Source organism: Rhizopus delemar, genomic scaffold (genome assembly GCF_000149305.1).
Source record: "Rhizopus delemar RA 99-880 supercont3.24 genomic scaffold, whole genome shotgun sequence".
NCBI classification, from domain to species: Eukaryota; Fungi; Mucoromycota; class Mucoromycetes; order Mucorales; family Rhizopodaceae; genus Rhizopus; species Rhizopus delemar.
Window position 1 is genome coordinate 1 of NW_027137855.1, and position 135957 is coordinate 135957.

Below are 135957 nucleotides of genomic sequence, written 5' to 3' on the forward strand. Positions count from 1 at the left end.
TTAATTGATGTATTTTTAGATTAGATGATGCTATTTTGGTGACAATAGGTAAGTCAAATAAGCTTTTAAAGCACTACAAGCAAAGAAATACTCTATATTGTTATTATTATTTTATTTGAATAAAAAAAAAGCTATTTTTATAAACCAAATCCCTATTTTTTTGTGTATATAAAGCAATATAAGTGGTTCATAAAGAAGTATATAAAGCAATATGAGTGGTCGATAAAGAAGTCTATAAGGCAATATGAGTGGTTTATAAAGAACAAAAAGACAAATAAAGCATTGATTTGAAAAGTATCATTGGTCCCCAATTTTTTTCTGACGTAGAAAAGACTATGAAAAGCAGCTACCAAGATAGACGTCCTCGCACAGTAAGGATTAAATCTACTTAGAACTCTGAATTATCACTCCCGTCAGTATCTGCATTAGCAAAACGCAGAATAAATAATAGAATCATAGGTCAATAAACGGTGCAGATGTTGACGTCGGCATAAATATGCATTCAATCACAGATTTTCATATCGCTGAACATAAAAGCATATACCTAACAATTAACGGTTCGCAGAGTTTGCACGATTATTTCCAGTGTTGCCCACTGCAAATAATGTGGGGACTTTGACGTAGAATTTTAACAGACCTAACAATTATAGATCCGTAGATTTTATAATTTTTTTATGAGATACCATTATATCTTGCTGTATTGCACCTTTTTGAAATTTGAAAAAAGATTTAGATGCGAAAAAAATAAAGAATTGAACAATATTTTTATTGTTTTTGTAGGGTAAGTATTCATAAAGTTATTCATGTTTTAAAAAAGTGTCTTTTTTTTTACAGATGATCTTTTTTTGTAAATCCTGTTCCTCTCTATTGTTCAAAGACCAATGTCTTCTTTTTTTTATTTTTGAGGGCAAAATGCGGAAATCAAAAGCATTTTGCGATTATTTTGTTCAGAAGAATACATATTAGGAAGGCAGTCTGTGGTTTTTAGCTTAGGTCATTAGAAATGTGTAACAGAAAGTAACAAAATAGTCGTGTTTGAAAAAAAAAGGACTAAGTAAAAAAAAATAGATTAAGTAAAAAAAAAAAACGAGTCTAGCAATAGAAAGTTCATTATTCAAATAAAAACAATAATCTAACAACAAGTACACTTTATAGAAATGCAAATTACTTTTACATTATAAAAAAAGAATACGTGTATATTCTAAAAGAATAAAAAAATAAAGAAGCTCTGCTAACATTTTGTTACAAGGCAGTTATAATTAATAAATACATACAAAACGTTTTTGTTTATCAAATAAATAGATTGTTTTATTATTTTTTATGACAAATAATATAAAAAAATATATGTTTTTTAAGCTTATACTCGTTCATTACTTACTTTATGTTTGCACATGGGTGTAATTTGCCATTAGCCATTAGCCATTAGTCATTAGAGATGTTAGCAATGACAACTTTCTTTACCAAAAAGAACTTTTCAGCAATAAACAACAATGTAAGTTTAATATTCTTATAGTTTCTTTAAGTTGGAAAGAACAACTTTGCTCATGAGGTTCATGTTCGTCATCCGAATGTGTCCCATTAGGAATTCCTAATGTAAAAAAAAAAAAAAAGAAACCGACATTAGACTTGGTTGTTATTATTTTTTTTTATAAACTTACATTTGACCAGAACTTGAGCTTTCTTTTTTATCTTTTGTACCTTGAGCATCTAATGTGTTCCATGAAACAAAACCAGGGAGAAAAAAAAACCTGTTTTACTGCTGTAGTCCGTTAAGACCGAATTTTTTTTTACCTAAAATAAAAAAAAGAAAAAAGAATACTCTCCATGTTAAAGATATTACACTCAAGTAATAAAACTTGTTCAAGCAATGTATAAGTTATTTTTTGGGATATCACTAAAAGTAAACTACATGAAAAGCAACTGTTTTTGACTTATATGTTCAGACAGTGAATAAGTGTAACATTGGTAAAAATAAGGCTACAAAGAAAGCACTTCTCTCTTTTTTTTTCTTCTTCTTCTCTTTTTTATAAAAGGTAAATTCTTAATATTATATATATTCCATTCCTGTTCTAATAGTACTTTTACTTTAGTAAAATCGTATTGCCTGCTTTCTTAATGTTTTAAATGGTCTTTACAAAGTCTCTTTCCCGGGATTATCGTTGCTTCTTCTTTTACTTGCTGGTATAAGCTTGGCTGGTGTTATTTTTTTCTGTCTTTTCTTTTTTCTTCTTTTTTTTCCTGGTTCATCTAAAGCAAGGTACTATTACTTTTATAAAATATCCTTCATAACTAATAGTAATTATAGATGCATGCTGCTTCTTTTTTTTTTTTTTACTTGTTGGTATAAACTTGACTAGCGTCTTTTTTTTTTTACCTGGTTCATCTAAAGTAAGGTGTTATTACTTCTACTTCATGTACTCAATAGCTAATAATTATTATAGATGCATGCTACTTCCCTTTTCGTTATTTGTTGGTATAAGCTTAGCTAGTCTTCTTCTGGTCTATCTAAAGAAAAGTACTATTACTTCTATATATACGCGATCGCTAATAACTGTTATAGATGAATGCTGCTTTGCTTTGGCCTCTTTCTATCTTTTTTTTTTCTGTGCTCGCTTCGGGTTTTAAGTACTGATGTCTTTTCTTTTGCTTTGAGTGCCCAAGTCATTGCGTCCTTGAATCCTTGTGTCTTTGCATCCTTGAGCTTGGCTTGGCTTTTTTTTTTGTGAAAACTTTTTGAGTTCCACGAGATTAATCGATGTATTTTTAGATTAGATGATGCTATTTTGATGACATTAGGTAAGTCGAGTAAACTTTTAAAACACTACAAGCAAAGAAATACTGTATATTGTTATTATTATTTTATTTAAATAAAAAAAAAAAGCTATTTTTTATAAACCAAATCCCTATTTTTTTGTGTATATAAAGCAATATAAGTGGTTCATAAAGAAGTATATAAAGCAATATGAGTGGTCGATAAAGAAGTCTATAAGGCAATATGAGTGGTTTATAAAGAACAAAAAGACAAATAAAGCATTGATTTGAAAAGTATCATTGGTCCCCAATTTTTTTCTGACGTAGAAAAGACTATGAAAAGCAGCTACCAAGATAGACGTCCTCGCACAGTAAGGATTAAATCTACTTAGAACTCTGAATTATCACTCCCGTCAGTATCTGCATTAGCAAGACGTAGAATAAATAATAGAATTATAGGTCTGTAAAGTATGGCTGATATCGTCGTCGGCATAAATACGCATTCAATCACAGATTTTGATATTGCTGAACAGAAAAGCATATAGTTAACAATGAACGGTTCGCAGAGTTTGCACGATAATTTCCAGTGGCCGACGTCATCACGTTGCTGAGTGCAGAGGTGTCCTTATAAGTTTTGCTGAATGGAAGATTGATGAGGAAGGAGCGTTTTTATCCTTATCTTTATTTTATATAAACCTAAACCTTAATTCCATTTTTGGATTATTGTAACAAGCAAATACTTATTGTCTCGATCCTTTGTGTTCACGTTCATTAAATTTATATATAATCTTTATTGTATATTTTAACTGAACAATCCCTAATTACTACTTTTATTCTATTACTACTTGTGAAGAAGTTTGTTGACGTAATCTGAAGGAAGAGATTATTTTTGACGAATATACTACAATAATATACTCAGAAGGAATTGGTGGAATTATTGCTATATTCAAATCAATCACTACGTGCAGCAGTAGAGCAACAACAATACATATCGTAACCAGTAATATTATAACACTTAAGTACCAATTGTCTCAGTTTGGTGGAGAAGCTGGGCGTGCACATAAACAAATCATCCAATTCGTACTATAAAAAAAAATTTTTTTACAAGGAAAAAACTTTTTCAAGGACCGATAAAGTTTGACAGCGTCAAGGAGAAGGAACAAAATAAAAAAAAAAGAGAAAACAAGAAAGATTAACACAAGAAGATCCATCCATCAAAAAAAATTTTTATGGTTAAAGAAATCGCAAGCGAAAACGGTGATATGTTCAATAACTTCACTACAATCAAGTCTTTTATGGCTAGACCTGAGCCATTTTATGGTGTGAAAGGCGAAAACCCTGGTTCTTGGCTGAGATCCATTGATAGAATAAGGAAAGTGTCGTATTCCAACATACTTTAAACATGATTCATATTCAATTTATAAGAAATTAGAGTAGTGAATGCTTTACAAAGATTTATTACAGTCTTTTCTCTATTATTCGGTCATAACTAATTCCACTCCTTTAACTCAATGCAAGTTTTTAATATAACTCCGGATGCAATGCGACATAAAAACAAATCTACTTAAGAAATAATTATAAAACAGCCCACTTGCATAACCTGGAACAGATCTTTACATTAAAGTTTATTCACGATAGATCTTCAGTTATAATTAATTAAGCCTCCATGAAAAGAATATAAATACCAGATATTACAATATTAAATAAAAATATAGAATTTTTTCAGTCTCGTTGAATTTTAAAGTCTTTTTATTCTTACGAGTTAACACAGAAAGGAACAAAGGCCAATGATATGGACATTTTGTTAATTGTGGGAACATTATTGAAAGGTAATGCAGGAATCTGGTGGGATTCCATCGAGGACTATGTGACCACGTGGGGTGAATTTAAAACCAAGTTCTTGGGAAATTACATAAACGAAGAAACAAAAATGCAGTGGAGGAAGGAGCTAAAGAACAAAAAACAATACGAGAATGAGTCCATTGACGAACTGGTGACTTACCAACTAGACATGTTTCAACGGCTTGGTTGGGACGATGAAAGTGACAAAATCGAAGTGTTCATCTCTGCTTTAAGACAAGAATACGCTTACGAAGTGGAAAGAGCTCGTCCTTTGACTTGGGAAGCTGCAGTAAAGGACGCAAAGCAATTAGAATCCTTGAGTTTGAAATACAATGGTATAAAAAATAAAAAAGAAAACATTGCACCCACTAAGGATTTTGGGAGTGAATCAATGAGCAGCATTCCTGTTAATCAAAGCAGCAATGCTAGTCAGGATGTTGTCTCTTCGCTGTCATCTGAAGTGAAAAGTCTAACCCAACAATTGAATGCATTGAAAATCTATGCTACTCCAAATAGAAATATGAATGGGCAAGCAAGTTTCACTTGTTATGGTTGTGGCCAAGTTGGTCATACAGTGACTCCCAAAACTGTCCCAATGTTTTGTAAGTTTGTCTTTTACCGTCAATGGTGCGATTACTGATTGCGTAAAGTATGCCTTGTTGCACCTCATTTGAAAGCTGTGGTGGTGTACATGTACGTGGTACAGACTGCTTCTCAATTGATGTAGCACAGACGGAGATAATGAATGTAAAAAATGACCGGTGCATTGGGACAGTTTTGGGAGCATATTGAAAAAATCAGAATATCTATAAAATATCCATCCACAACTTGCATACAATCACCAAACTGAATATATTAGCGCCACAAACGTATCCGATGTCCTAATTATTATCTGCTGGAATTTAAAGCTCCTACTCGGCTATAACTCGCTCATTAAATCTCAACGTGAAACAAGTCCCAGAAGATATGGTATTTCAAGCTATTACTTTCCTTAAACAAGATAAGTCAGTTCGGGAGATGGAAGAATTGACGGGTTTAAGTAAGAGTACGGTTAGAAGACTCCGAAAAACCCATTGCTCTAGTGTTATGAGGCCGAACGGGGGTCGATCCAAGGTATTGTCTGCAGCTGATGAACATTACTATGTACGCCAGCTCACCAAAAATTGCGTTCCGAGTGCTGTGAAGGTTACCAAATGTCTTGAAAACCATATTGGAAAGAACGTAGGTATTGAAAGAGTTCATAAAGACCTTCGAAAGATAGTCTTAGGCGCGATTGAGAAGCCAAAGAAGCCATTACTCAGTGCAAAGAATATCCGCAACAAACTTTCTTGGTGTATTGCTCACAGTAACTCGACAGTAGATGACTAGGAGCGCGTTATTTGGCCAGACGAGACAAAAGTAAATAGATTTAATTTGGATGGACACACCTAGGCTTGGATTCGATCAAGGGAAAGCCTCAAACGCCATCACGTGAAGATTGCTATTAAACACGATGGATGCAATATCATGCTGTGGAATGCCATTACCTATGCTGGAGTCGGTTGGATGTGCAAAACCAATGGTAATATGGACAAAGCAATGCACAAAGAGACCTTGGAAGGTAAGTTGGAGCGTACGATAGAATAAGGTGTCGATAAAGTAGGCTTCGAACGTCATCAGGTGATTTGCCAGCATGACAACGACCCTAATCATACTCCAAAAGTAGTAAAGTAGTACCATCAAAAACGACTTTATAATGTTTTACAATGGCCTGAACAATCTCCTGACTTAAAGACTACGGAAAACATGTGATCATTGATGAAAAGGAGGCTTAATTACTATGAAGCTGTACCAAAATGCATGAATGAGCTTTATGAACGTATGATCAAGTTTGGTACGACATATGATGCCGGAAGAGTGACAAAAAGTTACAGGAAGTATGCCACAACGTATACGTAAGTATATTTAGAACAAAGAGCGTTGGTCAAACTATTAATAATAAACAAATAAATAAATTGTGATTTTTTTAATATGCTCCCAAAACTGTCCCAATGCACCGGTCATTTTTTACATTCATTATCTCCGTCTGTGCTACATCGACTGAGATATAGTCTGTACCACGTACATCTACACCACCACAGCTTTCAAATGAGGTGCAACAAGGCATACTTTACGCAATCAGTAATCGCACCATTGACGGTAAAAGACAAAATTACAAAACATTGGGACAGTTTTGGGAGTCACTGTATATCAACTACAATCAGTTACTGTTCTACAACAGGACAAATTCAACTGAACTATCACTTTATGATTTACAACTGAAAACAATAGTTCTCTTATGTATGGCAACATTTGGACGTCCAAGATCAGATATAGGTGCATTACAATATAGACATATAACGTTCGACCTTGAAGAAAACGAAGTGAAGGCAACTACTATACATTTCACACAGGCCAAAGAAACACAAGTGAAAACTACCCAACTAGGTCTAATAGATGATCCAGATCTTTGTCCCACTCTAACATTATATCAATTTATTCGGAATACTGCAAACTTATGAACAAATCTCCCACAAAACCACACGCTATTTCTTGCCTATATTGAAGATAAGGAAAAAAACAACATCAGTTAGGACAAGCACGGTTGCAGCATGGATAAGACAGACAATGGAACGAGCGGAAATTGCTACCAAGGTATATAAACCACACAGCTTAAGGTCAGCCTCAAGCACAAAAGCAGTGGAAATGGGCCAATCAATCTCAGACATAAAAGACCATGCAAATTGGAGTCACCAGACGAAAACCTTCGAAAAATATTACTACAAGCCTACTGCACAAGAAAACAAGAGCACAAATATTGTCAATTCAATTTTTTCTTTCACGGATAACCATACCACATTAGGAGACGTAGCGGAGTCAACGAAGATTGTTGTTCGTTCCTCCAACAATCAAATGTTGACGAAGCGAAGTCGATAAATGTGATGTTCCCACCCTCATGATTACAAAGATGGATGCCAGAAATTCTACACAAGTAGTTCCCGCCCTAAAGATATGAATAACCACATTTAAAAAAAAAATTGAACGAAGTCCTCGACTTTTGAAGGTATAAAGAGGACAGAATAGATTTATTTTATAATTTATATTATATTGTATTACAAAAAAGGAAAATAAAGCGCGACTATTGGAGCCAATACCACATTTATCGACTTCACTTCGTCAACATTTGAATTTTTAGCTTAGGTCATTACAAACATGTTACAGAATGTAACAAAATAGTCGTGTTTGGGAAAAAGAAAAAGAAAAAAAAGAATATAGCAATAGAAAGTTCATTGTTCAAATGAAAATAGTAATCTAGCAACAAATATACTTTATAGAAATGCAAATGCCTTTACAATTATAATAAAAAAATACGTGTATATTTTAAAAGAATAAAAAGAAGTTCTGCTAACATTTTGTTACAAGGCAGTTACAGTAGTTACAAAAACTATTGCAACGATTTGCACTTTTCAGGTAAATCGCTTCTCAATTTCTGTGAAATCCAGGTATCACGCTGTATTCCCCTCAGTGCATAAACTGGCCTCCGTTCTTTAATATACTAGATTATCAAATGTTATGGAAACAAAATGATGGATGTACGCGATTTCAAGTTCCGCTTTTTTGAAATTTTCTTTATTCGAAAACTCGATCGCGCCATTTGAGTTGCAAAATCCTCTATATTCCTAGGGCTAACCTTGTTCATTTTGATCTATGCCAACTACCCTGGGAGTATGCTTTGAGATCGTTATTCAAACAGCTTCAAGTTCGTTCAATTTAATTCATCTTTTTATTGTTTATGTATTCACGTCGTATACGTATAATCTGCTATCGCCCAGACCCTACAGCAAGCAAGTCAACATTAGATTAGCTATTTTTGAAAGTAGATCATTCACAGAAATTATAGATATATTTGGAATACATTCATCAATAGTAGGCCGTTACGTAAAGAAGTTTTTAAAGAGTATGACAGCATGCAAAGGGGTCCATCCTGTGGTTCCTCCTGTATTAACTAGAAAGTACATCAGATTATTGGTACTCAAAGGAGATATACAGACAGCTAGAGGTATGTTCCTCAGGCTAATGGAGCTAGGACTCTCTATGTCTTATATCACTGCAGTAAACATCCTGAAAAAAAGAATGTCCATGCAAAGCTACAGAAAAAGCAGCTACTTTTAACAATTAAGTATATTCAAAATAGCTTGGCATAGGCAAAAGGATATAAGGATTGGAGTGTTGATCGATGAAGACAGGCAGTATTCTCCAATGAAACAAAATCTAGTATTTGGGGCACCGATGGTGTCAAATACTATTGGACAAGAGCTAGCAGCATATTGCGACCATATCACCTCGACCTTACAGTGAAGCATGGTGGGCCTGATTTAACCTTATGGGGACGCATATCTTCATGAGGCCCTGGACAGGCATATCAAGCTTGCGATTAGATATTGGATTTGGAAGTGCATCAACATATTCCTGGCATAAACTACCTGTATACATCGAAGTGCTTCAAATGGCACAAAACACAGATTTACTTTCGACGAGACATTGAGCCTAAACATACATCTCGATCGACAACTATTTAATGAAAAGAACATAGTGTACGCTAAGTTAATACTGCTTATCACAAATCCCAAAGTTGAACGTTGTGGAGCACGTATGGCATTCACTTATGTTGCTACTTAGTGCATTTAAAACACATGCGACAAGTTTGGACTGTTGGCGACAAAACTTATACGTAAAATGAAATATATTTAACAAATATATTTGCCAAAGGTATTTCAACAGCATGCTAGCAAGAATAGATGCAGCTATTAGAGCAAAAGGTGTCATACACGTTTTGAAGTCAAATAATACAATTAATGAAATATGGCTATTTTTAAAAATGTGACATTAACTTGGCAATATCTCCATGACTAGCAAAGGAAAGCCATAAGCCGTGATGTCTCATAAGAGCCAAGATGCAGTTTTACAAATGACTATAATTTTACATTGATATGTTGAATCGTTGGAGAGATGTTGGTCTCCGTGCGAGATTTGAACTCGCGTTGCAATAGTTTTTGTAACTACTGTATAATTAACAAATACATACAAAACTTTTTTGTTTATCAAATAAAGATTGCTTTATTATTTTTTATGACAAATAATATAAAGGAATATATGTTTTTAAGCTTATACTAGTTCATTACTTACTTTATGTTTGTACGTGGGTGTAATTTGCCATTAGCCATTAGAGATGTGAGCAATGACAACTTTCTTTACCAAAAATAACTTTTCAGCAACAAGCAGTAATATAAGTTTGATATTCTTAGTTTTATCGTATTGGAAAGAACAACTTTGCTTATGAGGTTCATGTCCGTCATCCGAATGTGTCCCATTACGAATTCCTAATGTAAAAAAAAAAAAGAAAAGAAAAGGAAAAAAAGAATACTCTCCATGTTAAAGATATTGCACTCAAGTAATAAAACTTGTTCAAGCAATGTATAAGTTATCTTTTGGGATATCATTAGATGTAAATTACATGAAAGGCAACTGTTTTTGATTTATAATATAGATAGACAGTGAATAAGTGTAACATTGGTAAAAATAAGCCTACAAAAAAAAGTACTTTTTTTTTTTTTATAAAAGGTAAGTTCTTAATATTATACATATTCTATTTCTATTCTAATGGTACTTGTACTTTAGTAAAATCGTATTTGTTGTTTTCTTCATGGTTTAAATAGTCTTTATAAAGTCTCTTTCTCAAGACTATCGGTGCTTCTTCTTTTACTTGTTGGTATAAGCTTGGAGGGCATTTTTTTTTTTTTTTTTTTTTTTTTTTTTTTTTTTTCCACTGGCAAAATATGACTTACGTCCATATGACTTTTCGTTAAAACAAAAAAACATAAAGCTCAATGAGATTGAAAAAAGAATACCTCTTTGTGAAATGTCACTGTATCTAATATTTGTATCATTTCATAAAGACTCAGTTTAATCTTTCCAAGTTGCTTTAATTAATTATAGCTGTATGTAGTAATTGTAGGGTGATCATATTTAATAGCAATCATAGTGAAGATGTATGGAACTAGATTGATTCACTATATTTACTGTTAGGTACAGTTGAGAACTAAGGGCGGTGATGTTAAGAGCTTACAGTCAATGGGGTTGAATAAAATTAGATAACTGGATTGAGACTAAATCAAGAGTAATCAAGAAGGACTAGACAAGAAATTCACTTATGATTCTTGTCTAATGTTTATTAAACAAAGTTATAAAGAGTATTTATACAAAAACTGAGAAATGCTTCCAGATTATTATGAACGTATTATTATATTTCTATAAATCATTTTTGTTTCCCAAGTTTTATTATGGAATGAACTAAGATCAAAAAACTTTCTATTTTCTTTAAAAACTGATTCAATAATTACATAAATTGTGATTTACGTTATTTTAATTTGTTTATTTTTTTAGCTTATGGTTTTTCTGGATTGTTATGATGAACGAAAAGAGGTTAAGTATTAACACAGAAGCAGAATATCTTTAAATATCCCTTTATTAGAAAGGAAAATTATTGTTTTGTCTTCATCTTCTACTGATATATCCTTAGTAAGCATTGACGATGACATTACGTAGGGATTTTTCTTCATATCCTACTGAACTGTTTTTCTATAAATGTCATTATCTCTAATTTTGTATTAAATTGACAGGGTAAGCAAATAAAAGAGTAACGAAGTGCTTTCATAAAAAAAATAATAATAATTTTGATCAATAAAAAAAAAGAAATAGATCATTATACGTATTTTATCCTTCAATAAAAGCATTAGTTACCAAAATATTTGCATCTTATTACAAGATCGGTAAGGATACGTAGGGATTTAATGTAAGAAATGTATATACAAAACAAAACATACATAAAATATATCCCTGGTTTCTTTTCATATCATAAACAACATAAACTGTTAGCATCTTTGCAATAATAAAAAAGCTTATTTTGTTTATTTTCTATTGTTATCTTAAACTTCATTATAAACACATATAAAAAAATTCAAAGAATATAAATGAATTGTACTATTTTACGCAACTTTTGATTTGTTTTTATTTATTATTTAAAATAATTTATTAAGGGTATATACACATATGTAAGGAGGAAGGAACAGACAATAAAAAAAAAAAAGTATATAAATAACAAGACAATTTCATATATTTTTCTTTCTTCTCCAGTTTTACTTAATGTACAAGTTCATTCAATTCATCGTCGTCTTTGTTACCGTCTTTAGCCTCCAACAAGTACATGCTGATGGTGCTTGTGCAGCACAAGCAAAGTAAAAAAAAAAAAAAAAAAAAAAAAAAAAAAAAAAAAAGAAAATAAAATTATAAAATTCTCGAAATTAATATGTAAAAAGCTTTGATAAATGTAAAGAAATCCAAACAAGTTTATTATCTACTTGTGGACCTGTTGATTACAAATGTCAGTGTGATGCTCAAGTAAAGCAGTCTATCTTTTACAAACAAGAATACAAAAATGACCCTTTTTTGAATAGAATCTTATTTTGTTATGTTATGGTCTTTGTACCAATTATGCTTCTGAGGCTAGCATTCAAAAGAGCGTTGCTCAAGGTATCTGTGCTGCTGTTCCTTCATCATCTTCCAAACTTCTTGCTCCATCCAGTACAAGCAAGGTTAACGTAGCAAGCATAACAGCCAGTAGTCCTAGTAATAGTGCTACAACTAGTTTATCTCATGTCAAGCAAAACAATGAACTTTCATCTGCTAATCGTCTTTATCCAGCAGGTGCTCTTGTCATTATCTGCATAATTATTGACTTATTTCAACTGTAAGCATTTAATAAACAAGTTTTTCTTGTAGTCATCTGAATTAAAGCAATAAAGAGTAAAATCCTTTTGTTTTAATTATAAATTTAATTGTTATCAATTGTTACAAGCAAACGAGTGAGAAAGAAAGAGAAAATCTTTATCCAATGATAACATGTGCTTTAATCGGCAAGTGAACCTTGATTCTCAGAAAGGAACAAGACTTCATTTTATTCAATCCCTGCAGAATAGAGTAAATCTTTATTCTTGACTGAAACAGTTTGAAGGAGATAATTTGATTAAAAAGTTTGATGAGTACTAATTTATCTTTAAAGATGCAGGAAATATATTAATTTTCTTTTTTTCTTCAAAAAGAGAGATTGTATGAATTAGAACCTTTTATTTTTGAATTGTCCCCAAAAGTGGTAAAGGTGTAATAAAGTTAAAATCATGAGATAAAGTCACTATGATTTTTTTTTTTTTTTTTTTTTTTTTATAAAACGGAAAAGACTCAAACTTTATTTTTTTTTTCTTTTCTTTCTTTTTATTATTTAATGATGTCTTTAGAAGAAGAAAGGACAACGAAGCGTAAAGGATCCGTTACGTTTGATTTACCACCTCCAACAGTAAATGAAGAACAACAAGAGTTATTATCTCCATGTAACCCTACGATCGATATACGTGCACAGGCTGTACCAGACACAATGTTGGTTGCTTTATTTGATCGTGAAAGGGAAATGAAGGAATTAGTAGAACATAACAAGTCATTCTTTTCATCATTGGAATCATTTTTAAATGAAAAATGGCCTCGATTTGAAAATACGATTTATGTACCAAGGACTCAAATGTCTGATATCGAATGGATTACACGAATCTCAAAGGCATTGGAACCAGTACCACCCCTTTTAGAGAAATTTAAAGAACTCGTAGGTTATTTAGGAGAAGAAGAAGAAGAAGTGAGAGATAAAGTAGAGCTAAGACAGATAAGAAACAGACTGGATCATCTTTCAAAAGAAGCATACCCACAATTCTTTATTAATTGTAAAGAAACCATGTCTGATGAAGAATACAAACTATTTATTGAAACTTTATTTGATACGTCAACAATGAAGGATGAATTATGGGAAAAAAAGATACGTCAACAGTTGAAGCCATGGCCAAATGTATTGGAACAATTGGAAGAGATAATTGCTTATGAAATAGAAGAATAAACAATCTCTTGATCAATCAATTCACACACATTTTTCTCACAATTCACTTTCTTATCCCACAGCCAATTAAAATATTCGTTTTCTAATAATTGATATTCTACGCGGTTGAGTATACGAAGAAGTGAGAGTATTTCATATCGAAGTCTGCCCACTCTCTCTCTTGAATAACTAAGTTCTACCGCAACTTTCTTGTGTTCTCTCGTATTCCATTTGTATTTCCAATCAATCACATTTAGTCTGTCTTGTTGAAATAATTCATAAGTCATCGGGTTCACATGTCCTCCAAGCACTATTTGTGACTCTGTTACATTTTCAAGGTCTCTTAAATAGATTCCTTTCCAATGAATCGGATGGTTGATTAATGCTTGGTATTTGTATTGAATACGGAATTGATAAAAGGTCAATAAAAAGCAAATAAACACAAGCAGTAGGTTGATCATTGTCAATTTACTCCACGTCATCATCATCGTCTCTTTTCTACCTCTTCCTCCTGTTCTATCTTTCTGTGTCAATTCAATTACTTGTTCTCTTTTCTGTCTTTTTATTCCTTGTGGTTGTTGGATTTGTTGAAGGATAGGTAAAAGACTGTTGATGGTTTCAGCCATACCTTTCATGGCTGCACTTTTAATCATACTTTTAACCAAGACACTTCTTAACCATTTAATACCCATTGAACACTGTATCTTTGACTTGCTTGGTGATATATAAGTAATGCAGTATTTTATGGATGGTAAAAAGGTATCTGCGTAAGGTAAATTAGGCGTCTTTGTGGTCACTAAAACAACATAAGACCTAATATAATGATGAGTTAAATACAGTATGCAATTCTACCACTTACAATCTATCTTGTTCTGACAAGACTTGTTGAGTTTCAACCACTTGAGTTTCTTTTGCTTTTACCATTGGGTTGGTTACAGGCATCATGTATGTCATCGTACGTTCTCTAATCACATCATCGTCATCTTCTTTATTTATCCATTCAGTCATTGTTGGTTCTCCGAATTCCTTTGCTTTATTCAGTTGACTCCAAACCGTGGACTCTTCTGAAAATAAAAGTGTAAATAGCTTTTTTGCACTCATATTCAACACAATCTCTGCTTCCTTCTTGTCCAAATGATCTTTACATTCACATTGAACTTGTTCTTTTGGTTGTGGTAAATCTTTTGGCCACTCTTCTTCTTCTTCTTCCTTCTTGTCTATAATTGTAGTCGTCGTCATTTTCAATTTACTTGATGTACTCTTTGATTGGCTGCTACTATTATTATAAGCTGCTTTTAATGCAACATGAGCTGCTGAATCAGTATCGATTCCTTCATCATGATCCATGCTATTTGAAGTAGAACTAGAGCTTGTCTGTTTCATGACTGGCAAAGGCTGCTGTATTTGTATTGTTAAAGGGGTCACAGATGGATAGAGTGCACTGGAAGTAGTGACGTGATTATTCATCTTGATGGTGGATATATTTCGAAGGGTATCATAAAGAGATTGGATATCTTGTGTTTTTTGTGACGAAGCTACTTTAAGTCTTTCAAGTACAATATCAGATGATGTGCTACAACACCAGAGACCAAATAACATGCTATCTAAAAGTAACCATGTACCGTTTACTGTCTTTTCAATCTTGATGGTTTGAATCTTTTCTAAGGGAATCATACACTAATCCAGTTCAATATCAATTTGACACAATCACTTCTTTCTTACCAAATGAAGTTGAGTCATTAATGTGCAGCTATAAAACCAAAGCGATTTTTGTGTTAAATAAAGAATACCACTATATCCAAATTGTGGATCATCATCCTTTTGTCCATAATATGACGCTTTGAATGCTAAAACAAAAAGATGTATTTATAGATATACATTCTATATGATAAAAAAATTTCTTGTTTACCATCAAGGACGATCTCATCTCGAGGGACATTGGCAAACAGTTTCCTTAACTCCCTGTGGCGTGTATCTAATGTATAATGCTCTAATTCTGGTCTGATTACTTCTATTTCTAATTGAGCTGGCCATATAAGGCAAGTGTCCGCTTGTTGACCAAGTGATTCTTCCTCTGCAGATGTGTTCACCCAAGGCATCCCCCAAGAGGATAGCAAACTACTCGTACTTGTATTGTTACTTGTCTTGGGAGGTGCTGGTTCACCATTCTTTATTTGTCCCTTTTGGAGCATGATGGATGCTAATAAAGACGCTGTAGTTGAAGTAGTGGGTATCAAACTATTATTAGATAAAGAAGTTACAGAGACAAAATGATCTTTGGTAAATGACATCAAGTCCTTTGGGTATAATAATGCTTGTAAATCTTGCTTTTCTTCTTCATCGTCTTCTTGTTTCTTTATACAGCACTCTATGGCTCTTAACCATTCTTGCATATCTTCATCTGTTTCTGCTTGTAAATAAAATGAACTACTTCATTGTGAATAAAATAGAAGCGAGTCATGTATTTTACCTTTTTGGACAAATGATTTCAAAGCAAAACCTTCTATCGCTTTCTGTAATGACTTTAATAGTGCACTCAGATACACGTACTCGGTCACAAAGCATAATATAACCCTTTTGCTTATCAATTGTCATTGCACCAAACCATCCTGATTGTAAAAAGAACCAACGTCTTGTCCAAGATGATCTCGCAACACGATTGTTCAAATATCCTTGTTTCCCCAAAGCCTTTATACCATTTTCTAATGGATCACTACTATTTTCCTGCATCGAAATAGAGTATCTTTTTAGTGAACGATGTGGTGTAGATTGTTGAATATAAGCCTCTGTCAATTCACCGCATTTCTCTTTCATTTGGTTCAGTTGATAATCGCAAGTCGATTTACTCTATAAAATAAATTAGTGTTATTTTGATGAATCAATTATACAAACAATTACCTCATCTAGCCACTGCTTCCAACCAGATAATTTTGATTTTAATGTCCCAAAGGACCTCCTGGACTCTTCAATATCTTCAATATAAGCATTGATTGTATTTGAAAAACATTCGACGAGTATATGCTCTAATTGGGTTTTAAATGATATCAATCTAATAAAATGATCCCCACTTTGCTTCACATAATACTTTCTTAGTTCATGCATCTGAAACGCATCCTCCCTTAATGCGCTCGCTTCCTTTTGTTTACTAAGAACAAAGTATCGATTCAGTTGAGTTTCATATTTATCGAGCGCCTTTTCAAACTGCTTCCTGCTTTCCTATCCATCATATATGTGAATAATTTCTTTTACTTTTATCTTTCTCTTACTTTGTATAACTTGAGGTCTTGTTTATATAGCTTTTGTAAGGGATTCAACAGCATCTCTTCTAATTCAGTAACCTACAGATTGTTATTTTACGTATTACTAAAATATATTAATATATACCAGTTGTGTTTTATAAGCTATTGTAGACTGTAATGTGTTGGCAAACTTATTAACAATGATGTTGGCCATATTCGTATCTAATCTAGTGTCAATTTCTTTCATTTATTTTTTTATTATGTCCTTTGTCATTTACCCATCAAGGCACAATCTATTCCAGAAAGAAAAGTTCGTTTACATAGATTACTTGCTTGTTGTTGGCATTCTACACAGAATGAGATATTAAAAAATAATAGTAAAAGGAAACAAAAAGTTTTACTAATTATCGACTCAATATAACTCTTTAAATAACGAATGAAGCCATCTAACCACTTTTCATATTGATCAATCTGATCTTCTAAATGAATCATGTTTGTTCTCCAAACAGGAGAGTCTAATACAATATCTTGAAGAGTAAAGATATGTGTTGGTAAAGAGACCAAACAATTTGCCATTTTGGTGTATAAAAAAGAAGTAGGAAAAAAAAAAAAAAATAAAGAAAAAAGATAATAAATTGATTGCATGAATAAAAAAAGTCTATTTTAAAAGCTCTTTTAATTTTCCAGAGTTTTTAGCTTTTAGCAAATTATCACAACCTCCTACATGTTGTTGATTTATAAAGATGTTTGGTAAAGTTCTTTGGCCTGTCTTTTGTACAAGATATTGTTGAATGAGAGTGCCATTGTCTAATATCCTATACTATTAGCCTCCTTCTTTATGATAACAGTCATATAATATATTTTCTAACCATCTTGATCAATTTCAATAGAAATAAATTCTACTTTACGATCCTTTAAGAGTTTCTTTGCTTTCATACTATAGGCTACCCTATGTCTTGTAAATAAGAAAAGTCAAGTAAAGTGATACAAAATACTAACAACAAGAAGACTTTGAAAATACAGCAACCTTGTTATCATTAATAATTTCTTCGACAATATGTTTCACTTGGACCATCTTGATTATCTTTTAGCAAGAGATAAAAGAAATATTTTTTATATAAAGCAACGCCGATCCAACTGTGGTACTTTTAATGACTTTCCAATAATTAAATTACCGATAATGAATAAAGATTTCATTTAATTTTGATAGGAACAAAGAAAGCATAAACTGTTTGAGCAACACAAGAAAAAGAAAGTATAGAATATCTAATTTGAAAAGAGAATAAAGATTAGTGTTATTTGCTTTATAAAAGCTTTGGTCGGATGGAAGCATCGATCGTCCAAAAAAGGAAAAAAGCCGTTAGTAAACATTGGTTCTTTTATTTTAATATAGACAATGTATATATAAATAGTAGAATGAATGAGAAAAGAAGTATGAATTACTGTCATTATACAGGGTATAAAAGAAAGGGTAAGCCTGTCTATTTTGAAAACATGTCTCACTTTATAACTGATTTCAAAAGAAAACAGCATTCCAACGACAAAGCTTGCTGAAGATAAAAAAAGTTTTCTTTTTTAATTTAAGTTTAGTTTGTGGTGGGGAAAGCATATATATATTTGTTCAGTGGAATGCAATCTGGTTTCTTACCCCTGGATTTCTTTTTATCTTTAAATTGATGATGATTATTACTAAGCAACAATGAAATACCTTCTTTTATTAATTTGACTTTTTACATAAAGACTTTGTTTACCATCAAAAAAACGTTAAAGAGAGTGACAATTAATCTTTATGTACAAGGACAAGCCTCAGTACTCTTAAAAAAAAAATACAAATTTTATATTTAAAAATATAGTAAATTCAATGAATTAATATCACTGGAATAAAAGACATGCTTTTTTTATCATTCTAAAAATGGACTCATGTCATTCAAAGCTCAATAAATTAGAACAAAAGGTTCCCAACACACATTGTACGCACTGGTATCCAGATGGTTTGATTTCAAGTACAGACAAAAAAATAAACTCCTTTGTTCTTTTTTTTTTTTTTTTTTTTTTTGTCTAATTTCTTCAGTATTTGAGGAAAGTCAACATGTCAGAGTCGACTTATGAAGTAGCTTCGTCATTTTTGACGTCTAGGCTTCGAAGGAATTCAGCTCCCAGTATGGACGACACTCGCATTCCATTAGAGTCACCTACTCCTTCACCTACTACCACTGCAGCCAGAACTCACCAATATCGATTGAACGCAGCTCAAGAACAGAGAACTTACCAAGACAGCTGTCAGCGTTTGATCTCTCATATTCATTCTGCTGTAAGTCTTTGCAGAGACTTGAGTAAGGCCAACAAGGACAAGTATCCCATGCACTACCCTTCAACACCTGCTGCTGCCGAGGGTTCAGCTATTTTAGAGGCTGCTCGTGGAACCAATTTTAACCAGGGTCTCTTTAGCCATAAAGACCTCAATATCCTTAGCTTGGACTTGAAAATGGGTCACACCTCTACTGACCTTAACACACTCGAGACTCAATCGATCACTAACCTGTTGAGTGATCGATTAGATTCTAGTCTTCGTCACTTGGAAAAGCTTCAAGGCCGTGTGGCGGATACGTCTTCCAAGGTCTTGGTGACTGGTGACTTAAATTCAGGTAAATCGACCTTTGTCAACGCATTGCTCAAACGAGATATCTTGCCTGCCGACCAGCAACCCTGTACAAGCATCTTTTGTGAGGTCTTGGATGCCATGTTGAATGATGGTCTGGAACAGGTCCATGCAATCCCCTGCGTTGAGAAATACAATCGGTTGGACCCTGACACATACCATGTGATCGAGATGCGTCATCTTTACAAAGTGATCACTGAGGACTTTGAACAATACAAGATGCTCAAAATTTATGCAAATGATGCTCGTACCAGTCAAGAAAGTTTACTTCACAACGGTGTTGTCGATATTGCTTTAATTGACTCACCCGGTTTAAACACCGATTCAGTCAAAACAACCGCCGTCTTTGCTCGTCAAGAAGAAATTGATGTGGTTGTCTTTGTTGTCAGCGCTGAAAACCATTTCACACTTTCTGTAAATGCTCATTTATAACCAAAGGAAAATAATACTCACATATTGCATAGGGAAAAGAGTTTTTATGGAACGCAGCCAATGAAAAAACACACATTTTTATTGTTGTTAATCGATTTGACTCTATCCGTGACAAGGACCGTTGCAAACGATTGATTCTCGAGCAAATCCGTCAAGTCAGTCCTGCCACTTATGCTGATGCGGATGACCTTGTTCACTTTGTCAGTGCAGGTAACGTTGACCTCGAACCCGGATCCCGTAAATTGGATGCTCCCGACTTTGCCCGTTTGGAAGAACGTTTGAGAGCGTTTGTACTCGAGAATCGTACGAAATCTAAATTGTTACCCGCTAAAAACTATTTGGTTAATCTACTGTTGGATATCAATGTCCTTTCAGAGGCAAACAAGCAGAAATCATCCGAAGAATACCAAAAGGCATCTGAGGATCTCAAACGTGATTTGCCCGCTTATGAACATCTTTTGCAGGTCAGAGATCGCATGCTTCAGCAAGTCGAGAAAGTGGCCGAGTCCACTGTGTCCTCGATTGGAAGACATGCCTCGAATAAATTGAACCAGGCTGTTGAAAATGTTGGTAATGCGATCCATTCGATTGAGTATCCTGGTATCTTGCTCGTTTGGCAATATGCTCAAGATATTGCAGATTCCATGTGTCAAAAGCTCTTGAAGGATATCAAGCAAGAAGAATCTTATGCTCGTCGAGAGACCAGTGACTGTCTGGAACGTATTCATGATATGGGTGTCGAACACTTGGGCCAATACCCTCTTGTGGCCGATGTCAACAAGCTCTGTGTCAAACCCAAAGAAATTACCATTACGGTTGAAGCCACTGACTTTTTCGATCTTGTTTTGGATGATAAATTATCTGGTGCCGCCTTATCCCTTGGTGCCGCTACCATGGTCGGTGGTCGTATGCTTGGTTTCAAAGACGCTGTTTCTAGTATCTGGAGTGTTTCGAGCTTGATTGATTCTCCCAATGTCCGTCGTTGGGTCCTTCCTGTGGTGGGTGTGGCTAGTGTAGGTTTCATGGTCTATGTCGTGAGCGACATGCGTCACGCAGTCGAACGTAAATTGGTCAAGAAATTCAAGAATGCTGCTCGCGAGACTGGCTATATCGAAGCACACAGTAATCGTATTGCTCGTGAATCTCGAAAGGTCTTGCGTGTCGAGGGCTGGGAGATCCAAAATAGAATTCAAAGAGCTATTGAAGACAAGGAACAAAAGAGAAGTGAAACCGAAGCCTTTGCTGAATCTTCACGAGAGACAGCTGAATTCTTTGCTTGCATCTTGGAGAAGTCTGGATTGTTATTAGAAAAGGTCAAAATGGTGGTGACTGACACAAAAGAATCTTTTGCTTAAAACTATTTATTTTATTAAACAAAAAAAAAATTGTTATTTTTGAACAACTGGCTTTCCTATTGCTTCTGGATGTTCAATATCAAATTCTCGTCGAAGTGTTGCATAGACACATTCGATCAATAAAAATACCTGTCCAAAATTATAAACAAGTGTAATAGCATAAAAGAAATTGGCATTTCCACTTCCGGCATAAATCCATAAATGCCAAAAAATAGGTGATAAAACAGAGGCGTATACAAATAAATTGAAGATCAAGAATTTTTGACGGCAATCTGCACAAGTAAAGTTTGTTAATCTGTGTACTTGATCCTCTTCTTTTCTCTCTTTTTCTTACATTGGAAAATTTCACTGTGTGTAGATATGAGCGCTAAATAAAGAGTTGCATCACTTACTGAAGGATAACTCTTGAAGATGGCCATAATGCCACAAAGCACAGTGATGGCAAATAAAGGTTGATGACTAAACAAATGAGCATATGAATACGTACGTCGATAATCAAAAGTATGATTAAATGTTACCTAAACTTGATACAAACAGGCAAAGTGAATATAAAGGCGTGAAACTGAAAGACGACCATGAAGAATGATCTGAATTGATCAAACAGTTCGATAAAAAAATACCAAAATACACCCACATTAGGTGTCAAATCTGTCAAAAAGATACTATATTGGCTTTTAATAAATACAGTGTGCTTTCTTATATGATGTATATTTACATGGTACCGTAAGTAGATCCTATAAAGTCCCAAGATCCAACAAATAACCTCGAAGCACCAAACAAGACAACAATCCAACCCATAAATGATCCAATGGCCATTGCTTTCTATCAAAACCTTTTAATTTTATTTTTCGATTTTTTTTTATATAAATATTTTACTTGGTTACTGAGCAAGAGTAGTAATGCAGGTAAAAGCATGGCTGGATAAAAGCTCAAATAAGCAGAAAGTGCGGCCCAAAACATGGATGGTTTCACGTTGCCTGGCAGCCGTATGTCATATAAGCAAAATGCGTCCTGTCTTTTTGTTCATATCCCTTACCTTTTAGCGCGCTCAAGGTAGCCATGACAATACTGAGGTTAGTAAACAATAGGGTTGATTGAGATGCACATGATAAAATGGAAAATGGATTGAATAAATAGAGTGCTGCTACTGTATTAGGTGAGATGTGATTTTCTTCTATTTTTAATTTGGGCGCTGGTTGCTGCTGTTTGATGAAAGTGATGGCAGAAAGAGCATAAGCAATAGTGAGATCTAAAGTTGTGTATAATAAGGGAATAGCGGAAGGTGCAATTGAGATGATGAATGAGAATAGGCATAATAATAGAGGTGACTACAAAATAAAGGGGTTACGCTAAGTTAACTTGTGTTTTATTTATTTACCTGATGAAATACACCGCCATCATAAGGTGGAATGTTACTATTATACAAGAATACACCTTCTGTTACTGAATTCGAAAAAAAGTTATAATCATATACATGCATACAGTAATATCATAATTTACGTCGTTTGAAGCTTGTAACTGGCGTTGATAATTCTACGCGTTGGCTTAAAGTATCTGTGACAGAAGGGAAACTAAACAAAGCTAGTCTTATCAGGAAACCAATAATATAAATTAGTTTTGCATTCTTGAACATTTTATATAAAAGGGGAAAAGAACAAAAAATTACCGTTAAAGCTCAGTTTTTACTTTTTGAACATTTTTTAATCGTTACACGCTTTATTTCTCTCATTCAATGTACATCTTTTGTGTAAAAACGGGGTTCTTTTCTCTTTCTCTTTTTATTCTCTTTAAAAAAAAAAAGGCTGGTTTTACAAAACATTAAATAGCTTAGTTAGCCTTCTTACGGAAAGAACAACCTTCAGTCAAACGAGCACGACCACCAGTGGGTTGACACAAAACGGTACCGCAAGAGGAACACAAAACAACGGTTTGGGCGTGGCTAAAGACGGTGCTGATGTTCAAACAACCTAATTAAAGAAGGAGGCGCAGTCAGTCCACAAGAACTGCAAACAGTCTTTTTTTTTAAAGAAAAAGGCATTTACCAGGGCACTTGACGTCCATGAAGTAAGAGTTGGGAGATTGCACAAGTCTCTTAAGCTTGTGGGAACGCTTCTCGTGTTCGATAGAGGGGTTAAGAAGATCGACAGCCAACTAAAAAGAGGAATTTAATAATCATGTTTAAATGTGAGCTGTGCATAAAATGGTGAATCCAATTGTCCTCATTTCTATTTTCCTCTCATGTCGTAATGTAATATATTCAGCGTTTTAATCTATTCATTTATTCATCCATCCATATTTTATTTTAATTCATCCATTTCATACACAAACTCATCATCTCATCCATTTTCCTTTTCCTCTTATACTTACAGTCATAGTGTATCTCGAAGGCTCGGTGAAAAGGGAAGGAGTTTCTTTATCGCATTTGTGGGAGGGGGGAATTATTTTTTTCTGATTCGGCAAAACAAAAAATTGATTTTAAAGACAGCAAAATGTTTGTTTTATTTAACCTTCAAAGCACCATTCATACTGTTTTGCAAGTGCTTTCTTTTTAGACCGAAGTTTCGAAACATCATTAAATTCTTTCACTCTTTGACGAATAGCCAACCATACAACATGAATATCATCGTTCTTTGACTTATATGTCTTGATCATTTTGCGTACCTCCACCAAACATTCCGTACGCAACTTTTTCAATCCTAAAATACGTTCTTTTCTACGCCACATGCCTCTGCCAAGCACAACAGCATCAAACAATCGCCAGCGTCCCTGTAGATCCTTAAAGTTTTCATAACGTTCATCGATAGAGACAACATGATACCACATAAAGATACCCAAGGTAGCCAAAGCACAAAAGAAGCCAAAAAAGGTACCTGCGAACAAAGCAAACCAACCCCAAACAAAGGCTGATAGATAAATGATGGGAACCAGAATCATTCCGAAAAAGATCTTATTCTGTGCCCGCACTTCTTCGTAAATTTCGCATTGACCCGCATAGTAGCCTGCCACATAGAGCGGTAAATGAGCAATGAGACCTGGGAAAAATAAAGGAAGGTCGATTAAACTAGCTGCTGTACGACGCAAGAGTTGAACTGTGGTTGAAACAGCTGTTATTTCCTTTTCGTTATACTTTGCAATATGGCCATCCTTGAGCAATAAGGATTCAAGTTCTAATTTATATACAACAAGGCTTTTCTGAAGTTTGGCAATCTCTACATCCTCTTTAGCAAGTGTATTCATACCATTGATTAAACTACGTAAAAAGAGAGGGTTTAGATATCTTTTGCTTTCTTTCTTTCTTTACCTTTTAGTGATTGGTATATAGTCTCTGATTAAATCATTCTTTCCTGGAAACAATAGCCACCTGGCCATATCAGCTGCATATTTACTTTCCCAATCAGGTGCATTTACAGTAATTTTTTCCATAGCACTCTCAACTGCCTTTGTCAACTGTTTGGCTGCCTTTTTTGGGTCTTCCAAATAAAGTGGTAAATAAGGTTCAACAGAGATAGGTTTACCATACCTAATCGGGGATATAGAATTGAATATCCAAATATATCTTTTCTACTCATATCACTTACTTTACAATCACTACACTTCGGTACTTGGATTTTTCTGGATAGACAATACCTACAGGCAAAACGGGAGCAAACTGTCCTTGTCCTTCTTCTGAAACTATTTTGGCATATTCTAAAGCTGCCTATTTTACAGGGTTATCTTAATGAACAACAAGAAATGGGCGGGGGTTTGCTTACAAAACTTGTACCATCTTTAAAAATACCTAGTTTTGGTAGAGTATGACTGGTGCCTTCAGGAAATACAGCTACTGCTTCACCCAGTTTTAAGACTTCAAAAGTGGCAGCATAAAGCTGAGCATTATTTTTGGTCTTTCTATCCACAGGAACAACACCACAGTCATGTAAAAAGGCAGCAGCATAAGGTGATTTAAACATCGAATCTTTGGCCCAATAGTGAAGCCGACGTTTTCTGGGAAATGTGACAGAGAGAACTGCAGGGTCGATAATCATGTTGTGGTGCGTGGCTGCACTATAGAAAGTGTTTGTATAACATTATTGTGAGCATTTAATTTATTTCCTTACACAATAAGAGGTTGAGTATCAGGAGGCACATTAGATACATCCTCAAGCCTTATATCAGAAAAAAAAGACCAAAGAGCGCTTCTTGATATTAAACAAACTAATTCGTGATTGAAACCAAATGGCATCTTTTGCAAAAAAAAAAAAAAATAAAATAAAAGCAGAAAGTGAAATTAAATTAATAATTATAGGTGAGTTTCAAAAATTTTAAGGTGAACCCCTTGTTGCAATATTTCCAAAAATACCGTGTTTCTAAATCAGTTTGTCGTAAATATAAATTTTCCTCGTCTCTTAAAAAGAGACAACTACCACATAAATAGTGATTATATTTAGCAAGAGTAATCACACAAACGATTGACTCAAGCAATTCTTTATTGCAAAGTAGAATCTTTAACAAGTAATGACTCAAGAAGTACATGCATTGAATTTTCTACTGAAATATCCCTACTTGCAAATCAACCATTCATTACTATCGACATCATCTAACCAAAATGATATGCGTATATAAAAGACATTCATAAATATCGAGTCAAACTATTCTTTGTTCAAATGTAAAGAATCTTTTGCAATTTTGATAAACAACTATTGACAGACCTTTGTTGTTGTCTAAGCATAATGTAATGTATAGATTCTTTTTGGTTTTTAAGAGTTACATATTATCAACTTTTGCAATTTTAAAGTACTTTGAATGTTCTGATTGATTACTGCTCAGTTAGGTGCATAATGGAGCTACAACCATACTGTCTACGTTTATTATAATAATAATAAAAGCTATCTGCCATTTTATAATTCGTTTGCAAGCTTTTTTGTTTAGCAAAAAGAAAGAATAAAAGCTTATTATTGACCTATAAACAAATCCGAAATATCGGATAAAGCTAGGTTGTTTTTTGTAGATCTGTCTATTGTTGAATTAGTTTCATAACAAAAATTTTGGTTCAAGTTGATTTAAAAAGCTGAAAAATGAATTTTACAAACATTGTTCTCTTGAGTCAGTTGAAAAATAGCTTATTTGGTATGGGTCATCAAATAACGTTGTACATCAATCTGTAATATCCAAGAACACACGCATTCTTGGATGTTGTGGAAAAATTACTGATCTAAGCATAGACTATTGTATTTTTTTTTTCTTGCTTCTTTTTCTACAAATGGTATTGTAACTATTTCACATTTGGGTTTGAGATTTGATTTGATTATAAATCCGAAATTTCGGATATATCTAAACATTTATTTTCTTTGGTTTAATACAGTAATCCAGCTTATGAATAGCTTATATCCTTAATGAACTCAATTGATCATTCATTTCTTTATGTAATTTATTCAATATTCTGCTGTATCTCGAGCAACAGTAGTACAGGCCTGACTTTTTCTTTTTTCTTTTTTCTTTTTTTTTTTTTTTTTTTTTTTTTGATTGCCGCTATTAGACTCATTCCCACTGGAGCTGACCCTAAACGAAAGAAAAGATTAATAATCCCTTCCACCGCCGATTTCTTTTTTCTTGTTTTTATATCATTTACCCATCTTATAACCATGGTACAATTTGACATTATTGTTAGAAAAGCGACATTAGATGATATAAAATACGCAAAAGAAGCTAGTACTGTTGTTAATCAAGCATATAGATCTAAAGGTAGGTATTAAATCAAGGAGCATGAAAAAATGGTTATTCACCTTCAAATGAAACTAGGTGGCTGGACTACCGAAGAAGATTATGTGAAAGGAGAGAGGTGTACTGAAGAGCAAATGCAATCATTCATTCGTGAAAGTGGCAACCCTCATACATTACTATTTGCTATAGAACATCCTCATAAGATTGTTGGCACAGTGCAAATCCAAACTTCACCTGAACATCCTTTAATGGCAGAAGTCGGACTTTTCTCAGTATCTCCCTATGAACAGTCCCGAGGAATTGGTGGTCAGTTAGTTAGAGCTGCCCTGACAGAAATGAAAGAAATGGGTATGACACACGCCATAATGCACGTCTTGGAAAACAGACCAGAAATCTTGAAATGGTACAAAAAATTAGGGTTTGAAGAAACTGGTGAACGTATACCTTTTATTTGGCCAGAAAAGCTTAAAATCGATGGACTTCATTTCTTAGTATTAAAGAAAGCCCTTGCATGATTTATGAGATATCAATAAAGTTATAGTCTCCGCTTTTTCACATTTGCAAATTCTCTTTTTTTTGTTTTTTTTTTTCTTTCTTCTTCTTTATGGCTGAAAACACAAAATTAGTAGATACAGAAGATAATAATACTGCGTTGGAAGTCAATCCACCTGAAGCTTCTCTTGAATGGGAAAATGAAGATAAAAAGGAACCACACCCTTTGTCAATCCAAACATTGGACCAGTATGAAAATGATCCTTGGGCTCAACCTGCTAATGAAAATGACGTCTTGACTGAACACGATACCTTGGTTGAAGGAAGAAAACAGACAGCTCCTGCTGCTATTACTACTACAGCCGTAGTGGACCAACAACAGCAAGAGCAGGCTACTACACCAACACCTACTGTTACTACACCTACTGTTACCACACCTACTGTTACTCCCATTACCACTACTGCAATAACCTCTTCAGTGTCTCAAGATACATCTGCTATTAAAGCAAGTATTATGAATTTTTTTTTTTACAAGTAAAAGCTTACCATTTATTAAATAATAGAGCTTTCAAAATGTGGATGATAAAGATACAATTGATGATTTAAGAATATCTGGACAGCTTCCCAAGTGGCTCATTGGAGAGTATTTTACAGTTGGTCCTGGCACTTTTGATGTAAAATACAACAGAAAAGTAGAAGTAGATGGTGAGCTTCAACTGGTATCCGCTTTATATACTTTTGGGCATTGGTTTGATGCGTAAACAGATTGCTTAGTTACTGTAGTTCGAGAACCTTATTCATTTTATTTTTAGATTACCACTTGTGAATCGTTTCGATTTAAATGGTCAACGTAACACAATTACTTACCGCAATAAGCTAACAAGTCGTCGTTTAATTGAAAAGATCCGGGATCATCATGGTTATTCACCACTACACCCTGCTGGTTTATATATGTCTAATACAAATCAAACTGTTCTTTCAAAAATTTTAAAAAATGCAACCAAACCTAATAAACCAGATGCAGAACCTTGTGGTGCTCGTATCTTGACAAAAATACCTGGATTAGACGGAAGATTATTTTGCCAGAATCATGCTAACCATGCAAGTCCTCCCTTTCTTATTAATCAATTACATACTAAAACTTATTTGATGACTGTAGATTCAGGAACTAGATCCTTTTGATTTAAAGCCAACTCGTTTATTGACATGGAGTGAAATTAATCCTGCCTTTAAAGGAACAAGCTCTTGTCCAAATGGACAATATGATTCACGTACAGGCGAGTATATCAATTTCACAATGGAAGTAGGTTATCAGTCAGTCAAATACCACTTTTTTTCAATTAGTGATCAAAATCCAAAAGGAACATTGATCACCTCTATCACTGCACCTATGGCTTATGTCAATACTTTCTCCATCACACCCAAATATATCATTTTTGTAAGTAGATATGATTTTTGCTCTTTCATCAGGTTTTGTTGATTTTTTTTTTTTTTTTCATTAGGTGATTCATCCAATGCTGGCTAATGCGAGTGGCGTAAAATACAATTGGTGCGAAAGCATTATGGACTCATTTTCCTTTAGATCCTCTGAACCTACCTTATTCTATGTGATCTCTCGCGAACGTCGTGAGTTGATAGCCATTTACCGCTCAGAGCCTTGTTTTATCATGAATCATATCAATGCTTATGAAGAACAAGACACAATCTATTTGGATATGATTTGCTATCCAGACGACACCATCGCACGTCAATTGACAACCCACTTTCTTCGTCAGCCAGCCAAGATGGAACCTTCACGACTGATGGGATCTGAAATAAGACGATACAAATTGACTCGCTTGGAAGATGAGCATATAGCCTATCTGAGCCACAAACCTGCCAAGTCAAGGTTGTCTTCTATTCTAAATGTTTTTAAAACAGATACTGCCACACAGACAAAGTACAGCGAAACGGCTGATAATCGTTGGTACTCTTGGATGCCTACAGCCCCATACGATCAACGGGTTCCACCCTCGATTGAGTTGCCCCAAATTAACCCTCATTTTAAAATGTATAAGCATACCATGATGTATGGTCTCGGATTCAGTGCTTCCAATTCACTTAAGCATGGAGCTATTTGGGATAGCATTGTAAAGATTGTAAGTTTAGCAAAATCAGCTAGTGATTATTCCCTAAATGTCTTTTCATGATAGAATCTAGAGACAAAAGCCATCATGACTTCTTGGCATCAAGAAAACTGTTATCCAAGCGAGGCTGTCTTTGTTCCTCGACCTTCCATTGGTTCTGAAGATCAAGTAGGAGAAGATGAAGGTGTTCTTTTGAGTGTAGTCATGAATGCCTCAACATCAACCTCTTTCTTGCTTGTATTGGATGCTAATAACTTGCAAGTTTTGGCTACAGCCGATCTTGAACGATTGGTTCCTATCAGTTTCGCCCATGGTGATTGCAGACTTTTAGAACCCTATTAGGCAAGAAGTGCGCCATATGCAGTTAAATATTAATAATAATAATAATAAAAAAGGCTAATAACCTACGGTCCTCCCGGTGTCAATTTGCAGTTTATAATCATAAAAAAATAAAATAAAAGGCCTTGTTGGTACAGTAAACTGGAATGGGTTAAGAAACCGTTTTAGTAAATTTAAAGATTCATACAGCCAAAGGTTGATTTTAATAGCCCTATGGTGATCATGCTCTTCACACGAGTCTTGCTTCAGTTAAAGCAGGAGGTCGTTCGCCAATGTTATTAGGTCTTTATATGTTTCATTTCTCAAGTTACTCAAAATGGTTTGACGGTGCTTTCGGAACTTAAGCTGTGGTATGAGAAGATTGCTAATTGTTTAACTCTCTAAACACATTGTCTATCGATATCCCCAAAAAATAATAATCTTGAAATTTACCTGGTAGCAGGTACAGCCATTATGAATTCCTTTTGGTAAAGACAGAATGGTCCGTGATGAAAGTAAAGTCATAGTTGAGGTGATTTGCATTATTACATGAATTCGAACCTTGACGATAATTTTGGATGGGGAGTACGGGTTTCTGAACTGGATAGGGTTATGCGCAAGGGTAAACTTAGGATATGAAGATTATATGTCGCTACATTACAGGATTGGTTCAATTTCCAAAGAAAGCTTTCGAGTTGTATGACTTTGGTAATACATTCTATGTGTTATATACTTTAATTGCGTGAATTCATATAAATTGTTTTAGCTTTTCTTATATTGAAAAAACTTAGAAACTCATACAAATAGTGTCTTGTATTCATCGAGGCTATCTAATCATCAATTCAAATTAATTCAATAGGATAACTTCAAATGACTAATTACCACCACAGCTTTTTGTTTCGATGATATCGTGAATATGTTGTAGATAATTGATTTACACTTAACGGTTGTCTGGCAAGCATCCAACATGTATTTTTAATATATTAGAAGGTGATCAATCCTCCTGTAGTTTAATAGAGCAGTGGATCAACCTGCTACCAGAAATCTCAGTTTTCGAAAGAAACCAACAATGGCTTAGGAGAACCACTTGTCCGATAACTAACACTGTCTTTGGAAATCAACTTGAGCGACCCTATCACAATTGACTAACTGCAAAAGCTCCTTTCAAAATCTTTTACTCGTTTATCCTTTTTGATTATTATTCTATTTCTTCGCCCTATTCTTTGTAAAATCATGGTTATATTATAGGCTGTGTATCTGTAGAGCTACGGCGTCTAACAACATAATTTAATAAAAATACTATTTAGACTATAAACATTTATTTGGCTGGGTACCATGCCAGAAAAATACTCACAGACAAAACATATTACCCATTCGATACAGAAAGCTATAGGGAATTAAAAAAGTATGTGTTTGCATAGATTTTTTTTTTTAAAAAAGGAAATGCTATTTTTATTTGAAAAGTATGGTCCTGATAGAAAAGTTTTGCCCAAATTGTACAAAATATACAAAAAGTGTTTAGAAACTCATTTTGATTTTGCAATGTTTCTGACAGTTTGTTAGCCTCTGTATCTTAAAGGTTTTGAAAAAGATGGGACTGTTCTCAAAAGAAGTTAGTCCATAGACAGTAATATCAAGAGCAGCATTTATTCATCTAAACGATAAAGTATTGGATCAAAAGAAAGATGACTGACCAGAAAAACTTGGGTCAAGGCCCATGTGTTAAAAATAAAACAGAAGAAAAAACTCCAACAAGGGTTTGAATATAAAAAGAAGATAGCTACATTAGAAAAGAAAAATCCGCCAAAGATGTCCTATTCCACTCATAAATATTTCCAGAAACTTTACCAAACTTTTCGGATTGACTGTATAACGAATTGATCCACAATAGGAAACGACGAGTTACGTCAAATGTTATTTTGATTTATAAGGGTTTTCTTTTTTTTTTTTTCTTCTTTTTCTTTTTTTTCCTTTCTTTTTAAAATAAAATGGCCTTCACTGCTTCTGATATTTGTAAAATTATTTTTGGTAAAGTTTTTCTTATTTTACAAAAAAAGAAGGGATTTCCTTTTATTCATCCTTGCTTTAGCTGTTATTTTGCCACCACTCGGAGTCTTTTTAGAAAAAGGTAAGAGTTGAAACGCGTGAGAAAGAAAACAGGGTTTGATATATAAAAATGAAGGATGTGGTACGGATCTTTTGATTAATATTGGTTTAACAATTCTTGGTTATATTCCTGGTATCAGTAAGTACTTGAGATGATAAACATAAAGTTTCTTATTTTATACTAGTTCATGCTCTTTATATTATTTTGAAATATTAATAAACATTTGGGTGTGTTACCAAAAACAATAATCAGAAGACACCCTTTTTCTGTGTTACCATTGGTTAAAAATAATAGTTGTGAAAGTGAATGGGAGGGGACGAAAAAAAAAAATTTTTTTTTCTTTTTTTAAACACTATTTTCAATGGAATTACCCAAAGTTCAATTCATCCAAACAAACTCGACAGGTTTATTAAGCACACTTGAGTCAAACCAATCCAGCTACGATGGTCTTATTGTTATTTTCACTGAAAAGAAGGCTTTGGTAGATCTTTTACCACAGACACAAAAGTATATGGATCTCGATGCTACTTTTGGCGAATCTGTTCAATTGCTTGTCACAAACGACGGTAAACCTGCTGAACGTGTTGTTATTTCACCCACGGGTACCATTGATGGTGACTTTGATGATGTGAGACGTATCAAAGGTTAGAATAACTGGAATGTCGCGTAACAAAAATATTTATTTTCATTTTATCATAGACGCTGCTTATGCTGCCGGTTTGAAAGCTTTAAAAGCAGGCATCACCCATCCTCTTGTCTGTTTTGCTGATGAACCTACTGCTCACTTATTTTGGACTTCAGAAAAGGATGATTTTAGACATTTTGTTAGTGTGGCCTTGATGGGTCTCTTTGAATCTTCTTTTGAACCTTTTGATGTACGTCAACATGCCCAACGTACTAACAAGGAGCTCAAGACATTTACTCATCTAGGCTTGGTTACTGCTGCCGATGCATCATTGCTCAAGGGAGTTGAAGCTGCCGAAGTGGGTCGTCGTATTGCCAAGGATATCGGCAATCCAGATCCCGAGATCATGTCTCCCATTCACATTGTAGAATATATCCAGGAACAATTCAAAGATGCCAAGAATATCAAATTGTCCGTCATTGATGACGTTGAAGCCATTCGTAAGGAATATCCCTTGGCTCATGCTGTCACTCGCGCTTCTTTAGCTGTTCCTCGTCATCATCCCCGTTTTGTGCTCTTTGAATATCTTTCTCCTGATCAATCTCAGGTGAAAGAAAAGTAAGTGAAGGAGAGTAAAGAGATGATTTGGGGGTATTAACTGTTTGTTTTAGTCTTTACTTTGTAGGTAAAGGTGTTACTTATGATACTGGTGGAGCTGATGTCAAATGCAGTGGACATATGAGAGATATGTCACGTGATAAATGTGGTGCTGCGGCTGTAGCCGGTTTCTTTAAAACCATCTCCATGTTGGCTCCTGAGAAGGTGAACGTAACTGGTGGTCTTGCTTTGGTAAGAAATTCTGTTGGTCCTGACATGTATGTGAGTGATGAAGTCATTGTTGCTCGCAGTGGTAAACGAGGCAAGTATACAGAGAAATGGTCAAATAAAAATAAGCATTGACATCATGTTGTGTAGTCTTGGTAGGCAATACAGATGCTGAAGGTCGTATGGTGATGACAGATTTGCTTTGTCAATTCAAGGAAAAAGTAATTGAACACAATCAATCCAATACCCCCTCCTCCTCTGCACCCTCCTTCTTATTCACCTGTGCTACGCTGACAGGACATGCTCTTCGTGCCTATGATGGTTATGGTATCACATTAGATAACGGAGTTGCTCGCAAGCACAAGATCAGTAAACGTATTTACAACGCTGGCCATGTATTGGCTGATCCCTTTGAAATATCTACTTTACGTCGTGAAGATATTGATTGTGTCAAGCCAGGTCGATCCAGTGAAGATCTTATTTCTGCCAACGATCAACCCAGTACAATGACAAACCGTGGTCATCAATATCCTGCTGGTTTCATGTTACAAGCCTCTGGATTAGATCAATATGGATTAAACAATAAGGAACTCTCAATAGGTTATACCCATTTGGATGTTGCTGGTTCTGCTGAATTGATCTCAAGCGTAGGCTGGAGTTTACCTCGTGTCACTGGTTCCCCAGTCGTTGCGCTCACTGGTGCTTTTCTCTTTTAATTTTTCCATGTAAAAAAAGAATAAATAATGGCATAATTTCAAGGAAAGGAGCTTACTTGTATCATTTTTCTTTACATCATATATTTTTAAATGCAAGAGATGAATTTATTTCATAAAGGATATCAATCTATTATTGGATGGTTTCGTATCTTTAGCTTAAACAGTATAAATCCTGTTTAAAAAATAGGAGGTTTAATCGGTGTTTGTCTGACATGTAAGGTCTCATTGGCTTACCATTGATGTTGATGGAAACTAGCGATGTGTCACTAGTATCTTTCATAATAGTACTATCCACTATCTGCTTCATTTCACATACAAAACTTTTTTTATTATGACCTACAGCTTAATGATTTGATAGCAAGGCCTTTTGATCTCGATAGCCAAAAGCCATGCAAAGAACATGAGCTCAATTTGAGTAAGGATAGATCTATTCACATGTTGTTTCTACAAAGACTTGTATATTTATTTATATGGCTAATTTTATATCTGAAAAGATCTGTTCAATTCTTGGGAACCTTTTGAAAAACGATGATAGATATTATTTCGTATTCCAATATTTTTGGTTGAATGAACCGTCAGTGTTTACTGTGCTGGTAAAACATGAGTTTTCTCTTTCTACATCACCCATAAAAGTTTTACCTTTCAAAAATCGATTTTGATGCTTACTTTTGGTATAGCTTACAAAAGAAAAAGTATTTTTCATTCAAATAGTTGAACCCGTTGTATCCACAGCTTGGTTAACCAGTATAATCCTTATTTGCTCCCAATTAATAAAGTAAAAGAGTTGGAATCAAGAGTTAGAAATCTACCATGTAACACACGCATCTATTGGAATACCATTCAATGCAAATTTTTATCTTTACAAACAGAATAGATATCGTATTGTTAGAATTCCAATCTTTATAAATGCCGTAATAAATTATATAGCACAAAAGCGAATACATTCACATCTGTCCATTTTTTCATTTAACCTTGATGCTAGCCACATCTAGTAATAATAACAGTAAAAAGAAGGTTCTCTGTGATAGACAACTCATTTTATGAATTGTGATAGATCTGTACCATCCTCTTTATGCTACTCTGCCCCCCCCTTTTTTTTTCTCTTGTGATGAGTACAATTTTTTTTTTTTTTTTAAAAAAAAAGTTTATTTATTAAAGAATTTGCTGTGCTCAGGAACAGGCGTTAAAAGTGAGTTACGTTCTATGGCTTCCTCGAGATTATCAAGGACGAGTTTTTCCATTTTGTATTGACTTTCGCCTGTAAATGTACCAATGTGAGGCAATAGGACACAGCGAGGATGAGAAAGTAAACCGGGATGAACCACAGGTTCTTGTTCAAAGACATCGAGTCCGGCAGCAAGGACTTGACCTCTTTCCAAGGCCTTGACAAGAGCTCCTTCATTGATAATCTTACCGCGTGCCGTGTTGACGATGATGACACCTTTTTTCATCATTGTGAATTCTTTATAGTCAAGTAAATGGGTGGTTTGGGGTGTATGAGGACAGTGAATAGAAATGATATCGGACGTATTCAATAGGGTTTCGAAATCAACATAGGTCATGTTGTATTTCTCTTCAACTAGACACAAAGGTTGGTTTTCAACAAAGAGTGGACGTATTGACTTTACCTTCTGTAGATAAACGGTGTCGATTGTAGTACTGAATTTTTTCTAAATCAAATCCAGACATACGTTTGGCCAATGTTCTACCAATGCCACCAGCGCCAACGATACCCAACACTTTGCCCTGAGGATCTGTTCCCATAGTCAAACCATTTCGAAATCGGCCTAGTCTGAGGTTATCACTTGCTGCGATTACATTACGACAACAAGCCAAGATCAAGATGGCCGCAACATCAGCCGTAGCATCATCCACAGCCATAGGCGTGTGAGAAACATAGATATTGCGTTGTTCACAGGCATTGACATTGATTGAATCATAACCTGCACCAAGATAAACAATATATTTAAGAGAAGGGGGTAAGTGTGAGATCAACTCGGCATCAAACGGTCCCACGACCGCCTGTGCGTCCGGCGAATGGTAAATGATGGAAACGTCTTTGTATTTATCAGCACAGTCTTTAATAAATTCTTGTCGCGATTTTGAAGCAAAATAGTCAATAGAGTATCTTTTTTTAAGTTTGTTTAAAATATCACTGGCAAATTGTACACTGCCAACCAACAAGATGTGAGCTAAAGTCATTTTTATAGAAAAAAAAAGAAAAAATGATGAGAAGTAAAGATGATACTTTAATAAATAGGAGCTGTGGATGTGCGCGTGTGAATGAGTTTTTCCCGCTCGCCCTTGTACGAAACTAGCTGAAAAAATGACGACATACAAAAGTGTCATAATGAATCGGAAAAAAGTTTTTTATAACAAATTGTATGTTTATTGAAGCGTATCAAAGAAAATAAAAGACGCGATACAAGTGTATAGAGCAGTGACTTGCCATGAAAATAAAGAAAGAATTAAAACTAGATGGTCTGGAAAGCTCCTTTTGAATTTGATTAATGAACCACTTGAGGACAATTTACCTGAAAGCGGAAAAAAAAAAAATCAAAAAGACCGAAAAGAGCGAAATAGGTGTGGGGTGTATGTATTGGAGAGATGTTAGGAAGGAGAGAGAGAGAGAGAGAGAGAGAGAGAGAGGGTAGTTCTCCAGACCATCTAGTTTTAATTCTTTCTTTATTTTCATGGCAAGTCACTGCTCTATACACTTGTATCGCGTCTTTTATTTTCTTTGATACGCTTTAATAAATATAAAACTTTTCTTGCGTGTGAAGTGAACTGTAGATGTAGTTGTATGCGCTTATGGGTGGGGTCAAAAGTGCCAAGAGAGTTTAGCTACATCTATAAACTGGAATGATTGATAGAAATGAAGGAATTGGATTGAATATGATATCCAGTAAGATTTGTACAAGAATTAAAGCATGTTAAATTCCCCAGAATTCATCTAAAAGATTAGGTTGAGGATGTGACTAATAGTTTAACAATCATTGTCTATCTATTTTTCTTTTTTTGTAAAAAAGTACAATTCGTAAAAATGGTTTAGGCACAATTTTAGTTTTTTTATTCAGAGCCGATTTCCAGGAGATTTAGTCACATAGCAGTAAAGGGGGTTAAATGAAGGGAAGGGGGTAAGAAGTCAGTGATAAAATACAGATTAGAATACTTGAATCATCAGAATAGTAAAATTATTTAAATTTTATATTATCGTTCGATATAAATGTCGGCGATAATAAGATCTTGAAATGATTAACTTTAAGGATAACCAGATTATACAACGTATTCATTCTCAATAGAATTATTATAGAATAAAATCACATAAACAGATGTTATGCACTCGTGAAAATCATTTCTTTTTATGATAACATGAAACAACAGAGTAAAGACGATACATCCCCCCCCCTCTTCTTTATTTTTGAATAAAAAAAGACCTAGTCTGTTCTCATTTAAAATGTATAGTGTAACCTAATGCACGCACGCGTCCTTAGTTGCATCTAAAAAAGTGATCGACCTTCGAATCAGGTTAAAGTATATAGTTGACAAATAGAAGACTGTTTTAAGAAATATAAATTTGATTTTTAAATTTAATTAAAAGAGAGAGAGAGAGAGAGAGATTATTTATGTATAATTCAAATCTACATCAAAAAAGACAATAGAATACGGTCATTAGGAATTAGTCATATTTTCATCTCACGCGCCAAGAGACCAATAGCACGATTGAATAACCGATTTATAAGAAGATCCAAAACCAATGATATCTCATTTGTTTAAAAGACAAAAAGACAGGCACCAATAAAACCTTACAAGCTCTGGATTTCAATCTTTTTCTTTCTTTCTTTTATTTTTCTTTGTTTCCCCCTTCAACCATGACCATCACAACACTTTTATTAGAAAAATATGATGTCTCTCCGATTACCGGGTTCTTACCATCAACACCACCACTCAAGAGATTATCGAATGAATACTTTGCACCTTGGGAAAATATGATGGACGATTTTAATGATTTATTACTGGCTGGAAAATTAAGAGAAAAGATTCACAAGGTAAGGATGATAGATGAACAAGAAGATTCTTAATATAGCCTTCTAGTTACCTCTATTGGATTCCAGAAGGTTACAAACAATTGAAGAATACAGAAGAGCATTCTTAATTATGTGCATGCTATCTCACAGTTATGTATGGGGAAAACTTGAACAGGCATCCGAAGTAAGTGAAAAAAAAAAAAAGAAAGCTTAGAAACGATAGAAAAAAATTGACATAACTTTTCTCACGTTAGTCTCTTCCTGCACAATTAGCGATTCCTTGGACAAATATAGCTGATCATTTAGGCTTGTGTCCAGTTGTTTGTCACGCAGCTGTAGTACTTTGGAATTATCGTATGTTGGATCAAGATGAACCATTAGATTTAAAGTAAGTGGATAGAACTATCTGTTGACTGCAGACATTCACATTTTATAAACAGTAATATTGGAGCATTAGCTACCTACTCAGGTTCATTAGATGAAGCCTGGTTTTATTTGGTGACAGCATCGATTGAAATCACAGGTGCACCTTGTCTATCACAAATTGTATCAGCGATTGACAATATCCGTGATGGTAACTATTCTGGTCTCAAGTTGAATTTAGAAACCATCCGGGATTCACTTGTTCAGATGAACGCAAGTCTCATGCGAATGTATGAAAAGTGTGATCCTTATGTCTTCTATTGGAAAATCCGACCTTATTTGGCAGGTTGGGAAAATATGGCCGAGGCAGGTTTACCTCTGGGTTTGATTTATGAAGGCGTTGATCTCTGGTCAGAACAAACGGATGAATATGCAGACATGTCTCATTTGGATGACGCACAACGTTTATTACGTCAATACAGAAGATATGCTGGTGGAAGTGCCGCTCAGAGTAGTTTGATTGCTGCATTGGATATTGCCTTTGGTGTTGAACATCACCGTACAGGAGAGAAGCCGTTGGTAGTCAAACCTTCCGAACTCCCCGTAGATCGCTATACGAAATTACCCGCTCCTAATCCTGCAGACGAATTGAATGGCACAGCTGAATCCCCTCGCACGCCTCCTCAATTCAAACGAACCAATCGTAATACATTTCTCAGAGCCATGAGAAAATACATGCCTCGTCCTCACCGTGAATTCTTGGAGGAATTAGAAATCGCTGCCAACATTCGACCCTTCATACTTCAATTAGAAGAACAACTCAGATCGGGTGCTCTTTTACCAGAAGAAGCTCAATTGATTGAAACTTATAATGAATGCATACATCAACTTAAGCTCTTTAGAGATAAACATGTTCAAATCGTCACACTTTACATTGTCAATCAAGCACGCAAAGGACCCAATATTCCTCATGGTGGATTTGCTATTGAAAAGACGGAAGAAAAAAAAGTAGCGTTACACAATGATCTCTATCCACAGACACAGTTGGAGACATCCCCTGCGATTCGTAAAGATTCCAAAACAAGCAAAGTCGCACAACTCTTTCCTCAGCTTGGTCTTGCTCGCAAGATTGAAGAAGGTGCAAAGGTCGTACGAGGCACAGGTGGAACAAATGTGATGCCATTTTTGAAACAGGCAAGAGATGAAACAAATGTGATGAAAATTTCATTGGACAAGAATGATTCCACTGTCAGTGAGAATGATGTCAATGAAAAGAAACAGTCTTGGTCCAACTGGATCCTTGGACGTTAAACAAAAATGGTACTCTATATTCCCCCCCCCCCTTCTCTCTTCTTTTATTTTCTCTTCTAGTCAAAATATATATTTATTTACATTCTTTTTTTTATTATTATTATTCAAAATGATAAGATACAGTATGTTGATTTGTATTCACTTCATCTAATCCTTTCATATTGCCAGTTTTTAATTCTAATTGACTTGATTTATCCAAATAAGGATCATGTCCTCTTTGCTGAGCTTGCTCATTCAATATAATCTTAAGCCTTGTGTATTTATTAACATCATGTCTAGGGTTGGTAGCAATATATAAATCAAGTATTTGTTGTGCTACATCTAATCGTAACCTTCAGTTTACCATCACTGCTTCATGTCCTACTTACCTTCAATATCATCCATACGTGATAAAAACCACTGATCCCATAACGGGCCCTGTACCTTAAATGACTCGTCTTGTTCAGTTAAAAAGAGAGATGCTAAATATATACAACCAGCTGCAATTGTATGAGGCGGATATTCAATGCAAAGCGATGTCTTGTAACTAACTTTGTGTTTAATATTTATAGAAGCATGTCCACTCATCTTACCTATCTACTGCCATTTCATATGCTTTCTTTGCTAATTGTTTATCATCCAGTGAGGGTTGTATACCTTATTTTCTTTTTAGTCCCAATTTTTTTCTTTCTTCCTACAATTGTCATCCTTCTTTACCTTTCATCCACTTTGTAAACTTGATGATGTATTCATATGGATGCCGCAGCTGAAAATTAAAGCATATAGTTTCTAATACCAATTTTTCATAACCAAGTATTTTTCGTTTACGATCTTCTGAAATCTAAATATAAAAAAAAAAGTAAAGACGGCTGCTCTTCTTTTTAACCCTATTTCTTTACTTGTTCAGGATCCAATTCTTTACTGTCTGGGTATTTAACACTGTGTACGGCGACAAAGATATCTTTTAATTTTTTGATAGTTTCTTCTATTTTTGAAGCTACAAAAAGGCATGCTATGCTAATGTCCTTTTTTTTTTAAAGCCGTTAATAATAATTAGCAAAACAGTTTACATGTCTTACTTGTGGAGAATAGTCTTTGATGGAATAATAAAGATAGAATCGATGATACAAAGCTTGTGAAGTACTAATCGTCTTTTGTGGACTATATGAATGTTTGTTACTATTATGAATAATCTAGCTTTTTTAACAAGTTTACAAGCCTAGTTTTCTTCCAACATCTTGCATAAATTTACAACTTGAATACCGAGCGCTTGTTTCCTTTGCTGCCAATGATCCTGATCTCCTTATATTACCGAGTGCTAATAGTTGTCTTTTAGTGTAGTAAGGTCTATAATGTCGTCGATACGATAGACCGGTTGTAATAGCAGTATTAGAAGCATTGTTATTAGGAACCGAAAATGATGATTCTTCCATGTATGAAATCAAGAGAACAGAACAAATAAAAAAAAAAAAGAAAAAAAAAAAAAAGAAGAGACAAAACTTCATGGACTGCTCTTTTTTTTTTTTTTTTTCAAAGAAAAGACTTTCCTGTGCCAAGTTGAAAATTTAAAATTATTGAGCTTCATTTTCTTTGCTGAGCTAATGCATGTATTAACATGGAAGTTATAACGAGTACTATGAATAGAATGCACACGATTGATTGTTACAATGGATACATGGTTCGTGCTAAATAAGAAAGAGATGGCGTAATTTAAAGTTGATACGCGAATGACGGGGTACTGAGTTTTGAAAGGTACCTTTTGACAACAGCACGGAAGGACGCTCATGATTGGTTTTATCGTACCACACTTGATACTCTTGCTCTATTTTACTTTATATAGCATTTTTGATCCTCAAGCGCACAAAACTTGAAGGGATGCATGCTTTTTCTTCGTATGAAACTAGGCGATCTTTTAATCATTAGAGAAAGTCAACAGTTTTCATGAATTAAAATCTTGTAATCAAACAATCATCTAGAGATGCTCGACAGCAGTTCATTTTCTTTGCAGGCCAAACGTAGGATTGGGACGACTCAAGTCTATCCTGTTCGTCCGATAAAGATCACCCATTGCAAACAAACGACGAAACAGGGGAATAATCAAAAGTAAAAGAGATGGAGCTTACAGCTAATCATCTTGATTTTAAAAACAATCGGTTCTTCAAAAGATGCGCAAGATCAAGTAGAATAGCATCCTCTATTCTGATAAAACTATTAAAAAAACAAAAACTTAATAGACAAGACCATGATAGGAATCGAGCAAAAAAGAATGTGATTTGCTACAGACGATTGTAGAGTGAAGCTAAAGTCAAGTTGGAAAGATACAAAGACAAGAGATGTACTTTACATGTTTGTCGAGCTTGCGAATGTTAAAATAGCTTGATAAAGTGTATCTGTTCTTTATCGTTGAGTTTATAGTGTATAATAGACAGTATATGATTTGATGAGATATATTTTTATTTATATGAAATACAATGAATAGAATTGAGAAAAAAAAAATAGATATAATACACAATATAAACGCTGTTTTACAATAGCTGCCACTTGTATCTCAATCAAGAACGAGCAGCACGAATGGTGAACTTGGGGGAAGCATTTCCTGAATCACCCATAAGGACAATGATATACGTTCTCTTAGTTTCAAGATCACTAGGTAAGGTGATACTTTGAGCACCAGAATCCAAGTTGAAATCAGAAGCCAAGTCCCACAAGAGATGTTCATTGTAAGGATCATCATTTTCGAGATAACCTAATTTGATATAGCCTTTCTGAGTAGAAGGAATAGGAACTTGCTTTTCACCATCATTATAGGTTGTTTCCCACTTGACTACAAAGGTACCTCCAGCTCTCCATTTTGTATTAGCATTAGGAACAGTGATGGTTGGATTGATAACAATAGCTTGAACCAAAGAGGAGAAGGCAAATAAAAGGAATAAAAGGCTGATGGCTTTGAAGGTGAACATTTTTGTTTCTGAAAAGATTGATTTTCTTGATAAAAAAAAAAAAGAAAGAAAACAAAAAGAATGGCGAGTATTTATGTTATTTTTAAAATTCAAAGCATAACTCAACAAAAAAAAAAAAAAAAAAGTAATACAATAAATAACGACAAAAGCTATTATTCATTCGCTGTATAAAAAAAAAGAGAGAAAGACTATATCAATAAATGTTGTCTCTAATATCATATACATTATTTACTCTAAACAAGACATCTTTCACTATAGTTTGTTTATCAACTTATATCACTACGGCTTCAAAACAAATAAAAAGTACTTGGCTGAAAAATGCGTTTTACATTAAATTTTCTTGGGGCTTAATACATATCACCACTATATTTAATGTCATATGCTTGTTAACAAACAAAATGACAAGAACAACCTACAGACTCAAAACATCAATACAATACATTCTTGCTCTAAAAAAAAAAAATAATACAATAACATACTCTAGAATAAACGAAAGAGGTCATTCGACTGTTGGCTGAAAATAGAAAGAAAAATTAACGAAGCCCTGTTTTCTTTATCGAGAATTTCAAATTTGCTCTTCCTTTTTCTTTTGGACAGAAAAATCAAGGCTTCAAATTTACTAATCTTTATACTAAAAACATTCTTTATTCTTTCTAGTGAAACCATAAAATATGCAAGGGATTTTTCTCAAGACACAAACTGTGATATATTGAGTTTTGAAAAAATGGCGTCTCTTTATATTTTGAAAAGTTGTCAAATTAAATGTTTGTTTACAGAATGGTAGTGCATAAGGGACGTATTTTCCGTTTTGTTTTGTTTTGTTTTTTTTTTCTCTCTTTTCGTCTCTTTATTTAAAAAAAAAATGTCTCATTTCAAATTGTCATTTTGGTCACCAAGAAATCCAGAGAGTCATACGCCCAACTTTTGGACAGGGTTCAAACTGCTTCATGAAAAACTTGGTCAGAGTAAAGTGGAGAATGAAGAGTTACTGGAGTTTATTAAAAACCACATACAACTTGAAGAACATTATGCAGCTAAAATGAGAGACCAGTCCAAGACAGGCTACAGGTCTTCTGGTTTCGGTCGTGATGAAGGTGCGACGCTAAAGAAATTTTTTGATCAATTAAAAGAAAACACGGGAAATAGAGCAGAAAAGCAAAGCAAAATAGCAGCAGCCTTCATCAACGAAATTTACAAACCACTGCAAAAATTCCATGAAGAATTTAAACGGAGTGTGGATCAGTCAAGAGGAGCAGTAGAAAGTATGTTGAAACAATTTGATGGACTTGTGAACGAGACAGAAAAGTCAAGAAATGAATATTATAAAAAGTGTAAAGAGTTTAGCAGCAAACTGTCGAATGATAAAGAAGATCCGATGACATCAATTTTACTAGGAACTGAACTTGTCACACAAGAGGAGTTTGATCACCTTGTGGATCGCATGAAGAATGAAATTAAAATGCAGGATCACTCGGTTCCTTGCTGGGGAACCTACAAGTATACATCCACAGGAGAAGACATTAGCAGATGGTTAAATGATAACTTTTTGCAATGCAAAGAATCATCGACAATGACAGCTGTAGTTGGACAACAGCTCATTACACCTTATAAAGTCATTCGTCTTATCAGTCAGTGGGGTAGCCAATTCAATGATTCTAAAACATATCATTATCAGTGGAGCTCTGAAGCAAGAACACATGAAATAAATAGCACGGATAACGTCTATCGTGAAAATGTTAAAAAGTTGAATAAATTACGTATGGAAGTTGAAGAAGCAATGTGTCTTCATTTGGATGAGATGGAAAAGATAGAGTCAAGTCGTCTAGAGTTTATTAAGAACAAAATATCAAAGTTGATTGATGCTTTGGAAGTAGAAGGATATGATAGAATAGAAGATTGGAGAAAGATGTATGATACAATTGAACCCGATAAAGATATTTGTTATATAGCAACCAAGTACTTCACATCCGATCTCTCTCCAATTTCAATAGTTTATAAGAATTATAATCAAGATATCAGCCAAGGTAATTAGATGTATAATAAAGAAAGACAAGAAATGACTAGTTGATTTAGATCAATTATTTGGATTATCTTTAAAAGAGCTTTGTCATGATTCGAATTCTGTCGTACCTCCATTCATCATAAACATATTAAGAGCAATCGAAAAGAGAACAGAGGAATTAAAAGAGAACAAACAAAATGTATGGATCATGACTGTTGAATTTAAACGCAAGATTTCAGCTTGCTTGGAACTGAATCAAAATCAAAATGAATTGACTCTGGATGTGTTGGAAAAATATGAACCTGAATTACTTGTAAATGTCTTGCTCTATTTTCTGATTCAGTTGCCAGATTGTCTAATGACAACTAATACCTACGAGTTAATTAGTAAAGAATTAAAAAAAGGTAAACAAAGATGAAAAACAAGAAAAAGAAAAGCTTATTTTACGCTAGAGGAAGCGCCGAATATCACATTTCTTGTTAAAATCATTGCTTCTTTATCCATCAGCCATTATTTTACTCTAAAGGCAATCTTGGGCCATCTACGTAAAATAACCGAAAATGCATCAGCAAGCACATTCCACCTTATTTCTGATTCTGTTGGCTCCTGTATACTTTGGCCTAAAGTAAAAAGCTACGAGACGGTGAACAGTAAGATTCCTGCCAAGTGGATTCAATTGCTACTCGAAAACTATGAGGCAATATTCAATGATAACAAGTCCAAAGATCAAAGAAAAATCAATAAAGAAAGTGTGGACGATGACAAGTTATCTAACTCGACAAACATCAGTTTCAGCTTTTGGAACTCATTCCCTAAAGCATCGTCCATGACGAAACCATCATCAATTGAACCACATACAAAGGAATCCATTGATTCACCAACAGACGTCTCATCTGTCGAAAGCGGATATGTTATTGATTCTGAAGAAGAATACTTTTTTTCAAAGCAAGATCAATTAGGCTCATGAACATGTCTTGGCATGTATACATGAATTTGTTTATTAAACAAACTAATGTTATTTAAAAAAAAAACGGAATCAATAGTAATTTACTATTAAAATGAATAAAAAGCATAAAGAAAACATGTTCTCGTGTTATCATGGTGCAGATGAAAACTAAAGCTTTGTGATTGAATAGATGGCTAAAGTATATGATTGACTCATCTTTACATACAATAGCTTTTCTTATTCATCCTTTATACGATAACTTGAATATAATAAAGCTTGTTTATTTTTCATGTACTTTTTGATCAAGTTTTTTTTACAAGTTATAAAGTTTTCTTCTCATTTGGTTTGTAGTACAAATGATTATAATGTTTGAATTATGCAACCAATAAAAAATGATTGATGTCAAAAATTGATTGGGTAATTGATTTTATGTAAATAAATGCCAGATTATTGCTACAAGAGCAAAATATAATTTATTAATCCAAAGAAAAACTAATTTTGGGAGAAGGTTGCTATACTTTATGAATTATAAGCATGAATAATAGTAGAGAGAGAGAGAAAAAAATCTCTGCTTGTTCCTATTGCATGATAAACGGAGATTCAAATAACATACAAACATTTTGTTTCATTTCTATTGGCTATTGTATACATATCATCTCATCTGCATTTAACTTAAAGATCTAAAATTGGTCTCATATTTAAATAAGGTTTTGTGTCTTGCTTTCTTTCTTTTTTTTTTATTACTCATTTTATTTTATAAAAAATGGTTCTTGCTACTAATCTTGGTTTTCCTTACGTCGGTTCTCAACGTGAGCTCAAGAAATCTGTCGAAGCCTACTGGTCTGGCAAGATCTCTGCCGAAGACCTCAAGGTAGCTTACTCAAAGATCCAAGAAGCACACTGGAAGTTGCAAAAGGAAAAGGGTTTGGACCACATTCCCTCTGGTGAATTCACTCTTTACGATCGTGTTTTGGATACCGCTCATCAATTCGGTGCTATTCCTCAACGCTACCAACACATCAAGGACCCCCTTCAACAATTCTTTGCTATGGGTCGTGGTCTTCAAAAGCCTGCCACCGAGACATCCGAAAAGATTGATGTTCCCGCTCAAGAAATGAAGAAGTGGTTTGATACCAACTACCATTTCATCGTTCCCGAATTAGAACCCAACCAATCCTTCAAGCTGCAAAACCCTCGCGCTGTTGAACAATACAATGCTGCCAAGGCTATCGGTATCGAGACCCGTCCTGTCTTGGTTGGTCCTGTCACCTTCCTTCACTTGGCTAAGGCTGCCAAGGGCTTTGAAGAATTCGATACTCTTACTCTCTTGCCTCAATTGTTGCCTCTCTATGTTGAACTCCTCAAGCAATTGGAAGCTGCTGGTGCTCAATGGGTTCAGATCGATGAACCTGCCCTTATCCTTGACTTGCCTGCCAATGTCAAGGCCGCCTTTGAAGAAGCTTACAAGACCATCAAGTCTCAAACCAACATCAAGGTGCTCGTTGCTGCTTACTTTGGTCGTGTTGAAGACAATGTTACTGGCCTCTTGCCTCACATTGATGCCATCCATCTTGACTTGGTCCGTGCTCCTCAAGAATTAGATGTTGTCTTGCCTCTCCTCAAAAACAACCAAATCTTGTCTCTTGGTCTCGTCGATGGTCGTAACATCTGGATCAACAACTTGGCTGAATCCATTAAAACGGCTCAAAAGGCTGTTCAAGCTCTTGGTCAAGACCGTGTCTTCATCGCTCCCTCTTGTTCTTTGGCTCACTCTCCTTTCTCCACCTCTTTTGAAAAGAAGATTGCTGCCGAGAACCCAGAGTTGTTCAGCTGGTTGTCGTTCTCTGTTGAAAAGACTCAAGAAATCGTAACCATTGCCAAGGCTCTCCGTGATGGTGCTGACTCTGTCAAGGAAGCTTTGGACAAGAACGCGGCTGCTGTCGAATCCCGTCGTACCTCTCGTCAAACCGTCAATCCTGAAGTGCGTGACCGTGCCGCCAAGATTCCTGCTGAAGCCTGGAAGCGTCCCAACGCTTTCCCTGTTCGTCGTGAGGCTCAAGTCAAGAAGCTCAAGTTGCCTCTTTTCCCTACTACCACCATCGGTTCTTTCCCTCAAACCAAGGAAATCCGTGTCGCTCGTCAAAAGCACAACAAGGGCGAATTGTCTTCTGCTGACTATGATGCTTTCATCAAATCTGAAATGAAGAAGATGGTCGAATTCCAAGAAAAGGTCGGTCTGGATGTCTTTGTTCACGGTGAACCCGAACGTAACGATATGGTGGAACACTTTGGTCACCTTCTTCACGGTTATGGTTTCACTGAAAACGGTTGGGTTGTCTCTTACGGTTCTCGTTGTGTCAAGCCTCCTGTCATCTATGGTGATGTCTCTCGTCGTGGTCCTATGACTATTGCTGAAATCTCTTATGCTCAATCTTTGACCTCTAAGCCCATGAAGGGTATGTTGACTGGTCCTGTCACCATGATGAAGTGGTCCTTTGTTCGTGATGATCTTCCCTTGAATCAAATCTGTGCTCAAATCGGTTTGGCTCTTCGTGATGAAGTTGTTGACTTGGAATCTGCTGGTATTCCCTGTATTCAAGTTGATGAACCTGCTATCCGTGAAGGTTTGCCCATCCGTCGTGCTGATTGGGATGCTTACCTTGAATGGTCTGTTGGTTGTTTCCGTTTGTCTACCGCTGGTGTCCGTGATGAAACTCAAATCCATACTCACATGTGTTACTCTGACTTCAACGACATTTTTGCTGCCATTGCTGCCTTGGATGCTGATGTGATCACTATTGAAAACAGTAAGTCTCAAGAGCGTCTTTTGGAAGTCTTCAAGACCCAAGGCTACCCTCAAGAAGTCGGTCCTGGTGTCTTTGATATTCACTCCCCTCGTGTGCCTGGTGTTGAGGAAATGAAGGAAAAGATCGACGGTGTCATCAAGTACATTCCCAAGGAACGTGTTTGGGTCAACCCTGATTGTGGTTTGAAGACTCGTGGATGGAAGGAAACCGAAGCTGCCTTGACCAACATGGTTGAAGTCGCCAAAAAACTCCGTGCTTTATATTAAATTGCTTAAAAAAGTTCAACACTCATTAGATAATCAAATTCCCATTTACCTTGTATAAAGTTCAACACTGTAAAATAGTTATTTTAAATTTATATTTTTATAATTTGTCTCAAATAAAATTATTTACTATTTTTTATTGTTTATTTTTTGATGAAAATCTCTTGATGGTACCATGAATGGAAGGAATTATTTTCCCTAGTACCTGTTAACCGTAAATGGTAGTTTTGTCTGAGCTTATTGTTGCTCCGGACAAACTTGCAGACAAACATTCTCGCTTATTTTTATATTACTTGACTTACTATCATTGTTTTCTTTTGATAAAGAGTGATCACTTCTTTTCGTTGTTGCTATATAATCCTTGTACATCTTGTCATTGTTATCTATAAAGCTACTTTTGTTTCATTTCATTCTCTATGTTAATTATATTTCCGAATTGATAAGCGACTGCAAGCCAATTTTTTTTTGGTGTTCCCTTCCCCTTTTTTTTACACAAAAAATAAGGTTTTCTTTTTTTTTTTTTTTTTTTTTTTCAAAGCATACAAGAGGAGAAAAAGAGAAAAAAGTCCTTGTTTATCTATTCATTAGCCTATAGCATATCTTTTTTTTTCTTTCTTTCATTATTTATTTATTTATTTATTTGGCAGATAAAAAAAAGTAAACATGTCAGCGTCGTCGACAAGGTAACAAAAAAAAAAAACAAATTGTATTTCATCGGTTCTCTGAATCATCCTTATAGCTTATTTAATCCTCGTTCAATCGAGTCTGCAAAAAATGCAATCAATTCTTTTGTTAGATCAGCCTTAAATACTCAGCCTTCTACAACCGTGCTTGTTTGTTCTGCTTTGGTTGGATTATTCGCTTATGAACAATATGTTTATTTGAAAAAGAAAAGGTCTTTGCCTGGTCCTCTTTTAAAGATTCCCATCATCGGCGCTTTTATGGATTCTCTTTACCCAACGTTTGAAGGCTATATGAGTAAATGGAGAAGCGGTGAATTATCTTGTGTGAGTGTATTTGATAGGTAAAGAAATAGAGCATGGAAAAATAAAAAGAAAGCTTAGAGTAAAATAGGTTTGTGGTGATTGCTTCTACATGTGAATTAAGCCGAAAGATTTTGAACGCTCCTGCTTATGCTGAGCCTGCTGTGGTCAATTCTATGAGACATATCTTGTGTGCTGATAATTGGGTGTTTTTAAGTGGAAAGGCTCACGTTGATTATCGTAAAGGGTTAAATGTCCTCTTTACACGTAAAGCGCTTGGGTAATTATCTGTTTATTTATACACAAACGAGAGAGGCTTATTTTATTATACAGAATCTATATTCCTATTCAAGAAAAAGTTTATCAAAAACACTTTGACGAATGGCTTTCATTGGATGGAAGATCGGAGCAATATCAATTACGTTTCCGTGAGATCAACATGGAGGCTTCTCTTCGTGTCTTCTTGGGTGAATACATGTCTGATGCAGTCGCAACACAGATTTCTCAAGAATACTTTAACATTACTGCTGCTTTAGAACTTGTCAATTTCCCTATTCCTTTACCAGGTACCAAGGTCTATAAAGCCATTCAATCTCGCAAGTTCATTGTAAAACATTTTATTGAATGTATCAAGGACAGTCGTATTCGTATGGCTCAAGGTGGAGAAGTCAAGTCAATGATGGATGCTTGGATTAGTTCGATGAATGAATATGAAGTGGAATGTGAAAAGGCTGGAAAGCCTGCACCTAGAAAATTCGATGATCGTGAAGTAGCCTTGACCATCTTGACCTTCTTATTTGCTTCTCAAGATGCTACTTCGTCTGCCTTAACTTGGGCCTTCCAACTCTTGGCTGACCATCCTGATGTGCTTGAAAAGGTTTATCAAGAACAATTGAGATTAAGAAAGGATAATCTTCAACAAGAATTGTCTTTGGAATTAATGGATGCATCTACTTACTTACGTCAAGTTATCAAGGAGATCTTGCGTCTTCGTCCTCCTGTCTTGATGGTACCTTATCAAACTGTTCGTGAATGGCCTATTACTCCCAACTACACAATTCCAAAGAAATGTAAGACAAAAAAGTTTCAAACATTTATAAATACAGTTTGAAGTAACTCATTTAAAAATAGCCATGGTTATCCCCACTACTTATCCTGCTCTTCATGATCCTGTTGCTTATCCTAATCCTGATGCTTTTGACCCTGAACGTTGGGGACCTGAAGGTATTGCTGAAAAATATCCTAAAAATTTTATGGTCTTTGGTAATGGTCCTCACCATTGTTTGGGCAAGGAATACGCTATGATGCACTTGATGGCTGTTATTTCTCAAGCGACCCTTCAAATGAAATGGACACATACTCGTACAGAAAAAAGTGATGATATTTCTATCTTTGCTACTATATATCCTCAAGATGGTTGTATCATGAGCTTTAAACCTAGAAACTAAACTAATATCCAATTCATCTACTTAATATTAAAGCTTATTCTTTATATTATATGTTGTTTAGTTTTTTTTTTATTAAAGATAATTATTGCTTGTCTTGCTGCTTCTTTTCTAAAGATTCCTTTAAAGCTTTTAATTGTTCTGCTTCCTATAGCTAGTTTAAAAAACACATTTCCTATTCATGATTATAGTAAATTCATACCTTCTGACGAGCATATTGATTCTCGGAAGCTTTTCCTTTCAAGTCAAGGTTTTTTAAGTTGGCATCCCCAGAATTGTTCATTTTGAGTAAAGAAATAGGGAAGATGCTAGAATAAAAAATCACTGACAACATTTTGACGCATAGTTTTTTTCCGTTTCATTCCGAATACATTGACCAATCACATGGATTCTACAAAAGAAATTAAATATAAATTTCATGCTAATAATGAATAAATTCTTCTTTATTCATAGTTAATATGCCTCGTTCATCAAGACAATCTCGCCCTTCAGCTTCTGGTCGCCGTGCGCCTTCTACACATCAGCAGAGTCGCAGTGCTCATACACAAACAAGACAAGCTCCTCCTCCTCAACAGCAACATTTACCAGCACAACATCAACAAGCTCCTTCCGCAGCACCTGTGCAGCAGCAACGTCAACCTGGGCTATTTTCTCAAAGTAAGTTTTAACGAATAAACTAAAAAGAAAGATATTTTGCTTACTTTGTAAAATAGTGGCATCAACTGCGGCTGGTGTAGCGGTAGGTTCTGCAGTGGGTCATACTATGGTAAGTGGTTATTAAGATTGATCTTTATACAGAAATTAATATTTGTTTAGGCAAATGGTGTTTCATCAATGTTTGGTGGTAGTAATAATCATCAACCAGCTGAAGCAGAACAGCAGCAACCACAACAGCAATATTACCAGCAACAAGATGTAAAGAATACATGTGAAGCAGATGCTAAAGCATTTACACAATGTCTTGAAGCAACAAATAATGATATGTCTGCATGCAAATGGTATTTAGATGCACTTAAACAATGTCAATCAATGGCATCCCAATATTAGAAATAAACCTTTTTAAACCGTCGCATTTTTTAATAATTAAAATAAAGTCTTTGTGTATCTGATTGTGAATGAAAACCTAAACTGTAATTTTTCCTATTCTCTAATTATAATATTATTACTAAATAGTAATAAAGAGCTAGGTGATTTATATAAAATATACAGATAGATTACAAAACTGATGCTAATTTATATCCTAAACACCAGAAGTAATAGAGGGATTTTCTGGTTGGCAAGACGAATACTAAAATCCCCTTGAATTGTCTTGCCAGAAGCGTAACTTATTCACATATTCTGTTGGAGATTGCTTCGTTATCCACATGTTATTACTGCTTTTGTCTAATCAAGTCTGTTTTTCTTTGGCAACTTTGTAATAAAATGTTGATTGCGTGACGAAAATGATTACTAAAATGAACTTCAATATTATTAGTTAAGCATTGTATATTTTCAGTCCTTCCACTAAAGATGGTTGTTGAGCATATTTGCGTTCGGGCCTTTCATAAATAGTATGATCGAGATATCTTTGAATGCATTGACCAATAAATGTAAATCTGCCAGTGGTTGTCTCGCCTACACGGCCACGACGATAACGTACTAAGGATAAACATACATCAGAAAAGAATTCTTTGTTAACGTAAGCAGTGATATCAAAATGATCATCGTCCTGAAGTGTGCAGAGAAATACGAATTTAGATAAGGAGCAATCATGTGTTGTAGAAGTATGGACGATGTTTACGAAATCTTCCAATCGCTCTCGATACTGTTCATTCCACCCAATACCGTCGATAGATGATTTAACAGATAAAATATGATCACAAGAAGCAAGAGTACCATTAGTGCCCATGCTACCAGCTGAAGTACTTGTTTGAGAATTTTCATTCATGATGAAGGCTAATATCACTAATGAAATAGGAAAGATGTGAGAGATCAACTATTATTTTATACCAGGCATGATTTATCTGTTTGAATATGTATATAATTAACACTATCACAAATCAATAATATAAAGGTATGAGTGCAGGATTGATAAAAGTAATAGAAAGAAGGAAATAGACGGGGATTTATATTGTGTTCTTCGGTCATAATATCACTTTGATTAATAGCACTGCTTGTTTTCTGTTATGGAATATACTATAACAAAGCTAATATCTAGACATAATTATGAATACACCAATAAATGAATAGAACTAAATGAATATGAGGCGCTCTGTGGTATGATAGAAAAAAGGGAAAAGCTGTGCCTTTGCATATGCACCTAGGCAAGAATCAAAACAGCAGATACATTGAATACTATTTCTCCTTATGATGTAGTGAAAATCAAAGTAAAAAGACCAAGAGCAATTGCCCCTTTGAAGGGGAGAAGCATAATGGATGGCGCACAGACTGCTAGAAATGCTGAAGGGAAGCTGTTACTGAGCACTATAATTTCATTGTAAATGCTCTTGATATTTTGTACCAGCATGGGTAATTGAAGAGCAACTACATTATCACGGACAATACTCCCATTCACAAGAATGTTAATATCAAAAAGTATTGAGCAACGTGTTTAAGGTTGTGTTTATCTTCCAGTTTGCTCTTCTAAGCTCAACCTAATTGAACAATATCGATCGGCATGAAAAGCAAACTTAAAGGAGAAGAGTTTTTGTAGGAAGAGACATTGTCATCTAGAATTGGGATACATGCAACAAAAATACTTTTGAGGGCTTTGTAGATACTCAGCTGCTAAATTTGAAGATTGTTTGAACTATAAATTGATGTTGTTTTCTCTCTTGAAATTTAAAAACTGACTTGGGGAGTTTTTTTTGAGCCTGAATTAGCTTTTATTCTTAAACTGTACAAACTCTTTTCCTGAAGATGCGCTAATATTTTGTGAAAATAGCATATAAAAAACTTAGCAAGATGAGCGTGTCATTTTTATTGTTTTCTTTCTGTATCAAAAATAAGTTCAAACTGAACATAGGGTCGATAGTTGTTATCATTGACTGATTGTAATTCATGATCCAATATCTCTTCTTCTTGCTGTTGCTTAATTGCTTGTCCGTGTACGCCTCCTAAACGACCATATTGAGCTACCATAATTTCATCTACTTTTTTCTCAAATTTAGGATTGGTCTAATAACATCTTAATTAGTCCTCCTTTTTATCTGATCTGTATGTTATTTTTACCAAAATAGCAACTGAACAAAAATCAGGAGGCAAACCGTAGCGAAGAACAGATTCAACAAAGACACGTAAAGCCTTTAAATGTAACCAAGAAGCAAAAATTTCCCCAAAGTTTGTCTTTGCTAAACGCAATAATTCTGCTTGTTGTTCACGTTCCATCAATTCAGATTCTTCTAGTTCTCTTTGTTGAGTTTGTAAGGCGTCTTGATCATATTGAAAATCGCGAGGAATAAATCGTTCCTCTCTAGCTTTATGACAAAATTCATCAACAACACGTTGGAAAACAGTAACAGTGAATAAACCAAATTCTTCGTCTTCAGTAATTTTGCTATTAAAATAAAAATATAAAAAAACTATTTTAATTGTTTCTACTATCTTTACATGGAGGAGCGAGGAACGACCATATCCGTTAAGGTTTCGTACTTGTTATTCCATTGCTTATAAAGTGATTTAGGAACAGCGATAATCAATGTCGTCAAGAATTCAGAGTTCAATACACAGTGTTGTTTCTTGACGACACCATTCAGGCTACGAACCGATAGATTGCCACTAGTAATAATAACCATCATTATTCATTGTTCCTCTCTTGCCTTATTCAAACCTACGTCTGTTTACGCTGTAACGTTTGAAGTGCGTTCTTTGTCTGGGTATATGCATTCAATTTGCTTTTCATGATATTGTCTACCGCAGTAACTTCCTATACAACAGTAAATCATCCGATAATAATAGTAATAATAGCAATAATAAAACCTGGTTCAAATTAGCTGTTGTTTCTTGTAAAGATTTATCTGTACGATATTTCATTGTATTCCACTGAAAAGTAGAAACAAATTGTTCCAAAGTTTCTATACTAAACTATCAATAAACTTAATAACCATACACGCGTATTTATCTATTTACTGTCATTAACTAATAAAAGCTCCTGCTGTTGTCCTTTTGTTAAGGAAGTTAAGATATCTGTCAACTTATTAACAGATTGTTCAAAGGCTGCGTCATATTTAACAAGGTCGTCAGATAAGAGTACAAGTGCATCCAAAGTACCAATCTACAAGAACGTTAAACTTGCTTCAAGAAGTTAATATATGTACCTTGAAGTCAGGAATGGTGTAATGATAAGTTTGTGCATAATCTGCTAGTTTTCCTTTAATGTTTAAAAAAGTATTCTGTTTATCACCTAATGCAGGGACAGAAATAAACGTATACTTCATAATGACTTGAAGAAAAAAAAAACAAAAAAAAAAAAGAAAATACGTTGTATATGTGTGTTACTAAATAGCGGAAAATAAAAAACAAGGATAAAACTGTTTCATATCTCTCGAAACAAAAAGCTAGCATATAAACTCACACACATTCAGGGTAAGCAGTTAAAGATGACGAAATACCATTAATGGTAATCTGTTTACTATTACACAAAGCTAAAGGCTTGTATATATCACATATTATTCAAGCACTTGTCCTTTTCTTTCTCTACTTAAATTATGTATAATAACAATACAATCCACGATGAAGAAGAAGTCAAACAATTTATATCAAATACGCTCAAATTAGAGTTACCAGATGGACCACTTCAAGATATCCTAAAAGACGGTATCTTGTTATGCGAGTAAAGTACTAATAATAATACATAAAACACACTATCTTAAGCTTGTTATTTAGTTTAATTAAAGTATTTTCACCCGATGGATGTATCATGAAAAATGATGGAAGAACAAAATTTGCTTATGTAAGCGCTCTTTTTATAAGCTCTTTAATTCACTATTAATAGCAGCTTTTTAGCAAGATAACATTGGACAATTTCTTCGAGAAGCTGAAAGGGTAAAAGGGTATACAGCATTAAGCCTTGTATATTTAATGCATGAAAATATAGCTTCATATACCTCAATCTGATTTATTTCAAACAGTTGACTTGTTAGAAGGGAAACGAATGCAAAGTGTAAGGATTTAAATACTCAGTATAGTTTTATAACTAAAATGTTTATAGGTCATTACTTGCCTTTTAGCAATCCAAAGAATTATGCGTGATAGAAAATTGATACCAGACACCACTCGACCTAAAAAGAAGAGCAATAATTTATTATTTTCAACCACAAAAGCACCTTCTGCAATAAACAGATTAATACAAAACAAACAAGAGCCGTTGGATGCCGTATTTAGAAAAATAATGAATGGGCCTCAATTGAAATACGTCATTACACAAGCACCTCCACCTTCGCCGCCAACACCACCAACACTTGCACCCAACACACGGAGATATTCTTCCGCAGCAACCCAAGTGGCTTTGTCTGTATCGAACGATCAACCAAAGCCCTCAAAATCAACATCAACTGCAGAGCAAGTGATCGCAAATAATAGAAAAGCGTCGTTAAAGAAAATGGGTTCTTGCGCAATCAAAGTTTATGACGAGGATGGCTCACAATCTATCTATGTAAATAATGCAACTCATTCTATCATTTGTTCATCTAACGTGATGTATTGCATTAGGCACTAGGGAAAAGTATCGGTAAAGGTCAATTTGGTGAAGTGTTTGGTGGTCTAAATATGGATACAGGTGAATATGTTGCTATCAAGCGGATTAAACGAACTGAGATGAACTGTGACGATATGGTAACTGCTATAAAAATGTATATCTGAACTAAATATTTAAGCATTAAATATATTATAGAATGAAGTAGATCTCTTGAAACATTTAAATCATGAGCATATTGTTCGTTATAAAGGATTCTCAAAGGATAATATTTATATCAATATCATCTTGGAGTAAGCCTCTTTGTTTTCTTTTTATTATAAACAACTAATTTAATATGAGCAGATATGTGGAAATGGGTTCACTTCTGCATAATATTAAAGCATTCGGAAAATTCCCAGAAAAATTAGCAGCCTCTTATACATATAAAATATTATCAGGTCTTCACTATCTTCATTCACAGCAGGTAACAAATAAAAATTAGAGTTTTCAAGAAAAATAACCAAATTCTTATTGTACTTAGGTCATTCATTGTGACTTGAAGGCAGCTAATATTTTAACAACAAAAACAGGTAGTCTTAAATTAACAGACTTTGGTGTTTCACTTAACATGAAAATGAAAGATGACGAGACAACAGGAGAACCAGCAGGGACGCCCAACTGGATGGCACCTGAAATAATCAAATTGGCTGGAGCATCTACAAAATCGGATATTTGGTCATTGGGATGCACTATTGTTGAAATGTTAACAGGCAAACCACCTTATGCTGATATGCATTCATTTGCTGCTTTATATAAAATAGTAGAAGATGAAGAACCCCCGATTCCAAAAAGCTTAAAGTTATCCGCTGTAAGTTATAAAAATGTATTACACAGGATGGACAATTGATATGTTTTGTTTAAAAACAGGAAGCAGAAGAGTTCTTATTGAGCTGCTTTAGAAAAAATCCAAATGATAGACCAAGCGCAAATGAACTTATGAGATATAAATGGATGGAACCTTTATTTCAAAAAGATAAATCACTTAGTGTCAATTGCTCTCATAAGAATATTCCCATTAAAAACTATCTCCAAGTAAATGAATGTAGTGTTTGTTATTCAATAATTGATAAAAATATCAAAACCAAACGATGCCAGGGTAATAATAGAAAAAAGAAGAAAGAAGGAAGAAAATAATGACCTAAAATACTTTTGTGTGTGTTATAGATTGTGAACAGGTATTCCATGTAAAATATATATCAAATGATTGGAAAAAGAGCTCCAAGAAATCGCATACGCCACTTCCACCATTACCACCACTGTCTTCTAGCCATGATCAGCCTATATATTATTTGCCAGCAACTGATCATGGACCTGAAGGAGTATCTAATACAAGAAAAGGGTTTAATATGCCTTCTTCTATTATGACGCAATAATAAAATATACTATACTTTGATGCCTTTTTTTTTTTTTTGAAAAGAGGATTAATAGCCAGTGATGCTTTTATGTATAGGTTATAAGCTTACATCAATGGCCTTTGATGTAAAAAAAAAAAAAAAAAAATAAAAAGAAAAAACGATCGGGATTATGTGTAAATCGGCCGATTGTTATTCATTTTTGTAAAAATAAGTTATTGCACCATTTGCTTGTCAACTTTTCTTTTCTGTAGTTAAAATTCCTCGTCTCGGATTTGTGTTTCTACTAGAAAAACCAATTATTGCTTGTTAAAAAGACTTTATGTCATTTTATTATTTCTGTCTTATTGAGTAGAATGATATAATACCCCCCCTTTTCCTCTCATTTTTACACTTTAGTGATAATAGAGAAAAATCTGCAATTTTATTTGACACAAAAGTCAATCTCGACTGAATTCCCAAAATAGAGCAACAATTGGTAATATAATTAAGCTACTGATTCTTGACTAAAAAAAAAAAGAAAGAGTAAAAAATCGAGTCTTTTACTGACTATCTCATTAAACTTGATCAACGTCTCTTTTTTCTATGCATGTATTTGTCTAACTTTATTGTCATTTATACAACACAAGAGAGTGAATTGTGCTGATCAGAACCAATGCATTAAAATATAACTGCAGGACTCTTAAACATTGGAGAATGTTCTAATGATTTCTCTAGAAATTTTTTTAGCTATTTGTTCGGTTAAAAATTTAAATGTGAGTATAAACTTCTTTCCATGTGCAATGTTCTTATTTTAAGTTTGTTGTGCAGATAAAAGATCTTAATCTCTCGGTATGAATATATTCGTTATTTTTTCCCCTCAATTTGACTTGATAACAGCGATCGAAGATCGAGCACATTGTTATCTAATATGTATACATAAACGGACTTAATTGTTTCTCTGTTTGAATTAATCTCAAGAATTTCCTCTATTAAACTTAATACGATCGAAAAATAACTGCGAAAAATGCTAGTTAAAATGGCTATTATGTGCTTGCATGCTCTTAAAAAAGAAAACAAGCTATATTTTTTTTTATATTATTTGGATATCCTCTACTACTTTACTTTTTAGTAAAGTATATATATATATATTTAATCGGCAGCTGCCTTTTTCTATTTCGATTGATCTTTCCTTTTTTTTGTTGTTATTTCCTTACCATCCCATAAGATGCATCGACAACACTCTGTAGTCATTGCATTTTATGTGGCATGCCTTCTATTCATAATAACTATCGATGCCTCTACATGTAATCATGTTTTAGAAAGCGTCACAAAAATGTATCGCGTCAAACGCGACTCGCGAAACCAAATCAAAACCATTCTTGAATCAATGGCGACCGTGCCTGTTGAAACTCCCTCGGATAAGGTGTATCATGTGAAAGCTGACTGTATAAGTGATATACGTGTTGTATCCATTGTCTTTGACGATGAGCATCCTAGTTATGTTCACAGTACGGATTTTCATGCTGCAGGATTGGAATATAAAAAACCAAAGCATCCTATGGACTTGTCAGGTACGTACACTATACATAAATTATCTTTTTTATATTCGAAGTTAATTACTACTTAGATTGTATAAAGAATGAAACATGTGAAGATATTGATTATGACTGTGAAGATGAAGATGATGACGAAAGTGATGGGGAAGACGAGGAAGAAGATGATGAAGATGATGAAGATGATGACGACGATGATGACGATGATGATGACGATGATGATGACGATGATGATGACTGTGATAATGAGGAAGATAATGAAAATGACAATGATGATCAGGAACATACTCATCATAAAGGCAATCATTCTAGTTGCAAACATTGGTGGAAAGGGGATATTGAATCAAATAAAGATCATCAATGGCACCACCGCCATGGTGATTGGTGGCACAAAGGTTCTGGATGGGATTGTAAAGAAGAAGTTCCTAAACACTGTCAAGGTTTTAACAAGCCATCAACTGTTATCAGCACACTATACCTTACTACAACCAATAACAACATAAAAACTAGAACAACCACCCTACGAGGCACTGAGAAAATTACTGTCATAGTAACTCAACCTCCAGTTATAATAACACAACCAGCTGTTACAAAAACCTTTTATACAACTGAGAGTAGAGGATTTTCTACAAGTAGGCCTAACGAGACCACATCTTCTAGTAAAAAGGGCACTTCCACAAATACATTAACATCACCTACGAATAATACACCTAAATCAACTTATACTATTCCACGGACTTCTTCAGATAGCCAGACGTATTCTTATGGGACCTCTTCCTCTAGTAAATCCACTTACTCTGAATGCTCAACATGCTCTTCTTTGACACTGTCAACTACTAAATCTACTTCTTCCAATAGCCAAACACATTCTCACAGAACTTCCTCTACTACTAAACCAGTCCCAATTGGATGTCTGACATGTTCTTCTGGATCCTCGTCAGCTGCTACACCTACGAATTCAGAAAGTCAGACGTATTCTCAGAGAACCTCATCAACCAGCAAATCCTCTGCTACAAAATGTTCAACATGCTCTTACGGACCTTCATCATCTAAAGTTACTACCTCCAGTAACTTTACGCAGCCTTCTCTAATTCCATCAGTTGGTGGGACAATATCAGCAACCAGCTCTCCTGATTCGTCATCAGCTGCCACGTCCTCTTCTGCTGGAATACAGACAAGCCGTCAGGCTACGATACCAGTTACTAGTTCTACTTCTATCCACTGTTCAACATGCTCTTCTATGACTTCGCCAACTCTTAGATCTTCTTCTTCCAACAGCCAATCACATTTGTCTTCTAAAACTTCTTTAGCTACAAGCTCTTTAGTTCCAGCCTCTGAACAAATATCTTCAATATCGCCTTCTGACTCTCAAAGTTTCTCGTATGTCTCTTCTATGACTACTTCACAGGCTTTATCATTTTCACCCACTAGTATTTCTGGAACCCCTTATAACCCCTTTATAATGCCTCCGCAAATAGATTTCCCTCCAGGACAGACAACTTCGTCAATATCTCAGCAGATTACTCCAAGTTCATCATTTGTTTTTCAAAGCCCCACTTCAAGTTATCCGGCAACAGCAAGAAGTACAACACCTCAACAGAGCTCTTCCCTACCTGCAACTGGATTCCAAGATGTCCCAACAAATTCCCTATCTTCAATTAGAGAATCTTCTATGCAAACTTCATCACCATCGTCGAGCTTCTCATCGTTGCCCCAGCAGAACCCTTCTGTTGTTTCAACCGAGTTACCAGTCGTTTCATCAGGTAGAGATTCATCTTTGCCGCAGCCAAGCCTATCTGCATCATCCAGCTCTTTGTCTTCAGCTGCTGGATCTACTATATCTCAAAGCTCCTCTGTTGTTCCATCAAGTCCAATATCCTTCACTAGCAATCCTACTACACAGAGTTCTTCATTCCTTGGTGGATCTCCTATATCTCAACCAAGTCCATCTGTGCCTTCGACTAACTTACAGGGTACCCCGTCAAATTCTTTGCCTTCAGCTGCTGGATCTACCATATCTCAGCAAAGCTCTTCTATTGTTCCAACTACGTTACAAGGCGCTTCATCTAATTTGTCTTCAGCAAGCAGCTCTTCTATGCATACCCCAGCTTCATCAGCTGGCACTTCACCCGTGACACAACCAATTCCTTCTACAACATTAACCGATCTACAAAGTATCACATCTAATTCTCTATCTTCAATTAGCTCATCTTCCATATTTCAAGGGAGCCCAGCCGCGTCATCAACAGGCTTACAAGGAGCCCCAACTAGCTCTTTGCCTCAGTCAAGTTCTGCTGTATCTTCAACTGGCTTACAAAGTGTTTCATTAAGCGGTCTGTCTTCAATTAGTGGTCATCCTACTTCTACTTCAATATCTTCACCAAGCGGTGCTGAATCACAACAAAGTACTTCTACTGTACTTACTAATCTGCAGAGCTCCTCGTCCAGGTCGTTGTCTTCAACTAGTAGTGCTTCTGTGCAGCCTTCGCTTTCATTAAAAACTGGCTATTCTATATCTCAACAAAGCTCGCCAGCTCCGTCTTCTAGTTTGCAAACTTCTCTATCTAGCCTCTCCACAGTTTCTTCGTCTTTGTTGTCGAGTACTCTACCATTGGCTTGTCAAATGTCTTCCGTTTTATCTAGTGGATCACAGTACCTTCCATCCAGCTTGTCAAGTTCAGTAAGTAGTTCTTCTGGACTTTCTTTCACTTCATCAAGTACACCAAGTTTAATTCAAACAGCCTCTCTATCTACTCCTTCAGTGCATTTGTCGAGTTCTCAGACACAAGGTTCATCTAGCTCATTAACTACAAATTCTCATCCTCTAGATTGTCATTTAATGTCTTCAACTAGTTCTGCAAGTACTAGTAAAATTTCTTATGCTATTTGACTAGATTAGTTAACTCTTTTGTATAGGTCATCTACAACTTGCTTGCAAGTCACACCCAGTAGTTCATCTGCTTTAGCTACTCCTGTTGGAACCTCTAATGGTCCTTTAGTATCACCAAGTATGGTATCTTGCCAACTTGTAGAATCAAACACCCAGGCTACTACAAATTCTAATTATATAGGATCTACTTGTACATCTGATCAGTATCCTACCAATTCATTGACTTCACCAATTACTAGCAGAGTAGGCACAAATTCACTTCCTCAAAGCCCCAATCAGTCCTCTAGCCTTGCTACTATTTGCTCAAGTACGTCTATTTATGGTACAGCAACAACTAATGCCCCTAGGAATCCCTTAAGCCAACAAACAATGTGTCCATCTGAATTAGTTATTCCAAGTACGACCGCAACTAGTGTTGGCACTATGAGTACTGCTGGCCCTGAGAAACTTTTGCCTACTACAGCAGGTGGTGCTGATCAAAGCATTTTCTCGATCAGCTCTTCTGGATCCGGTTCTTTACCATGTGCTATGATAGTAACCAGTACTTATAAAATGGTCAAAACTTTTACAACGACGTATTCTACTCCTTCGTCCATTGACACTCCATTTGGTGGAGCTGATGTTGGTACTCAGTATCCTAAAGAGTCCCCTTGTTCCAGAAATACTTGTGTCCAAGAAGACTCTACTCATGCTGACCAATCTACCGGTTCTTCTTCAAGTAGTAGTAGCAGTAGTAATGTTTCTAATCAAAATGGAAACTCTAACAGCTCATCAAGCAGCAGCAGTAGCTCTAATGGAAATAATGGCTCTAGCAGCTCATCCAGTAGTAGTAGTAGTGGCGGCTCTAATGGAAATAATGGCTCTAGCAGCTCATCCAGTAGTAGTAGTAGTGGCGGCTCTAATGGAAATAATGGCTCTAGCAGCTCATCCAGTAGTAGTGGTGGCAGCTCTAATGGAAATAATGGCTCTAGCAGCTCATCCAGTAGTAGTAGTAGTGGCGGCTCTAATGGAAATAGTAGCTCATCCAGTAGTAGTAGCAGCACTAGCAGTAACAGTAGCAACAATGACGCCAATAATAACTCTAATAGACATAATGAACTTTCTGAGAATTGTGATGAAGATACCGAGGGGCAAATCAAGTTTTCTTCAAACAATCGGCCAAACTCTTACAGAAACAGAGTAAGAAATAGAAAGAATAAGCGACGAGATCTTATCTTTTCAGATTTGTCGCGTACAAACAGTACTAATGAAGATATATTTATCACCCATGACAACAAAAGCAAAGTTATACTAAAAGCGAAATAGATAACGTGTCCACTAATAACTCAAAAAAAAAAAAATTGGAATCATCCTCATATCAAAAGAAATTTAGAATATAAGCAGATAGTAGCTAAATCATATTTTTTTAAAATCAAAACAATCAGAAAGTATACAACAAAACCATTTAATTTCCCAACCTAATTATTACTTGTTAATAAAAAACGCATTCTTACAAAAAAAAAAAAGAAAAAAAAAAGAAAAAAGAAAAAAGAAAAAAAAAGCCATTTTACTGTTGTCACTAAACGTCATTCTCTTAGTAAAACCAAAATGGACATCAGTAAGCCGACGGAAGACCAACTTAAGGGACTAACATCAGAAGAAGCCAATAATGTAACTAAAAACAACTTACCGCGAGAAGAACTTGAGGATCTTGAAGAAGGCGAATTAGCAGATGAGAACATTAATTCAACTAAAACTAAAGAAGTGGAATTAATGAATACTGAAGAAGCTAATAATTCAGAAAAAGACAAATCACAAGGAATAGAAGTCATTCTAGCAGAAGTTAAAGAAACAGAGCCTTCGGACAATGAGAAAACCAAGTCTTTAAATACTAATGAAATCAAAGAAACAGACGTTGTAGAAGCCGAGACAGAAACAACTAAAGAAGAAAAAACATTTGGGGAAGAGATTCAAGGTCTACAGAATTTAATGAAACAAATCAGAAAAAGGCATGGCATTATTCCTAGTTTTTCTAAAAAACGAAGTGCAGGTGATTGCGAATTTGTTGATGAAACTCAAGCAAAGAGAACAAAAATTGAAGATGAAGTATTGCCTTTGATGAAAGATAGAGGAAAGTTGATGAACAGATTAAGAACGTATCAGTACTTTTTCTTTCATAAACCACGCCCACTGACTGCTCTGGAGTGTGCAAAATACGGTTGGGTGCATTCACGGAAAGTGATTGAAAGTGATCCCAGTATCGCTGTACTACATTGTACTGAATGTAACAACAATATGTTTGTGATAGACGTAGATTTTCAGCAATGTACTAAAAAACAAGGTAAAAATAAAGAAAAAAAAAACACGCGTTTCATCTATTGCGAAGCCAACATTAATTCATACGTGTTTAGCAACGGAAATAAGAAAAAAGTATAGCGAAGGACTTTCTGGATGGCATAAGGAGGACTGTATTTGGAGAGATGATCATTGTTCTGGTAAACTATATAAAAAAGCAATTTAAAAGAATTATCTAACCATTTTAACTTTAGATGATATCTACAATTTTCCAGTAATTACTCTATCCGAAGGAATCAACAGGCTTAAACGCGAAGGAAAAAATATATCATCGTACCAGATCATACCACCTATCCAAAAACAAACCGTAAGTAGTTTATATTAAAAAAAACTTTCTTTTGTTGAGAACGATATGAATAGGACGACGCGTTTTTGAAGAGAATTAGATATATCATAAGGGATGCAGAAGGGTTATCAGACAATGATGATATCAACAACAATATTTTAAATGCTTATTTACTTGCATCGTTTGGTTGGCAATCTATAGACGTTGAAACACCAGGCATTAGATGCGATTTATGCTTTGCTCACAAATTTTTTTACAATGACCAAGAAGCTCTTGATGCTATCAATATGCACCAGATCTATTGCCCTTGGAGGAATAGCGATGTAGCATGTGCGCTTTCACCTAAAAAAAGTTATCAAACGCAGAAACTAAGTGGATTTGAATGGATGATTCAAGTTGTTTACATAGAGTATGATTTACTTATCAGACGCCATCACTTTGGTTATTACAATCAATATTTAAAGGATGAAGCATTTAAAAAGTCTATAAATGAAGTTATTGAATCTCGAAAATCACTGGATGAAATTATATCAATTAATAACCAAGAGAAAATGATGAAATAATAAAGTTATACAGCTATTATGCCTAGTTATCATTGAAGGTCTTTTTACATTCAACTTTCTGTGATAATTTATATCAAATTTGGAATACAACAAAACAATATTGAAACATTGGATTGTGTTTAACGTTTTCAAAAGGACACATGCCTCTTGCTTTGTGTATATTTTTTTTTTCATTAAAACTGCGACCTTACTTTTTAGAATGACTGTAATATTGTCATTCAAAAGTTTAAAGAAAGTTTCAAATACAGAATAGATTCCCATGTTTAAGTCTGTGAATTTACAGATTGCTTTGTACTTGAAAGACAAGGTAGTCCGAATTGATCTCCGTCACTGTTTAAAGAATACACTATTTCCAGAAATTAAAGTCGACGTGACTTGTCGCAATTACATATAGATTGTATTATAAAGCCACGTCTCTACTTATCTTTTTACAGACAAGACTGTTATAACATTTATAAAATGTATTTGAATGAATGAGCTGGAATTCTGTGTATATAAAAATGCATTTCACGCAAGTATGTACACGTGATTATATCGAGATACTGATTCCGACTCTCCTCTCCTCTCAGAACTTTTTCTTTTTTTTTTTTTTTTTTTTTTTTTTTTCTCCTTTTCATTTACATACGCAAATACGACTCATCAATTACTGCTTTTTTTTAATGAGTCCTTCACCTTCCTTCAGCCATTATTTACCATCTTCACAAAATAAAGATGCAGAAGCTACTGAAATTAAATCGGCCGAAGATCTCACGACAATAAAGCAAGAGGTATTACAAAAGTATAAACATTCACTCCTTTTTTAAACATTTATTTAAAAATCGTTAATTTTCTAAAAGTTGGAAGAATTATTGACAAGACTCGATAAAGAAACAAAACTTAAATCTGGTGTTGAAAATATGTTGGAAGTGTATGTAAAAGATAAGCGACGCACTAAAGAGTTAGAAGCAGAGCTAGAAGAATGTAATGGGGCTATTAATAAAACAACAAAAGCCATTGAAAACATTCGTCTCAATGCAGGTAGAGATAGAGAGATAGAGGACTGCGTGGGGAGGCGGGGGAGGGAGAATATTGAACTTTCAAAGAGTGAATGCTTTTTTAATTAGGAAACAATATTGTTGAGGTCGCCAAAATATTAAAAGCGCATAAATTTGTTTGTCATGGGTTTTCCATTACACCAACTACTTTAGCTCAAACACGTTCCAAATTGAAATCACTAACGACTGGCAAACAAAAAGTATCTCAAGAAAATGCATCTTTTCCTGATGACGGTAAATTAGTTACTGGTTTGATCTTTTTACTCCTTGTAAACTTAAAGTTTAATAGATCACTGGCCTTTAGATAAAAGGCTAGAACACATCATGCAAACATTACAAGTAGATGAGTGGAGAATTGGTAATAAACCTGGAAATACGATAAAAGATTCAAAAATGGAAAAACTTGAAACTTTAATTAGAATCTTGAAAAACACAACGGATATCCATGTATATTGTCGAAAAGGAAAATTAATATCTTGGTGAGTTATAAGGCCAAAATGTAAAATATAAATTATTTATAGTTTTATTATATAGTTTAAGGCAGTGTATTGTAAGCCCAACCAAGCATATTCGAATTATGGGATTACGAGCACTGCGATTATTAGTGGAAGAACCAAATGATATAAAGCTTATGATGGATTATCAAATAGACATATTTAGTGTAAGGTAAATTATTCGGCAAATATTACTTTTTTTTTTTTCACTTTTACACCGAGAACCAATATTTTTATAAAAAAAAAAGAGCCCTTGCTCGCGATCAAGAAGAACATGAGCCAGAGAGAGAACAAACATTGAAATTGATAAGATCATTTATTGAATATGGAGGTGTTAAACATATAAAGCAAGGTATTGTTCGATCAGTAGTTGCTATTGCTGAGCAGCAAGATTGTCGACTGAGGAATATAGCCCTTGAAACATTAGCCGAATTAGGTAAAACATTACTATATCATTTTGCTCCCAAACAAGAGGCATTCTCATTTTTCATTTGCTTAGCCATTTTGGACATTGAACTTACAGTGAAATCTGGTGGGTTGCGAGTCTTGATACAGGCATTGATTGATGGACAACCAGCCATATCCGAAATATTAATACAATCTGTTCTTTATGTGCTCGATACACCAGATAGACGATGTTATTTGAGACCAGGCGTTGAATTAGAAACAATTATTGCGCCATTCACCGAGTTAAATAAGGGAGCTAATTATGAAGAGCGATTAAAAAACAGTGTAAAGATGGTAACGACCCTAGTGAAGAGTTGGGCAGGCCTATTCTATATGAGTGCCAATAATATGAGAGCAGCAAGATCAGTCGTGCAAGCATTAAGGATGCCTGTTCCTGAAACACAGGTAAAAGAATCAAAATCGTATATAGTGAAAAGTTTGTCTTATATGTAACATTGCGCTATTATAGAGGATAGTATTAGATATGTTTTTTGATATTTTTAGAGTAAAATTACCAAAGGATCACCATGGCTTTTTATCAGGCCGACAACACACAGTTCAGATAGGACCTGCAACAAATCATGAATCACCAAAGACACCTTCACGAGGAGGTCCAACTTCTGTGTTAAACAGTGCAGTGATGACCAATCTATTAACAGCAGGCGGTATAAGTCCAGATGCTTATGTTCGTTGCACTCAAGATTCTAGCGCAATATCAGCGAGCAATTCTGAAAGACTGAAGATGCTTGACCACCATTTAAGTATTATCATTATCATTTTTATTGAATCTGACATCTTGATGGCCCTTGTGGATATGGTGAAATCAGATGATATTTTCATTTCACGCAAAGCTACTTTACTCATTGGTGAAATTCTTCAACTGTCAACGCGTCTATTGCCCATCTTAATGGCAATCCAGGTCCAATCTCTTCCCAAGCTATTTACCTTGGCTTCTAATTTTGAAGATGAGCAAGTAAGACATAATGCAAACACTGCGCTTGCTCATATCGACCGGCTCACGCGAGCACGCACACGTTATAACACGCCTGTGTCCCATAAAGCAAACGATAGGCCAAGTAGTCCTTCACTGCGTACTCAGGAAAAAGTTCATGAAGTAAAACTCAAGATTGGCTACGCAATTGATGATGCTCACTTTCGACAACTGTTGATAGATACACAAGCGCTCGCTACAAAAGACTATACTAAATGGAATTGGGAAAGTGTAATCGAACTTCTCCAAGGACCTTTACTGAACCCACGTCGATTAGAAGAAGCTATGCGTAGCAAAAAGTTCATTAAGCGCCTTTTAGGATTTTACCGACCTTTTAAACACCAATTTTCTGATATCAATGCCACCAAAGGCACAATTACAAAGTATGTAAAAACCGGCTGTACCTTATTATCTACTCTATTAAGCAACCCAGATGGTGTACGGTACCTAAGCGAAAGTAAGCTATTGGGGGACATTGCGGAAGCCTTCCATGAGCTCGATCCTTTAAAGAACAATGGGCAATCAGAAACAGAACCAATTTTTTCAAAAGAACGAATGGAAAGCACACTCACTTGCGGCTACTTTGCTTTATTGGGTACATTTTCAAAATACAAGGAAGGTGTTCGCATTCTCGAAAAGTTCAAAATCTTTAGCTGCTTTTATCAGATATCTGAACTCAAGAACAGAACCGATCTAAAAGTTGCCATGATTACCAACCTCGATTATACCTTGAATGGGCATCCTCGGGTATTGCTATCCAAAATTATGACGTCAGGATACAATCCAATGCGACTCTTTGCTACCCAACACATTGGCATGATTATGCGACAATCGGAGGCAGAGCACAATGATTGGCTCATTCGATTGCTAGTGACTCAATTATACGATACTCATATGGATGTCTGCCAGACGGCTGTGAATTTATTGTATGAAGCCTGTGAAAATCAAGCTAATTTAGAATTGTTGGTCAAATATCGACCCAGTCTTGGCCATTTAGGTGAAATTGGCAATCCGCTTTTACTTCGGTTTTTATCAACCTCAACTGGTTTCCGATATTTGAATGCTCTCGGTTATGTGCAAAAAGAGATGGATGATTGGTTTGAGGTAAGGAAAGCATCAGGATTTGAAAGAAAAATGTGTTGAAAAAGCGTACATAGCGTGGGAATCAAAACTATGTAACTCAATTGGAGCTTTCGCTGGCGAGAGCTTTGATCAATTCTCCTGATAAAAAGACGATAAACCCATTTGAAGAAAGAACAGATAGTGAAAATGATTTTGAAATGCTGTAAGTGTAACCACATGATAGCCTTTGTTACTTGACTCAAGATTCACCTTTTCTTTAGTCAACCAGGAGATGGATTCACACCACCTCACTTTTATGGTGAATTGACAAAGACAGAAGAAGGATGTACTTTATTAAGACAAAAGGGTCACTTCCAGTTGTTTGCAAATTACGTTCGTAAGTTCTCTGGGGAAAAGTCTGATTCTGGAGAATCTTTGAGCCAATTAAAGGCTATCTTATGGGCTTTGGGAAATATTGGTGCAACAAAAAATGGATTACCGTTCCTTGAAGAAGAAGATATTGTAAAAGATATTGTTTATTTAGCAGAAAATAGTCAAATATTATCACTCAAGGGGTAAGAACCCAAAAAAAAAAAAAAAAAAAAAAAAATAGCTACTCATTGACGTTGTAGAACTTGCTATTTTGTACTTGGTCTGATTGCAAAGACACAGCAAGGCGTGGAAATATTAGGGGAGATAGGCTGGGAAAGTGTAGTGTCAGCTAATGGAGAACCTGAAGGATTATGTGTACCATTAAATTTACAAAAATTCCTGAGTGTGAGTAATGAAATAAAAATATTTAAAATGCGCTTAGTAACACCACCAAAACAATAGATTCAAAACTGGAAGTACAAGCCAGCTCTTTCATCACCACCACAATTGCCTAAGCCAGCGACTTTAGACTCAATAGGAGCAGACATCTTAAAGCATATTGGCGATATGAGTAATCACATATTAGCTAATGAGGCATCAAAAAACCTTGCAAAACTGAAGCAAACATACCCAGATTCATTTAAAAGAGTGGATTTATATTATTCTGTATGCCAGTTACTAGGTAGCTATCATTTTAGAACACCCGTGCGCAAATATATTTTGGATATATTTGATATGCGATTTACGAGTGAATTATTGCGAGCATTAGACGATATAACTGTTACCATAGAAACAGATAATTGTATTCCATTTACTATGCAACCCATCTCAATACATACAACGCCATCTACAATACATGAAAATGTTATTATACCTCATGAAAAATTGGAAGCAAAAGTTAAAAAAATCGGTTTTCATGTAAAATAAAACAGGAGCTTGAATGCACTTTTCTGCAAAATAATCCAACAAAAAGACCATACTTGTTAAACACGTATTATAATTGTAACTGCTCTCACAAGTAATTCTTTTTGAAGCAAAACACTAGTTTTCCCAATTTCGACATAATAATTATTCGAAGTATTACAGTTTTGAAATCCTAATGTCCTATTAAAGAGCTTCTCTTTCTCTGACGGCAGTTATACTGGATTCCATCAGACTTGGGTAAAGCAGCCGCTGTTTTTGGAAATGTTCAAGAGTTTGATAAAAGTTTTTTTTTTTGTAAAAGAATTAAAGTTTTTCTTGCAAAGCTAAACAACCCTCATAAAACAAAACAGAATGTCTGATCCACCTTTGATAGTCTTTTAGAGATACTTTTGTATGTTGCTTCATGACTCTAAAATTTAAGGTATCTCCGTTATCGAAAGGTTCGCTCTTTACACCAAATTTTACCTATGACCAAAACCCATCAATAGGGTTCAAAAAAGGCGTGTATGGTGGGAGATATAGGCATCTGCATCCTCCATCTTCGACACATTTTCTGATGGTAGCAGGTTTATTAATAGGAGCATTGTTCATGACAATATTAATACTCTTTCAAATCATTTTTATCAAGAACGTCCAAAACATTTTGCAGATAGCCCAGGGAATGATTGATCTTATTCAGATTTTTACAGTAGTTGTTACAGCAGCACCATCAGTTTTTCTTTTTTTGCTAACTGCTATCATAGTTGGTTTCCTCAATGAGATGTTGATTATTTCTTGTGCAGAAATAGCCCCAGGGGCTATAATCGAAGTTCCTCAAGAGGTAGGAACGATGGACTTGGCAGGTTCACCTTTTTTAGATTAACCTCGAGAACGTCTGACGAGGAGGTTAAAACCTGTCTCGTCAAGGAAGACACAGCTCTTTTCAAAATCCATGCCTTTATCTGACATCCATGCAAGTACTGCTGCTTTTCGCTGGAGTTTCACCCCTGATTTTTTTTTAGGAATCTTCTCTAGCCGCTTGAAACTTAATGCTCAATGCCAACGAATGTGATTATAGAATGCATTTCTGCTAAATCTGAGATTAAGGGATCTAACCAAAGGTTGACATTTCCTTTGCTTTCCATTTGGATATCTTTTCTTGCCAATTCTTATTCTGAATTCTTTCCGATCTTGTTACATTTCTTCACCAATTTTTATTACCTCTTTTCCAATGATTAATAACAATAGCGTACATCTAGGCTGTCAGCTGAAATCTTCCATTTTGATACATAATAGTAATCACACAAGTAGCAATCTGATTTTGCATCCCAAATGATAGGACGGTGTTGAAGAGGGTTCTCAAATATCCACTTTGTTGAGTTTTACAGGGAGACCTTACAAATCAAAAAACACTTGCTATAATTTCAGAAAATAGTCTGTTAACTCGTTTATTTACTAATCTTTGATATGTACATTCATGGATAATAATATATAGAGTAATTATATAAAAATACTTAAGTTGTTAATTGCAATCAACATGTTTTAATGAATAAATGATACAATGTTAAAGCAGCTCAAGAGAGCAAATGTAGACTCAAATTCAACTAAGATGTACTTGCTATTGCCTATAGGTATATCTTCATTGTCTTTTTCGATGAATACAAAATTTCTGAAGCTAATAAGTGCAATATGCGGCAACATTTTTTCTTCATTTGCCGATATCTAAAAAAATATAATTAATGAATCGCAAGCAAGCATAATGTGTTAGTGCAAACGGTCGATAACCTTGAATTTTATTTGACAAGCAGAAGCTACGATTGTTTAGGTATGGTCGCACCATTTGTATTAGTTATGTTACTAAGGGGAATGGGTGATCTGATCCTGATTTGTCGTATTTGGATGAAATTACTATCGTATGCAGCACTGCTTTTACAAAATTTTTAACAATGCAGTATTTTTGTTAATTCACACCATTTTCTATCAGAGTAAAAAATACTACTTAACCATGTAAACAATTTGTTTACAAATACATTTCTTTTTTATAGGCTACATCTTACTGAATTCATGTTTTCGTCTTAACTCTATGTTAAACCATGTTGAATATAAAATCACATTTTTTTTTCTTTTTCCTTTCTTTTTTGCACTCCTTGTATGAGTCAAAAAAGACCAAAGCTTGAATTTGACAAAGAAGAGGACGATGAAAGCTTTCAATGTACATTTTGTTTAGATAATTGGAAAAACAAAGGCGATCATCGATTGATCAGTTTAAATTGTGGACATTTGTTTGGAGAAAGGTATAAAAGGAATCACTTTTTTTTATTTCAATCTATAGATTATTATATAGTTGCATTCGACGCTGGGTCAATGAAAGAACAGAAAAGTATAGCAGTAAACAAGCAACATGCCCTATTTGCGCGTAAGATAATACATAAAAAACAATTTTACATGTTGAGATTTGCTCTGAATAGGAAACAAATTAAATTAAGTCAGATCAGAAACGTTCAACCTGTCAAACTTGTTGTTCAAGATACCTCTAGTATTGATAAGCTCACAAAAGAATTAGACGCAATCAAGACACAAATTAAGGAACAGCAAAATGCACTCGAATTATCAAAGCTGGCACTGAGTTTATGTCAACGAGAGTTAGCAAAAGCTAAAAAAGAATCTTTCTGAACTTGAAATAAATCCTTTCTTTTTATAATTATGCCTAATAAATCTTTACCACCTATACCCGACTCAAGCGTTCTAAACGAGCTTGATGTTTTATTAACCCCTCCGGCTACAGAAGTAAATACACTTTTGTATAATACAAAATAGTTTCTAACCGACATTAGGACAATAATACTGAAAAAAGTTTTACCAGTGAGGATGAAGTCGATTTCACATTTGACGATTTAGATGGTAATTGTGCAATTTTTTTTAATGTATGCAACGGCATAATTTTACTGACAGAGGAAGGGAGCAAGATGAATTACTTGATATTACACTAGAAAAAGATATGGACTTGCGCGAATATGCAAAGCAGATTATTACAGAAAAAATATTGGCACAAGAAGAACTTGAAAAGAAATGTAGTAACAAGCAGCATCTTCTCGCTTTTTGCTAACATAAAAAAATGTATAGATGCTGAAAATGTACAGTCTTTTGTCGATTTGCATACAGAAATACAAGTAAACGATACACAGTTATGCACAGAAAGAATAACATGCTAACGTACACGTTAAATAGTTTTGTGACCAAGTACTTGGGCGTATGGAAGAGCTATTAAACGTATTTCAAAGTGACCTTGGTAATATCAGCGGTGAAATACAAAATCTGCAGGAGAAGTCTACATTCATGAACCTCAAATTGAAAAATCGAAAGGTATAATGAATATCACTGATAGATTATAAAAATACAAATACTTTCATAGACCTTGGAAAGCAGGTTAGGAAAGGCATTACAAGGCATGGTGATACCTCCTTACATGATAAAGTAGCTTTATTTGACATTTATTCCTTTAAAATCACTCACTTCAATTTAATTGTTTTAGAAAGATAACAGAGGAAGAAGTAGACGAAGTTTGGTTAGAATATCTTACAACTATCAACAAGCAAATGCGTTTTATTAAAGCAAACCAAAATCGGCCAATAAAATCGCTACAAAATGTAGGACCAGAGCTAGAGAAGTTACGGCTCAAAGCGGCATCCACCATTCGTGATTTCTTTCTCTCTCGTATCCAACTGTTGTGTGTACCGAATGCAAACATCCAAATCATGCAACAATCTGTGTTCTTGAAATACAAGGATCTTCACGGCTTTATTATGGAAAGGCATCATGATGCAGCCACTGAAATAAGACAAACGTATATTAATGCATTGAAATGGTATTTTCATAACCATTTTGAAAGATACTGTAAAGGGCTTTTAAAGCTTCAGGTAAAACCAATAGTAGATAAAAAACAGCACACGCGTGAATTCATTTTCTTCATAGACTGTCCCTGTAGAAAAATCAGATATGATTGGCTCGGATGAAGGCACAAGAAAGGGAGGATTATTTGGTAATAGCAATAAACCAGTATTAAACAAGACAAATGTATTTGCCCTTGGTGATCGAAGTGACACTTTAAGAATACAAGATCCTGGTGTTATTTTAGTACATGCTGCAGAGGCTAAAGAACAGGTATAAGTAACATAGCAAAATAACAGTAACTAATTAAGTTAAAGAAATACCAATTTGAACAATTATTTCGAAGTTTCAATTTAACGCTCATTGACAACGCAAGTTCAGAATATCTGTTTATTCATGAGTTTTTTTCACGCGACTCAAAGTCTGCTGCAGACACAACAAAATCTTTGTTTCAATCTATCTTTGAACCTACTGAAAAAGTGGGGATGGTAAGCTTGGGAAAGGACTGATAGGGAGATCACTGACTGATTGATTTATTGTACGCACAGCAATTTACGAAGGCATATGTAGAAAATTCTTATGATGCTGTTGGTTTATTGTTGTGTATTCGTATAAATACACAATTGGCATTGGAATTACAAAGAAGGCGTGTGCCTGCTTTAGAAGGATACACAAATGCAACGAATATGCTTTTATGGCCTAGGTTTCAGCATATAATGTCGCTACATATAGAAAGCTTGAAAAAGATGTTCCACAGTAAATCAATGCCTAAAGATATTCATCCACATTTTGTAAGTCTCCCTCTTTTGTGTATTTCTTTAGACTAAATTATTTGTAACAAGATAACTAGAAGATATGCAGAATTTGCAGCTTCTTTACTGGTATTAAATGATGGGTATGATGACGCCATATTATCCAATAGTATTCACAGACTACGCGATGAATTTGAAGCAGTCCTTTCACGCATGTCGAATGAATTAACCGATTCACCTAAACGTATTGCTTTTCTAGTGAATAATTATGACTTAATCATATCTGTCTTTCAGGTAAATAAGTAAACACGAACCGATTTGTGTATTCATATACACATCTTACACAGGAAACACACAGCCGAGCTGTAGAAAATGAAGTAAACTATTTCAAACAGCTTTTGTCACTTCAAACAAGCGCATTTGTGGATGAACAGCTAAAACCTTATTTTGGCACAATGATTCAGTGTGTTCAAAAACCAGACACTTGTTCAATTCCTGATCTTGAACGTACCTCTTCTCACTTTGCACAAACATGGCGCCAATCACTTCGGTCGATTAATGCTTCTGTGATTCAATATTTCAGTAATTTTAAAAATGGTACAAGCGTACTTCACGCAGTCTTGGCTCAGTTGATTGTTTATTATACAAAATTTTTGGATATTTTAGAGAAGCGAGGCATCTTGGCCAGACTTCATCCAGTGGGCGTTCAAACGGTGATGGTGGAAATAAAAATGTTTAGAAGTACATTTTAAATAATAAAATAATGTATTATGATTGACTAGTATTATTATTCATTCACCCATGAACTACCCCTTTTTAACCATTGTGCAAGCAAAACAGTAATATCTCTGATAATAAATCCGCCCACAACTGTATTGATTGCATCACATACTTTAATCGTTTTTACGATAATCATATCATACTGCGGACTATCTGATCTCTTTTTTTCTTCATAGTAGTAATTTAACCAGTTCTCTATTAAACTTATTAGCATAATTCATTTTATGTATGTAGCTTTGCTTACCCAAGACATGTACTTGATTAAATAAGCTTTCTAATACTTCAATATATTGTTTATAATTATAATCTCTACACAGCAAATCACCTAATTAATCCTTGCTTTATCATTTCTCTATTTATTTACCCTTTGGATAAACTAAAGGCATTCATACGTTCCACTGATTTAGTTAATTTTGTTCCCCATGAAATAAAAGACTGACTCGCCTTCCTCTCAGTCTTTGCATTATGATGTATTGCCTGAATGCTATTCATTGTTTGATTTGAATTGTCAATGTCTTTTTTCTTGGAACGTTCACTCTTCAATTTTTTCGATAAATTGCTCTTTAAACCTTCCACGGATAATTCAACATGATCCAGTAGCCTTAACGAACTAGTTAAGTCGTTCAAGTAAGTCCAGCTTTCGAGCCGAGAGATATCATTAATAATGGTGGTACATGCTGATATCTTGATATCAATATAAGACAGTTTTACATTGGACTGCTGCCTAAATAAAATAGTCATTATATGTCTTCTTTATTGCATTATACAAGTTACCATAAACTTTTGGGTATATAAAGCTTTTTTGTTATATAAGCGCCTTGCTGCATACTCTTTTGTAATGCTAGAATTAATTCCAAATGTTGATGCTCCTTTAGATCATCTGTATCTTTTGTTTGATCTTTTAAAAAATGGCCAAATGAAGGGCTTCCATTGCTGTGTATATAGGTTGAATTTTTACGTCCAACAATGCCTTCCATAGATAGCCGATTAACAGCTTTTTTACGTATTGAGCCAATGCTAGAGGCAAGTAACTTGGTAGGGTATTTTGGTTGATCTTCAACTAATGTCTCTACTGTAGACATTGATGAAGATCTTGGTACTTTGGGTAAACTGCTGGTTCTTGTACGCGTTGATCTCTTTGATGGTTGCTCGTCTTCCTCTTTTTTTTTTAAAGAAGGTAGTGTTAGTGAAGGCACTTTTTTCTTTTCGATCTTTTGATCCAATCTACATTCTTTTTGTTCAAAGCATATTTCTTCTTGCTGTTGCTCTTGTTGTTTTTGAGCTGTAGACGGTGTACTTTTTGAAGCTTGTATAATGAGCGATGTTTCATTACTTTTGAATTCGATTGATGTTATTTTACGTATAGTTGCCTTTTGTAGTTTCGACTTTATTAACCATTCCTCCTCTTCTTCCTCTTCCTCCTCTTCTTTTACTTCCTCATTTGCAATGGCCGTTAAAAGTCGAATGCGCTCTGAATAAGAATCATGCTATCAAAGAAAGGTGTAAGGAAAAAGGGTATTGCATATTATCTATTATCTCATTACAATCTCCTGTAAACGTCTTTTATCACTTTCTTTATCAATCAAGTTTAGTACTCTATTCAACAATTCAACAGCTTCTTTATAAGCATGAAGTGCACCCAAAACATCATTAGTTGAATCACAACGTACAGCAGTATTTGCTTTTTGTAAAGCAGAGCGTAAAATGAATTTGGAAGCTTGTCTAGACTCTTGCTGTCCAAAAGTATGACTTGCTGGTAAAATGGTAGATTCTACACTCATGTGAGAAAGAAAGAGAGAAAAAAGAGAAAAATTCCTTATTTACATTGTATTCCCCTTATTCATTCCCCTCTAACTCTCTTTCTCTCCCGCACTCACCCGCCCATCCCTCTTTCCCTTTCCTCTTTTTAGGCAAGTGACGCAAGTAGTGTCATACACTATGATTCTACAATCATCAAAACCTTGTTTCGGTCCCATTTTTCGGTTTTTGTCTTTCGGTTTTATTTGCATTCAATCGGTAGTTGATATGAGTTATAAAAGAACACCTTTCATTTCATTTACTTTCTTTTTAAATATGCAACAAAAGAATCAAGGCGAGTCTACCTTAGAAAGTAAAAGGTTAATTTGATGAGGAAATTCATTTAGTATTAAAGCTTTCTTTAAGGGAAAGATCAATGGCAGGAGCAGCAGTGGTCAGGACATCCTTTCATACGAGCCCCCTTTCCCACTCTCCCACCCGTTCATTTTCATCCTTATTCATCAAGAGCTCACCGACCTCGATTGACAACAACGCTTTGGGAAGATGAAAACACAATTTGTTACCAAGTTGACATTCAAGGCACCTGTGTAGCTCGTCGTCAAGACAATGACATGATCAATGGCACCAAGCTATTGAATGTCGCAGGTATGTCTCGTGGAAAAAGAGACGGTATCTTGAAAAATGAAAAAGGTCGTGTGGTTGTCAAAGTAGGAGCGATGCATTTAAAAGGAGTTTGGTAAATAAACAAAAAAAGAGCTTTATATAGACATATCACGTCATACATTTGTAACAGGATCCCATTTGCTAGAGCAAAAGTATTGGCGAATCAATTCAATATCTTAGATATCCTTTATCCTATCTTTGCTGACAATCCTGCTTCTTTCGTATATCCTTCTCACTTTCGCCATTTTCATGACGCTTCAATGATGAGCCCATATCAAGCCGAAACATCTACCGAAGGTAAAATAGGGTATATTTTTATAAATGAGCATATGAACACCTTTTTTTTATAGCTAAAAATTCATTCTCTGCTGTGAAACCTTATTCCAATGATTTTTGGTGAACAAAAAATAAAAAATTAATTTTTTTCTTATTTTGGATTTATGTTTTTCCCTCTTATTTCGAGAAATGCATTTGCATTAGCTTGTCGTCATTACTCAATTATGAATAAAAGACAATTGACTACAGCTGCTTGTTGTATTATTGGAGACGAAATATTAAATGGCAAAACAAGAGATTCTAATGCTTATTTTTTGGGTACATATAGTAAAATACTTGCAATTTGTTTTTGCTAATAACAAAAAGTAAGCCAAGTATCTGTTTGATCTTGGTATTGACTTGAGACGAGTGGAAACTATTCCTGATGATTATGATGCTATTGCAGAAACTATAAAGAGACTATCTAGCCAACATAACCTTGTGTTCACCAGTGGAGGCATAGGCATGTCACCTACTATGTTTTCTTCTACAGAGCTAATAAATTAGGATAGGGCCTACACATGATGACATTACTTATTCAGCTATTGCTAAAGCATATTCACTTCCACTCGTCCTTGACCAGGAAACATGTCAATTGATGGAAACTTCTTCAAAACAACGATTTCCAAATTGGGAACTGACAGAAGAACGTAAACGCATGGCGACGTTCCCTGAGCCCTCAATCAAGCTACGACCAGATAAAAACTTCTGGGTACCTGTGGTGATAGTGAATAAAAACATACATATCTTGCCTGGTATACCCAAATTATTTGAGGGCCTCATGTCTTCCCTTAAACCTCATTTTCAAGAAATGGTCGGTGATCAAAAGGGATATCACCGTATACAGGTCGCTACGAGCCTAGCAGAAGGGGACATTGCACAGTTCTTAACAACAGTACAAAGCAAGGTAAAAGACATCAAGATTGGAAGTTATCCCAAATGGGGTCTTCAAAATGGTGTAAGAGTGGTTGTGAGTGTGGTTGGTAAAGACCAAGACCAAGTAAGCATGGTTGGTCAAGAAATTATACAAGGCATAAATGGCTGGATCTACGAATAAAAATACGTTTATGTAATACAATGCTTTATTTTTTGGTCTGTTTGTTTTATAATTTCTCGTTTCGATCCTTTTTTTTTTCTCTTCCAAAACATGAATTTTACTTATACAGAAGCTGTGAATAACTTGAATTCTTTACAATCCAGTGCTATTCTTTTGGAAAAACTTCGAAAGGCAGGCCCTCAAAAGAAGAAACCTCGCAGCTTGGATGGAATGAAAGTATATCTTAGACGCATTGGTTATGAACCCAAGGACTTTGATAAACTTAACTTGATTCACATCACAGGAACCAAGGGAAAAGGTTCTACATGCGCTCTTACTCAATCTATTTTACATCACTATGATCCTACTATCAAAACAGGCATGTTTACTTCCCCCCACTTGGTTGCTGTTCGTGAACGCATTCGTATTAATGGACAACCAATTAAGGAAGAGTTGTTTGCTAAGTATTTTCAAGATGTTTGGAAAAGATTAGAGGCTACAAAGGAAACTGTGGAACTATCAGAGAGTGATAATACAAGAAAGAAATTAATTCAAAGTTCAAGACTACATCCTGATAAGCCAGCGTATTTTCGATATTTAACTCTGGTTGCACTGCATACGTTTATTCAAGAAAAGGTAATCTTTATTTATAAATGTAACCAAGCATCAACCTCTGTATTTGTATATGTAGGTGGACTGCGCTATTTTGGAGGTAGGTATTGGTGGTGAATATGATTCAACCAATATCATAGAAACACCAATTGTCTGTGGTATCACCGCTTTAGGATTAGATCATGTCTCTAAGCTGGGAAAAACAATTGATAAAATTGCATGGCATAAATCTGGCATAATCAAGGTAATGATCAAGAAAAAAAAAGTGATTAGTGATTTACTGAGGAATAATAGCCTAATGTACCAGCTGTTTGTTTTGAACAAATGCCTGAAGCGATGCAAGTAACTATGCAAAGGGCACAAGAGAAAAATGCCCCATTAATGATTCTGAATGCAAAGCAGGCTTCGAATCTAAATAATATTGAGATTGGTAAGCCATGTGTTGTTGTTATTGAGGAATAATAAAAACAAACAAAACCAAACTAGGGCTGGCAGGGGAACATCAAAAATACAATGCATTGATTGCCATCGAACTATGCAAGATTTGGCTCAAGTCCATTCGAGGTATCAAATTCAAAGAGACTATCCCAAAAGAATTTAAGGAGGGATTAAAAAATGTCTCATGGCCTGGTCGTGGTCAACTATTGGATATCAAAGATACCAAATACGCCTCCAAAGGTAGTAACGTAGTTTGGTATTTAGATGGTGCACATACAGTAGAAAGCCTCCAGGTATGTACTGAATGGTTTCAGCAAGCTCTCTGTCAAAAAGAAGGTTACCGCATCTTGGTCTTTAATTGTACCCACGGTCGTAATAGCTATCAGCTACTTGAAGTACTATCAAAACTTCAGCCTATAGTTCATTTTGAGGATGTTATCTTTACGACAAATATCACATTCAAGGAAGGTTATACTACAGACAACACCAATAACAACGTATCTACTGATGAGATCACCTTTGTTCAACATACTTCAGCCATCGACTGGATCACCCTAAACCCAACCTTTCCTAAAAGTCATATTTATATCGTAGGCACAATTGAAGAAGCAGTTGAACTTGTAGTGAATCAATCAAACAAATCAATAAAGCCCACTCAGATCTTAATAACTGGTAGTCTGATCATGGTTGGTAATACTTTGACTGTGCTTGGATTTAAACCCTAATGACGACATCACGTTGCTTTTTCTTTTTTTTTTCCCTTTTTTTTCCCTTTCTATCTTTCTGGTGATTAATAAAATATGGCGAATATAGCACAAGAATTTAATCTAGAAATGGTTTATACATTTTAATAAATCTATTATTTATTGTTGATGAGGTTAAACAGTTTATAGACAAACGTTCCTAGGGAGTATGTAAAGGATGCACTTCGAGGTACAGCAAACATTTTCAAGCGTGCAATAACTAATGTAAAAATGCAGGTTTATTGCATTCCATCTTTTTTCACCGCTTACTTGGTACTGTTGCACCTCGAGAACTTCGAGTTCTTAACACGACCGTTGTAAGTACTACAACAATGTATTTTTCTCTAAACTCATTTTGTTTCAATCAGTCTATTACGGATAGTCAAGAAGTTGAAAAGTTAATTGAAGAAAAAATTACAGAATTCCTGCAAAACACAATATCAAGTCATATTAAGCAGGGAAAAGTAAGTAAAAGTAAAGATATAAAAAAAATAGCTAAGCTTCTATTAGCTCGCAGTTTTGTTTTATGAAAAAAGATTAAAAAAGAATTGGCTATCCTTTTCAAAGGGTGAAGAGCTTGTATGTTGGGAGCAATGGAATATCACACTCCATCTAACATCATCTCCTGGATCAGAACATGGTAAGTCATGCAGATTTTGCATTGATGGCAAGGTTAATTTTATAAAATAGAGAGACTCAGGGCAACACGACAAATGGAAAGCCAGCTATCACAATGCTTACTCACTATACTTAAAATTGTCAACGAACAAAAAGAACATATTCCTTCTATAACAACTATTGATGCTAATCCGTTTCCTTATCAAATCGCTACACAATCACAAACAGAATCTTGGGGAACAATGATCAAACGAATGCTCGTTACTGATCCACCTTCATAACGCTTTTTTTCGTCTAAAATGCTCTTTTTTATTGTAACACATTAAATAAAGGAGTGTATATGAATAACTTAGTTGTTGACCTTGGCAATTTCAACACCGCCGGTAGCACCCAAGACACGCTTGATGTCACCGTAGATGGCACTATAAAAGGAATTAGAGCACTGTCTCATAAAGACTATAAAAATCACTTACAATTGACCAGCAGTAAGGGTGGCAACCATCACAATACGAGGACCAAGACCCAAGAAGAGACCCTTGGGTCCGAGTTGCTTAGCCATACCAATGAGACGAGAAGTGAGAGATTCACCTTCAGCACCCTTTTGCTTGTTAATCTTGGACAACAAGGTATCAGCAGGTTGAGAAACGATGGCAGCAACAGTACCAGCAATGATACCAGCACCAAGGTTGACAGTGGTCATGGTGGAAGGAGCGAGTTGATCCTTAGGAGTACCAATGCTCTTCAAGATCATTTCACTATTTGTAATAAATTAGCATCTTATCTCTACATGATAACAAAACAACTTACGTAGCACGTTCATAAACAACAAACTTGGCCATGGTATAAGGAACTTGCTTCAACAAAATAGGACCGAAACCAGAGTAGAAACCCTTAATGGCACCTTCTTCCTTCAAGATCTTACTGAAGCCAGAAAGAAGACCAGAAGCGAAGTTAGGTTGAGAGACAAGACGAATACGAGTGGCTTCCAAAGGACAGAGAGCAACATCAGCAAAGAATTCGGCAATAGCAGAGGAACCGAGGTAGATAGCAGTACGGTTTTCAGAGGCCTTTTCAACACCAACAATATCAATGAAGGTCTTCTTCCAGAATTCGTAACCACCAAACTTGAAGGCACCTTGCAAGAAGTAACCAGCAGCAGTGGGACCGAAACCGGTCAACAAGGCACCGGCACCTTCAGATTGAACGACTTGACGGAAACCGGCAATCATACCCTGTATTCATACATCAGCCCGAAAAGCTTTTTTTCTCCCTTAGTATTTCATTTACCTTGTTGTAAACTTCAGGGGACAATTGAATTCTGGTTTTAACGACATCAACGGGAGTCTATATAAACCTTTAGTAATGCACATAGAAAGGTGCTTTTATTTTTTATAATCATTCTTTACCCTATTTTTAAAATGTTAGGTTACTGATAAAAAAAAATATTGTGATAACTTACATGGCACCGTGAGTAATACCACAACAAAGGGCACCAGCAATGGCGAAACGAGCGTAAAGATTGGCACCAGTAGGAGCGGCAGCATCATTGGCGGGAGAGGGAACAATGAAGTTCTTCTTTAAGGCTTGTTGAGAGGGGAACATTGTTTCTGCCGTTTTTATTCGAAAAGGTTAAAAGAAAGGAAAAATAATTAAACAACGCTAAAATTTTTCTTATATCCAAGGATCCCCGACCTGACTCTTTTGAATCACAGTCACACGTGCTAGAAGAGGATAGTTATCTCACAATAGAAGTAAGACTATATGTTACGGACAGATACAGAGATCAGCTCAAGAGATTTAATGTAATAGTTTCATTTGCTTGTATAATACAATAGATTTCATAAACACTTGAGCTTTTACTGCTGTAACCAACAAAAATTTTCTGACATTAAATAATCCTTTTTAAGGAGGTAATTGATATCTTTCTGAGTTTGCTCATCAAAAGAAAGACTTTTGAGGCAAATTGTTTCAGTAAGTTGCCATTACATCTTTTTTAATAATGATTATGAGTGTAGAACTTCATTTCTCTCTTCTAGGTGACTTAAAATGTAAAAATAACCTAAAAATTTTATTCCCTTATTGTTTTAAAAGATAAAGATACTAAGCTTTATCTTGTTTTCAAAATTAATGAAAACGTGTAACGTCATAACAGACCTATTATATAAAGTTAGGCTTTTTTTTGTACAGGCACAAAACGCTCGAAAAAAGGCAAAGGAGAAGATTGCATTGATTCTATTTTATAATCAAATCAATAACATATGTTCATTATGGGACAAAGATTTAAATAGTATTACAAAAGTATTTTGTCTCTGCACATTCGTAAATAAATCCCTTTCAAGGAGTCAAAAACTGATAAAACTAGGCTTAATGGCCTAAGTAATATCAGTTTTATTTAAAGAGTTTGGAACTCAAATTAAAATTAACAAGCACATATACACTCATCACAAAGTTGTAAATAACAATATCTTTTATTGATTATTAAGTGTTGCCCAGGCTCAAAGTTACGCTCAGAATGATATCAGCAACAGCTTAATATTGAAGAAAAAGATTACACATAAACAATACTGATTCTCTGTCATAGTAAATTGTATGTATTGTGGTGTATTATGCTACTTGATTCTAAATTTTATTTTTAATCCACAACAAGCAAGGAATTTTTTTCCAAAATTATTGAGAAAAAAAATGGTGCAAAAGTAAAAATGAATTTAGCGTAGAAGCAGGAAAAAATTTTGAGCAAAAGTAGAAGAGAAATTGGTGCAAAAGGTAGAATAAGAGTAATAGCAATAATGATTAAATGTAATAAAAGAAAAGAAAAATTCAGGAGGTAGAAAATAGATAATATATCAATAACATGAAGCTTATCAATAACTTAAAACTTACATTCAATGATAAAAGGTACAACAACTGAATGTTGAGCTTTTAAACCCAAGCTTACTAAATTGCATCTGAGGTAACACAGCGATAACTGGGTTGAATAGTTACAGGGATCTAGTTTGATTAAATGTATTCTCTCTCTCGTCTTGAAATCTAATAAAGAGGTCACATAGAGACTCATTCATTAGTTTTTCAAATACTATTTCCTTTTTATTTCCCACTTTACTATCTGCAAATATTCTACATATGTACCCAAGACAAAGATTAAAACAATAACTATTTTAATGCTATTTCTCCTTACGGTGTAGTAAAAATCAAAGTAAAAAGACCAAGAGCACCTGTCCCTTCCAAGAAGAGAAAGACAGGAGACAGTGCTCAAACTTTTGAAAATGCCAAAAAGGGAAATGTTACTGGGTACTATAATTTGACAAATTGTCATCGAAGGCTCAATAAACTCAGTATTGCTCATAACAAATCAATATTACTATTTCCCTGATATGACATGAACGTAGGTTATCCGTAAGCCAGTCTCTGGTTCTATATGATCCTGCTATTTTGCTGTATCTAACGGATTAGTAAGTTATCCCTAGGATTTGTAGAGTGACCTCCGGTGAATGTTCCAAGTCTAGCGTTGAAGTCGCCCAGAGAATCGTTTGGTTGGTATGTGCAGTTGTAGTTGGCAGAAAGTCCAATATGAGCTTGACTGTCTGATTATTCAGATGAGGTGAAAGATATAGGCAATATATCAATATATTTGCGATAGTAAAGGATAATTTGTATTGGCTTATATTATTTCTTGTTGCGTAAGGTGATGATCATGGTAGCTGCAGTTAGTGTTAATTAAAAGACTAATGCCTTGATGGCCTTTCGTGGCTAATAGCTATGTTTTGATGTCATACGTGTGAAACTGTTTCCAGTATGTAGGATACTTAATTGGGCTTAAGAGCCATGTCTCGGTAACAAGGAGAACAGAAAAGGGTTGGATCTGACCAAGGACTTGGTGAGTCAAGCCAGTGGCGTTGAAAGGAGAAATCTTAATGATACTCATAACGAAGGCTCATCTGCCTTATGGGATACCATGAGATGTGAGTGAGTGTCATTATGGTCTTCCACAATGCTCATGTTTTCATCTTCAATGAAAATACATTCGGGCACTGTGTAATTAACACGTCAGTTGGCAGAAAGGGACTTATCTAGAGTCTGTTTGCTAATCTATCCTTTAGTATAGAAGTAGCGTGTAATGGCAAGTTTAATTGGAGCACAGATGAATCTTAGTGCACGTTCCATGCGGTTACAATGATGCAGAAAGGTGAGATTGGTTCTTTCTTCCTCGGTACAGTCGGCATATTTAGGGTTGCGTAGAATTTAGGGATCGCATGGATCAAATTCGTCTTTTAAGATAATCTTAAACTTCTTCAGTTGAGATCAAAGTTCGTCTGCATAATCGTTGTCTACCATAAGGGCTACATCGTGACGATCAGGATAACTTATATCTAGGATGCGATCGTTGTTGATTTTCAGTTTACGAAGTCGAGATCGAACTTGTCCAACAGGAAATCGTGCCTTGGTAGAGAGGTAAAGATACTGGAAACCTTGATTTTTCGAGGGTGGTTGCAAGAGTCTCGCGGCAGTTTCTTGACGACGTTGACATAGCCGCTATGGTTTTTGCAGCAAGCCCCCTTTAAGTCGACGAGCTTGTTCGGGATTGCGCCAAGGCGTGGGGGCAGTGGTGGCTTCGGGAAAGTCGCTTGAAGATTGGGCGTTCAACGCTATGTTTGATGTAGGCTGACTTGGGGATGATTGCTCCTTGTTTAATTGATTCTGGAGTTGTTTAGTGGTGGCAAATAGATGCTCAATTTTAGATTTGGCAGCATCAATTTCGTTTATGAGGCATTGTATCATACTTAGTGGTGTTTTAATGTCGTCCAAAGGGTGAGGCGAAGTTTCCTGAGAGGGCCTAGAAGTTTCGATGCTCTCCTTAATGAAGGACATTTTCGAAGGATAACTGGACAATTGACTTCATGGTTGCAGCTCTGTATCTTACATTACAGCTGATACATCGAAATATTGGCTGTGGGTGATCGGCCTTAGTACTGACATTGGGGTGGAAGACACCCTGTTTTGAACACTGCTTTGCCCCCAGTGCTTTGCGGCAAGATTCTAATTTCGAGAGCAAGCCTGATGGAATTATAAGGGCAGTTTTGTTTTTCAAGTGTATGTACCGTATATTTTCGCGAAAGAGCTTTGTCAAATTCCATGAAGTTAAATTTTTGGAAACTCTTTTTATACTCCGCTATTAAATTTGGGATGAGATTAAGACAGTCAGGCAATACATTATAGCAGATTAAACAAAAGCGGGCTTTTTTAAATCAAGTCATATACCCTCATTCATGTCAAATTTTGCTGATCTTAGATTTTGGTTAGAACAAGAACCTGTAGACAAGTAAGCAGAAAGAAAAAAAAAACTCTTTGTTTAATTTACTCTTTTGAAAAGCGATGAGGCTTTCTTTTTACCACCAGACACACCAATGAATAACCCATCCACATATGTAATGTCTCAACGTCAGAAAAAGTCAGTTATCCGAACAAGACGAGCTCTTTCTCGTTTAACAAATTATCATTGTAAAAAACTAGACAATTTGCAAGAAGACTTCTCAAAGATTGTAGATCCAAAGAAATTACCTTCACGCCTTACTCCAACATCTATGGAAATAATATCTGGACAGGAATACCTTAATAAAAATACAGAGGATCTCTTGGGATTAATTGATTATTTACGTGGATTGAAGGATAAAGGAACGAATATACTATCAGAAAACGACAATTCTGCAGCAATGTTAGAAGATAATAACACTGACGATGGGCAAACTATGGCAAGTGTAAAGGATAAAATAGAAAGGACAGATTACCAGTTAAAGATTGAGGTAAAAAGATATATATATGTATATGTACTGTTTTATTATGTAAGATTATTAAATTATTTAATAGCAACTATTTAATGCACAACTTGAAGAAGAAGAAAGACGATATGTAGCAGTCTTTAATGCGATTACAAGTGCTAAAGTGAACAAGAAATAATACAAACATCGACATAACTCAAGTCAATTTATTTTTTAATACATCAATCATTTCTTTTCGTTCAACAACGACCCCTCCACCCTGATTTGACTTTTGTCTCATATCTTTAATTCTCACTTGCTTATTATCCAGTTCATCTTTGCCAATAATCACTGCAAAAGGTATTTGTTCCTTTTCACATACATTCCACTGTTTTTCCAATTTAGGCTTATTTTTGAACATAAAACTTGCTTTGATGCCTGCATCCCATAATTCGCAAACCAATCGCATGCGTTCTTTGAGTAACCCATCGCCAGCAGAAATGACATACACCTGAGTTGCATTGCTCTTTATTTTTTCAACATCTTGACGAGCCATAAGAAGTGAAAAGAGACGCTCAACGCCAACTGAAATGCCTACGCACGGGATTGTCTTGGGTTGACCACGTTTATTCGTTCCTGAGAACATCCCTACCAAGTTATCGTAGCGCCCGCCTGCGGCAATGGATCCTATACCTTCGACCTCAGTCTGTATCGCTTCATAAATGATGCCTGTATAATAATCTAATCCTCGGGCTAAGCTCAAATCTAGACGCACACGATCCTTGACGCCAAATAGATCTAAATATTCTAGGAGGAGCTTGATATCAGCTATACCTTGACGAGCTTCTTCATTTCCCATCAAAAATTCATCTTTCTCTAGTATATCTAGGATATGCTCGTCTCGTTTGAGTACATATTGGCCAATGCGGTCTGCCACTACTTCACTCAAACCCTTTTCTTCCGTCATCTCTCGCCTCACTTGCTCCCATGGCAGTTTATCTAACTTGTCAATAGCAGATGATATTGACCGTATTTGTGTCTGTTCCACTCCACAGACCTGAAAGAGTCCATCGAGAAGCTTTCGGTGATTAAGTTTGATATAAAAGGGTACTTGCACAGCATCAAGTGTATCACTCAAGATCTTGAGTACCTCGGCATCGGGAATCATAGGATCATAATTTCCTGCAATGTCAAAATCGCATTGAAAGAATTCACGAAGTCGTCCCTTGGTCATCACTGGTTGATCACGTCGATAAACCTTAGCTATCTGATATCGTTTGATTTGTTGTGCTTCCTTTTTGCCCTGCATGGCCAGGTACCTTGCGAATGGCACTGTAAGATCGTACCGAAGTGAACACTGTTCACCGCCCTGATCGGCCAAATCGTAAATAAGCTTACTATCCTCGCCATATTTACCTGACAGGATCTCGCTCAACTCAAACACGGGTGTGTCAATAGTCACAGCTCCATGTCTTTGAAAGATGGAAGAGATGGTCCTGAAAAGATTTTGACGAACAGCCATTTCTTTATCGTTATAATCTCGTGTTCCTTTAGGCGTCTTTAATACAAACTATTAAAAAAGGTGAAGCTTAGATGTGTTTCTTGATCGTTTACTACTAAAGCATACCTGTTGTCTTTCTACCTTTTTACCTAATTATAAAAAAAGGGGGATGCTGTAAGACATTTGACATCTAAAACAAAGAAACAATAATTTTTTTTTTACATTGTACACTACTTGAAAAGGATCGACATGACAATAGCGATCGCTTTAAACAAATAGACCTGATCATGTAAACTAGGGGGTTGAGTAAAAGGAAAAGAAATATCTGATAATTTAAAGGCCGAACTCTTTTTGAACAACACAACCTATGACTTTATCCACTTTTTTGTAAGTTTCATGTAATTGTAAACGAGATAAAATCAGGAAATTTAGATTTAGTACTTTATTAATACTCTTATAAATAAGGTCGTAAATCCTTCATGGAACCAAAGCGACTCATTCTTGGTGGATAAGAATTATAATACGATGAATAATTTCTTGTTAAATCCTCATAAGGATACATTGGTTGTGGGTAATAAGGTTGTGGTTGTGGTTGCTGTTGTTGTGAAGGGTAGTAGGGCGCTTGTGGGTAATAAGGTTGTTGCTGAGTGTACGAGTTCATCATCATTGGGTGATACATAGTAGGGTTGGTACTTTGCGAAGCGGCAATTATAGCTGCCGCTTGCTGTTGCATGAGTTGATACTGCATCATTTGTTGCTGTTGTTGCTGTTGCTGTTGCTGCATCTGCTGTTGTAATTGCATCTGTTGTTGAAGGTAAGGTTGCTGCTGCATCTGTATCTGCTGTTGAAGATAAGGCTGCTGCTGACTCATCATCATCAATAACATGAGTAACTGTTGCTCTTGTTGCTGTTGTTGTTGTTGCTGATAATAGTTCACTGGAACTAATCCCATAGAAGGATTAGGTGGTGCAGTTATAGACATTAATTGCTGCTGCTTCATCATTTCTTCTGGAGTAAACTGTATATGACCTTGAGGTAAGAAAGGTGGAATAAATGGGTTGATAGGATAATAAGTGGATAAAGGATCTCCAAAACCTGCTGCAGATTTTAATTTATTGAATAAACTTTCCATAATACCCATATTATTTCTATAAAATGGCTGGGGCATGGCAACTGGTTGCTGCTGCCGGGTTGGCCCTGAGACAGGAACAGCAGCAGGTGGTGGTGGTGGTTGCTGTTGCTGAACAGGTATCGAAGATGATTGTGCAGATGTTGCTGCAGCAGCTTCAGGGACTTCTGGTTGCGATGGTACTTCGACCATTCACAGATATAAAGTATATAAACGAGTAAAAAAGCAGAAAATATTGTTAGGGTGACGAAAGATTTAAAAATACCCTCAAATTTGGGAAACTAAAAACATACACACATACAAAGAAAGTTTGTGTCACTAAAGGGCGCTCTTGATCATAAGTCTTAATCTTATACTATTATGTAAATGAGTCTATTTCAAAAAGTTAGCTTGTATCTTTTATAAAGGAAGAGAACTAATGAATTTGTTACTTTATTTTTATTTGCTCTGTGATCCAAACGTTTAAATTATGTTAATGCAAATACTTTACTGATTCAAGTTTATAATACCTTTTTATACTCCATACATGAATACTGTACACATAACGACCATAATACAGTTGCTATAATTGTATATTGTTTTATGTTAAAGCAATAAGGTTTTTTTTCATTAATTGAAAACTTTGACCAAATTAATTTTTTTAAATATTATTGTTGTAGAATTTGCGGAGACTTGCGTCAGTTGTGTACCTTCCGCATAAGCTTTCTGATTGGCCTTCCTCCAAACAACGATCCCAATTCATTTTTCCAACTAGATTTGTTCTGTATTGTAATATAAAGAAGAAATTGGTATCTTGACGAGATGCTGATAGTTCTGCTTCTGTACTTATCCTGGAAAGTGCTGATAAAGGTTCCAATGATGAATCAGACTCAGCGTCTATTGCTCCATATTTTCTTTTGACCTATACATTATATTCCAAACCGTAACTAATTACCTTTTTAGATTTTGTTAGTCCCGAATGATCAGATAAAACCAACATTACCTTCTAAAATATTCTTTCGTTATTATAAAATCTCGTAATGTTTCAGGCTAACTATATGTATAGTTTTATAGGATTCCAACAGCAACTAACAGTTGATCATAGTCAATATCGATTACACTTTACTAGGAGTTATACTCATCCACTGATACACTTTATGCTTGATTTATATGTTGCTACATCACATGGGTAGTGTACAGAACAACATTGCGAGAAGGTGATACATTAAACTAATTAAGTTTAATTTTTCTTTTCTTTTTGATAGCTCAAGCTTGGCATTTGAATTATTTACCGGTTCAAGTAGACAGTCTGACCATATAGGCAACCGACATGCAAATTAATAATATGTCATTCATCATTGTATGATGAGACAAAAATGACTAAAACAGCGATAATACTAGCAAAGATTTATCCTGAGAGACATATTTCACAAAAAAATTGGTGATAGACCATAACAGTGACAGTCTGCTCTTCGAACTATTGGTAAGAAAAAAGCCGAAGCTAATAATTATATGAGTATAATTAGTTATATTTTGCTTTATTAAAAACAACTGTTTAATTCTATGTCGTATATATGGATCACTAGTCGATTTTTATATTTATTGAAGTTCATGCAAAAAGGCATGACATATATTTCTTGAGTTTGACACTGTTACTCAACTCATATTTCCACAGAACAATGTGCGAAATTAAAAGCTCTGGTTCATCAACCTATGTTGTCCTTTCATTTATTTAATGTTATAAACCAGAAAAATCAAACATACACATTACTTAACAGGTGGAATAAGCAACTTTACACATCATTTCCTTATTGATGTAAACATATATCTATTTAATTCTTTTTATGTGTATTATATGTTATACGTACATATCACGCAAGGGCCTTCTTTAATACTAAGAAATGAAGTCCATCGATTTTAAGCTTTTCTGGCCAAATATAAGGTACACGTTCACCAGTTTCTTCAAACCCTAATTTTTTGTACCATTTCAAGATTTCTGGTCTGTTTTCCAAGACGTGCATTATGGCGTGTGTCATACCCATTTCTTTCATCTCTGTCAGGGCAGCTCTAACTAACTGACCACCAATTCCTCGGGACTGTTCATAGGGAGATACTGAGAAAAGTCCGACTTCTGCCATTAAAGGATGTTCAGGTGAAGTTTGGATTTGCACTGTGCCAACAATCTTATGAGGATGTTCTACAGCAAATAGTAATGTATGAGGGTTGCCACTTTCACGAATGAATGATTGCATTTGCTCTTCAGTACACCTTTCTCCTTTCACATAATCTACATCGTTAGTCCAGCCACCTAGTTTCATTTGAAGGTGAATAACTGTTTTTTTATGTTCCTTGATTTAATACCTACCTTTAGATCTATATGCTTGATTAACAACAGTACTAGCTTCTTTTGCGTATTTTATATCATCTAGTGTCGCTTTTCTAACAATAATGTTAGATTGTACCATGGTTATAAGATGGGTAAATGATAGAAAAAAGAAATCAGCAGTGGAAGGGATTATTTATATTTTCTTTCGTTTAGGATCAGCTCCAGCGGGAATGAGTCTAATAGTGCCAATAAAAAAAAAAAAAAAAAAAAAAAAAAAAAAAAAAAAAAAAAAAAAAAAAAAAAAAAAGTCAGACCTGCACTGCTGCTGCTCAAGATACAACAGAATATTGAATAAATTACATAGAGAAATGAATGATCAATTGAATTCACTAAGGATATAAGCTATTCATAAGCTGGATTACTGTATTAAACCAAAGAAAATAAATGTTTAGATATATCCGAAATTTCGGATTTATAATCAAACCAAATCTCAAATCCAAATGTGAAATAGTTACAATATCATTTGTAGAAAAAGAAGCAAGAAAAAAAATACAATGGTCTATGCTTGGATCAGTATCCGATCAGTAATCTATCCACAACATCCAAGAATGCGTGTGTTCTTGGATATTACAGATTGATGTACAACGTTATTTGACGACCCATGCCAAATAAGCTTTTTTTTCAATTGACTCAAGAGAACAATGTAAAATTCATTTTTCAGCTTTTTAAATCAACTTGAACCAAAATTTTTGTTATGAAACTAATTCAACAATAGACAGATCTACAAAAAATAACCTAGCTTTTTCCGATATTTCGGATTTGTTTATAGGTTAATAGTAAGCTTTTATTCTTTCTTTTTGCTAAACAAAAAAGCTTGCAAACGAATTATAGAATGGCAGATAGCTTTTATTATTATAATAATTAACGTAGACATTATGGTTGTAGCTCCATTATGCACCTAACTGAGCGGTAATAAATCAGAACATTCAAAGTTATTTAAAACTACAAAAGTTGATAATATGTAACTCTTAAAAACCAAAAAGAATCTATACATTACATTATGCTTAGACAGCAACAAAGGTCTGTCAATAACTGTTTATCAAAATTACAAAAGATTCTTTACATTTGAACAAAGAACAGTTTGATAACAATTTAAGCCAACAATATTAGCATATCCCAATACAACCATGCCATTACATATATGCTCAACGCCAGATTATCTCAAATTGCTATGATAGCCAAGTGCTACTCCATAAAATAAAATAAAAAACCAAAAAAAGTTCAAGATAGAATAATAACAACTTCCACTCTTATCTGTGGACTAGCACGAACAACTTGATACAGATGACAACAGGAAATAATAAATTGGAATAACAATACTAATTGTAGGTAGCCAACAGTATTGAATGACCTCTGAAGCATTTATCCAAATGTAGGGAGCTACTTCACGCTCATCCAGTTTCTGCATTTTTGGAGTATCTATTTAGGAATAAAAAAACACACCATTTTCAGTAGTTACTGCTGCAGTTTTACAAACTCCAATACAATTGATATAATCGACAAGCATTTATTTTTGAAAATAATGTATAGTAAGAAATATCTCTTTCCCTCTAAACATTTTTACCTTTGACCTATAAAGAGTTTTTAGTTTTCACTCATCTCTCAATCTGACCTGGGGGAAAATGATGAAACAAAACACCATGCGTCCATTTGGAGTCTGATTTATTTGTAAATAAAGTAGATGTTTAAACATAAAAAGTATTTTGATACTTTGTATATGAAAAGTAATTCTTTTTATTTTCTTTACAAAAAAAAAAAAAAAAAAAAAAAAAAAATCCTCTACTGTCTCGTTTCCTACTTGCTTGTTATACAAAAGTAAATTTTGTTCAATTAGGGCCACTAGATCTTCGAAATTGTTGCTGAACAAACTGATGTTGACGATTTCTTCCCATTTGGACAAATTGATCATAAGGAAAATTAGTTTGTGATTGTGGCGGGTTGATAATCATTGAATTTGAAGAATTAAAAGTCATGATGGGCTGTCTATTAGAATAGTATTGCGTTTTATCTAATTTATTTTGGTTAAGATGTGACCATACAGAACATTATATAGCTTACTTTCATTATCTTCCAATGGCATAGGTGGAAATGTGCAAGACACTGAACGAGGTATGGTATCAGATGGTATACCAACTACAAGTTGCTGCTGTTGCTGTTGTTGTTGTTGCTGGCGTTGTTGTTGTTGATGATGATGATGATGGACAAGTCCAAGATCGGGTTGTATAAAAGTGGAATCGTAAATCTGTTCTTGATACATGGGTGGTGGTGTATTATATTGATGATTGTTTTGAATTGGCATAGAATTGGTAGTGTTGTTATAGAGTAAATGGTTACTAGGAGGATCATGGACGGCTGCCATGGAAACATTTTGATCTTTTTGGGGGAAAATCAAGTTTTGCTGTGAGCTTGAGGGTGAAGAGGGACAAGATAGACTGTCTAGCTCATCATCTAAAACATGTCTTGATAATTTTCTTGCGGGTGAGTCCAATTCCATTATTTCATCTTCCTCAGAGGCAAACCTGGATCGTCTTCTATTAGGTTTATTGTCATAGATGGCTCGTCTGATATCACCCATAGAATTTTGATTATACATTTTTATATGAAATGTATACTCGGGTATAGTCACTGCAAGGTATCCTTTGGGTAAAGATTCGAATGATTTTTTTGAACTAATGGCAATTTTTTTGGATATAGATTCAGAAGGCTGTCACTTATTAGTTAGCATAAAAAAACTTTGTATTGTGTTCTCCTACCTCTTTGCTGCTTTCTTTTTTAACTATGCAAGTTTCACTGTCTTCATGTGATGGGAAAGGCAAAGGTAGATTCATTTCATTTAGACTTGTATTTGAAAATCGACACGTATCCTCTAACAAGGCAACCAGTTTACTTTCCACATAATGAGACAAGTCCTCACTACCCGCGTTCAACATACACAGCTGAGCACTCAAGTTGACCAAACGAGTCGTTCGTGCCGCAGTATCCCTCTGTTTCATCTTTTGTCGTTCCTCTGACAGTCTATTGTAAAATCGTCTGTCATCCCAGCTGATTGTCGGATACTGTTCACGGACCTGCTGGCGTATCTCATGCGTTGGTAACCTTTGGCGGGCAAGAGCAAATATCATTTCGGATACCTCACGGGGCCATTCTTTTTTGATTTCTTCTGGTTTCATCAACGAATGATTGTGAATAAAGGCATCTGCATTTTGAGATTTACGAAATTCCCACATCAATTGACTGTTTTCGTACAGAACAATGCGCCACCGACACTCACAACGCTGACTGGGCCGGTTCCGTTGTGGATTAGCTTTGGGATTTCGATAAGAATCTGGTAATCCTTCTCGAGAGCAATAGACGTATATATTCTTTTAAATATTTAATACATGTACATAGTATAACCTTTATTTAAACTTACCTTGTGTGTACTTTGTTCTTGCTTCACTGTAAACCCATAATTCGAACATAAATCTCGGCAATAAGCAATAGCTTCTACACTTGACTTGAATTGTTTAGATAATAATTCAGAGTAAAATGTATCCAACTATAGAAAAATAAATAAATAAGGGGCTAGTCTGAGTATAGACTTTTTTTTTTTTTTACTGAGTAATAAGGTTGATCTGGACTGTGATTTTGGATAGGACTGCTCGTTGCGTCTAGTTGCCTTCTAGAATTTGACATGGTTTGAATTAAAAAGAGATGAACTTGAAATTCCTAAAGATGTTGAAAGAAAGGGTCTGAAATGGTTTGAAACTAGCGGTTTCTTTCTTTCTTTTTTTGTATGTTTGTCGGATTGCTTATAAAAGTTGTTCCTATTTCTTTTCCTTCTTCTTTGGATAATTACAAAATAAGAAAAGCCAAAAAAAAAAAAGGAAAATAATTTCAGGTACGGGATTCTAAATAAGTACGTGTATATATATGCGTTTATGTGATAAATACCAAAAAAAAAAAATAGAAAAGATTAAGAGAGAGAGAGGAGAAAAAACAAAAAAGAAAGAGAAAAAGGTTTTTTTTATCGTTTACAAGTCTCTCTTAAACAATCAAGGAGAACCGATTGAAACAAGGCCAATGACAATCACTAGTGTTACGGTGTCTTACAGCCTAAACTCACCCTTGGAAATAACTCATTGTCATCTCAATCTTTTTTTTTTTGAAATACCGTCAGTAGTAATATTGCTCCGTGCGCTTTGTCCATCAACGCTTTTCTTTATCCTTTTTCCTTTCTCCCTTTTTTTGTATTCTTTAAATCCCATATGAAAAAGGAAGGCTTCTAGAAGACTCTGTTTCTTTTATTACTTTTAATGCTAATAGAAAATTGAGAAGAAAAAATAAAAAAAAAATAAAAATGAAATTGATTAAAAAAATAAACAAAAAGTTTTTTTTTAAAGAGGAGTAATTTTGTTTATTTCAACACAAGTTGTACAAATGACAGTAACTCATTGGGTTGTATATCTTGTACATTTTTACAACAAAGAATTTCTTTTTTTAGATCAAGAAGATTGAAAAAAAGCTTCTTTTTTTTTTCTTTACTTTGCAAACATCTTTTCTCTCTTTTGTTGCTTTACTTTAGAAATGGAAGCGGTATATGACGGGGGCTGAAAAAGTCAATGCAACAAATGTAACACGAAAGCACTTACCAGCGATAAGTTATAAAATTCTCTTTATTTACAAGTTGTATGATCAGAGGGAGGAATGCCTTGTTCGACAGTATTTATCTTGACCTCTTCTGGTCCAATAGCTCCATGACTGTCTTCAGTTAATGTTTGGTTAAAGTCCTTGTTGCGTTCTTCTTTACCAACAATAGCTATCATGCAAAATGAATTGAATTTCTTTTTTTTCTTCTTTTTCTTTGATTACCTGTGATTAAGAGACAAAAACAAACACAGCCCATAAAAATAGCTTGTGTTTTTCCATAGTCTGCAATTCTCTGGCCTTCAGCATTTAATCTATAAGTGCCATCAGGATTATGTAGAGGATAACGTTCGCCAATTGTGGCTTCGATTTGACTTGATGCTGCACTAATCTAAATAGAATAAGTATCTTGATGAATCGCTGATATCTACTCTTTATTACCAGATTACCCAATTGATAAGCTAAACCAGGCATAAGACCACGGAAAGCATCGGGAGCAAGCTCATTAATATGAGCAGGAATAACACCTAAAATTAGATATTAAGATACTTTAAGACTTACGTCCTGTTCTCTTACCCCATGCGCCTTGAACAAAGAATTGCAAGATAAATGCACCAAACTGCAGTGATGGAATGTTGGGGGCATATATCCACAGTGGAATAAAAGCGCCTGCACAAATTGCACAAAGAGCCAAGACAAAGCGACGACCCAAGAAGTTTGAAAAGTAACCAAAGAGTGTACCACCAATGATGGCACCCACATTCATAATCACACCTGTCACGGTTTGTTGACCCGTTGTGAATCCCATCTGAGAGAGAAGAAAAGTAGGATAGAGATCTTGGGATCCGTGAGAAAAGAAGTTCATGAAAGCCATCAAGATGACCATGTATATCATACGTAACCAGTGTAATCGGACGGCCGTCTTGAGTTCCTTCCAAATGGAACGACCCAGGATTTTACGTGCGTTCTTTCGACGTATGAATGTTTCTGATTCGGGTATCCAAAAACGCATGATCAAAGCAATCACTGCAAGCACCGCACCAGTCCAAAATAGGATACGCCAGGTTGAATTAGTTTCTGTGACAGCATAGTTGGCAAGTGTAGCTAACAGATAACCAGTAGCATATCCTTGCTGATAAATACCAGAAAATAAACCTCTTGCTTCAACAGGAAGGCTTTCTAAAGCTAAACTGGCACCCAATCCCTATGTGCATTCCTTTATTGAGTATATGACAACTGATAGTTTTTAAATATTTACCCATTCACCACCCATAGCAATACCAAAGATAGAACGAAGACCAATAAATGTAGACAAGTTGGGTGCAAAGCCACTTCCTAAGTTAACAACCGCAAACAATAAAACATCGCCCATAAGTGGCCATCGTCGACCAAATTTATCAGCTAAAGCACTATTAAAAGAAGTAGTCAGTAAAACATTTTAGTAGACTTTCTTTATTTACCCAAAAATAAGGGCACCCACGGGCCTTAACATCTGCGAATAAGATTAGAATACCTGAGTGAGATGAAGGAATATGACATAATCTGTTTATTTACCAATGTAGTGGTTATAGCGCCTGAATAAAAAAAAAATTAAGAGAGGTTTATGAGTGAATGTGTTAAACTTACTTGTGACAGCCGAAGGTTCAACATCAAATGTTGCAGCTATTAAAGATGTAAGATTAACTCCAAACCGATGCTATTTATCATTTTTATTTACCAATTCTTGTTGCTGACAGAGAAACAGAAAAGAAATCAAAAGCGTCCAATGTCCAACCAAAGAAAGCTATAAAGAAAAATTTAATGAACAACAGATGAGAGAAAATATCCGCACAAAACCTGCAAAGAATATAAAACGTTGCTTGTTTGTTAGATTAGTTAATAGATGCCATACATTAGGCGAATCTTCAGGTTTTGTATAGATCGAATCCTTTAATCGGGTGAATAAACCCTTTTTATTATTTTTTTCTGTGTTAAATTCATCATTGGATTCATTGACACTTGGGCTTTCATCTTGTCTTGCTTGATTTGTAACACTTTCTAATTGTTCTACTTCTGGCTTTGATCCTTTACGTGTATTAATGGACATGAATTAAACTTGAAGAAGAAAAAAAAGGAAGAGGCTATTGTTTCAAGCTTATTTATGTCTTTTTTTTTTTTCTGATCTCTTGCTTAATAAAAAACCCGAGATAAGATTTACTTATGTAACATAGATTGTGTCATTCCCGCCTTTTTGGTTTTTTTTTTTTCTTCTTCTTCTGCCTAATGGGGAAGGGGACAGAAAAGTGTGGGGTAAGATGAGATAAGACGAGAAATAAAATAAAAATTACATTCTCAATTTAACATGAATAAACATCTTTTAACTGACTCTTTTATTTTCTCTTTAACAACTCTATTTCATGGGTTTTATTTTTTTCTATTTATTTGCCATAAACAGAGAAATTGTCTGAAAAACAAAGAAAGATGGGAAAAAAAGGTTGAAAAAGGGAAAAATTGTCCATTGCGGGAAAATGATGTTACAGAGGGAAATAGAAGGGAAAGGGGGAAAACTATTACAAAAATGTACCAAATAAGGTAGATTTCTTCTTCTCCAATTTAGCACATGTTTCCAATCTAATCTTCTTAGCTAACGACAAGTCAAAGACAGAAGGATCCACGTTTGAGATCTTTCTCTTCATATTTTGATTGGTTATAGTATTGTTTATCACTTTGGATTGTTCAACTTGCTTTGTTTCTTTGACTTCATCAGCTGTAGGAGGAGCCAAGAGAGCATCCATTCTTGCTTTTTGAATGAGTAATCCAAGAGCTTGAGCATTCATTCGCACCAAAGGAGGACATGGATTACAAGCACCAATGACCCCACTTGACTCTGTTGGCATACGTTCAACAAGAGCAAACAACATGTGGTTTGGTAACACGTAACGTACAGATTCGTCTTCATCTCTGGCTGTATGATCGCGCCAAGCATGGATTGCTTTGAATACAGCCAATTGCTGAGCGTTCATCGAATACTTCCATTTACTCAGCATATTTTTCCAGCCAAAAGGACCTAAACCGCCTTGAGCGTCATAAATGTCCTTGTCATACTTTTGAAGGGCTACTTCATTAGATCGTTGAAGACAATTTTGCATCAGATTTGCTCCATGGGAGGATGCGGACAAGAGTTCGTTACGAAGACAGTCATAAATATACAATAAAAAGTGTGTATCCGCACGAGCATACATCAACATCTCTTGAGGTAAGGGTCGAATACGCCAATCAGCCAATTGATACTTCTTGTCTGCGTCATAGTTACAATAACGTTTCAAAAGATAAGCCAAACCGTGGTGAGGGAATTCGAGAACTTTTGTAGGGAAATAGGTATCAAAGAGATTGACAAGATAAAGACCAAAATCACGCTGAAGCCAGATTACATCCGAATCGGCACCGTGCAACACTTTGACAATAGTTGGATCCGCAAAGTATTCATTCAATCTCCACAGCTTGTCACGTAACTCAAGTGTGTCAATAATGAAGTCTTGATTGCGTGTACTCAATTGCATCAAACAGGTGAAACCTTGATAACTGCGATAGTTGTGATGTTCAAGATCGACTGCGATCTCTTCTACATCTTCAAGAGCTTTCATCATTTCCTCTAAACCAGCTTCAGTATCCACCCAAATATAACTCGTGTTATCAAATGGCTCGTATTGTTTAGGTTCTCGTATTTGAAACATATTTTCGGGATATTCAACATGTTGAATTTCGTACGTGTAAGGATGAGGTAGTGACTTTTGAATACCATTCTCAATCACAGGTGTATCATCTAAAGGTACTTGGGCATGTGGTTTGTATTTTATCTTGCGTTCAAAAGGTGTCGAGTTTGAATTGTCTACTGGATCCTTGAATTTCATTTGAGGTCGAATCACCTTGTTAGCGTGTAAGAATTTATATTCAGTGTTTTCCTATTGTTAAATTGGTAAGCGTTATTCTTTTTACTCTATAGTTGTTATGAATACCTTGGTGATTTGTGTTACTTCTGGTGCTGCTTGCATTAATTCATCTTCATTCTTAACTTTACCCTTCAAGTGATCCAGGCAAATGTCCTGAGTATCGTCATTAGATGTTATACACTTTTTATTATAAATCTATATTTACTGCTTTGTCCAATAAACTATCACAAACATCAATCACGCTTCCATATCCTCTAACAACATCGTCTACATCTTCAAAACTTGTTGATGCCTCAATACCTGCATCCAAAGTACACTGTTCTAATAAGCTATTGCCCAAGTACAATGCACTTGCTGTGGCTTGATCTAACTCTTTAGCAAATGAACGATCCAACGATCGAAAATATCCTACATCGCCTACTGGAATACTATTCACAGCAGCAGTAGCTGATACAAGTGATTTAAATAAAGAGGTTTGATATCCTTTAAAATCTACAAGAGGATCAGGAATTTCTTCTACTGCCATAATTCAATGAACAATAAAAAAAAAAAAAAAAAAAAAAAAAAAAAAAAAAAAAACAAAAAAAAAAAAGGATAGGAGTTTTGTGACTGGCGGATGATTAAAATTCATCATAGGTAGCATAATAATGTAAAGAAGGAGAGAAAGTGAAGTGATGAAGAGCAAAAAGATGGAGAGAAAAGAAGATAAAGTAGCTTTATTATGAAGTTATTAAAGTATAGGATAAAAATTAGGCTGTTATAATATTTTTTTTTTTTATTTTCGTGTATCAACTAAACATATGCATACCTCCTTAATATATGTTTGTATTTATATGAATTTTTATTCTTTCTTTTTTCTTCTTCTTTCCTTTCTCTCTATTTTGTATAAAATGACTTTTGAATTTGAAGAAAGACAAGGCAGTTTAATTGATTCTGTTATGCCAACAGATAGTATTGTACTTGGTATGACTGAAGATATGAAATTATTAAACAAAGGTAATCACAATCCATTCAATCAAATCATAGTTAACATAAAAAAGATATACGCTCAAGGTTAAGTCAACCACAACAACTTCCAAAAAAGAAAGTAGGACAAGTCGCAATTCATCAACACCAAAAGCGATTTATTTTTTATTTAATTACCAGACAAAAATCGTACAACAAACCAACTTATGCTCAATTAGAAGCGTGTTTGATCGAACTAAGAAAAACGTGTGAGTCATACAATGTTCAAAGCTTAGCTTTACCTCGTGAGTTGGAAGAAGGTTTACAAGACAAATATGTGAAACAAGCTTTATTTGATGTTTTTCAAGGTATTCTTATCGTGTATTAAACAACTATTGATATTTGTAATAGGTTGGCCAGGTAAAATGGTGATGTATGGAGATTAAAATTTTTGGTTCATATTCTTTTATTTTTATTTTTTTTATTTCTTCAATAAAGCTATCTTTTTTTCTCTTTTACAACTAATGTTATCAATAGAGAAAGAACCATTCTTACATTCTACTTCACCACCTTTGCAACCACAGCCAAAGAAACTGTGTTGCCTTAAAAAGAAATTGGCTGCGGTAAACCAAAATGTATTTTTTATGATAATAATACTCACACAACAAAGGTTGTATGCACTTTGTTATTTGCTATTAGCATTTATTTCTTTTTATGTCAAAGACATGAAGAATATGATTTTTCACATCTTAAAAAACACTGTAAACATATTCAGCCTATCCCAGCTGCTGAATATGCTGCTCGTCACCGTCGGTTATATGAAACACTCGTTCAATTGGATAAAGAAGCCTTTGTTATGGAAGGTGGTGCAACTATGCGTTATTATACCAACATTGACTGGGAATTGACCGAGCGTCCATTCTTGGTTCTCTTACGTCGACAAGAATCACTTCCAACAGGCATCAACATGACCATCGTCACTCCTACATTTGAGTTTACCAAGGCCGCTGAACGTTTTAAAGAGGCTCGACTACCCAAAGAGATACAACCTACTTTTGTCTCTTGGGATGAGCATAAATCTCCCTTTGAACCTATCAAATCGATTGTTCAAGAAGGCAGTCTCTTGGTCGAACCCACCACACGTTTATTCATCTTTCAAGGACTTGAAGAAGAGCATCTAAACGTTCAAATGGCACCCGTCTCTATTCGCCAACTGAGAATGATCAAATCCCCTTCCGAATTAAATATTTTGAGATGTGCAAATACAGTGACTGAAATGGCTATTAGAGCCGTTCGTCCTCACGTCAAGGTCGGCATGAGTGAGCAAGAACTCCAGGTAATCATGACAAAGGCCTTGACTGCAGCTGGTCTAAGTCAGACTTGGGTCTTGGCCTTGATCGATCAGCATGCTGCCTTACCGCATGGTGACTCTAGTGAGAAGCAAGTGAAAGAAGACAGTGTGATCTTGATTGATACCGGCGGAGAACTCTTTGGTGAATACATAGACTGCATTCTAGGCCACCTGTTTTATAACTAGCTTCTTCATAGGCTATCAATCAGACACGACAAGAACCTTCTTTTTGGGTCAAAAAGGGTTTAATCAAACAATTGAAGATGCTTGGTATTTGGTAAAGAAAGCACAAGAAAATGTACTGGATCATTTGAAGGCAGGCATGACAGCCGCTCAAGTAGATCTCACCGCTCGTCATGTTATCGAAAATGGAGGTTACGGATCTTACTTTACACATCGATTGGGTCATGGCATTGGCTTAGAAATGCATGAAGAACCTTATATGAACAAGGGTAATACCGATCTGGTCTTGAGACCTGGTATGACATTCAGTGTTGAGTAAGTTTGTATTTTATATTAAAAAAAGACATTTAACTGTTATATTTGTAGACCTGGGATTTACATTGTCAATGAATTTGGTATTCGTTTAGAAGATATTGTAGTTATCAATGAACAAGGCCAATTGGAATTGCTAACTAATGGATTGGCTCAGGATCCTTGGTCCCTTTAAATAAATGTGGCTTATTAGCATGTCATTTTCTCAATTTGTTTGTTTTTTTTTTTTTTTTTTTTTTTTGATAAAATAAGAATGTCTGATTTAGAGAAATATGATTCCGAAGAAGAATATGATGATTATGACGATTATCTTGACGATGAATTAAACGAAAACGACATGTGGGATAATGCTACAGGAGGTGAGTTCCCTTTTTGCGGTGGAAAAGAAAAGGCTTACACAAGTTGTAGATTTCACAAAGCAATACAATAAACTTCGTCAACAAATCGCACCCAAGGCTAACACAACGACTGCCATCCCAGCTACTAACACCAAAAAGCAAATTTCGGCGCAGCAACAAGAGCAACAAGAGCACCAAACGATCAGAGATAAGAAACAACTTTTAGAAAGCCAAATGGAAAGCTTAGGTCATTTGGCTAACCGTATTCACATGGATGAATACAATCCAGCTAAACTCACCGCCTCTGTAACAAGCGACATTCGACAGAGCTCAAAAAAGGCAAGTGGAGAAAAGACGACACACAAAGATAAGGCGGATCGAGCAACGGTAGAGCAAGTACTTGATCCGCGTACACGTATTATCCTATTCAAAATGTTGAATCGAGGCATTTTTTATGAAATCAATGGATGTATTAGTACCGGTAAAGAGGCCAACGTGTATCATGCCATGACAGAAGATGGAGAGCACCGAGCAATCAAGGTCTACAAGACATCTATCTTAACCTTCAAGGATCGTGATCGTTATGTAACGGGTGAATTCCGTTTTAGACATGGCTATAGTAAGTCAAACCCGAGAAAGATGGTCAAGGTATGGGCTGAGAAAGAAATGCGTAACTTGAGGCGTTTACAACAAGCAGGCATCCCTTCTCCTAATGCCTTGGTACTTCGTATGCATGTCTTGGTCATGGACTTTCTGGGAGATAAACATGGATGGGCTTATCCTCGTTTGAAGGATGCTCAAATTGAAACAAGTAAATATCCTGCATTGTATTATCAATTGATCAAGAACGTGAGGACAATGTATCAAGTATGTAAGCTAGTACACGCTGATTTAAGTGAATATAACATCTTGTGAGTCATTATTACTATATATTTAATGTATGATGCTTACTTTATAGTAAATAGATACCATTCTCGTACTTTATACATCATTGATGTATCTCAATCTGTTGAACACGATCATCCTCATGCTTCTGAATTTTTAAGAAAAGATTTATCAAATGTGACAGATTATTTTGCTAAAAAAGGTGTTCGTGTGATGAGCTTGATAGACCTTTTCAAGTTTGTGACTGATGTGTCATTTAGTAATGAAGAAGCTACTGTAGATGAAAAACTGCAAGAGGTAATGAGAACTAGTTATTTAAATTGTATGTTTTTTATTTAGAATATTTGAATAGATTCAAGATAAAATGAATACGCAACCAGATCAAGCTAATAATAAAGAAGAAGAAGAAATTTTTAAAAAATCTTATATACCAACGACATTAGAAGAAGTCATTGATATTGAAAGAGATACACTAATTGTTGAAAAAGGTGACGCGCAGAAATTGGTGTATGCTGATTTGTTGGGTACAGGTGTTACTTCAAGTATACAAAAGTTGGATATAAATGATGAAGAAAGTGAAGAGGAAGAGGAGGATAGCGATGATGACGAAGAAAATGAGGATGAAGAAGAAGATGAGGATGATGATGAGGATGAGGATGACAGTGATGAAGATAAGCCCAAGAAAGTAAGAGGAAAAAAGAATGAAGATAAACAAGATAAAAAGGAAAGAAAAAAGAAGGCCAAAGAAGAAGCTAGAGAACGTAGAAAGCATAAACTACCAAAGGCTGAAAAGAAACGAAAAATCAAGACGAGTAGTAAAAAGAAGAAATAAAGTGCTTTGTAAATAAAATAGATGCAAGATCTTTATTTGGACTATCATTGTCTATAAAAAGAGGGAAAAGATACTGTGTGCGTAAAGAATAAGGAAATGTAGTTTTAAAAGAAGAATTGCATGATTAACTCATCTTTATCCATTTCCTTTCATGTGAGCAAACCGTGCCTGCTATTTCTATAGGCTTTTGTATTTTACAAAAGGATTTTTGTTGCATGCGTTCTTAATTCTAGATAACAATGTCTCTTCCTACAAAAACTCTTCTCCCTTAAGTTTGCTTTTTCACGCTAATTGATGTTGTTCAATTGGGTTGAGCTTAGAAGAGCAAACTGGAAGGTAAACACAGCCTTAACCACGTTGCTCAATACTTTTTGATATTAACATTCTTGTGAATGGGAGTATTGTCCGTGATAATGTAGTTGCTCTTCAATTACCCATGCTGGTACAAAATATCAAGAGCATTTACAATGAAATTATAGTGCTCAGTAACAGCTTCCCTTCAGCATTTCTAGCAGTCTGTGCGCCATCCATTATGCTTCTCCCCTTCAAAGGGGCAATTGCTCTTGGTCTTTTTACTTTGATTTTCACTACATCATAAGGAGAAATAGTATTCAATGTATCTGCTGCTTTGATTCTTGCCTAGGTGCATATGCAAAGGCACAGCTTTTCCCTTTTTTCTATCATACCACAGAGCGCCTCATATTCATTTAGTTCTATTCATTTATTGGTGTATTCATAATTATGTCTAGATATTAGCTTTGTTATAGTATATTCCATAACAGAAAACAAGCAGTGCTATTAATTAAAGTGATATTATGACCGAAGAACACAATATAAATCCCCGTCTATTTCCTTCTTTCTATTACTTTTATCAATCCTGCACTCATACCTTTATATTATTGATTTGTGATAGCGTTAATTATATACATACTCAAACAGATAAATCATGCCTGGTATAAAATAATAGTTAATCTCTCACATCTTTCCTATTTCATTAGTGATATTAGCCTTCATCATGAATGAAAATTCTCAAACAAGTACTTCAGCTGGTAGCATGGGCACTAATGGTGCTCTTGCTTCTTGTGATCGTATTTTATCTGTTAAATCATCTATCGACGGTATTGGGTGGAATGAGCAGTATCGAGAGCGATTGAGGAATTTCGTAAACATCGTCCATACTACTACAACTGAGCCGAGACGATTAACATGAGCTCTGCAGCTTGAGATCTCAAGAACTTGATGTGTTTTAGTTTCATGAAATAATCCAAACGGATGATGTGAGCGTCACATTCCTTAAAAAAAAATAGGATAGAAAGCATCGATACATTGGTTTTTAAAGTACTTTTGTAGAACCTGCACCTTACATAACAGACCTTAATGTTCAACAACATGGAAAAATTACTGGGCGATGTGCTAACATTGGCCCTGGAAGACGAGACCTTTTGCACTGTGTACATGAAAACTCTATTGCTGATGCACCACGCACATATAGATACACCAAATCTTATCAAGATGGGATGGAAAAATAAAGAAGTATCGTCACATCTGTGAAGCCGCTCAACCACAAGAAGTGTAAAATACTGAAGATATTCTTGTAAATTCTCAATCTTTAGATCTTTCAATTTTTGAAGAATATCTTAGAAACCGTACATTGGTTACTGAGTTGTTATAAAAACATCATACTGAAGCTACGCATCCCTTGCATCGAAAATTGAAACTGCCCAAGTACATTAGAAGGCAAAAAACTAGCGAAAATATGGTCGCCAAATTGGAAAGTAAGTTTGGAAACGATGCTGTTTTTGTTATGAGCAACTATTCCGCTCCAAACACTTGGTATCAAGAACCTGTGAGAGGCGTCGGATTCAGAAGGCTGCTGAAGAGACAGGGATTTTTAATGTATCTGATTGTTGAGTTTAGGACAAGTCAGTGCTGTTCCTCTTGTGAACATCGTAGTCTGAAAACCTTCAAGAGGATATCAAATCCACGGCCACATCAAAGACAAAATAATCCTAAAGTTATTTGCCATAGTTTACTTTGGTAATCAAATACTCTGATCAATAATAATAAAACTTGTTCGCTGACTTATTTTTTTGTCTCAGATGAACAGATCAAAGTTGCAAAGTGATCGTGCAAAATAGTTCAGATACTGAAGAGTTTTGTGAACATTTATAGAACCGGGATTTAGCAGCATGTCTAAATATGTTTCATATTGTTTATAACATTCGCTTAAATGGTGAGAAGATACTAGAGAGATTTCGGCGTGCTGGGGCTGAAAGAAAAGTCCTGACTAAAAGAAGAGGATGAAGATCAGGAGAGAATGAAGAACGACAAGGTTTATCTAGATCCCTGTAACTATTCAATGCAGTTATCGCTGTGTTACCTCAGATGAAATTTGGTAAGCTTGGGGTTAAAAGCATAACATTCAGTTGTTGTACCTTTTATCATTGAATGTAAGTTTTAAGTTATTGATAAGTTTCATGTTATTGATATATTATCTATTTTCTACCTCCTGAATTTTTCTTTTCTTTTATTACGTGTATGGCTTATTGCAGCTATTTGGAACAAAGTGTACTTTGTGTGTCAGGAAGCCATAATATAGCTGGCCTTTCAATTTGATTTATGCTTCGCTATTTAAAATAAGGGTTCTGCAGAAGTGTGCAGCATTGGAAGGATAAAGAAACTAGGCTTAACTAATTTGCATCAATACATGTTTTGCTAATCACTGTTTATTAGACAAGAAGCCAAGAGACGAAGATAAGAAAAGAAGCAGTTTGCAGTACTTTAAAGATACATAGATTAAAACTGGTTTATTTTAAAACTTGGGCATGTAAACTTAATGATGTTTTTGTATCCATTACTAAGCACTTGTAAATCAAGCAAAAAAAAAAACGAAAAGCTTGGCATATTCCTTGTATTCACTTTGTAACCGATATTACTTCCAGTCGATCTTGCTGGCTTGTTTTTATGTACTTTTCACCAGGTTCCTCCCTATGTCTTTTTTTTTTTTTTTGAGACTGAGAGGTACACATAACAATACAAGCCAATCTTCCCAGATTTTGTAAATTTAGAGTTTAAGGCAGTAGAAAAAGAAGGCTTCTGGTCGTCTGGGCATAAACTGTAAGTATTTTCAATTCTTTATCAGGGTTTTTTAAACAGTATTCTGTCTTTTTTCTTCTAGATTTTCGTTATTAATGTCTAACAATATTTATGAATCTCGATACTGATTTATAATTCCTAAAACCTTAAATGGAAGAAATCACTTTTTTTTATTGCATTGTCTCAATATCATGTTTATACACGATGTCTCCTTTGGAATCTAATAAAAAAAGTTGCTAAATGTAATCCGTGCGAAGAAAGAAAGCGTAATAAAAGTTTAAAAAGATGCAAAAGGAATAAAATAAACCCGCAATTATATAGTGAACAAAAATGCAGGTGATGCCTTGAACTTCCGCTTTTTAATTTTTGGAAATCCGCAGACTGATGTCGGAAGCACTGTATTACTTTTTTTTTTTTTTTAAAAAAAAGCTCTTTGTGCTTTTTGTTTCTTTCTTTTCTTTTTTTTATCCTTTTACAAAAAAATACCAAAAAAAAAAAGAATGAAAGCGGCGTTGCTAAACTATTCTTTTGAATTAGTTGCACCGATGGCAGCTATCGCCTCCATTTTATTATTACCTTTAGGACCTTTATTGATTCCTCGAATTTATATCATCTTTTTACTTGTTTATTTTACTAGCTTTTTGTACACCCAAGTAAACCACATCTTCAAGTTTTATATAACAGCTTCGAAAATGAAGAAAGCTATTCGTCGTTGGGCAGATGAAGAAGAAAGCGCTTTGTATGATGATAGTTCATTAGTGCATGTCTTTATTGTACCTAATTATGCAGAACCAGAGGCTCTTTTGAGAGATACAATTAAGCGATTAGCTAACCATAGGTAGATTTTTACTTTTACTTAAAGCCATGAATATTAATGATTTATATATAGAAATGCACAAACAAATTATGTCATTATTTTAGCCATGGAAGCCTCTGAAATGAATTATCAAGTCAAAGCAGACAGTTTATCTGAGTATTTTAAAGACAGTTTTCTCCATTTCTTAGTCACAGCACATCCTTCTGATATTCCCGGTGAGGCGCGTGGTAAAGGTTCTAATGTTGCTTATGCTGCTAAGCAAGGGTGTACAGAGTTGATGCAAAGAGGCATTGATAGAAAACGGGTCATTCTTACGGTATCCGATTCAGATTCTTCCATTCCTGAGCTTTATATCAAGGAGGTAAACAAAAAGTGAAAAAAAATTTAGGCCTCTTCTTTTTTTTTTTGTGTTCACTCATTATTATTCTTACAGGTTGAAAAGTCGTTTAACCAAGCTGAAGATCCTTATTATTTATTATTTGCACCACCCATCTTTTTTTCTCGTAATTGTAATGAAGTTCCTGCTGCTGTTCGTATGACGGATATTACTTGGTCTGCAATGGTCATGTCTAGTTTAAGCAACAGCCGTGGTCTTTCATTTCCTTGCTCAACATACAGTTTAAGTATGATTTTGGCTGAGCGTGTCGGTTACTGGGACACAGATGCGGATTCTGTTGGTGAAGATATGCACATGATGCTTAAATGTTTTTTCAAAACCGATGGACTTGCTCGCTGCTGTCCCATCTTTGTGCCAATCAATTTGACAAATGTTCAAACATCTGGCTATTTGGCCAACATGAATGCCCGCTTTGTTCAAGCCAAACGCCACTATAATGGTGTAGCCGATTTGGCTTACACGTTAAAAAGCTCATTTGGTGTTCAAGAAGAGGAAAACAAATTCGTGACTTTGGCGAAAAAGTCAAGCACACCTTTGTTTGATAAAATTGCAATGTGCACAAAGGTCATGGAGGCACACTTGATCCCAGTGACTTCCGGTTGGCTTATGTTTGCTGCTGTTCCTTTGATGCAGTTTATCCTTTTCCCTCCCAGCTCAATGCTCGCCATCGTGAATCCTGTAGACAACCCTATCCTAACCTCGGAATTCTATGCAACATTGTGGAACATTGTCAAGATTATCACTGTCTTTTTACCTCTGCCCTTATTCGGTACCTTGGCCATTTACGAACATTTGCACCGCACTATAGATCGGGAACTGTACAGAAAGGCTGAGTCTCGTCAGTGGCGTAATTTCTTTGACTACATCTCTTTACCTATCGCCGCTTGGGCTTTTATGACCATTCCTTCCACTATTGCTTGTATCAAGAGACTTTACAAGACGAACGATCAATACATTGTAGCCGAAAAGTTCTTTGAAGAAGAGGTTTAGAAAGAAAGAAAGAGAAAAGAGGAAACTCCCTATCATTATAGACTTTTTTTATTATTTTTCATATCAACTTCTTTTTTCATGTACGCATTATTTCGTTCACTCCCTTTTCTTTTTCTTTTTTTTTTAATCGCAATAATAATTATAATAGTCATAATAACAACAATAAAAGAGAATCTTGTCACAAAGAAAGTTATAGTGAAACATCATGTTCCTTTTCCTCTCTGGGAGTGGTGTTTGTATTTTTCATGTATCACCACAGTACAGAGTAACGTGAAACAACCAAACACCAATTTGAGTCATTTTATTGATTGGTTCTTACAATTCTTTTGAAACCAGCAGCTTTTACTCTTTTCATATTCAACAATTCTGCTAACAACATGTCTATTTTACTCTTAAACTCTATATTCAAGAAAGAAAATATTTCCATATTTGTTATTTATTCTCAGTCAAATTAGTCTATTTCAGCGAATCAATTTTTGCTTTAAATAGTGTAAAATTAACTCCCAGACTTATGAAGGGTTTTGAAAGAGCCTTTGAGTTTCAATTGTGCTCAAATAGCACTAAAATCTCGACCTGCATGGTTTTTGTTAAAGCTTATTAATAAATCAATCTTGAAATATGAATGATAGTGAAACTAAAAGAGGGCTGAAAAATATCATTTATTAAGGTATGGTGTATATTAAATATAATTAAAAAAAAAGCCAATTCAGGATCTATTGTTTAAGCCGGAATTTAGGCTAAAAGTTTGGATATCACATCGATTACCCGTTTTACCACCATATTTATCCAAAGGATGCTTAAGCTTGCATTGGAATAATTAATAATTTTCTAATCAATTTTCTGATATTGTAAAGGAAGAATTCAAGTTTTTCAGAAAGACTGATAATTTTTTATGACAATCGGGAATTTTCTATTTTGTATTAGTTTATTTGAGTCTCATCGTATTTGGAAATACATTCAATAAAATAGTATGCTGAATCTTGAGAAATTGGAATGCTTTGAGGATTAATTATAGTGTATGAATGAGAAAATAATAGCTGCAGACTTATGAAGAACGATATGCGGCTGTAATCGGCCGAGAATCACAGGCACCTTGCTTTTTCTATTACAAGTAGATTGTTTTTCCAGATTCTAAAATCTTATCCTTTTATGTTTTCCCAAGCTTTTCTCGGGTCAACTTGATCTTAAACTTATATGTAAGAGTAAATGGGCGTTTCTCGTTAATTCATTTGATTCAAAAAGAGATTTTGATGCAAATGTGAAACAAGTTGCATACTTACAAATCAGTTATGTCATACTTATTCAAAAGTAAGGGTTATTGAAAAAAGAATTCTTTATTACATGTAATTTGGGCTACATACAGAAATGAAAAGAATACAAAGAATCTTTAACACAGAGTATAGTGATTTTATCATGAGGGGCTATTTGTTACGTATGCTGTTTAAGCTTTAGATTAAGATAATTTTCAATGAACTTTATGCAGTGAAGAGGCATATACAATGAAAGCTATAGGCTTTACATTAATAGTTTGAATAAATGAAAACCTTTTAATGAATTTTTGCTCAAGTCCATATTAAAACAGCATAATAGTAAAGTAAAATCTTCCGACATAAAACTAATCACTTTATCAATAATAATAAAAGGACATGAAAGAATGAACCTTGCTTTTCTCTCTTCACTTCTTCCTCCACGCGTAAAACATGAAAGATCGTGATTTACTCTTATATCACTGAATTTAAAAGCACTTATCATCTAAAAAGACTGATTTAAACCACTCAAAAGAATTGAAGAATAAACTTGGATTAAGACGCTTCAGGAAATATATACCTAGGACTTATTTATTAAAGAAAAAAAGAGTGAGCTCTATAAAATCAACTCACTTGCTGGCATCTTATTTTTTTTTTCCCTCTGTTCTTCTTTCTAGTTTTCCCTTTTTAATTAGCATCAAATGAAATATATTCTTTTCCTTGGTCTTTTTTTATCTACCGCTTATGCTTCTCCTACCAATCACAATAAAAAAAAATTCAAGATTGCTTTACAAAAATCATTATACAAGCGCCATGCGTCGACTAATGACAGCAGACCCGTCTCATTTCTTGTGAAGCAGAATCAAGTTTCCTATAATCACGGCAGCGGTAAGTTTTTACATTTAGATTACAAAGACTATTTTTATATAGTATTTTTCTAATAATGTTATAAAGGTTACTACGGAAAAGTCAGTATAGGGACACCAGCACAATCATTTAATGTTGTTTTTGATACAGGCAGTGCAGACGTTTGGATTGTTTCCTCCGATTGTCGAAACGCTGTTTGCCAATCACAGAGCGTTACTTTTCATGCTCAACAGTCAAGTACATTCAAAAATGACCAAATTTTTACAGAAATAGAATACGGCACAGGCTCTGTTTATGGCCAATTGGGCCGAGATACAATTCAGTTAGGAAATAATTTGGATCTCGGTATCAACAACCAGTCATTCGTTAGTATCCTCTCCCTTTCTCAAGATTTTGCAAGCTCGCCGTTTCAGGGTATCTTTGGCTTAGGATTACCACGCATCACCAGCAGTGAACGAGATCCACCCATTATTTCAATGGTTCTTCAAGGCATTCTCCAGGAACCCTTATTTGCCATTTACAGTCAACATAATGCAGGTGAAATTGATTTTGGGGGAATCGACAACAGCCGATTTGATGGAGAACTGAGTTATATGAGTGTGATCGATCAAGGTTTTTGGATGATACAATTAAAAGGTGCCCAATTCTACGATTTGTTTTATCCAGAAAGGAAGGCGGTGATTGATAGTGGTAAGTAAGCAGAAAAGCACAATTATTTTTCCTAAGTGTTATCTTGTAGGTTCAACATTGATCATTATGCCAAAAGAAGACGCTGAGCTATACCATCAACGTATTCCTGGGGCTGTCAAGAATGGAGACGGTACATGGTCTTTACCTTGCCAAGATGTTAAATTACTTCGTCCATTTGTATTACATACTGAAGGGATAGCTTTATCTTTACCACCTGAAACGCTTTTCTTAACACCCATGTTTCCTACCAGCAAAATGTGCCTTTCCGGTGTTTCTGGACAGAGCGTTGAGTCATGGATCCTAGGTGATGTTTTCTTGAAGCAATTTTATACCGTAAAGTATTGAATTTATTTCCAAGTATATCTCATTAACGACAATGATAGGTATTTGATGTAGGCCGTCGTCAAGTAGGATTTGCAGTGGCAAAACAAGATGAATCCATGATGGACCCAGCTTATAGAAACTTTACACAATAAATTTATCAGGTTCTTTTGTTAGATATGATTAAAAATAAACTCTAAGGAAAATTTGTTTTCACTGGTTCAATTTCCTCTTTCAGAAGCGAGCTTTTTTCTTTATTTTTTTTTTTGGATATAAATGATTACATTATCTCTTGGATATATTACCTTACCCTTTGATATTATAAAATCAATAAAGACTTTACCGAGCAACGATTATGTATTAAGCAACTCAGTCATAACATTATCTATTCAAGGATTTCTGCAATCACCACCTGTAATGTACCCAACGATCGAAAGACATGTTATTCGATTATCTCCACAAGCAACTGCTGCTGAAAGTAATTCATGCAGCACCTTATTTCAAGCACTTTGTCAGCCCCAACAACCAGCATATGGCATTATTCAAATTGAAAATTTCCTGCTAGGCATCTTGACACCCACCGGCCAAGGGAATCTGTTTACCATTCATGTTGTTGAATCCGAAAGTATCCCTTTGACGGGTAATCATTCGCAAGTAGAAGAAAAGATGCTTGACTTAGAATCATCCATAAGACCTATAGAGATACTCAAAGCGTGTCAATTATGGCCAAACTCAAAATCCCATTTGGAAAACATAGCGAATCAGATATACAAAATAGCCATGGTTTATGGATATTGGGAAAACTGGCGACTGTTTGAAGGTATCTGCCAACGACATGAGATTAATCCTCAACAGTTTATTGAAAAGTAAGGATATTTCGTAGAGGGTATATATTTATACTACATATATTTTATGGTATACAATAAAATGCATGTATTCTATAGTGTACATGAGCGAGTGTATATCAGCTGTGTCTGAATATTGCTGTTATTTGACCGAGGAGGAAGAACAGAGGGATCACAATGTGTTGATATGGATGCAGCTCGTCTACGCATTGCATCTTCTTTTTCTTTTTGTGCAAGCGTATCAGATGGTAATAAAATGGATCTGTCAATGGATGCAGGCAGACCTAAAAAAGATATGGATTAGAAAAGAAAAACCAATTAGTTTATTTACCTCTATGTCTGCCTCTGTACATGAGGGCAATAAGTACAATTTTACTTAATGTCCTATAATGGGCTGCTTGTGACGTGGATGTGTTTGGGTATCCTGTTGATGCTCCTACATTTCCGAACGCTGATACACATTCATAAATCACAGTTGCCATAGTAACAGGAGAGGGGGACATGATGGATTCTGCCTCGATAACGCAAATGAGAAAAACACCAGTGATGACCCAACATATATCACTTGTCAATTGTCGTTGTATCTGCGTAATCACAAAGAAATCGGGTCCTTTCAACAGCCTCTTGGAATGATTAGCAATACTAGTCATTGTTGAATGTCGTTTTAGTTTGATAAATGGCGCTTCGCATAATTCTGTTTCAGAAAATTGTTGCGGCTCTTCATTTTCTCCTCTAAAAACGCCAAGAGCCCTTTCCTATATGTAATCAAGAGATTAGACCAAGAAGCAAACCATGGACCTATTTGCACTTACCTGATAAACATTACTGTTTCGCATAGAAATAGCTACTGGATACACACTAATATACATTGCTACAATGTATACAAGTTGCGATCCAGGATTCAGGTCTGCAAGGCTAACGACACTGAATCCAGCTAAGGATATTTAATATTTTATTTATTTAATCATTTTTTTATACTTTACCATTTCGTGTAGCAACCGACTGAAATAATCCATCCAAGAACCTTGAACCTCCACTAATTCCAGACAATATAGGCAACCAATAGTTTAAAGCCAAAAAGGAAATGAGCTCTACCAAAGTAATGATAATCAAGATAATGAATAACCACCATGTCTGTGTTGCTGGAAACAGGGTTGTATAACATCTTCGAGGGTGGTCCAATAAATATCTAAACGTTTCTCTTTCCATTTCTTTTGAGCTTGGCGTCATTTTATAGCAGATCCAGATGATAAATCGAAGCATGATAGCATATGCTGTATTTCCTACCAAAATTAGAATGATACAAAAAATTAAAGGACAAGGCGCGTTTTGAAAAGGAACCATGCTTGCATCCAAATGATTGAGACCAAGGTTAGTAAATGATGAGAGACTGATAAAGAATGAAAAGAACCAAGGTTCAATAGGGCCATTATCATTAGATGTTTGGAGCACTGTTTGTGCATAGGTAGAGCAAGCAATGTAGATGCGAAAAAAGAAACCAAAGCTGATGATAAAACCGAGATAGTACAAGGGAACGATGCGTGCAAGCATCTCTAGTGCGCGATACTCTGTGCCTCCAATGCGGTAGCGTTCATGTCTTGTTAGCTCAGATTTGGCTACAGGACGACTCATAATTTCATTCTCTGAATGTGTACTGCAAATAGGAACAAGCGTGTCTTCATCATTTCGGTACGTTTGTTGCTGAAATTTTCTTCGTTCTCTTTCTCGAAGAACATTTGTATCTTCGCTAAAAGTAATTTGATGAGAGCTAGGTGTTGTATTATTGTTGTTGCTGCTGCTATTACTAATGAAAATACTACCGTTATTGTTATCCGCGTGACTACTATTAAGATCCTCTTTCTCGCTCACAGTATCATGATCAAACGGTGATATTCCACTATTTTTTCTACTAGGTAAATGCTCAGGCACACTGCCTTTTTCACTTGATTGCTCATTAAAGCTTCCCATTTCAATCGAGCTATATTCTTCTGGCTCTTCGACGATCTTGGGTGTGTATGCTTCAATTGAACTGTGATGTCCTCTTTTAAAGAATGAAAGCTGTCTTGAATTCTGTACTGGTGTTGAATGTATAGAAAGTAGTGACAATCTTCTTCGAACAGGTCCCAATATTTTGCTTTCTTCGATATGCTCCTTCTGCTTATTTTTTCTATACTCTTCTTTTCTTTTGCGGTTTTCCAGCAAGACATCTTCGAATCGTTTCGAGAAATAGTAACGCCTCACCATGACGACGAAAAAGGAAATTAAGACATGGTTACCCAAGAAAGTAAAAATGTATAAAATAACCATGTGATAAGTAGACATCTGTGACATTGGTACTGTATTGAGGCCAGTGTTTGTTGTAGCAGTAGTAGCCATAAAGAGGGAATCAACATAATTCCAATTTGTTCCTGGTTTACAATAAAAAAAACCGGAACAACTAAATATAAGAAAAAGGATATACAAATAATGTAATTCAAGGAAATGAATTTTGGTATCCCAAAATTGGTATATCGCTACACCAATTCTATTCTTTTTAATCGACATATAATGCAGTAAAACAATAATGACAATAATAGAAAACAGAATATAAGAAGAAGAAGAAGAAGAAAAAGAAACCAATTTTTTTTTCAATCTCCACCTACACACAATTTCATTAACAATTTTTTTTTATGTTTATTAAAACTCATCAAAGAGTATAAGGTTAAAAAGCGATACAAGTGTATGAAACAGTGACCTGTCGCGAAAATACAAAAGAAATTAGCATAGAGAGTTGTAAGCAGATAGTTTCAATAGTTCCTTCTGAATTTGACTGAGGACAATCTCATCCACGACAGAAGTCTGTTCAAAGAATTATTGCCAGTAGGCTTTCCAAATGAATCGAATGACTGTAGCAAAAAAATCATAGATTGTAAACTTGTCATGATAATGTAAGATGTAATACTTGGATAATCTAAGTGTGGATAAATCCTCAAATATTGAACTACAGTTGGGATCTTTAGGATTTGACAAGTATTTCTTGAAAGCTGCGTTCCACAAGACTTGTTTTTGGGTACAAACAAAGAGCATATGCTGCTCTGTTTCCGGTAGCTTGCACAATTGGCAATAGTCGTCGTCCACCTTTGCTGGGATGATTCTATGTAAATTGGCTCGAGTGGAAAATTTCTTATGAAGTCTGTACCATACATTTCTTGGAATATGGTGCATAGGGCTACTGATAAAAGCTTTCCAGTTGTTGTGACCTATATTTATGATTTGTGGGTTTGAATTGAAGCTGAACATTGTCTTTAGTTGACGATTCTTCAATGTTGTTATATTTATATCTTCATGGCTCATCTGCTGAATGAATGGGTCAAAGTTGATATTTGATTCAGTTGGGTGGTCTTCATTGTCCAATTCAAGATCTTGCTGTTCAGCTGATAATAAAGATGCAAAATACGGCTTAAAGGTAAGGTTTCCAGTAAGAACAGCATTTTTGGTTTTTTGTAGAATATTGGGAGAGCCACAATGCTGTCTGCTTTTGAACTGTATGCCATTTGAAAGGAAATCTTGTTCAAAGAAATGATATGCTTTTTGTACTTGAAGGAACTTGCTAAATTTGAATTTTTCTTGTGGGTCTTCTTCGCATATCTCTTTGAAGGGAATGAGTAGACTAGTTTGTGATGATATTGTCGAGTCATTTTCTGTAGGTAAACGAGGACAGAAGTCCAAAGCACTAAACATAGGAATTAGTAGATGGAGGCCTTTCATGTTACCGTATGATCTGGAATGTTTGAATATCAAAGGGATGACGTGTGAGTGAGCATCAAAGGAAGATTGCAGAGTAAATATCAACATCCTGTACAAGAAGTCTGATATCCTTTGACGACAGTTTAACAGCAATGGATTGACATATCGAAACTGGAAAACCTTTTGCTGAACTTCTACATTCAATGATGAAACATCACCTTTGTCTTTCAGCTGTTCTAGAGTTGTCCGAGCAATCCTGGGAAACAGGTTGTGAGTCACGAATCGATACACAATAGAAGACACCTTATTGTAAAAGCTTTTTGACAGACTTGTAATTCGCAGAAAATCCCACAACTTGGAGAGTATGAGTATATTAGCAATGTGTGCCCTGCTATAAACGGAAAGTTGACGCTGTGAATGAATATTAACCGAGCTTTCAAGCTTGCTAATGGTTTCTCTATAGAATATATTTCGTTAGTCATATGTGAACCTGTTGGGTATCCAAATTACTGAGTCTAAAGTAGAAATGGCCTCCTGAAAATCATTCTTTGTCTTCTGCTACAGATGTACTGTCGGGCTTACTATTATCTTCTGGCATTTCCGTATCCATTTTTTGAAGGTTACTCAATATAACTGTCTCCTTTTCAGTATTCATCTGATCAACATTAGCGTTCATCACCCTAGAGCGGTGAATTGCCACTTGTTTTCTCTTACGATTCCAAGGGACATCAGAACATTGGGCTTTTAAATGTTGAGTACTCTCACAGATGAAGCAAGCTTTTCTTCTACGGAGAAGAACTGGATAATTCATTCGTGTATGATCATCAACATGACAATGGTTGCAAATGGGCTTCACATTGCTCCAGACAATATGTAAATAGTGATCTTGTTCCCAAGATGGAATTTGAAGTGTAAGAGGCTCATAATTTTTGTTTTATCCTTGACAAGAGTAACATACCCCCTGCCATTAAACCAACCACCATACATTGTATGATGGAATCCTATTTCCAAAATGCTCCCATACTTCTCAAATAACCGTATCATCAACGGTTTCAACTTGTCATCCTTTCATAAGGAATATTGGTGATCCCTATTCTGATCACATCCGAATTTTTATACATCGTTGCTTGTACTTCGATTTTTCTATCGAGAATCAAAAACTCCTTATTTAATGCTTCCATCTTATCTTCTTCATTATCAAAATTAAGCTCAATGTACTGATGGGTTCTACCAATTTTTCTTTCCCTAAGGCCTATGCCTTTAGGAAATTTGTCTCTGAGAACAAGGTTAAGACTTCTATCTTTAAAATTCAAGTCTTCAAATTCTGAAGCGGCAATAACGATGGAGTGTTTATCAATAGCTTGAAGAAAAACTGTTTGACTTTCCAGATTAGCTACGTTATTAATATCTGACTTGTTGTGAAATGAGATACTTCGTTTTTGGTTCTTAACTGTTTGCGCCCATGTTTTGAATTCAAACGGTTTGTTGTTAGGATTATGGCGAGAATCGGCTACGCCAGGAGGATTAATGTCGTGAGTAATAGCGGAAAGAACCATGGTCATCCTTGTGATGTGCTTTTTTTAATACATGCATTTTTTGGGATTAGGTATACTTTCACCTTCTCGCAGTTAATCTTGTTAATATCGAAGTACAAAGCGTTGTCTTTGTATTTAGAGAAGCCAAGCAAAGTATAACAACATTCTTTTTTAATGCTTTTTTATCAATAAACTTTGTTTAATTATAATTTTGTTTCAATGTGTAAAATGTAATTGCTTAGATAATTTAATATTTATGTTTATGCAATATGAGAGGTATTAAAATAATTAAAATAAAGGGTAAAAAATCAATCTTGTTTAGGAGATCGTAAAGAGTCAGAGAGGTAAACTTTATCATCATTGGAGTCATCATCATCAGACTCAAATTTGATTTCAACGGTGCTCATGTAATTCTCAACTATACTTTCTGTTTCCTTGTATACCTCCTGCAATATAGATTCGCCAATTAGTTATCTACTCGATGAATAAAAACGATAAGATTTTTACCTTGGCCTTCCAGATCAACTGATAAACTTTACAAAAGTCACTGCCAAGGGATTCTTCTTTACCACTAAATACAGCTGTTGCTGTACTTCTTAATCTGCAAGCATATCCATTTGGGCAGTCCATGATCAACATACACATCTTAAAACCTAAAGATACGCCATAGCTGTTAGTTCAAGTATGTCTGTATTCATAACTTTTTTTTTTTTTTTTTTTTTTTTTTTTTTTTTTTTTTCACTTACGAGAAAAGACTAATCCAACTACTTGTAACTTTTTAATTACTTCTTGCTTGTTTTCAACAGAACTACATAATCTAACAAACATACCATGCATGACTTTTGGTGTTTTAAGGCTAGATTCAACAATAACTTTAGAGTCAAATTCTTCACCGTCTAATCCTGCTTCGCCACAACCAAGTTCCAATCCGCTATCATTACAAATGATTAAATCACTTTTTCTTCCTACTTTTTTTCGCTGCATTTCTCGATAGTACGATCTCTATTTCTTCTAGCGGTCGAAGAAACAGAACTGGGTTCGCTTTTATTATAGCATTATTAAAGTTAGATATTTAAATAAATGAGTACCAACAGAACGACGTTTTCAATTACCTTTGGCTTGTAGATCATATGCATTGATTACTTGATCAACAATTACCTAAATATTGATAAGGATATCATCTTGAAGTATTTTAGTTATACTAAAAAAACGGTTTCTATAGGTGTTTGCCACCAATCTAAGACATGCTGTGGATACATATAAGCACTTTTGTGTATAGAAACAGTAGTTCTTCAAGCAGTCAATTTCTTTATATGATTTCTAAGCATAAATTAAGTTACAAGCTTTAATAAAACATAAACCAAATATCTTACCAAAGTAGAAGCCTTTAAAAGATGTGATGACAAGTCATCAAGGATTATAGGAAGTCCTTTGGCATTTTCGCTTGTCACACTATGCCAATATTCTTTGAGCTTATCTTTCAGTTGACTATCTTTTACATTGATTACAAATGAATGAGATAAGCTAGAAATAAAATTAAGTTAGTAAGAGCAAACCAAACGACCCCGATTAAATTAACTTTAATACCCTGAAATCGAAAAGTTGTCACCCAACGGACCCTATTAGCAGCCCTATTAAAGTTAATAGGTCTTAAAATTTCGCCCAAAGGTATTAAAGTTAATAGGAATTATCAGACGTATTACCTTTCGTGTGATGCCATATGTAAATCATCTTAACTTTCTCGTTTATATATCACCTCAGAATGCATTCAATTGAGTTCTTTATACATCGAGAATGCAATAAGTTGATGGATGATCGCATTTTTAGTTTAAATAACGCTGAATTTTACCATGATAAACATTGCAAAACAACTTCAACTACAATGCTGAATTTTCTGACATACGAAAATATTCACCAACGCGGTTGGCAGAGTTATCATGGATTTTGAAGTACACAGAGAGATATCCATATTCATAAGCTACTTGGTGGGTGGCAGCTGTCATTTTCTGGTAAGGTAAAAATCTAGCTTTACTAGTAGTCTTGTACTTATACCGAAGGAAGCGGTAATCCTTAAGTTAAATGGCTTTAATAATGCTGATAAATACGCTTCGGCGCATTCTGAAGCGGCAGGAAAAAGTTTTTTTTGTCGTAGGCTGGTGATTACAAGAAGCAATCTGCAATGAGACGAAGGTGATCCCTGTTGCGATCTCGGTTGACAACTTTATGACCAGAAAGTGGCCTGACATAGTGGGGTTCTTCGTCATATTCAAGATTGAAGCCTTTCAAAGCAAGAAGATACTACTTTGCTACGTGTTGGAACTGTTTCAATTTGCTGAATCGTTCTACTACAGCTGCGTAAACATCGTCAAAGCTCATGTCAATTTTAAAAAATATAGTGTAGAAGTTTTAATAGGGCCCGAGTTAATAGGGACCCTAAAGTGACATCTTCACGAAAGGTATTAAATATTTAGCTCCGACCTATTAATGTTAATCTAATACCCCTCTACCATTGGGTTTGCTCTTATAGTTTAAAGACCAAATTTTAAGTCAACTGTTATTTCTTGCAATATGATCCATATAATCCAAGTGGCATTTTATTATTTTGTAAGTAAATGAGCATAAACATCATTCACACGATCATCGGCTGTCATTCTGTACCTTCTGAAATTAAAAATATAGTATTTTAAAATGCTCTAGACGTAGTAGTGGGTTACTAGACAAGTTAAGATTTTTATTAGAAGAATAGTTTTATTATTGGGCTGATTCAAACCAATCTTTCTAAGCATCTATCACAGTAGGCTTCAAAGTTCTTGATCCAGATTTGACAGTACTCAGTGATACAATGAGTAAGTAAGTTTGCTTTATATAACCAGATAGTTTCAACCCTCTTCTTGTCCTTGGACTAGCACTTCTTTGTAGAATTCAAGAAGATAAATAAGGTAGCATAAATGCTTATATCCTCTTTTAATTATAACATCCACAACAAATCTAGCTATAGACTTTAAAATTGTTCATGACAATAGACAACCTCTTTCTATCATTTCTGTTAAAGATATGTATGTCAGAATTTGTGAACTTAACTACATATTTTTTTTTTTTTTTTTTTTTTTTTTTTTGCAAATTATTAATGACAAATTAATCTTTATTAATTTTTAAGCTTCTTCAAGTCATAGTGACAAGACATAGAAATGGTATGCTATACCATAGATTGGGTATTAGATACTATGTACAAAATAAAAAAAAATCATGATTATGTGCACAAGAAACAATAACCAAATATCATTGTATCAATATTTTTTTTATTAAAATATATATTTTACCAACAATAAATTTCAGTTTATAATTTTGTCTAAATAGTCAATAGTTTAAAACTGATTAACTTCCCAATCTTTAGTCAAATTGTCTGTTTGTGTAGATTCTCCTAATAAAGCAGTAGAAAATGATTTTTCAAGATATTCATGAGCAACCCTCTTTATATCTTCTTGGTTCACTTTCAAAAGCGATTCTCGTCTCCTTTTTTTAATAAAAGAGTAAGCCACTGTATATGTGTATAAAAATATTCAAATACCATCGCATCATTTCATCTGAAATGCCATTAACAAATTCAAGCATGCCTTCTTCCGATACACTTTGTGGTGCATCCACTCCTTGAAAAATGGATAATTTTGACTCTGTTAATTCTTGATCAGTAAATTTACGAGCCTGAACCCATTTTATGGAATTTCTAAACACGTCCAAGGTTGCTAATGAACGTGGGTCTCTGTACGAATAAAAGGAGAACAATCCGCTTAATCCTCCATACCTTGCTCCTCCTCCGTAAGCTCCATTTTTTTCTCTTATTTCTTTATGAAGATAGTGAGTTGTCATGAGCGATGATAAAACTTGAAGGCTTGCTCCATCTTCATGCGTATATGGCACTCCTCTTAAAGCCTTTGCAGCAAAATTGACTTGGAATGGCAAAGGGAAAAAAGTTTTCTTATACTCAGGTACAAATACCGTCTATGAAGCGATATTTAATGTACCTCGTAAATAATATGTTAAAAAAGTGCAACTTACAGGTTCAGCATGGATAGCTTTTTTGCTTTCAGCAGGAAGGTCCTGGATAAAGTTAACAAGCGATTTAGTATTTGATTCTACCGCATCTTCACCGCAAGTAACAGCGACACGGAGTGAAGATTGGGTCAAGACAATGGAAGCAATTTCCTTTAATTTCTCTACAACATTTGAAATATCTTCTTTTGCTGCTAATTGATTCATAAACTTTACTTGGGTTAAACCACCAGTTAATTCAGTATTGTGCATACTGGGTGTTAAACTTGATCCTGCAAAAGTACGCGCGAATATATGGCCAGAGTCTGCTACAGAATTGACCATGGAGGATGCATTCTATAAATATGTAAGCACCAAAAGTTATATAAATGACAATAGCTAATGTATTACACTGTTAATTAAAGTTTTGAGCTTTTCAACGTTATCGAAGTTTGTTTCATGAATCAGTTTTGATAGGATTGTGTACATCTTTTCAATATTACGATCCAAACAATTACCAACTAAGACAATTCCCTCTTCAGCATGATCAATATCTGAGTGATTGGTTGAGACTATAGTAGATGCTCGTAAACCGCCAGTATAAAGTCTTATTTCATCATCGATTTCAGCCATAGATTGCTGATGAGTGCCTAGCGATAATAAGGCATCACAGAATAAAGGTACGTATAGCTTCAAGTCATCAGGCAATGATGGGATTGAACTGATCGCTCTGAAATAGGTTATGCCATTGGTTGATGTTGTTCTCCACTGAACAGGAGTATTACAAATTCCAGTATGTTCCAATGCGTTATGCTTGGCTTTGGGTGCTATATCACTCAATTGAAGTGTAGGAAGACATGATATGTCTTCTTTCTTTTCTTGTGATATTAACAAATCTTTCGCATCTGTTGAGATGTCTAATTTATCTTGCTCTGTCAAAGCCTTTACTTTTTCTTGAAGTCTGGTTTGTTCTTCTGTAGAGAGGTTCGCTGTATAATTTTCATCAGGTCGCATTACAAAAGATAAAGTATGTGGGTTATTGAGCAGATATCTATCGATAAGCTTTTCAAAGTAATTTCCACGTGCAAGTTCTGATTTGAAGCGAGCAAGGTTCTATAAAAAGATAAATTTTTTTTTTCCTTTTTTTTTTTGCCTTTAAAAGATTACCTTGTTTACTTCCAAAGCATCAAGTGGGTCTGCACCATTAAACCAACTATATGAAATACCATGCATAATATTGAGTCCAAAATCTGCAGTTTTCTGTGATTTTATTTTTAGTTTCAAAGAAAGATCTCGCCTTTCAACTTACATGCTTTTGACTGAGTTCCATTTGATGAATAGCTGCTTCTATACGTTTTGAATCAAATCCAGTTTCTCGGACTTCTTTAAGAACAGATTTTATTGTTTCCTGAACTTTTTGTACATCTTCATCTCTTACGCCTTGCAATCCAATAGATAGACAGCTTGTGCTAAATCATAAAGGTTGATTAGAATGTATATTCATACTTCACGATGTGTGTATCTACCTAGTGCTATTGTCGTATCCTGTGTTTGCTGAGAACTCAGAGCCTAAGTTACTATCAATTAATGCTTTATACATTGGTGAAGCATGTCCATCTAATAAGAGGTAAGATAATAAGCGCATAGAGAATGTTTCGAACGTGTCCTAATTTCTTTACGTCAACCAAAACAGTAGATGTATTTAAAGCTAGTATCTTACCGCTGTTTGATTGGTAAGAAAAGACAGTGAAAGTTTGATTTGTCTGTCAGGAGGGCTCACTATAAATAACAAAGGCGTTGGTAGATGTTCAAGCTTATTTCAAATCAGTTTTTACGTGGATCCAATGCACAAGTAGTATCAACATGCTTTGGGCCAGACCATGGCTTTACAACTTTGTTAACAAAAGGGATATCGGACTGCTTAAAGTCTTCCAATTTTTCTCCTATGGCTTGTAAGTGTTCTTCCAAAGGAAAGTTACCTTTATTTACAAGAAATTAGTTATGCTCTTTGTACTGTTCTTTCTTTTACCATAAGTGTAGAAACGTGAGTTGCTAGGGTGATAATGTTTTTTGTGAAAATCGAGTAACTGCTGATGTGTCAAATCTGTAATGTATTTCGGGTCACCTCCGCTCACATACTCGTAAGTTGTACCAGGAAACATGGCTTGTTGCACGCGACAATAAAATAAATAGTTCATATCTGACTACATAAAGATGTTTAATTCATTTTTCTTTTTTTGCGTAAAATATATTCTTTACAGTCTGTCCTTTCATTTCATTATATACAACTCCTTTGAATTGAATAGGTGTAGTGCTATCTATAGACCAAAAGTGACATTATTTCTCTTGTTTGATTAATGGATGTTTCTATTTTACCTGTAGGTACCTCATTTTCTAGTCTCCACCCTTCTTGCTTAAAATCCAATCTGTCAAGCTTTGGATGAAATACTGCGTCCATGTATACGTCTCTAAGGTTAGAATAATCAACTTTGTTGGCTGTAGCAAAAGGATAGATCGTGTAATCACTGGCTATTTTGGATTAAGCTACCCGAAACTGTATAATTAATTTCATTTTTATACCTGTAAATGCATTCATAAAACTAGCTAAACTGCGATTCAGCATCTTGAAGAAAGGATCACGAACTGGATACTTTTTACTACCGCACAAAGTGGTATGTTCCTAGAAATTAGTGAGCAACGAGAGAACTGGAATATTATATTTTTATTTACTCACCAGGATGTGTGGTACGCCTGTATTATTCTCAACTGGTGTATGGAAACCAACAGCAAATACATTGTTCGAGTCTTCTCGGTCAATGTGTAAATGTTGAGCTCCAGTTGCTTCATGTTTTAGACTGATTGCTGTCAATTCTAATTCAGGAATTTTTCTAACCTATATATATATATATATCAATTAGTTTTAATATTCTTTTTCACATGTCAAACTAGACGTTAAAAAATATACCTGTTGAACTTCATAGCCATGCAGTCTGTGGCCGGGAGTTAAAAAAGCTTTTTTAAATTAGTACATAGAATCAGTCAAGAAGAGATGAAAAAAGCATACCTTTGGTACTATAGCTTCGTACTCTTGTGTGCAAGATGCGCGAAGTAATTCCGAGCTGTGTTGACATTTATGCCTTTTAATTAATATGCTCAAAAAAGTATGAAGTCCTTTTCTACACTAACTTCAATTTTTGTCGGGGTATGTGACTTTCATATTAAAAAGTAATTTAGAGGTTATCTTTTTTAGTGTTGAATTAATTACCTCTTTTTGTTAATTTGAACAAAACCTACAAAATTTAATGCATCACTTTTCAACATCAGTGATGGATGGTCAGTGCAATTATATTTAGTCCGCCATACTATTTTTGTTTACTTAACAACAACAAAGATATAAATACTGTGTCAGATGCCTTATAATATAAGATATAGCTATTTTCGCACACTGACAGAAGAGAGTGAATGAAACCTTATTATACTTTCATTCCCTTTTTTTATTTACTTTATTCGACTAAAACGGTCAATTTTGTTTACTTCCCTCAATGATAATGTATCAAAGATATACTAGTCTGAGTTGGTATTGTTGACTGATGACAATCAGCCAACAAAAGTAAAAACAAGGATATAGTGCTTATGTATGTGTGAAATGATACAAGAGAGTTATCGATTTAATGTATATAAAAAATTATTCAACCCATGATTTTATAGGAATAGCTGCATTCAAATATGTCCCTATCGGAAATGGATGATACCTTTCACAAAGGCAAAAAGCTCCTAATCAAAGCAAGTAAGGAATTAGTTTTACCGTCAATAGTACATCAGTAGTACTTTAGTATTTGTTTTCCACTTGTGAGAAGTTTCTATGTCAACTATTCATAAGCAGTGTGTTGCGTATTTATGCAAACAAGCAAAATAATTACTATGTGATTATAATTACAAAGCAGAAATCCATCCATCGTTATGAGAATAGCATCGGTAGACGAGGCCCAGAACTAATTTCATTATGTTGCATTACAGGAATGAAGCTGGTGAGAACAAAAATTCTTCAACGTCGACGTACAACGAATGATTGAGAATCGAACATGATGGGAGAAAACCTTGGTGTGATAGCTCTACCCTCTGATAATTAACAGCAAGGAAAAGCGTTTCAAATGCTTAGTATTGTTTTTAATGTATTTGATATTAAGTCGTATGTGATGATATTCAATGAAGAACTAGAAAATCATTATCAATCTTTCTACATCAAAGTAATTAGATTGAGTCAATTTGTATATACATACTGGTAAAGCATTTAAACAATTGTCAAACCTTTTCATTATATACTATTAGTAGTTTTTTTTTCTCTCAAATGTATTGTCAAATAGAAAACTGTAATCCAGACTTTAAATTATTATCTAATCATGTCAAATGTAGCCATTCACGTCTATTGTATAAATATCTTTATTTCTTTAATAAATTTGTTTTATGTTGTTGAAAAAAAAAAAACTATATCTTTCTATAAAGCTTGATTATCTTTTTATAAAAAGTTATAGTGCATATGTACAGTATTTAAAGGCTTTTCCAACTATCTAATTTTCTGACAACCAATTCATATGTGAGAATGGTCAAAGCAGAAGAAGGCACAGTCCTAACAAGATTGGTTGATAAACCTTTATAAAATCCACGTACTCCTTCCTCTTTTGACATAACTTTAATAGCATGAACAATCCCGTTGTATTTATATGGTTTTCTAGTTTGGTTTTGTAATCGGGTTCGAATGACCTCATGTGGATATGTTGCAAGACTGGCTGCCATTTTTGATAAAGCAGATGCTAATAAAATTGAACTTGATCCTCCAGTAGTCATTTCAGTATCTATATAAACACGAATTACATTTTTAGTCCTTTCATATAGAGCAATATGAACTAACGTAAGACAACTTTCAGCTTTTCATACAAGGGAAACTGGACAGCGACGTGACTTATTCCAATCAGCGATGGTCCTAAGCCTTTATAAAATCCTCTAAACCCTTCTTCTTTAGCAATTGTTGAAAATGCGTGTATTGTATTATTGTATCTATACAAAGTGCGCTCATTTTGTGTCTAACAGAAATTATAAAACTGAACAACAATCATTCCCTTTTTTTTTTTTTTTTTTTTTTTTTTTTTTTTTTTTTTTTTTTACCATCAATCTTGTCTTGATAACCCATAAAGGATTAGTTAGTATGGTTGAAAGTGCACCAGCTGACATGGCTGATGCAATATGTAATAACCATCCTTTTTCAGTACCTATGCTTCCCCAATTATGTAAGCTAATTTATCTAAATCAATTTATTATTTACTTATTTCTTCTGCCCATCTTCCTTTACAATAATCATAAGCAGTAAAATAAATGGCCCAAGTAGGAAGATAGCCCAAAATAGTTGGACCCAGTCCTCTATAAAGCCCTCTGACTCCTTCTTCATATAATATTCTGGATAGAGTACCCACAGTTCCTTTATACATCTTTTCCCCTGGGGAAAGGATACCTTGGTTTTGAAGTCTTGTTTTAGCAACATCTAAGGGACAAGTGACTATTGAGGAAATAATGCCGGCGCCGGCGCCTGCAACAGAATGCTTCAAGTTTTCGTGGCTTCGGCTACGAAAATATAATTTAGCTTGACATTTTAATATTTTTTGTCTATTATCTACGCAAGTTCTTTCCAACGATTCTCTAATTTGATCATGAACTCGATTTATAGAGTAAAGAAAGGGAGGACCTTTTTATAAGAATAGGTAAATAAGAAGAGCCAAACAATAACAGGGTTCTCTTCTCTTGTAAAAAAAGGGGACCGAATTCAATCATTGGGCAAAAAAAAAAAAAAAAAAAAAAAAAAAAAAATAAGACATATCGGTTATCTAAACAAAGTTTTGCGCTTTTTTAAATTGTTATAGTCATTGAAAACAGACTTATAGAAGCTAATTTCGTAGACCAGATTAGCTAAGTTTCAATACAAGTTCAGTGAAAAATAGAACTTCACGCGTTATTAAGAAATAGCGCTATTTTTTATTCTTTAGATTGGAACCATATTCAGGTATTTGTTGAATTGATTCTTAAAGCGCTGAATGATGTTCTGAAGATGAACAATTGGAATTGCAAAAGAGGCATCGTTGATTCTTTCTTCAAGATTTTCAGTGTCTTCTAACTTATGACGTCTAACTTCTCCTTTGATCAATGCCCAAAGTTGCTCAATTGGATTAAGTGCTGGCCAATACAGAGAAAGATAAACCTATTTGTAGTTTCTGTTTCTTCCTTTGATTGTTGCCTCGATTTCTTTCGAAGCATTTATTGGACATTGCCCACTATGCAGTAAAATCCTCTCATGTCTTTGCACTTGTCCATTATACCAAAGGTGTCACTAACGAATTTCACATAATGACTTATATGTAGTGGTGTTTCTAGGAGAGACAGCTATTATTTTTCTGATTTTGAGCGTTTTTGGGTGTTCTCTGATACTTACATTTATTACATTAATTGATGTAATACAACCGATGGTTGAGAGCAGAGGTGCCCTTGTCAAAGAATTTTCAACTAGATCTCAAGTTGATATCAAACTCTGACCCATTAATGAATATGTGGCTCTTAGTAGAGATCGGTCTTATTCCATTTCTGTATCCATTCAAGTCGCAAGACGAGGTTCTCATGGCTACTTCTCTTTTCTGAGCAAAAAAAAAAAAAAAAACTCGCTTAAACGTGACATAGCATTCTTCTTTCATGAGTTTATGAGTTCGTGACTCCTCGATTTCTTAACTTCAAGATCTTTAAAGTAAGAGGCCAGCTCATTAACAGTAGTACTTTATACTCTTGAGAGTACTTATTTTACAGTTGCAATTTGTGCTTTTCTTGCAACAAAGATTTCGACTTGTTGATGTGATCAGTCTTTTTTTTTTTTTTCTAATAACAAAAGAATCTGGAACTTTTAGATAGTTGCTCCACCATGTACGATCAGTGCTCTCTTTGACACCAATCTTCAGCGCTGCGACCTTTACGTAAAAAATGTGCGCTTCACTTTCAACACATCCTTTTTGGTACGATTTCTTTTCTTCTTCTTAGTAACTTCTTGATTTCATTCCACATCTTTCGAAAATGATATTTGGTAGAAAGTATAATGCCTGTTCTTAATGCGGCATCCTTTATGGGAACCATCTTAATTATCGAAGAAATAAAATCGACAATTTGCTTGTCAGTATATTATGATCTGTAAGATATTAACTTTTTGGAATTATTATCTGTTGTAATATTACTTGCAAAGCTTTTGGCAAAACCTAGTCTTTTGATTTTTCGTTCTTTTCAGAAGTATTTTGTTCGTTATCTACTTCATCATCAATCATTCTACGCATGATTGACATGAAGCTGGTATAAGCCTCGGCTACTTGCTTCTCAGAATTATTGAAATCTTCAAGAGGTCAAATGAACATCTATCGGCATTATTATTTTTAAGCTATAATAAGATGTGTTACAAAAAAAGGTCATTCCTAATTGCTGCCTTTATTTTCTCAATGGACCAATGAAGCTTTTCACATTTTAAAAGTTCTAAGCTTCCATTTTATCAGAAAGTTTTCTCCCTTATTTATTATAATTCACGCTTCATGTATTTCATACTTTCGATATCCACAATAATTCTATCTCCTTCATGAACAAATTCAGGTACTTGTAATTTTGATCCATTGGTTAAAGTAGCTGTCTTATAAACAGTTCCCTTGGCTGCTTGACCTGCACGTTCCACCACGGATTGAACAGTGAATGAGTAGTTGGAAGGTAATTTAAACGTACAAGGTTGTCGACCCTTTTCAGGTGTAGTAAGAAAGCTAACAGCAATAGGCATAGCATCTATCCCATAAAAAAAGATATTAAACAAACGAGAGAAAAGGCAAGATATCTTTTACCTTCCAGCATGGATACAGAACGTTCACCTCCTTCACAAGCGGATGAGGGCATCTCAATTTCTTCAAAAGTTTCCAGATTTAATAAATGTATTTGATCGTCAATGGTATATAAATATTGATAGGCTTCATCTGATAAATTCAAAACTACATAGCAATGGTGAATAAAAACGAGATTGACAGGTTATTGAATTACTTTCTAAAGAATCACCAGATTTAAAACGTTCATTTGTTTTTGTACTGGATAAAATATCTTGAAGTTCCATCTAATACAAATATTAAAGAGTGCTTATTCAAATATAAATATACCTTAACAACAGCACCACCTCGACCAGACGAAACATGATCTCTATTCAACACTTTCCATGCCTTGTCTTTGAATTGAACAACTTGGCCTTTTCGAATCGATCCAACGCTAAGCTTGTAATATCTTTTGGCTAGCAATTGACAAGGTGAACGATGTATACTTGAACGAACAAGACTATTGAAGAGTGACATGTAGAAGGAAAAGAGAACAAGAAAAAGCCACTTTAGATAGGGAAAGCGGATATCAAATTTGATACAAGGGGCACACCAAACAAAAAAATATCTTTTTTTTTTCTTTCTACAAAGATGACAGACTTAACAAGTGGTGTGGCCAATTTAAAAATTGAAGATGAAAAAGTAGTGAAGACTTCAGTCTCGCAAAACGTAACACCTTGGGAAGTAGAAGGTGCTGTGGTTGATGGTGTTCAGCAAGCTATCGATTACAACAAGTTGCTTGAGCAGTTTGGTACTCGAGCTATTGACGATGCTTTATTGGAGCGGTTTGAAAAATTAACTGGACGTAAACCTCACATCTTTTTAAGAAGAGGCACCTTCTTTTCTCACAGGTAATATTATTATGATAGCCATTTTTTCTTCTCCTAAAACGTTCATTGTAGAGAACTTGAGAAAATCTTGGATCGATTTGAAAAAAAGGAACCCTTCTTTTTGTATACAGGACGTGGACCTTCTAGTAACTCTATGCATATGGGCCACATGGTTCCCTTTGTGTTTTGTCAGTAAGTACGAATCATATAAAACATGTACGCTTCGAATTCATTGTGTTTCATTTTAGATGGTTACAAGAAGTGTTTGATGTACCGCTTGTTATTCAATTGACTGATGACGAGAAATTCTTATTCAAGTCCAATTTAACAGTTGATATGTGTAGACAATTTTCAAAGGATAATGCAAAGGATATCATTGCATTCGGATTCAATCCTGAAAAGACCTTTATTTTCTCCGACTTTGATTATGTTAGGTAAGCCAAGAGAAAAGAAAAGAGAAGGTGTACTCATGATATCAAAAAGTGGTCCATTCTATCATAACATCGTTAAGATCTCTCGCTGTATTACTCTCAACCAATCCAAGGCCACTTTTGGCTTCAACGATAGGTAATCATCCAAATTAAAATGTTCATATGTAAGCATGTAAGCGCTAACGTCCATTTAAAGTGATAATGTGGGTAAGGCTCACTTTGTGTCTGTTCAAGCCGCTCCTTCCTTCTCCAATTCCTTCCCTCAAATTTTTGGTGATAGATCCGATATTCCTTGTTTAATTCCTTGTGCTATTGATCAAGATCCTTATTTCCGTTTAACGCGTGATGTGGCTAAACGTTTGAAATATCCTAAACCTAGTTTGATTCATGCTAAATTCTTCCCTGCCCTTCAAGGTCCTCAAACAAAGATGAGTGCATCTGTTGATACATCTGCCATCTTTATGACCGATACACCTAAACAGATCAAGAACAAGATCAACAAACACGCCTTCTCAGGTGGTGGAGCTACCTTGGAAGAACACAAAGCCAATGGTGGTAATCCTGATGTGGATGTTGCATACCAATATCTTTCCTTCTTTTTGGAAGATGATGAAGAACTAAAACGTATTCACGATGTAAGTTATTCATTAAGAAAAAGACAGCTTTAATCATTGTTACAATTTAGGCATATAAATCGGGTGAATTGATGACGGGTGAATTAAAAAAGAGATGTATTGAAGTCTTGCAAAAATTCGTTGGTGAATTCCAAGAAAGAAGAAGTGCTATTACAGATGAAACAATTGCTTATTACATGAATAAGGATAGAAAGATTGAATTTTAAAAATAAAAATAAAAATTTCATTATACAGTAACCGCAATACCAGAACGTTTTAAATAGATTATGGATCTTTGGAAAATATTGTCCATTAGGGGCTGAGATGGGTGAGATGGCATCATTATATGTATCCTATTCAAGCTTTCTGTCGTCCAACTCCTCAGGAGTTCTCTTGCACTTTTCAAAAAAAAAAGTATAATGTGCTGAAAGGTAGGTGGTATTTAAACTTCTCCACCTCGTAATGTGGGAAACCATCTTCCCCAGTCTTTTACTTACACTGTTTTTTTTTATTATTATCTCAAAGGCTTTCTTTTTTGAGATTCATTTTCCTCCTTCTGTGGTGTTTAGCAGCGTTCTTCTTGTCCTTTGGCACGCTCATTGGCGG

General features: G+C 34.9%; 56 protein-coding genes across 56 annotated transcripts; 28 read left to right on the forward strand and 28 right to left on the reverse strand.

Moving 5' to 3' along the window:
• Positions 1–4522: 4522 nt before the first annotated feature.
• On the forward strand, positions 4523–5233 carry RO3G_16920 (uncharacterized protein; the record flags this gene model as incomplete). The annotated part of the gene is made up of 1 exon (XM_067671504.1): positions 4523–5233. A coding segment is annotated over one exon (711 nt), but the record flags the coding sequence as incomplete, so codon positions are not given.
• Positions 5234–6036: 803 nt separating this feature from the next.
• On the reverse strand, positions 6037–6312 carry RO3G_16921 (uncharacterized protein; the record flags this gene model as incomplete). The annotated part of the gene is made up of 1 exon (XM_067671505.1): positions 6037–6312. One exon carries the CDS (start codon positions 6310–6312, stop codon positions 6037–6039), a length of 276 nt encoding a protein of 91 aa, XP_067527795.1.
• A 927-nt stretch (positions 6313–7239) lies between these two features.
• On the forward strand, positions 7240–7548 carry RO3G_16922 (uncharacterized protein; the record flags this gene model as incomplete). Its single annotated transcript, XM_067671506.1, has 1 exon — positions 7240–7548. One exon carries the CDS (start codon positions 7240–7242, stop codon positions 7546–7548), a length of 309 nt encoding a protein of 102 aa, XP_067527796.1.
• Positions 7549–8571: 1023 nt separating this feature from the next.
• On the forward strand, positions 8572–8970 carry RO3G_16923 (uncharacterized protein; the record flags this gene model as incomplete). Its single annotated transcript, XM_067671507.1, has 2 exons — positions 8572–8671; positions 8807–8970. The coding sequence occupies 2 exons, from the start codon at positions 8572–8574 to the stop codon at positions 8968–8970; spliced, it is 264 nt and encodes an 87-aa protein (XP_067527797.1).
• Positions 8971–9828: 858 nt separating this feature from the next.
• On the reverse strand, positions 9829–10400 carry RO3G_16924 (uncharacterized protein; the record flags this gene model as incomplete). The annotated part of the gene is made up of 2 exons (XM_067671508.1): positions 9829–9992; positions 10376–10400. The coding sequence occupies 2 exons, from the start codon at positions 10398–10400 to the stop codon at positions 9829–9831; spliced, it is 189 nt and encodes a 62-aa protein (XP_067527798.1).
• A 1414-nt stretch (positions 10401–11814) lies between these two features.
• Positions 11815–12422, forward strand: RO3G_16925 (uncharacterized protein; the record flags this gene model as incomplete). The annotated part of the gene is made up of 3 exons (XM_067671509.1): positions 11815–11906; positions 11988–12069; positions 12126–12422. 3 exons carry the CDS (start codon positions 11815–11817, stop codon positions 12420–12422), a joined length of 471 nt encoding a protein of 156 aa, XP_067527799.1.
• A 530-nt stretch (positions 12423–12952) lies between these two features.
• On the forward strand, positions 12953–13606 carry RO3G_16926 (uncharacterized protein; the record flags this gene model as incomplete). Its single annotated transcript, XM_067671510.1, has 1 exon — positions 12953–13606. One exon carries the CDS (start codon positions 12953–12955, stop codon positions 13604–13606), a length of 654 nt encoding a protein of 217 aa, XP_067527800.1.
• Positions 13607–13964: 358 nt separating this feature from the next.
• On the reverse strand, positions 13965–16399 carry RO3G_16927 (uncharacterized protein; the record flags this gene model as incomplete). Its single annotated transcript, XM_067671511.1, has 6 exons — positions 13965–13970; positions 14128–14398; positions 14445–15262; positions 15308–15432; positions 15495–16012; positions 16056–16399. 6 exons carry the CDS (start codon positions 16397–16399, stop codon positions 13965–13967), a joined length of 2082 nt encoding a protein of 693 aa, XP_067527801.1.
• Positions 16400–17094: 695 nt separating this feature from the next.
• RO3G_16928 (uncharacterized protein) lies at positions 17095–17400 on the reverse strand (the record flags this gene model as incomplete). Its single annotated transcript, XM_067671512.1, has 2 exons — positions 17095–17117; positions 17226–17400. 2 exons carry the CDS (start codon positions 17398–17400, stop codon positions 17095–17097), a joined length of 198 nt encoding a protein of 65 aa, XP_067527802.1.
• Positions 17401–18985: 1585 nt separating this feature from the next.
• On the forward strand, positions 18986–21270 carry RO3G_16929 (uncharacterized protein; the record flags this gene model as incomplete). Its single annotated transcript, XM_067671513.1, has 2 exons — positions 18986–19897; positions 19948–21270. 2 exons carry the CDS (start codon positions 18986–18988, stop codon positions 21268–21270), a joined length of 2235 nt encoding a protein of 744 aa, XP_067527803.1.
• A 514-nt stretch (positions 21271–21784) lies between these two features.
• On the reverse strand, positions 21785–22086 carry RO3G_16930 (uncharacterized protein; the record flags this gene model as incomplete). The annotated part of the gene is made up of 2 exons (XM_067671514.1): positions 21785–21932; positions 21986–22086. 2 exons carry the CDS (start codon positions 22084–22086, stop codon positions 21785–21787), a joined length of 249 nt encoding a protein of 82 aa, XP_067527804.1.
• Positions 22087–23097: 1011 nt separating this feature from the next.
• RO3G_16931 (40S ribosomal protein S27) lies at positions 23098–23643 on the reverse strand (the record flags this gene model as incomplete). The annotated part of the gene is made up of 3 exons (XM_067671515.1): positions 23098–23237; positions 23313–23421; positions 23638–23643. The coding sequence occupies 3 exons, from the start codon at positions 23641–23643 to the stop codon at positions 23098–23100; spliced, it is 255 nt and encodes an 84-aa protein (XP_067527805.1).
• Positions 23644–23772: 129 nt separating this feature from the next.
• RO3G_16932 (uncharacterized protein) lies at positions 23773–25492 on the reverse strand (the record flags this gene model as incomplete). The annotated part of the gene is made up of 5 exons (XM_067671516.1): positions 23773–24520; positions 24572–24790; positions 24849–24967; positions 25023–25314; positions 25368–25492. The coding sequence occupies 5 exons, from the start codon at positions 25490–25492 to the stop codon at positions 23773–23775; spliced, it is 1503 nt and encodes a 500-aa protein (XP_067527806.1).
• A 2082-nt stretch (positions 25493–27574) lies between these two features.
• RO3G_16933 (uncharacterized protein) lies at positions 27575–29930 on the forward strand (the record flags this gene model as incomplete). The annotated part of the gene is made up of 7 exons (XM_067671517.1): positions 27575–27971; positions 28117–28219; positions 28275–28617; positions 28698–28765; positions 28807–28900; positions 28965–29600; positions 29655–29930. 7 exons carry the CDS (start codon positions 27575–27577, stop codon positions 29928–29930), a joined length of 1917 nt encoding a protein of 638 aa, XP_067527807.1.
• Positions 29931–31894: 1964 nt separating this feature from the next.
• On the forward strand, positions 31895–34179 carry RO3G_16934 (uncharacterized protein; the record flags this gene model as incomplete). Its single annotated transcript, XM_067671518.1, has 7 exons — positions 31895–31934; positions 31996–32034; positions 32089–32151; positions 32391–32657; positions 32713–33256; positions 33310–33548; positions 33614–34179. The coding sequence occupies 7 exons, from the start codon at positions 31895–31897 to the stop codon at positions 34177–34179; spliced, it is 1758 nt and encodes a 585-aa protein (XP_067527808.1).
• Positions 34180–35324: 1145 nt separating this feature from the next.
• On the reverse strand, positions 35325–36060 carry RO3G_16935 (uncharacterized protein; the record flags this gene model as incomplete). Its single annotated transcript, XM_067671519.1, has 2 exons — positions 35325–35758; positions 35808–36060. 2 exons carry the CDS (start codon positions 36058–36060, stop codon positions 35325–35327), a joined length of 687 nt encoding a protein of 228 aa, XP_067527809.1.
• A 1991-nt stretch (positions 36061–38051) lies between these two features.
• Positions 38052–39881, forward strand: RO3G_16936 (uncharacterized protein; the record flags this gene model as incomplete). The annotated part of the gene is made up of 4 exons (XM_067671520.1): positions 38052–38228; positions 38275–38391; positions 38462–38595; positions 38648–39881. The coding sequence occupies 4 exons, from the start codon at positions 38052–38054 to the stop codon at positions 39879–39881; spliced, it is 1662 nt and encodes a 553-aa protein (XP_067527810.1).
• A 682-nt stretch (positions 39882–40563) lies between these two features.
• Positions 40564–41293, reverse strand: RO3G_16937 (uncharacterized protein; the record flags this gene model as incomplete). Its single annotated transcript, XM_067671521.1, has 4 exons — positions 40564–40701; positions 40760–40799; positions 40940–41021; positions 41173–41293. The coding sequence occupies 4 exons, from the start codon at positions 41291–41293 to the stop codon at positions 40564–40566; spliced, it is 381 nt and encodes a 126-aa protein (XP_067527811.1).
• A 1119-nt stretch (positions 41294–42412) lies between these two features.
• On the reverse strand, positions 42413–42820 carry RO3G_16938 (uncharacterized protein; the record flags this gene model as incomplete). Its single annotated transcript, XM_067671522.1, has 1 exon — positions 42413–42820. One exon carries the CDS (start codon positions 42818–42820, stop codon positions 42413–42415), a length of 408 nt encoding a protein of 135 aa, XP_067527812.1.
• Positions 42821–43682: 862 nt separating this feature from the next.
• On the forward strand, positions 43683–45789 carry RO3G_16939 (uncharacterized protein; the record flags this gene model as incomplete). The annotated part of the gene is made up of 4 exons (XM_067671523.1): positions 43683–44082; positions 44215–44844; positions 44894–45226; positions 45275–45789. The coding sequence occupies 4 exons, from the start codon at positions 43683–43685 to the stop codon at positions 45787–45789; spliced, it is 1878 nt and encodes a 625-aa protein (XP_067527813.1).
• A 742-nt stretch (positions 45790–46531) lies between these two features.
• On the forward strand, positions 46532–48841 carry RO3G_16940 (5-methyltetrahydropteroyltriglutamate-homocysteine S-methyltransferase; the record flags this gene model as incomplete). The annotated part of the gene is made up of 1 exon (XM_067671524.1): positions 46532–48841. One exon carries the CDS (start codon positions 46532–46534, stop codon positions 48839–48841), a length of 2310 nt encoding a protein of 769 aa, XP_067527814.1.
• A 660-nt stretch (positions 48842–49501) lies between these two features.
• RO3G_16941 (uncharacterized protein) lies at positions 49502–51269 on the forward strand (the record flags this gene model as incomplete). The annotated part of the gene is made up of 5 exons (XM_067671525.1): positions 49502–49521; positions 49578–49862; positions 49913–50101; positions 50155–50891; positions 50953–51269. 5 exons carry the CDS (start codon positions 49502–49504, stop codon positions 51267–51269), a joined length of 1548 nt encoding a protein of 515 aa, XP_067527815.1.
• Positions 51270–51724: 455 nt separating this feature from the next.
• RO3G_16942 (uncharacterized protein) lies at positions 51725–52313 on the forward strand (the record flags this gene model as incomplete). The annotated part of the gene is made up of 3 exons (XM_067671526.1): positions 51725–51923; positions 51980–52032; positions 52083–52313. The coding sequence occupies 3 exons, from the start codon at positions 51725–51727 to the stop codon at positions 52311–52313; spliced, it is 483 nt and encodes a 160-aa protein (XP_067527816.1).
• Positions 52314–52740: 427 nt separating this feature from the next.
• Positions 52741–53262, reverse strand: RO3G_16943 (uncharacterized protein; the record flags this gene model as incomplete). The annotated part of the gene is made up of 2 exons (XM_067671527.1): positions 52741–53210; positions 53256–53262. The coding sequence occupies 2 exons, from the start codon at positions 53260–53262 to the stop codon at positions 52741–52743; spliced, it is 477 nt and encodes a 158-aa protein (XP_067527817.1).
• A 962-nt stretch (positions 53263–54224) lies between these two features.
• On the reverse strand, positions 54225–55681 carry RO3G_16944 (uncharacterized protein; the record flags this gene model as incomplete). The annotated part of the gene is made up of 7 exons (XM_067671528.1): positions 54225–54422; positions 54477–54801; positions 54855–55022; positions 55079–55170; positions 55224–55318; positions 55374–55518; positions 55562–55681. The coding sequence occupies 7 exons, from the start codon at positions 55679–55681 to the stop codon at positions 54225–54227; spliced, it is 1143 nt and encodes a 380-aa protein (XP_067527818.1).
• A 953-nt stretch (positions 55682–56634) lies between these two features.
• RO3G_16945 (uncharacterized protein) lies at positions 56635–57911 on the forward strand (the record flags this gene model as incomplete). The annotated part of the gene is made up of 6 exons (XM_067671529.1): positions 56635–56898; positions 56955–57077; positions 57136–57230; positions 57283–57403; positions 57461–57787; positions 57897–57911. The coding sequence occupies 6 exons, from the start codon at positions 56635–56637 to the stop codon at positions 57909–57911; spliced, it is 945 nt and encodes a 314-aa protein (XP_067527819.1).
• A 1735-nt stretch (positions 57912–59646) lies between these two features.
• Positions 59647–64003, forward strand: RO3G_16946 (uncharacterized protein; the record flags this gene model as incomplete). Its single annotated transcript, XM_067671530.1, has 4 exons — positions 59647–59884; positions 59941–62733; positions 62806–63935; positions 63998–64003. 4 exons carry the CDS (start codon positions 59647–59649, stop codon positions 64001–64003), a joined length of 4167 nt encoding a protein of 1388 aa, XP_067527820.1.
• Positions 64004–64343: 340 nt separating this feature from the next.
• On the forward strand, positions 64344–65415 carry RO3G_16947 (uncharacterized protein; the record flags this gene model as incomplete). The annotated part of the gene is made up of 3 exons (XM_067671531.1): positions 64344–65076; positions 65147–65230; positions 65285–65415. 3 exons carry the CDS (start codon positions 64344–64346, stop codon positions 65413–65415), a joined length of 948 nt encoding a protein of 315 aa, XP_067527821.1.
• Positions 65416–66598: 1183 nt separating this feature from the next.
• On the forward strand, positions 66599–71266 carry RO3G_16948 (uncharacterized protein; the record flags this gene model as incomplete). Its single annotated transcript, XM_067671532.1, has 13 exons — positions 66599–66706; positions 66776–66956; positions 67043–67242; positions 67393–67472; positions 67508–67523; positions 67602–67639; positions 67716–67903; positions 67967–68319; positions 68384–70009; positions 70063–70190; positions 70249–70542; positions 70600–70744; positions 70802–71266. The coding sequence occupies 13 exons, from the start codon at positions 66599–66601 to the stop codon at positions 71264–71266; spliced, it is 3822 nt and encodes a 1273-aa protein (XP_067527822.1).
• Positions 71267–72803: 1537 nt separating this feature from the next.
• On the forward strand, positions 72804–74720 carry RO3G_16949 (uncharacterized protein; the record flags this gene model as incomplete). The annotated part of the gene is made up of 9 exons (XM_067671533.1): positions 72804–72873; positions 73470–73536; positions 73587–73658; positions 73711–73884; positions 74097–74143; positions 74233–74316; positions 74366–74412; positions 74471–74605; positions 74655–74720. 9 exons carry the CDS (start codon positions 72804–72806, stop codon positions 74718–74720), a joined length of 762 nt encoding a protein of 253 aa, XP_067527823.1.
• A 277-nt stretch (positions 74721–74997) lies between these two features.
• Positions 74998–75409, forward strand: RO3G_16950 (uncharacterized protein; the record flags this gene model as incomplete). The annotated part of the gene is made up of 2 exons (XM_067671534.1): positions 74998–75159; positions 75215–75409. The coding sequence occupies 2 exons, from the start codon at positions 74998–75000 to the stop codon at positions 75407–75409; spliced, it is 357 nt and encodes a 118-aa protein (XP_067527824.1).
• Positions 75410–76337: 928 nt separating this feature from the next.
• Positions 76338–76634, forward strand: RO3G_16951 (uncharacterized protein; the record flags this gene model as incomplete). The annotated part of the gene is made up of 1 exon (XM_067671535.1): positions 76338–76634. The coding sequence occupies one exon, from the start codon at positions 76338–76340 to the stop codon at positions 76632–76634; it is 297 nt and encodes a 98-aa protein (XP_067527825.1).
• A 349-nt stretch (positions 76635–76983) lies between these two features.
• RO3G_16952 (uncharacterized protein) lies at positions 76984–78443 on the reverse strand (the record flags this gene model as incomplete). The annotated part of the gene is made up of 5 exons (XM_067671536.1): positions 76984–76987; positions 77027–77060; positions 77103–77386; positions 77437–78149; positions 78207–78443. 5 exons carry the CDS (start codon positions 78441–78443, stop codon positions 76984–76986), a joined length of 1272 nt encoding a protein of 423 aa, XP_067527826.1.
• Positions 78444–78735: 292 nt separating this feature from the next.
• RO3G_16953 (uncharacterized protein) lies at positions 78736–79483 on the forward strand (the record flags this gene model as incomplete). Its single annotated transcript, XM_067671537.1, has 4 exons — positions 78736–78772; positions 78826–79156; positions 79214–79380; positions 79434–79483. The coding sequence occupies 4 exons, from the start codon at positions 78736–78738 to the stop codon at positions 79481–79483; spliced, it is 585 nt and encodes a 194-aa protein (XP_067527827.1).
• Positions 79484–80179: 696 nt separating this feature from the next.
• Positions 80180–82209, forward strand: RO3G_16954 (uncharacterized protein; the record flags this gene model as incomplete). The annotated part of the gene is made up of 5 exons (XM_067671538.1): positions 80180–80381; positions 80565–81070; positions 81126–81290; positions 81341–81476; positions 81533–82209. 5 exons carry the CDS (start codon positions 80180–80182, stop codon positions 82207–82209), a joined length of 1686 nt encoding a protein of 561 aa, XP_067527828.1.
• A 985-nt stretch (positions 82210–83194) lies between these two features.
• On the reverse strand, positions 83195–84074 carry RO3G_16955 (uncharacterized protein; the record flags this gene model as incomplete). Its single annotated transcript, XM_067671539.1, has 3 exons — positions 83195–83267; positions 83319–83600; positions 83653–84074. The coding sequence occupies 3 exons, from the start codon at positions 84072–84074 to the stop codon at positions 83195–83197; spliced, it is 777 nt and encodes a 258-aa protein (XP_067527829.1).
• Positions 84075–87144: 3070 nt separating this feature from the next.
• On the reverse strand, positions 87145–87711 carry RO3G_16956 (uncharacterized protein; the record flags this gene model as incomplete). The annotated part of the gene is made up of 2 exons (XM_067671540.1): positions 87145–87353; positions 87624–87711. 2 exons carry the CDS (start codon positions 87709–87711, stop codon positions 87145–87147), a joined length of 297 nt encoding a protein of 98 aa, XP_067527830.1.
• Positions 87712–88109: 398 nt separating this feature from the next.
• Positions 88110–88797, forward strand: RO3G_16957 (uncharacterized protein; the record flags this gene model as incomplete). Its single annotated transcript, XM_067671541.1, has 3 exons — positions 88110–88162; positions 88214–88643; positions 88708–88797. The coding sequence occupies 3 exons, from the start codon at positions 88110–88112 to the stop codon at positions 88795–88797; spliced, it is 573 nt and encodes a 190-aa protein (XP_067527831.1).
• Positions 88798–88815: 18 nt separating this feature from the next.
• RO3G_16958 (histidyl-tRNA synthetase) lies at positions 88816–90120 on the reverse strand (the record flags this gene model as incomplete). The annotated part of the gene is made up of 1 exon (XM_067671542.1): positions 88816–90120. The coding sequence occupies one exon, from the start codon at positions 90118–90120 to the stop codon at positions 88816–88818; it is 1305 nt and encodes a 434-aa protein (XP_067527832.1).
• Positions 90121–90553: 433 nt separating this feature from the next.
• Positions 90554–91420, reverse strand: RO3G_16959 (uncharacterized protein; the record flags this gene model as incomplete). Its single annotated transcript, XM_067671543.1, has 1 exon — positions 90554–91420. The coding sequence occupies one exon, from the start codon at positions 91418–91420 to the stop codon at positions 90554–90556; it is 867 nt and encodes a 288-aa protein (XP_067527833.1).
• A 321-nt stretch (positions 91421–91741) lies between these two features.
• RO3G_16960 (uncharacterized protein) lies at positions 91742–92207 on the reverse strand (the record flags this gene model as incomplete). Its single annotated transcript, XM_067671544.1, has 3 exons — positions 91742–91790; positions 91918–92129; positions 92163–92207. 3 exons carry the CDS (start codon positions 92205–92207, stop codon positions 91742–91744), a joined length of 306 nt encoding a protein of 101 aa, XP_067527834.1.
• An 871-nt stretch (positions 92208–93078) lies between these two features.
• RO3G_16961 (uncharacterized protein) lies at positions 93079–93672 on the reverse strand (the record flags this gene model as incomplete). Its single annotated transcript, XM_067671545.1, has 2 exons — positions 93079–93404; positions 93573–93672. 2 exons carry the CDS (start codon positions 93670–93672, stop codon positions 93079–93081), a joined length of 426 nt encoding a protein of 141 aa, XP_067527835.1.
• A 1890-nt stretch (positions 93673–95562) lies between these two features.
• RO3G_16962 (uncharacterized protein) lies at positions 95563–96186 on the reverse strand (the record flags this gene model as incomplete). Its single annotated transcript, XM_067671546.1, has 2 exons — positions 95563–95576; positions 95652–96186. The coding sequence occupies 2 exons, from the start codon at positions 96184–96186 to the stop codon at positions 95563–95565; spliced, it is 549 nt and encodes a 182-aa protein (XP_067527836.1).
• A 2062-nt stretch (positions 96187–98248) lies between these two features.
• On the reverse strand, positions 98249–100305 carry RO3G_16963 (uncharacterized protein; the record flags this gene model as incomplete). The annotated part of the gene is made up of 10 exons (XM_067671547.1): positions 98249–98391; positions 98445–98610; positions 98661–98746; positions 98796–99423; positions 99478–99628; positions 99680–99711; positions 99774–99793; positions 99846–99881; positions 99937–100002; positions 100167–100305. The coding sequence occupies 10 exons, from the start codon at positions 100303–100305 to the stop codon at positions 98249–98251; spliced, it is 1467 nt and encodes a 488-aa protein (XP_067527837.1).
• Positions 100306–100768: 463 nt separating this feature from the next.
• On the reverse strand, positions 100769–102674 carry RO3G_16964 (uncharacterized protein; the record flags this gene model as incomplete). Its single annotated transcript, XM_067671548.1, has 3 exons — positions 100769–102160; positions 102215–102301; positions 102354–102674. The coding sequence occupies 3 exons, from the start codon at positions 102672–102674 to the stop codon at positions 100769–100771; spliced, it is 1800 nt and encodes a 599-aa protein (XP_067527838.1).
• A 1275-nt stretch (positions 102675–103949) lies between these two features.
• On the forward strand, positions 103950–106994 carry RO3G_16965 (uncharacterized protein; the record flags this gene model as incomplete). Its single annotated transcript, XM_067671549.1, has 7 exons — positions 103950–104586; positions 104642–104942; positions 104994–105028; positions 105206–105298; positions 105348–106148; positions 106236–106459; positions 106515–106994. The coding sequence occupies 7 exons, from the start codon at positions 103950–103952 to the stop codon at positions 106992–106994; spliced, it is 2571 nt and encodes an 856-aa protein (XP_067527839.1).
• Positions 106995–107940: 946 nt separating this feature from the next.
• On the forward strand, positions 107941–108204 carry RO3G_16966 (uncharacterized protein; the record flags this gene model as incomplete). The annotated part of the gene is made up of 2 exons (XM_067671550.1): positions 107941–107947; positions 107993–108204. 2 exons carry the CDS (start codon positions 107941–107943, stop codon positions 108202–108204), a joined length of 219 nt encoding a protein of 72 aa, XP_067527840.1.
• Positions 108205–110635: 2431 nt separating this feature from the next.
• RO3G_16967 (uncharacterized protein) lies at positions 110636–112294 on the forward strand (the record flags this gene model as incomplete). The annotated part of the gene is made up of 3 exons (XM_067671551.1): positions 110636–110928; positions 110980–111268; positions 111341–112294. 3 exons carry the CDS (start codon positions 110636–110638, stop codon positions 112292–112294), a joined length of 1536 nt encoding a protein of 511 aa, XP_067527841.1.
• A 1948-nt stretch (positions 112295–114242) lies between these two features.
• Positions 114243–115574, forward strand: RO3G_16968 (uncharacterized protein; the record flags this gene model as incomplete). The annotated part of the gene is made up of 4 exons (XM_067671552.1): positions 114243–114429; positions 114496–115098; positions 115148–115431; positions 115482–115574. The coding sequence occupies 4 exons, from the start codon at positions 114243–114245 to the stop codon at positions 115572–115574; spliced, it is 1167 nt and encodes a 388-aa protein (XP_067527842.1).
• Positions 115575–117037: 1463 nt separating this feature from the next.
• Positions 117038–117896, reverse strand: RO3G_16969 (uncharacterized protein; the record flags this gene model as incomplete). Its single annotated transcript, XM_067671553.1, has 2 exons — positions 117038–117198; positions 117248–117896. The coding sequence occupies 2 exons, from the start codon at positions 117894–117896 to the stop codon at positions 117038–117040; spliced, it is 810 nt and encodes a 269-aa protein (XP_067527843.1).
• Positions 117897–119114: 1218 nt separating this feature from the next.
• On the reverse strand, positions 119115–120011 carry RO3G_16970 (uncharacterized protein; the record flags this gene model as incomplete). The annotated part of the gene is made up of 1 exon (XM_067671554.1): positions 119115–120011. One exon carries the CDS (start codon positions 120009–120011, stop codon positions 119115–119117), a length of 897 nt encoding a protein of 298 aa, XP_067527844.1.
• Positions 120012–121833: 1822 nt separating this feature from the next.
• RO3G_16971 (uncharacterized protein) lies at positions 121834–122509 on the reverse strand (the record flags this gene model as incomplete). The annotated part of the gene is made up of 3 exons (XM_067671555.1): positions 121834–121971; positions 122033–122178; positions 122272–122509. 3 exons carry the CDS (start codon positions 122507–122509, stop codon positions 121834–121836), a joined length of 522 nt encoding a protein of 173 aa, XP_067527845.1.
• A 2381-nt stretch (positions 122510–124890) lies between these two features.
• Positions 124891–128685, reverse strand: RO3G_16972 (uncharacterized protein; the record flags this gene model as incomplete). The annotated part of the gene is made up of 15 exons (XM_067671556.1): positions 124891–125038; positions 125094–125524; positions 125582–125911; positions 125966–126667; positions 126722–126814; positions 126864–127023; positions 127081–127171; positions 127390–127533; positions 127584–127758; positions 127814–127872; positions 127931–128083; positions 128135–128234; positions 128289–128447; positions 128520–128566; positions 128619–128685. The coding sequence occupies 15 exons, from the start codon at positions 128683–128685 to the stop codon at positions 124891–124893; spliced, it is 2859 nt and encodes a 952-aa protein (XP_067527846.1).
• A 1417-nt stretch (positions 128686–130102) lies between these two features.
• Positions 130103–130783, reverse strand: RO3G_16973 (uncharacterized protein; the record flags this gene model as incomplete). The annotated part of the gene is made up of 3 exons (XM_067671557.1): positions 130103–130407; positions 130464–130635; positions 130718–130783. 3 exons carry the CDS (start codon positions 130781–130783, stop codon positions 130103–130105), a joined length of 543 nt encoding a protein of 180 aa, XP_067527847.1.
• A 2362-nt stretch (positions 130784–133145) lies between these two features.
• Positions 133146–133721, reverse strand: RO3G_16974 (uncharacterized protein; the record flags this gene model as incomplete). Its single annotated transcript, XM_067671558.1, has 3 exons — positions 133146–133402; positions 133459–133602; positions 133652–133721. 3 exons carry the CDS (start codon positions 133719–133721, stop codon positions 133146–133148), a joined length of 471 nt encoding a protein of 156 aa, XP_067527848.1.
• A 346-nt stretch (positions 133722–134067) lies between these two features.
• RO3G_16975 (uncharacterized protein) lies at positions 134068–135578 on the forward strand (the record flags this gene model as incomplete). Its single annotated transcript, XM_067671559.1, has 6 exons — positions 134068–134327; positions 134379–134498; positions 134555–134740; positions 134790–134873; positions 134934–135372; positions 135423–135578. 6 exons carry the CDS (start codon positions 134068–134070, stop codon positions 135576–135578), a joined length of 1245 nt encoding a protein of 414 aa, XP_067527849.1.
• Positions 135579–135957: the final 379 nt, after the last annotated feature.